Source organism: Echeneis naucrates, chromosome 16 (assembly GCF_900963305.1).
Source record: "Echeneis naucrates chromosome 16, fEcheNa1.1, whole genome shotgun sequence".
NCBI classification, from domain to species: domain Eukaryota; kingdom Metazoa; phylum Chordata; class Actinopteri; order Carangiformes; family Echeneidae; genus Echeneis; species Echeneis naucrates.
The window spans coordinates 22,020,684-22,143,622 of NC_042526.1; the positions used below are offsets into that span (position 1 = coordinate 22,020,684).

The 122,939-nt window shown below is 39.7% G+C and overlaps 6 protein-coding genes across 9 annotated transcripts; 3 read left to right on the forward strand and 3 right to left on the reverse strand.

The window, feature by feature from the left end:
- Positions 1 to 2,685: 2,685 nt before the first annotated feature.
- On the forward strand, positions 2,686 to 17,346 carry cry2 (cryptochrome circadian regulator 2). Its single transcript, XM_029522265.1, has 13 exons — positions 2,686 to 2,966; positions 5,438 to 5,546; positions 7,597 to 7,739; positions 10,326 to 10,510; positions 10,840 to 10,928; positions 11,584 to 11,724; positions 12,243 to 12,368; positions 12,730 to 12,915; positions 13,651 to 13,802; positions 14,002 to 14,204; positions 14,734 to 14,814; positions 14,940 to 15,499; positions 15,946 to 17,346. The coding sequence occupies exons 1-12, from the start codon at positions 2,809 to 2,811 to the stop codon at positions 15,491 to 15,493; spliced, it is 2,127 nt and encodes a 708-aa protein (XP_029378125.1). The 5' UTR covers positions 2,686 to 2,808; the 3' UTR covers positions 15,494 to 15,499; positions 15,946 to 17,346.
- Positions 17,347 to 18,861: 1,515 nt separating this feature from the next.
- Positions 18,862 to 42,023, forward strand: LOC115056769 (C-Jun-amino-terminal kinase-interacting protein 1-like). Of its 2 annotated transcripts, none has more exons than XM_029523474.1 (12): positions 18,862 to 18,933; positions 26,269 to 26,344; positions 31,597 to 32,148; positions 33,875 to 34,453; positions 35,514 to 35,771; positions 36,780 to 36,855; positions 36,949 to 37,115; positions 37,212 to 37,315; positions 38,858 to 38,968; positions 39,296 to 39,366; positions 39,473 to 39,571; positions 40,844 to 42,023. In XM_029523474.1, exons 1-12 carry the CDS (start codon positions 18,862 to 18,864, stop codon positions 40,914 to 40,916), a joined length of 2,238 nt encoding a protein of 745 aa, XP_029379334.1. In that variant the 3' UTR covers positions 40,917 to 42,023. The 2 variants fall into 2 exon arrangements, with proteins under 2 accessions (XP_029379334.1, XP_029379336.1); XM_029523476.1 differs by lacking the exon at positions 18,862 to 18,933 and adding an exon at positions 25,970 to 26,085.
- Positions 42,024 to 42,854: 831 nt separating this feature from the next.
- On the reverse strand, positions 42,855 to 50,807 carry cstpp1 (centriolar satellite-associated tubulin polyglutamylase complex regulator 1). Its single transcript, XM_029523014.1, has 9 exons — positions 50,481 to 50,807; positions 50,187 to 50,289; positions 49,063 to 49,193; positions 48,586 to 48,670; positions 47,983 to 48,068; positions 47,402 to 47,603; positions 46,621 to 46,730; positions 45,778 to 45,841; positions 42,855 to 44,399 (listed from the first exon to the last, which is right to left on the reverse strand). Exons 1-9 carry the CDS (start codon positions 50,521 to 50,523, stop codon positions 44,231 to 44,233), a joined length of 993 nt encoding a protein of 330 aa, XP_029378874.1. The 5' UTR covers positions 50,524 to 50,807; the 3' UTR covers positions 42,855 to 44,230.
- Positions 50,808 to 58,512: 7,705 nt separating this feature from the next.
- ckap5 (cytoskeleton associated protein 5) lies at positions 58,513 to 84,788 on the forward strand. 2 transcript variants are annotated; one of them, XM_029522630.1, is made up of 44 exons: positions 58,513 to 58,613; positions 61,450 to 61,546; positions 62,409 to 62,602; positions 63,530 to 63,736; positions 63,880 to 64,051; positions 64,144 to 64,276; positions 64,369 to 64,469; positions 64,619 to 64,732; positions 64,957 to 65,061; positions 66,125 to 66,214; positions 66,933 to 67,097; positions 67,386 to 67,514; positions 67,612 to 67,791; positions 67,926 to 68,027; positions 68,182 to 68,292; positions 68,609 to 68,701; positions 69,001 to 69,186; positions 69,264 to 69,358; positions 69,522 to 69,705; positions 69,855 to 69,991; positions 70,196 to 70,370; positions 70,552 to 70,665; positions 71,082 to 71,210; positions 71,326 to 71,520; positions 71,612 to 71,738; positions 72,640 to 72,725; positions 73,084 to 73,194; positions 73,810 to 73,932; positions 74,308 to 74,457; positions 74,548 to 74,751; positions 74,824 to 74,959; positions 75,141 to 75,334; positions 75,417 to 75,589; positions 78,962 to 79,135; positions 79,222 to 79,342; positions 79,454 to 79,633; positions 79,752 to 79,939; positions 80,169 to 80,244; positions 80,364 to 80,552; positions 80,672 to 80,809; positions 80,907 to 80,990; positions 81,108 to 81,267; positions 81,354 to 81,475; positions 82,633 to 84,788. In XM_029522630.1, exons 2-44 carry the CDS (start codon positions 61,490 to 61,492, stop codon positions 82,891 to 82,893), a joined length of 6,165 nt encoding a protein of 2,054 aa, XP_029378490.1. In that variant the 5' UTR covers positions 58,513 to 58,613; positions 61,450 to 61,489; the 3' UTR covers positions 82,894 to 84,788. The 2 variants fall into 2 exon arrangements, with proteins under 2 accessions (XP_029378490.1, XP_029378491.1); XM_029522631.1 differs by lacking the exon at positions 73,084 to 73,194.
- A 1,298-nt stretch (positions 84,789 to 86,086) lies between these two features.
- Positions 86,087 to 89,976, reverse strand: LOC115056890 (homeobox protein DBX1-B-like). 2 transcript variants are annotated; one of them, XM_029523669.1, is made up of 4 exons: positions 89,577 to 89,976; positions 88,899 to 88,982; positions 86,786 to 86,961; positions 86,087 to 86,622 (listed from the first exon to the last, which is right to left on the reverse strand). In XM_029523669.1, the coding sequence occupies exons 1-4, from the start codon at positions 89,902 to 89,904 to the stop codon at positions 86,305 to 86,307; spliced, it is 906 nt and encodes a 301-aa protein (XP_029379529.1). In that variant the 5' UTR covers positions 89,905 to 89,976; the 3' UTR covers positions 86,087 to 86,304. The 2 variants fall into 2 exon arrangements, with proteins under 2 accessions (XP_029379529.1, XP_029379528.1); XM_029523668.1 differs by having other exon boundaries at positions 86,786 to 86,988.
- A 23,857-nt stretch (positions 89,977 to 113,833) lies between these two features.
- Positions 113,834 to 118,800, reverse strand: dnaaf4 (dynein axonemal assembly factor 4). Its single transcript, XM_029522591.1, has 9 exons — positions 118,678 to 118,800; positions 118,395 to 118,542; positions 116,442 to 116,575; positions 116,171 to 116,351; positions 115,907 to 116,028; positions 114,968 to 115,077; positions 114,749 to 114,902; positions 114,117 to 114,222; positions 113,834 to 113,952 (listed from the first exon to the last, which is right to left on the reverse strand). The coding sequence occupies exons 1-9, from the start codon at positions 118,798 to 118,800 to the stop codon at positions 113,834 to 113,836; spliced, it is 1,197 nt and encodes a 398-aa protein (XP_029378451.1).
- Between the last annotated feature and the right edge of the window lie 4,139 nt (positions 118,801 to 122,939).

The following is a 122,939-nucleotide window of genomic DNA, read 5'->3' on the forward strand; positions in this document are numbered from 1 at the left end:
AAAATGATAAATTTAGACCCACCCCCACTTTCACGCTTTTGTGATGAGTTTATCCGATCAGTGCATTTTATTCAGCAATGTCAATGTCTCAATATCAAATCTGTTCCATTTGTTTGAGAGAACCCAAATGAATGAAACTCAACTCAACATTTCACTGCTACCAGCAGTTTCTTACACACAGTGTTGTTGATCCATCGTAATATTTGGGACATTTTAAGCTAATTGAAAATCAAAATGGCTGCTCTAGATGTGTAATTATGGTGTTCCAGCACTTTTTCTAGTATTAACAAGCACAAAAAATATTTAATACTGTAGCAGTACTGTCTTTGTTGGATTATGTATATGTGTGAATATATTCATAATCATACACATTAATCCAAAAATAATTCATTTGCATAATTAATTTCACTAAACTTTTAATGCAATTAACGCGTCGCAAAAATCATGAAAAAAAAGTGCATTAGTGACGTTGGTCCAAGTGGAGTTGCCATAAGTCGCTGTCCAGGATGGCAACTGGCAGTACAGAGTGTGGGGGAAATGTAGTGAGACCTCAAATGTTGTGTTTTCTTTAGACATATGGCTCCTGGTTAACCCCTTCTACTGATTACCCTGGTCTCTGAAGGCTTCATTTTTGAAGAGCCTGTGGAAATAGCCAGGAAGCGGCATTTGACACCTGAGGTCATAAACATGACCACAGGATGGGAAAGCGCAACATTAGTCATTCTCTGAGAAACAGCTGACAAAGGACTATCAACACCATTTGTCTCCCCAGAGGTTGCATGTATGAAACTGAACTCAAGTCACATGGCAATTCAGACTTCTCCAACCCACCTGAGGGAAAGAACTCTGTACCTACTCAGCTGATTAGTTAGATACTACTCTGACTTGTTGCTTGCTTGTAACTGTTTTTTGTTGTAATCTGTTTTGTGTTTTGTTTAATGTTTGTTCGTATGAAATCTTTCAAGCTCGGCTGCTTTGTGCACATTCATTCTCTCACCTTGGAAATAGAAAATTGCCACCACGCAGAGCAAAGCTGAGCATTAGTATGCAGGACTTTCCTTTGGAGAGGGCACAAAACCCTGAACTAAGTCACAATAAAAGATTCAAAAGAGACACGTGCTTTTATTTGGCATTTATTAGTTAGTATTGATATTTTATGAAAGTAATCAATACTCAAATGAGTTGCGTGTGAGTATCGATATATGTTGATACCACAGAATCAATACTTCCATCTCTAGTGGTCAGCTCCTGCAGGAGGCCATGAAAAGCTGACACTGCTGACTTGCAAATATCTCGCCACTGCAGGTAACATTGTATATAAGAAGCAGTCAGCTCTCCTCTCCGATAAGCAAGTAAACAAGTGAGTCTGCAGTCAGCAGCTGGCTAAATGATGAATAAGAGGGCCAAATTAATGCGGATATTGAACAAGAGCTAAAGGAGTAGATTGGCACCAGATCAGAGACATCACTGAAGACCAGGATTTCCAGCATCATCTTGAGGTCCTGCAACAGAACTGCCAAAGCTCCCGACATTACTGCCATCATGCCCACTGGAGTAAGATGCCGTAGTTACTGAACTCAGGACTGTAATAGGGCTTTCTCAAACCAGTGAAGCTGTTGTTCAACTCACTGCTCCCAGCCACATTGGTGCTGCAGTAACCAGAGTGACTGCCAGAAACGGCAGGAGCTCCAACTTTTTCAGAACTTTGGTTGGGTCAACTTGGTTTAGGGAAGATGCCACCTGCATCAGAAGTCACCCTTCTCCAGTTATCAGCAATGTAAGGAAGTGGCACATCCACAGGCTCTGTAGTTTCATCTACAATGATGTTGAGAATGTCAAGTTATCTACTTGTGTCATTTCAAGTTATGGATGATTAAAGTCCGCCCTGCTATTTCTGCCCAAGAAACAGTGGAGCTGTGAACAATTAAGACAACAAGTCACACGAAGTGAATAAATTGCACAACAATGACCTGACCAAGACTTAGTAGTTACCAACTACTGGTACAACAGTCTAAACAAGCACAATGTTCTCCTGAGCCACAAAGCTTTTAAAAAGTGTTAATAGATGGCCAAGTGGCCACAGTTGATAGTTGTTTAAGGTGACTAACGTTTTGCAATGGTTTATTTGTCATTGTTCAATATAGTGTTTCCCGAACCATCAAAATATATGTGTCAATGCTTCTAAATATCTTGGGAATGTCATCACACATTATCAAACATTAGGATAAATTGTTGATTTGCATGATGAAAGGAATGAAGGTGAACAATCCACAGCCATCTGTTTGGAATGTAAAGCTAATGGTAGAGAAAGCAAGATTTTTTTTTTCAGTGAAGAGTGCTATTTCTGTGGCGAGTCATCCATACGTCCATTGATTTGTTAGGGTTAGGGTTAATAGGTTATTAGGGTTCAAAATTTTCACCAGCACAGTGTTGACCTACATATGCAGGAAGCAACTAAGAACCGTAATTCGTCTTAACTTTTCCAAGTCCAGACAGAAGGCGACTTCAGTCACCATCGATCGTATGCACTTATGGTGCTGATTTGTGAATTTCATCATTTTTGTTACGTATTTATTAAAAGATATTTTCAAGCCAAACGGTCTTGGTCCGTCCCACAGCAGCTGAGCAGTTTGACCACTCCCATAATTCGGTGAACACGCCCCCTCTGTGTTGGCTTTCCTTTGACTGCCAATAAAGTTTCTCGTCAGTCTGCGTCAGCCGGGCAGTTCCATAAATTTTTCACTTATGCTTTTGCTTTACTTTATCTTGTCGACGTGTAATTCCCTAATGATGGAATAAGAAGTGACCATGGTCGTGAATTCGGTCCACTGGTTTCGTAAAGGTCTGCGGTTGCACGATAATCCGGCGTTACAAGAGGCCCTCAATGGAGCGGACACGGTGCGCTGTGTTTATATCCTGGACCCGTGGTTTGCTGGCGCTGCTAACGTTGGAATCAACCGATGGCGGTAAGTTAACGCTATCTTTGTATGTGGCACGATTAAGTTAGCCTAAACGTTGCTTGAATCTTACGTTTTATGCATACACAGTTACACACATACACATACACAGGGTCGCCATTTGTATGGCTCTTTAGCTCATCCAGCGCTTGGAGTTAAGGCTCGGGCCTCCCTCACCACGTCAGTGAGCTAGCGCTAACTTAAAATAGAGAACATACAAGAGCCAAAAGCTGGAGAAGACACAGTTTAATGCTGTCCTCGTTTATAAACGTACACTCTCTTTGCACTCAAAATTATGTCATTGAGTTCATACAATTCACTGGTTTGTTACAAAGGAGCTATTGAGCACGTCTTAACTTAGATATCTAGATGAAGTGCAGAGCGCAGAGGTCCACTGTGATCACTGCTGCTAATAATACCTGAGGACGAGGATTGAGCTTCAGTTTTGCTGCTGTGATGCAGCTCTGTCGCCGACAACGCGACCCCAATTTAACCTCCCCGATCATCCCATAACACGTTGACATCACACTAAAACAATACTGCTTACAATACAATACTGACAAAAACTGAATTAAATCTCACTGACCGTCAAATTAAGTGTACTGAAGTTGGTGCACACTGTTCAAAAACAAAGACACACCAAGCCTGCTAACGTCGCAACATTACACACACTAAACATAAACAAATGAGGAGGAGTTTATAGAATACAGATACGTCCAGTATGCCCCCTCTGTAGTCAGGGGGAAACATTGTGGGGGTAACCTATCTAACATCTTTCAATGTAACATGGCCCATTAGTTAAGTCTAACTGGAACGTGAGCCAAACTGTAAAAACAACTGGTGCTCTCGTGGGATTGAAGTAAATAATTCTTTACATGCTTTGGGCTGAATTAATGTAAGTAGCTGCTTATATTTCTATGTAGTTAATCAAATAATGCATGAAATGCTTACAGTAGTTATTGTTGGACAGCCAGCTACAGTAAAAGCTGTTATTCACTAGTGTTAGCTCAGAACAGTCACTGAAACAGTCTGTGCTTTGCACAGGCATTGGAACCCGTAACATGTAATTTATAAACATGTCTTAGAGTAGATCATAAAACTGACTGAGCACCACAAGGCAACAGCATCTTTTTGGGAGAATAGGCCACTGTCACTGAATAGATACATGTGCCAGAATTAGATTTTTCCTGAGGTAGGCAGGTGGGAAAAAAAATTTATATAAAAGATTCTGATTCATGTATCTAGGGGTGTGATAAGATATCGACATGGCAATATATCTCGGCCACCCAGTGGGTAGATAGATTGTGGCAATTTTTTAAAATTAATTTTTTATGAGAATAATTATTTGTGTTTTTAGATGTGTTGTGAACACAATGCAATTTCCACAACTCCACTCCTGTAGATGGTGGTGCCACGGCATTTAGTAGAGTGAGTGGCTGGGGTCCCACCAACATGGCTAACAAAATAACACCTCGACAGTTTAAAGCCGTTGTTTGGAAGCACTCTGGGTTCATTTGAAATCTTTGTCTCGCTGCGTTGAAATATTGTTGCAGGACAAACTGAGTGCATCTAGCAAGACACCACACCAAAGTATTAAAACAAAAGCAGCCACCAAATTGTATTGTTCCAAGCCAAACTATGCGGACAACTTCCCTACCATCTATCTCACCTCAGGGTACTTTGTCCCTCATGTTTTCAGCTGCAATTTGAGTTGTAGTGCAGGTGATTGATTTCAGTTTGTTGGTCGGGGAAAGGAGACAAAAAAATTTATGCCCTTTATGGTTTCAATTGCATTGTGTAAAACTGCATTTTATTTTCAATCATTTCTGTGAAAATGTGCATATGTTATGGAAATTAATAAAATGTAAAGGCTGTTTTGATTCAAATAGTTTTGACTCAATTTGTCTGCAAAACAATCAATATCATCTAATGTACATTTACAGCAACTTGCATTTTCATCTCTATTTATATTGCGATATCATGATAAATCATGATACAATTGTCAAAGATGTTTGTTTTTTGTTGTTGTTTAAACTATATATTTTAAAACTGTTAATAGTATTATATTTATTAGGGTGAGGATGACATACTTATATTAGATATTATGTCACCATGCATTATCACAATAATTAGGTGCTGATGTGTTGAAATTGGAATGTATTGAGTGTTGTGATCCAATTTTTTTTTTCCCTTCAACACTACATCATAGAGTAAACTTGAATCATATCATTCGTATAGACTTAGTATGTCATTTAGTTTTTCCCAAAAATGCACATCCACTATTTCAGTGGCATCGTTACTACTAAACATGTGTTGTTGTTTTTTTTCTTGTGGCCATACTAATGCTAATAATGATAGTCTGTCATCAGGAAACCCACTTTGTAGGTCAGTAAGACAATGGTATCATCTTTTTATTAAGATTAATAAACACCATTTTACTGTGGTCTGATTTTGTTTCCTGTATTTGTGTCTGTGTGTAGGTTTCTGCTAGAGGCTCTTGAAGACCTCGACAACAGTCTGAAAAAGCTCAACTCCAGATTGTTCGTGATCAGAGGACAGCCTACTGAAGTTTTCCCAAGGCTTTTTAAGGTCTGTATTCCTGCCCATCACTTGTCCTCTGTGCTTGTCTTTACAATCACCATACAGATATATAACTTTTTAAAACAAAGCCTTAGAACTACTGACTTCTGTCAAAACAAATAATTAGAAATAGACTTCTACTTAGTTCTAATATCCATGTTTGAAGGATTTTTGTACGTTATCCTGTCTCTGTCATGGGTGTCTATTCATGTAAATAGAATTAATATTCTATAATATAATATAATATCTAATTAGAGCCCAGTTCTAAATAAAAGGTGTTCAACCGTACCTGGTGTAACACTAAAACTGACACTTCTATATGGTACCAAAAATGCCTTTGAAAGTAAACATGGTGGTGAGCTTGAATGCAATTAACCTTGGTTTGGAGATAAATGGACACTTGTTGTAATGTTATTTAATAAAGAGGACTCTATTGAACTCATAATTTTGTAAGTTGAATTGAATTTGGTTGTTTAACATGGAGATCTGACTATATGTAAAAATCTGTGTTCCAGACTGACGGTGTTCATGGCTCACATTTTGTGCAAGCGCTTGATGATCATGAGATTGTATTGGTGCTCTTCTGCCATGTGTCCTGTTTTACCTTTGCTTCAGTTCAGACCTGGTATTACTGGGGCAATCTAACTTGACAGGTGTGCAAGATGCACTCGACTCGACCACTTGACCAAGTTTGGGGGTGAGATTATTCTAGCAGTGTGAACATAAATGCATCCTGGCCACACAAAAGACTACCACCTTTGGTGACGAGCTCTGCCGCAATCTAATTAATCCCACCACAGTTTCATAATTAACTGATGAAAGCTTATTTCATTGTTAAGCTGTGCACTTCCTTGCTAAACCCCTCTTTACTGCCCTATCTCATTCTGTTTCTCTCTCTCTCTCCATACACACAAGCACATTGACTGAGGACCATTCATCTGGATACACCATACCTTTGTGTTTGCATAGGTGTGACCAAACACAAGGAGTTGCCCAATTGTAATGGGATCACTTAAGATGCACATTAATGCTTGGTCTGAACAGGACTTTTGGGGTTTAAAGTTGTACTCTCTCTTTATCACTGAATGGGATAGACCGTGTGAACAAAAAGTGAATAAAAGCGCATACTGTTCTATAGTCTTTGTGTTGTTTATCAATTTGAGGTCAACGTTGTGATGTGTGTGGCCGTAAGGCACATTCCCATAACAAAAGAAATGAAACAAAGTCAGATCATGTGCTGGTGCAACCATCAGAGAAAGTTGGCAGCACCATTGATTGATTGATTCAGTAGAGACGTAAGTCTGGAGTCTGTACTTTGCCTATAGTGCTATTAGTAACTACATGTTAGCACAAAACGACTGTGTGCTTAGATGCTTGTTGTTACAATAATCAGGGTAGCCATGCATAACAACAGTCCAACAAAACGTAGTGTTTGCTCCTCATGTCACCATATTCCTTCTTTTGTTCTCTCCAGTATTGTGTCAACGTCAGCCTACTTTAAATATTGTTTCCCTTCTTTCACAACGATGCAGTACATTTGGGCTATTTAGATACTGACCCAATATTTCAGAGTAAACACAAGAAACTTGTGCTACAAGAAAAATGGACCCGTACCTTGTAATAGCTATTTGTGGCAGAAGAAACCAATATAAACTCCACACAGCTGTTTTGAACAATGTTTATTATTTCTTTCATCTTTATTGTTGTAGGCTAACAAAGACAGCGAGGTTTAAAGCCCAGATTTGCATTTTGACTGACTTCAAAGATATTCTCCATCTATCTATCTAGCTCCCTTTCGCTCTGTCATTCTCTCTCCTTCTCCCTATGTTTAAGTGCGTGCGTGCGTGCGTGTGTGTGTGTCTGTCTGCATACATTCAATGTATACAAACATTAAACCAAACAGAGCTATATGACAGCAATTTTTTTTTCCTTTCCTTTGTTTGGACCAGCTGAACTGAGAAAATGGCCCAACTGTACTTGGAACTACAATTTTTGCCCTCGAAACTTAATTTCTCTTCTTTCTCTCTGTTCTTGCTTGTCTTTCTCTGCCATGCTGCAGGAGTGGAAAGTGACCAGGTTAACATTTGAATATGACCCAGAGCCCTATGGGAAGGAGAGGGATGGAGCCATCATCAAGATGGGCCAAGAGTTTGGCGTGGAGACCATTGTCAGGAACTCACACACCCTATATAACCTGGATAGGTATGTAGCTCATATATACAGTCAGGCAATCCAATTTAGGATTGCCACAATGTCAGATAACAAAATTCTCACTTTATTGTGTACAATGATTATTCTGAAAAAGTTTTGACAATGTGTAAAATGTAAATAAAATGGAATGCAATGATTTGCTAATCACATGAAATTTCGTTTATACAGCCCCAAATCATAAGTAACAAAGTTACTTCAAAGCCCCTCAAATATAGAGGAGGTCTAGATCAAGCACTTAATAGAATTATTTAAAGACACCCAACAAATCCTTCCATGAGCAAACACTTGGTGACAAGGGAAGAAAAAATTCTTTAAGCAGCAGAAACCTCAAACAAACCCAGGATTAGGGTGGGCAGACCCACCTTCCTCAACAGATTGGGTTGAGAGATAGAGAATGAGAGCAGGAGGAAAAAGACATGCAAGACACACAGTAGGATTACACAGAGTATTGATGACTGATACCACTAAATGTTCATTAAATATCAGCGATAAATCAAACAACCAGACATGATAATAGTGTTGGTAAATAATGGAAATGAATGACGACTAATCGCGATTATTGCTGCAGCAGGTGCTGAATGGGAACATGGAGGAGGGAGTGATTCAGTACCTGCAGAATCGTATATTTTACAAACCCACATATTTTTCATAATAGGACATTTATATACCAAATGTTTTCAATATTTGAAAGCTGGATTGCAGGAAGCGAGTTTGGAACGCTTACTCTTATACTACAAAGCCATGGTATTATAATCGCTCAAGTATTGTATTTTGTCTGTTTCACATGAGAATTAGACTAAATTATGTGGTGAGGCAGACTCTGTATCTACTAAGCTTGACATTTGCCATCCCCATAATTTCTGGTGTGTTCATATGTAATATGAACATTTCTTACTGACAAACAGGTAAATCATCACTACTCTACCTATGAACTCTGGTCCCATAGCTAATGACATTCTTCTCATATGAATTTAGTTGAGCTACTCCACATTATTTTCCTCACACCCCCTAGTTACATATATTTTTAATGGGGATTACACTTGTAAACAATTTGGAGTAACCCCTCAGAAACATGCAGAAACAATGGCAGAGGCCCTTAACATTATGAACCGATGAGATTTGGATTGAATGCTCAATGACAGTGGGAGAAATGTTCTTCAGTTCTATTCAATCACAAGAGTAGGTTAAGTACTGAGATTGTGTGTGTTTGTTTGTTTGTTTGTTTTTTTGTTTTTTTTTTTTGCGTGACATGCTGCAAAACCCATCAGTTATTTCTGGTATTAGTGTAGGTCATACCCCTGTGCATGCCCTGGGACCAGGTGACCAGGAAAAAAAGAAAGAATCTATATATTCAGACTTTGTTGTTTTTTGCCCTCTAGCATTCAGACCAATACAGTATTACAGCACAGTGTTATGTAATGATACAGAGCATTATTGGCCTGTGTATAAGAATACTGTGTGATTGGGTGAGGTTGGAGAGCTTAAAGCTTTGTGTCCATGTGCACACTCAGCTACACAGTTTATGTTGTAGTTATGGACATGTGCTCAGCTTACCGTGCTAGCAGTCACAGTAAATCAGCCAATAGAATACTCTCCTTGCTGAAAATCCACCAACCAGGGAACCACAACGTCCTCACAGATATAGACAAGTTGTATAAGACAGTAACTATAAATACTTCACTTCAGTCTTAGCTGCACTGGCACAACAAACTGAAAAGAAGCCATTGAGGCTCACATTCAAAGTAGTCTCAATGTACTAACTACTTTCAACGTCATAGTTTAGTAATGAGTTTTGTAAGAGTGGTTTTTTCTTTCACTCTTTTTTTTTTTCTTTCCTTACCCAACTCTCTGACAATAGAAACCCAGCCACTACATGTTAAAATGCTGTGTAAAATGTCTGATGTGACAGAAGAAATATCCTCTTCAGAAAAGCAGCTACATTTCACATTCATCACTTTCTTTATCATTCTTTTAAAAAATTTTCAACAGATTAATTTTAGCTGTTGTAATTGCTGGAAGCATTGCTATCAGCCCATTTGTTCTCCTTACAAGCCACTCCAATGGTCCAGGAATTTTAAAGAGTAGTTGTTAATGATGGTGATAGTGGTAGTGCAGTGATTGGTACATAGCAACTCTTGGCAGAAGGCCTTTAGGTGTGGACTTCGCACGTTCAGTTTCCTCCTAGTTCACATGGACTCAAGGTTAATTATGACTCTAAACCGCCGGCCCAGCAACTGACCTGCAGCATGTACAGGGTGTACCCCACCCTTGCCAAATATCAGCTGGGATTCATTCCAGCCCCCCATCAACCCTGATGGATACATGCAAAGTGCTCAATGATCCTCTACAGGACTTTGCATTGTCCCCACACAAAACTGGTGTAGGCAAAAAGACTTATCCCTCATCAAATTAAGATTAAGCCCAACTTTATTCTCTATTTAGTTATACTCAGAACATTTACTGTTTGTTCTTTGGATAACTAGAACATCACTACATCCATGTTAGTACATCTTTAAAAAAAATCTTTTGTGTGTACATTTGACCTAAACCTATCTGTCTTTTCCGTATTGATCATAGGATAATAGAAATGAACAACAATAGCCCTCCTCTGACCTTTAAGCGGTTTCAGACCATTGTGAGTCGACTGGAGTTGCCTAGGAGACCTCTGCTTACGATCACCCAGCAGCAGATGGATGAATGTCGCACAAAAATAGCTGATAACCATGATCAGCTCTACAGTATACCTTCATTGGAAGAACTAGGTACACAGGATTGCTTGCTTTACAGTCATAGGAATGAATATGATTCTTCATGCTGATGATCACTGTAGCATGCTCTTTATATTTTGTTTATTAGGGTAGGTTTGATAGTGACACATTACCAGACCAAGCAAGGTTCAAGTTCCTCTTTTGTATGGCAATCACATTAAAGTTAGCATTTAATCACCTTTTATTAGATGTAGAGTTGTGCTAAAATAGTCACAGTAAAATACATAATTTAAAATGGAGTTTTGCAAGGAGCACCTGGGCCTGGTTTATTAGGTTGTAGCTCATTTACATGTAATATCACCCCTATGTAAATGTGTGTCTAGGTTTCAGGACAGAAGGTTTACCTCCAGCTATGTGGCAGGGGGGAGAATCGGAGGCATTGGATAGGCTCAACAAACATCTGGACAAGAAGGTAAAACAGAAACTGATTTTACTGGTCTAATCAATGATTGCAATTTTATATTTATAAAGAATTTTTTTTCGTTCTTTAATGTTAAATTGGGGCAGCACTTCAACATGCCCCCATGTGCTGTTGCCCCACAATAAGAAAGTTACAGATTTGGTTCCTGGGCCTGGGGCCTTTCTGTGTGGAGTTTGCACGTTCTAGACATGCTTGCATGAGTTTCCTCCCACCATCCAAAGACGTGCATGTTTAGGTTAATTGGTGTCTCTAAATTGTCCGTAGCTCTGAGTGTGAGTGGTTGTTTGTCTCTGTCTGTATCTGTGTGTTGACCCTGTGATGGACTGGCGGCCTGTCCAGGGTGACCCTACCCTTGCCCAATATGAGCTGGCATTGACTCCAGCACCCCAGCGACCCGCAAACGGATAAGTGATAGCAAATGAATGAATGAACGAATGAATGAATGAATGTTAAATTGCACCACTGTTCTGTTTATCACTGTACCTGTGACATTTGTCACATGTAATTTAAGGACAGGTTCATATTGTGTAAATCCTCTTTAATTTGAAGAGAGCGGTTTTTTTTTTTTTTTTGTTTTTTTGTTTTTTTTTTTAACATGACATCTCAGGTGATCACTGTAATATCCTCATTTTGTCTGACTGTACAGGTGTGGGTGGCCAACCTGGAGCATCCTCGGGTCAACACATGCTCTCTATATGCCAGTCCCACTGGTCTCAGCCCATACCTGCGCTTTGGCTGTTTGTCCTGTAGGGTTCTGTACTACAACCTGAGAGAGCTCTACATGAAGGTACTGTTGTGGAAATTCTCTGCTACTGGTGAAGAATGAAATAGAGATTTCTGCCGGCTGAGAAGTTTTTATTTTCTTTGCAAAGAAATGGTTGATCATCACACGAGCGGTAAAAATGAAGAAAGACCCCAAGCATGGGGAGAGCTAAACATTTATACTTGAGAAATTCCCCCAATCCAAAGGTGTTTTGACACCCTTTGGTCGTTGCCAACTCCCTGCAGGGCTTTGTATGTTAGTGCTAAAAAGTCTGAACATCACAATTAAAAACCCAACAGGATCTGACATCCTGGTGAGGAAAAAGGAAGGGGGCTATCTCAAGTAGATCAAATGTAAGGAACTGAAATTACAATTACACTACGACCTTAAAAGTTATCCACACAAAACACAAAACTGTCTTGTCTTATCTGTTTTCTGACAGTTATGATAATTCACTGCTCTGTTGGACCACAAAATAATTAAAATTTAATATCAATCTGTGCTCACAATCCTGTTCCTCTCTATCTCATGGTCTCCATTAGCTCCGTAAGCGTTGTAGCCCTCCTCTGTCCTTGTTCGGCCAGTTGTTATGGAGGGAGTTCTTTTACACCGCTGCCACCAACAACCCAAACTTTGACCGCATGGAAGGAAACCCCATCTGTGTTCAGGTAGGCCTTTGCACAACTCTGTTCCTTATTTCCATCTTTTCATGACTGTATTTATGCTACAATGAAAATCACAGTTTCACATCAGCTGAGCACACAGGACAGATCTTCTCAAACATTTTCAAAAAGAATGGAGGCCATGATAATGATAGTCCTCAACCATTTTCAGGTGACAGCTGAACTAAAGTTATCATTGTCGGTGTTTCTGTGTTCCCAGCTCTTCCTAACCAAAACATGGGCATTTAGGATTCTTGCTGATTATTGATAGTTACTGACTAAGTAGTTTTTAAAAGGAGTTGTCAACTGTAGGAAGAATAAGGTGCCCGCAATAAATATCTGTTTTGTGTCATATTTTTGTCTTCAGATCCCATGGGACCAGAATCCAGAGGCACTGGCCAAGTGGGCAGAGGGGAGGACCGGTTTTCCCTGGATTGATGCTATCATGACGCAGCTGAGACAGGAGGGCTGGATCCACCACTTGGCCCGACATGCTGTAGCATGTTTCCTCACCAGGGGAGACCTGTGGATCAGCTGGGAAAGTGGCATGAAGGTGCAACAGACCAAAGTTCAATATGGTCTCAAACAGTGATGGGAGGGCTGTAATATGAATCAAGTTCAACATACACAGGCTATATTTTGTTATTTGGCTTGACTTAACCCAACATTGGCCATTGCAAAGAAATTGTAATTGTACTTGAAGTGGGTTGTCAGCAAGCTAAGTCAGGGATTGTCAAACTGTCTAATTACAAGTGTGTTTATGTAAAAGAGTTTTTAATTATATGCAAGATTGTCAGAACCATGGATAAAGTACTTAATTAAGGGGGACGAAACTATTATGAAAATGTTAAGCAGTGAGAGTAAAAACTTGACCCCTGTCATGTGAGTTTCAAGAATCTCTGGTCAGTTTAAATTAAGCTATATTGTATCAAGTATCAATTTAGTTGTCGGCCTGTGTTAATAATAACCACTGAACTCTAACATTTTATTCTCATTTGGTGCCTGTAGAAATGACCTTGACTAGATGTATGATGTAGTTTGGTAATTTTGATCTGATCCTTTGGTCACCATGGAATCTGATATTGTTACCACTGTAAGAAGTGAACCTTCCCTTGATAACCTCAAGTCCTTCTTTCCAGTATAGGTCCTTGGTGGTTTTCGCTTTACAGTGTATACATGGGCAGTCTTCATTACTCCTTGTGCCAGTCTCACTTTAGGATAAATAGTTTGCATACATCATGTCATCAGCATTGCTAGATGTCGATTTTCTGTATGTTTGTTCTTACAGGTGTTTGAAGAGCTGCTGCTGGATGCAGACTGGAGTGTAAATGCTGGTAGCTGGATGTGGCTGTCCTGCAGTGCCTTCTTCCAGCAGTTCTTCCATTGCTACTGTCCAGTCGGCTTTGGAAGGAGAACTGATCCATCAGGAGACTACATCAGGTCGATTTCATATGGCTGCAACCAAAGCATCTCTTACCATATTAATGAATATGATTTTTCCATATCAAATGTCTAGAAATGTTTTGCTTCCTAAATTTTTTTAAATTACATTTTTTTCTGCTGTTCAAAGTTACTCAGTGTATTTTGAAATATCGAAGCAAAAAGGGTTCTAATAAGCTTTTTCTGAAATTTCCTGTAGGCGTTACATCCCCATCTTGAAGGACTACCCAAACCGCTACATCTATGAGCCATGGAACGCCCCTGAGTTTGTCCAGAAAGCAGCCAACTGTGTGGTGGGAGTGGATTATCCCAAACCAATGATAAACCATGCAGAGGGTAGCAGGCTCAACATTGAGAGGATGAAACAAGTTTACCAGCAACTATCTCACTACAGGGGACTCAGTAAGTCAATTGACAAGATGATTTATGTGATATTGTGTACATAGTGTATATGCTGGTTGCTGTAATGCTTGTATGCTGTGATGAAATAAAACTGTTATTATCATGACTTGTGGTACTATGAAAACGAGCTGTAATTACTTACTGTAAGATATATTCTACAATGCCTGACCTATGCTTGGCCAATGCCAAGCCATCATTTGTCTCAGAGACACAATTGGAATAGTAATATGGCCAGAGGAGGAGATAAATGTTACTGATGTAAAGACATGAAAACAACAACCAACTCCTGTGAGTTTAGCTGCAGCAGATTCTGGGTGTTTAGATGTCTTATTTCAGGAGAGAGACAGTCTAAATACTGTATTGGACCCCATACTCCCAGGCTTCCATACAGGTTCCAGAGTTAAGGACTCCCTCATCACCCACCACGTGCGGATTTGTGGTCCTCTGACTTGAAGCAAATGTAGCATTTTTGGATAGATACTGATCATGACAGGTAGAATTATCGTGATTGTGCGTTTGTGTCTATCAGGTCTACTGGCATCAGTACCTACAATCCAGGAAGAGGCAGAGCCACCAATGACGGATGAGTCCCAGACCAGTAGTGGCCCCGGTAGGCGTAAATACAAAAGCAACATTTATATTTTCCATCAAGGATCTAGAAATTGTCACGCAATTGTTATTTGAGTTTATACTTCACAGTCAAACTCTAAACAATGTGTTCCCCATGTTTCCAAGACTCTCCACCCAGAGATCCTGTCGACAGTGAAGCAGCAGGAAGCTCCACAGCTCCTGATTCATCCACAGTGTGCGCATCCTCTGCTACTGCCCCATGTTCAGACTTAGAGCACCTACTGAACAGTCACCAAACTGGGATACGCTGCACTCCTTCACACACACAGCTCTGTGCAGCTGTTACATCTACATCTGCCAGTCATCAGTCCTGCTTAGCTGCCTCTCCTTCCCCTTCAACACCGATCCAGAGCCCGCTGTCAAGGTCAAAAACTCCACCCCCTAATTCATGTACCACTTTACTTCCCTCTGCCAGTCCAGCCACGACTGTGGCTCAGACTTTCCCAAAGAGGAAAAGTCTTGCCCGCAAAGTTCGCCGCAGCCAGAGACATCGAGGGCGACAGAGTTGCACTCCAGCATGCAAGGAGGGAGAGAGAAGAGTAAAGGAAGAGCAGAAGGATGAATCAGGAGGGGAGGAGAGGATGGAGCAGACTGTTGAGATGGATGAGGAGAGAATGGAAGAGGAGGAATCTGGAGAAATAGCAACACCTCAGCAATGATACAAGGTTCAATATACAGAGTCTTTATTAACAATCATTCAGTCATCCAGAAAAGAAGTGTAAAAAATGTCAATGGTGTTAGTTACCTAACCCTTACTTAAATCAAGTTTAATCTTGTCATAATGGTCCTGTGGTGGTAGCTGGGTCACACAAAATTTACAACTTGTGTTGTAATTTAGTCTTAGAACCTCCTCACCATTCTAGCCATCTTGGTATTTTTAAAAAAGCTAGCTTTGCTGGAAAGTCTTTCCACACATGATATATAAGTGGATAGTTCACACAGTGCCTCAACAACAAGCCCTGCTTGTTGCCACTATGTTTAAAGTATCTCAATAAAAAATATATTCTTCGTCAGACCTGAAAGCTCATTGTCAGAGATGCATAACTGCTTGATTATCAGTGTGGACACTGTCAGTGGCTAACACAATGTTTTCTTGTGATATTTCTTTCAGGTGGAGATTTAGAGAGAGCTGGACACATGAAGAGATACAAGGAATAGTCATATGCATATGTGGATAACATACATAATGTATATGAATAAGCAAACATACAACACAAGTGGAAGCAGTACAAAAGCATGTTACTCTGGTCAGAAAATAGGAATATTTTCTTGACAAGAAATTAAATAAATCCCATTGAAAATAAATGATCAATTTCAACATGCTACAAGATAACTGTTTCAGAGCATCCCACGTGAAATCGTTCTTATTTGAGAAAGTGGAGGTCATAATAGTAAAAGCACCATAATGAGTGATGAGTAATCTTCTCGTACAGTTTCATCTCTTACAGACTTGTGGCTGATGAGGAACAATGTAATGTACTGCAAATCCTATATACATATCCAAATGGAACCCATACATTTTAATGAGGCTGTCCACATTTGTACCTAATTTTTAGACAATGGCAGAGGGACTGGTAGCGTTTCAGACAGATTTAAAGACCTTTAATGAACTATATTAAGTCAAAGTGTTCGGAAAAATAAGAGGGAATCAACTGTGCAGTGATTTCCTCACTACACCTGTATGTGTGGCCTGCCTTAGGAGGCGTTCATTTATACTGAGATTTCTCAAGGAGCTGCTCCTAGCTCAAAGAATGTGGACATTATAAACGGTGGTATATATATAGCAGAGAACTTGGTTGACAGTATGTTGTTGATATGTAGATATACCCAACGTAATTGTCACGGAAAATGTCTTTATACTAGCAGCAGTGGCAACGTGAAGTATGGTACATAGCATTTTCTTTTCTTTTTTATGCCCCATTTGTGTTGGATGGTCACACATCACTGAGGGTACAGCAGGTTGCTGATTGAGACAATACTTTAAACACTGTAGGTGTGCCACAAGGCATAATGAAGTCAAGTCTTCAGACCAAAAGTTTTTTGCATTTGCCATATATTTCTCTGGCAATTGAAAATGCTGCTCATGTTGAAAGAATGTAGAGAAATACTGACGTGTTCTCCCCATAAGTGTAACAGTTTGTGTATAAAATCTGTAAAAAATCATAACTTGTCTGTTTACTAATGGTCCAATGGGAAAAAAAAAGGCAAAAAACGAAAGCAAAGATGTTCAGTCTTCTGTTACATAAGAGACAATCCCCAATTCAGGAACACTAAAAATAGAACATGCATTTATTTTTATTTGTAGTTTGTCTGTAGAATTACCAAATTATGATAATTTACAGTTCAATTTTTTGTGAACAAAGTTTTTAATTGGCTTATTAATTGAGCATTAATGTACAAGATTTTGCTAATTCACTCTTTATTTTGGCAAAAAAAAAAAAAAAAAAATGGGTGAAAGCAGCTCATACTGAAATTGTAATCTTCAACAAAACAAAGAAAACAAAGGTACAAATTGACCAATAACACGTGGCATGAGGTTGTGTCTCTTCAGTGTGGCTGCTTCTTCTTCCTTCTCATTGATTAAACATAACTGACTCCATTACGATCTAAATTGTATGTAAGTGAGCCAGTGTAACAGCCTGACTTTGTGAGACCCCCTCATTGGTACCTGGATGGGTCAAAGTTTCCCCAAACAGGGGTCATGGATATCTTTAGACAAACCTTTTAGCCTGTGGGAGGTGTTTTACTGTTAGTGTTTGAGACAAATGACGCATGCAATGTTTGAATCTGAGAGTAAATTGATAAATCAGTCCATACTTCTTCCTCACTGTTCTAATCACTGTTAAGAAAGGCTTGCACTTCCCACTTTCCCCGAAACGAACAGAAGCCCTAATCAGACGCTTGTGTTCTTTTTTTACATTAATCAGTAATTATTAACACTTGAATGCCCCATGGGCCCAAAGGTCTGTCAGAGAGCTGTGGGTTACAGGAATATTTATTTGTTTTGTATTGTACAAAAAGAGTTTATTTTCATTAAAATTGCTGAAGGAGTTGTGCTTGAAATAGGACTTCCTGGTGTGCTTTCTGTTTGTGTTGCATTACCAAATCTGGCACATTCAGATGCTTTAATGAACTCAGTTTGATCAGAGGAGGGCTTCAAAATCATTCTGCCAAAATTGACTATATGACTATGTGATGAACTATATGATGAAAATGTTCAAATACTATAGATGCATATCTGTGTTCCTTTTTTTCTGTCAATTTCCTTTCTGTATTTATATATGGTAAAATCTACCCAGGAGTTGGATCAGTCAACAAAAAAACTGACTGGGTTGTTCAAAATATGATTTTGTTTGTTTGTTTGTTAAATGCCAGGTTATCTGGCTGGTGGTTAATTATTGGTCAGGCCAGGTTTACTGACTGATGTGATTACTGTCAGTCATTATTTTTCTGTTTTACATAAACACAAAGACACATATCACAGGCACCCATTGATTATTAGCTTTAATTCACAGAAAATGCCACAGGGAAACAAGCAGATGATGTCATGCCCTGCTCTGATTGGCTGCCCTGAAGCTTTCATCTCCCTTCTCTCTCACTTCATATCTCTTTCTGCTTTTCCACTTCCTCTCCCTGTCAATCCTTGTTCGTTCCAGCTATATTTAACACCACCCTCTTCTCCTGCTTCTCTACCTCTCCTCTCCTCTCCTCTCTTCACTCTGCTCAGCTCAGCTCATCCCAGGATGATGATAGTGGTGATGATGTGACGCTGTGGCCAGCCAATGATCATGCAAGAAGGGAGTGGAAGGGGTGTGTCTACAATCCCAGTTTGGAATGATCGATGCTAGCAAGACCAAGGAGGAAGAAGAGGAAGAGAGGAGGTAGAGGAGGGTGGGAGAGGCCTTGTCCGAGCTAAGGAGCGTCGGCACTGGGTTAATCAAGGGGGAGAAAAGGAGGAGGCAGGGGGAAGAGGAGGAGGGAAGGAAGAAGCTGTCGCCACTCAGAGGGGGGATCCACCTGTGCTGTCATGGACAAATACCGACCAAAGAGACCAACCACCTTGGCTCTGTTCCCACAGCTGCCACAAGCCGGCACCCAGGTAGGCAGACAGGGAGGGTCCCCCGCTTTTAATGTGAGCCTGGGAATTGAGACAGTGAGTACAAGTGTATGTGATCAAATGTGGATATCGTGCTCAGAATGAGGGAGCAGAGGCATCAAGCAGAATAAATGGGTTACTCTGCATTTGTGTGTGCCTTTCTTGGGAGGATCCTCCTCTGAGAATGAGACAGCATTGGGTAGCTATATGTGTATGTTCGATGTTTCTGTGCTGGCAGTGGGTCAGCTCTGCAAAGGGTTTAGCTGTAGCTGTATGTGGTACTGCCTCAGCAAACAGGGCCCCATTTTGTGTTCTGAAGATTATATTTCAGGCAAATATCTGTATTGAAAACATCAATGTTCATTGTTGAATCATGTGGCGGACTTCTGTTTCTCTAGTAAACCCATCGTAGGTGAGCAACCAGGGTTCAGTGGCTTGCTCAAGGACACTTTGAGAGGACACAGACACTCAGTCGAGGCGATTGACCCCAATTGTGCTGTTCTCTTGAAATATATGGAAAGAAATTAAAAATAAGTCAGCTGTTGGAGTGTTTTATAGTAAGACAACAGAAGAGGAGGATTTGAAAGAGGAATATAAAATGTTAAAATAAAGGCAAGTCTTGTTGATGGTGAGGAAGCTAACCTGGCTCCACAGACTGCTCTCTAGAGGAAGCCATCATGAACACTTGCTCCTGGTGTAGCTTGTTAAAGGAGTTGCATTGTGGATACTGTGACACTACAAATTAGGACAGTTGTTTCTCCCAATCTGGGGTTTCTTAGAGGCAGCATCCAAACTCGATGTCATTGTGTTGTGGCATTAAAGCAGCCACAGCAGGTGTTCAGAATGTCAATAAAATTTTATTAATGTGTGTTGGCTGAGCTGGCAAAAATGGCACTGCTGTCCACAAACTGATAATGAGATAAAAGGTAGAAGACACAGTGAGTTTCCCCACAATGGAATTCACTAAACATATTTTTTTAAAAGGCAGTTGGAAAGCCAAACACCACACAGTAATTTCCATTTTTTTTTTTTTTTATTGAAGTAGCTCTCTTTTTGTCAGTTCTTGATGGTTTCAGCAACTTCATGGTTGCTGGTTTTACCGAGTGCCAGTCGCTGTTCCACCACCTTTCGCCTCTTGTTTGTTACAGCTGCCTCTCTGAAAGGTTGAAATTTATTTCGAATAGTTATATTTGAGGCAATATTGATTATTTATATTCAAAAACCTGCTCCACAAAACCAGCCACAATAAAGTGTTGCCTTTTGGAGCGTTTAAATGACTACTGATAACTGATTTGGGCCTTCCTGGTCTGTCAGCTGGGTTTTCACCGAGCCATCTTTAAAGACACTGTAAATAAACACAAGCATGAGGGAGGCATGGTGGCGGGCCTGGACCTTTACACGTTCTCCCAGTGCCTGCCTGGCTTCCATGAGTGTCTCTGGATACCCCTGGTTGTCTCTGTCTGTCTCTGGTTGTCCCCGTCAGTCTCTAAATGCCCCTGGTTGTGTCTGGTTGTCCCTGGTTGTCTCTGTCTGTCTCTGGATGTCCATGAGTGTCTCTGGATACCCCTGGTTGTCTCTGTCTGTCTCTGGTTGTCCCCGTCTGTCTCTAAATGCCCCTGGTTGTCTCTGGATGTCCCTGAGTGTCTCTGGTTGTCCCCGAGTGTCTCTGGTTGTCCCTGTCTGTCTCTGTCTGTCTCTGGTTGTCCCTGGATGTCCCTGTCTGTCTCTGGTTGTCCCCGTCTGTCTCTAAATGCCCCTGGTTGTCTCTGGTTGTCCCTGTCTGTCTCTGTCTGTCTCTGGTTGTCCCTGGTTGTCTCTGTCTGTCTCTGGATGTCCATGAGTGTCTCTGGTTGTCCCCGTCTGTCTCTGGTTGTCCCCGTCTGTCTCTGGTTGTCCCCGTCTGTCTCTAAATGCCCCTGGTTGTCTCTGGATGTCCCCGAGTGTCTCTGGTTGTCCCTGTCTGTCTCTGTCTGTCTCTGGTTGTCCCTGGATGCCCCTGGTTGTCTCTGGTTGTCCCTGTCTGTCTCTGTCTGTCTCTGGTTGTCCCTGGTTGTCTCTGTCTGTCTCTGGATGTGCATGAGTGTCTCTGGTTGTCCCTGAGTGTCTCTGGTTGTCCCTGTCTGTCTCTGGTTGTCCCTGGTTGTCTCTGGTTGTCTCTGTCTGTCTCTGGATGTCCATGAGTGTCTCTGGATACCCCTGGTTGTCTCTGTCTGTCTCTGGATGTCCATGAGTGTCTCTGGATACCCCTGGTTGTCCCTGTCTGTCTCTAAATGTCCCTGGTTGTCTCTGGATGTCCATGAGTGTCTCTGGTTGTCCCTGTCTGTCTCTGGATGTCCCTGGTTGTCCCTGTCTGTCTCTAAATGCCTCTGAGTGTCTCTGGATGTCCCTGGTTGTCTCTGTCTGTCTCTGGATGTCCATGAGTGTCTCTGGATACCCCTGGTTGTCTCTGTCTGTCTCTGGTTGTCCCCGTCTGTCTCTAAATGCCCCTGGTTGTCTCTGGATGTCCCTGAGTGTCTCTGGTTGTCCCCGAGTGTCTCTGGTTGTCCCTGTCTGTCTCTGTCTGTCTCTGGTTGTCCCTGGATGTCCCTGTCTGTCTCTGGTTGTCCCCGTCTGTCTCTAAATGCCCCTGGTTGTCTCTGGTTGTCCCTGTCTGTCTCTGTCTGTCTCTGGTTGTCCCTGGTTGTCTCTGTCTGTCTCTGGATGTCCATGAGTGTCTCTGGTTGTCCCCGTCTGTCTCTAAATGCCTCTGGTTGTCTCTGGATGTCCCTGAGTGTCTCTGGTTGTCCCTGAATGTCTCTGGTTGTCCCTGTCTGTCTCTGGTTGTCCCTGGTTGTCTCTGTCTGTCTCTGGATGTCCATGAGTGTCTCTGGATACCCCTGGTTGTCCCTGTCTATCTCTAAATGCCCCTGGTTGTCTCCGGATGTCCCTGAGTGTCTCTGGTTGTCCCTGTCTGTCTCTGGTTGTCCCTGGTTGTCTCTGGTTGTCTCTGTCTGTCTCTGGATGTCCATGAGTGTCTCTGGATACCCCTGGTTGTCTCTGTCTGTCTCTAAATGCCCCTGGTTGTCTCTGGATGTCCATGAGTGTTTCTGGTTGTCCCTGTCTGTCTCTGGATGTCCCTGGTTGTCCCTGTCTGTCTCTAAATGCCTCTGAGTGTCTCTGGATGTCCCTGAGTGTCTCTGGATGTCCCTGGTTGTCTCTGTCTGCCTCTGGATGTCCATGAGTGTCTCTGGTTGTCCCTGTCTGTCTCTGGATGTCCCTGGTTGTCTCTGTCTGTCTCTGGTTGTCCCTGTCTGTCTCTGGTTGTCCCTGTCTGTCTCTGGATGTCCCTGGTTGTCTCTGTCTGTCTCTAAATGCCCCTGAGTGTCTCTGGATGTCCCTGAGTGTCTCTGGATACCCCTGGTTGTCTCTGTCTGCCTCTGGTTGTCCCTGAGTGTCTCTGGATACCCCTGGTTGTCTCTGGTTGTCCCTGTCTGTTTCTGGATGTCCCTAATTGTCTCTGTCTCGGTAGAGGACTGCCGGCTTGTCTCCTGAAGGCAGCTAGCTTGGTTGCTGCACCTGTTCGGACGTCCATCTTCTCTGAAAGCAGATGTGCTAACATCCGTATGCCATAACATTGGGGTTGTCGGCTGTAACACGTTTTCCAATGAAAAAGTCGTTTATGAATGCATTATTATTGTTATTATTATTATTATAATTATAATAATAATAATAATAATAATAATAATAATAATAATAATAATAATAATAATAATTATTATTATTATTATTATTATTATTATTACATTAATCGCGTGCCGCTTGGACGGACCCTTCAGCGTGCCCTCGAGCCGACAGCCGCTTCCTGATTTCTGCTTACGTCACGGAGCAGAATAACGGCGTCACTCTTCTGAATAGTTTGTTTTACGGCAGAAACACGTAAACACATGTTTTTTTCAGCGAGGCAAGTTCTTTAGTTTTAAACTGTACTTTCAACTGACTTTGAGGTTGTCTCCAACTTCACAGTCCACACTATGGATCTAAAATGAAGCCACATTTTGAATTAGAAATTGTGTTACCTCAGGTCCAACAGATAAGATATTCCTTTATTTGTCCCACAATGGGGAAATTCAAATTGTTCTAGCAGCAAGTGGACAGCAAACAGAAGAGCAGAACAAAAAGAACATGGACAACAAACAAGCACTAAAAACAATAACCACAACAGAGAAAATATACAACAAATATTATAACCGTGACATTATTTACAAAATAAATGTTGGTACTGATTAATACACTAGAGATTAAGGTGTCTGAAGTTATTGCACATAATAAATGGACAGTATATGTACATTGCACAAAAGAGAAATTTAATATATAACTAGCAGTGTTCTTCTTTTGATTTGAAGTAAATCTAAAAGGCAACTTCATAAAGTAAATTGTCTCTGCATTTATTTGATTCCCAATCAATACACATTGATGAGACTTGTTTTACATTAGAAACAGCTATGAAATGCAATGTAATAGAGTAATAAACGTTTATTGAGTAATGAACTTCAATCAGCAAACAATAAAACATGTGATTACCTATAAAAATGTTTTGATTAATTACAATCTAAAAATGTGATCATTTGCCAGCCCTTAATAACACAATTTGATATTATGATCGTTAGCTACAACACATTTATATAATCTGTACATAAAGAGGAAATATTACACAAGAAGATGACATAATGATTACATTGTGCTTTAATGCCATAATGGCAGGTGAAAATCCAGTCAGAAAAATAAAGTATACTTCACAGTCTAGACTTTAATCCACTCCTCACTAATTCAGTGAAGACCTACTGTAGAAGACCTGACTGATTCTTCGGCAAACAATGGATCCACATAACCTGATGTTGTGCTGACAGGCTGATAAAAAAGGTTTATCCCTCTATAAGGGCTGCATGCTAATAATTCCTGCCGACTTTAATACAGCAGCCCTGGAAAGAAAAAGTAGCCAGTGTTAGTGCATTAAAAGCAGCCTGATTCAAGGAGCTGGATTAGACTGATAACATTCACTACCACTCAATATGTTGGGCCCTGATTTTCACCATCTATTTGTATGTGCAGTCTTTAACTCCTTTAACTGATCAACCGAAGGGTTGGAGAAGCAGCATCAAGGTGCATTTGTTCAAAAGGTAAAGTAGCCTGTATATGCTTTAAATGCAATGATATTATCATTTATCAGATTCTTTCTGAAATGCCATCTAAACCCCACTATAAATAAATTCAAATGAAAAAATCATGAGGCATCTATCATACTTGTAGATTAAATAAATATAATTTAAAGATTGATTAAGGTTCAGGTACAGGGTTAAGGTAGTGAATGTTATCTTCAATAAGAAAGTGATTTACAAAAAAAAATCTTCATCTATCATAACATTCATTCAGCTTCTACCGCTTATCCATTTCTGGGTCGTGGAGGGAGCTGGAGCCGATCCCAGCTCACACTGGGTGAGGGTGGGGTCACCCTGAACAGGTCACCAGTCCATCACAGGGCCAACACACAGAGACAGACAGAGACCAACAACCACTCACACTCATATTCAGACACACGGACAATTTAGAGTCACTGATTAACCTAAACATGCATGTCTTTGGGCGGTGGGAGGAAGCCCATGCATAGTCCACACAAAAAGGCCCCAGGCCCGGGAACTGAATCCGTAACTTTCTTATTGTGGGGCAACAGTGCATGGGGGCATGTTGGCATGCTGCCCAAACATGTATGTCTTTGGAAGGAGGGAGGAAACCCATACAGATGGGGACAACATGCAAACTCCACACAGAAAGGCACAGAAACATGTCAAAACTTTCTTCCCCTGAAGCGAAGCCATCATTGTAGGAAATTATACCCTGCACCTCACATCTATCAGAAAAGATGACCAGAATAATCTAAATAAAATAATAAAATAATCTAATCTTTTTGACACTTGTTGATTACCAGTAATATCAGTGTTTCAAAAGACACCTGGTTCAAATGGAAAAGGTGTTTCTTTAGTGACTGATGGAAGCCATAGTCTGAGCACAGCATGACACTTTTTGGTTGCTCTCAAAGACAAATCTTGATGATTTACGTACAGCTTTCAACTTTGCTCACATTTTGTGTGGAAGACAAATTGCTGGCTGGTAGCACTTTCATACAGGAACCTCTGCCTCAACTGTTTGATTAGGGAAAGAAGCAATCTGATAAATTGTAGTCTAGCCAAATGGGGGAGAGAGAGCTGAGTATGACATGCTATAAATACTTTCTTGAATTTTAAATTTAACAGAAAAGTAAGTAAAGAAAGAAAAAAGTAATCGATAAAAACAATAATTCACATATGATATTGAAATGGATTAGAATATATGTATATATATATAAATATAAGAGATATATTCAACTGTACACCTAGTCATAATCATAATTTTACAAAGCAACAAATTTATTTAGAAAGAACTCTCCCTAAATGTACATATGAAATGCCATTGTCTTTTTATTCTATTCTGTTCTATTAGGTCACAGAGAGAAAAATATGCTATAATAAAGTATAAATGCTGTTGGAGAATGGGACTATTTTTAACAAATAACCTACCTAAAATGTCGCTCTTTTTAATTTCAACTGACAGAATAACGTCTATGTCTGAGTAAAATGTGGCCATCTTAAATGTAACATGAGAAAAAAGCTGGCTCCATCAGATTACTGTGTGCCTACTGAAATGTCCGACTGGAGGAAAGCACAGTGAGATGCTTTGATTCTACCTCTAAAAGCCACACACACACATAAACTGCCAGATCGACATAAGGAAAGTAGATTCAGGAGGGATGTCAGTAAGTGAGTCAGCACTCTGTGTGGCTCCCATCACGTCAGTGTGAGACCACTGCACATTTCCTGGTCAATGCTCCTCCCTTTTCCTGGCAATGATTTCATCAGCGAGAGAGAAGGAAAGCAAGGGACAGAAAGATGTAGCTTTTGTGTGTGCTCATAGCACTGAGCCTATACATTTGCTTTTCAGTGGAGACGTAGTGGGTTAAATAGGTATCTAAAGGGTTACATTCAACATTTTGATCAGCAGAGGTTATATTTAAGAATAAGATATTACCATTTCTTAATGGATGCAACTATATTTGCTTCAAACAGAAAGGAATCCATTATTCAGGTAGAATTTCATTTGCCGAGATGATGTGTGCCAATGTTCATCGGTTTTAATCTATAATTCTTTTAAGACAAGACTTTAGCATCTCAGGCTAGACTATGCGCATGTGTGTGTGTGTGTGTGTTATCCAATAAGATGTTGCTTTTTGCCCTTTCATTACAGCTCTGTCTTATTAACTCTCTCCAGGACTCCATCAACAACAACTCTTTGGGCAAGAAGGACAGCTGGAAGGACTCCCGATCTTCTTCCCCACACATCACAGGTAAAATCTGACTCAGGCTTCAGGTAACAACTGAAGAAAAGAAAATGAGGACAATTTTAAAACTGCTTCTGTTTATTAACTGTGATGAATAACACATTCCTACTTCATGTCACCTCTCTAATGTGAAATCCGAACATTGCAAATATAGGAGCTGCCACTTTTTTGTGTGTTTATGGTCTGCACAGTCATCTTCACACATTTCAGTATGATTGTATTAGATGACAACCTGTCATGCTGTGTAAATAAATTAGATAAATGGAATATTAAGTGCCATAGTCAGCTTTCTTCTTTGATGGGTGAAATTCATTTTGGATGAATTTATTCCTGGGAGGAATTTAGTCACTCACTCATCTTCATCTGCTTCATCCGTATTCGGGTCGCAGGGCTGCTGGAGCCAATCCCAGCTCACATCGGGCGAGGTACACCCTGGATGGGTCGCCAGTCCATCGCAGGACCAACACTCAAGACATGCAGAGACAAACAACCACTCACACTCGCATTCACACCTACGGTCAATTTAGAATCGCCAGTTAACCTATACATATGTATCTTTGTGACGGTGGGAGGAAACCCACGCAGACACGGGGAGAACATGCAAACTCCGCACCGAACTGAACCCACGAACCCACCTCCTTCTTATTGTGGGGCGACAGCGCTAACCACTACGCCACCATGCTGCCTGCTGTGCAGTCAATCAAACTCAAATGTAATGAGGAAATGGTCAGTCAAGCGAGAGTTCAATGCCATATGTTAGAACAAGATTGAGGGTATGATTGAAGCAGTCAGTGGGTTCATTCACATGCTGGGAAAACCCAATTGAGTCTAGTAGGGAAAGAAACCCAGAACTAAGGCTGTAACTTTCTACATCTACATGTAAATTGAAATCTCCCAGTATAATGATTTTATCTTTGCTGAGTACTAACTCTGATAGAAACTCAGAAAACTCTGATGTAACTGTAACTAACAGAACTAATTTTTCATCTTTGGCTAAGAGTGAGGTTTTCAAAAGACCTACAGTCAGATTTTGGTCTTAGGTTGATTGCAGTTTTTCTCAGTCACTTTGGTGCATTTCTCACAACATTATTAACATTTGCATTTCTCAAAACAATTAGTACAAACTGCAAAACCTAGTTGATAACCTGCAAAAGCATGTCACTTGCTTAAAATAGATAGTTCATCCCTCAAAAGCAAGTATCCTTGTCAATAAAGGTGTCAGTGTCATCAAAATGAAAAGTTCTGACACCATGGTTTATGAACAAGATAGTCAAATGACTTAGTCATTTTTCACTAAAATCACTGTAAATGGTTTCCAATGCAAAAAAGTCAGCTCTTGGTTACACGACCTGAAAATCCTCAAGACGGCACTATATACTATTTACACAACCATTTGAAAACTACAGCAAAGTTACTCATTATTGTATTTAGTGAGATATAGCTGTGCACAACTGTAATCAATATTGTAGTGCATATTGGAACTGAACATACAAATTATTGTAAATCATTAATGCACATCCAGACATCCCTCTCTGTCTGGCCACACATTTTCATCTACATCACAGCGAATATCATCTCTTGCAATGCAGCGAGGAAAGTATGTCTTCGAGTATGTGGATGCCAGTCATATACCATCCACCTCCAGGAAGAGAAAAACTCCTCTATTGGATTTAGGAATGATGAGTAGGGAGGGAGGTATTCCACCAGCATCCTATCATGTGCTGCAAACCACTGTGTGACCACATCTGAGTGGTGAAAACGCACATTATCACAAACAACAACATACGTGTTCAGATGGTCTCCAGTTAGCCCCCTCTCGTTCTCAGAGATTATGTCCTTGTAAAGAGTGTCAAAAAAAGTCAGCAGATGTGTGTTGTATGCAACAAGACAGATGATAAGGGTGAGGACGCCGTTTTCTGGGATGGCTGCACACATATTCCCTCCTCATTGGCCTTGGACATCAATAGTTGCTCTCTGTCTAATTGAAACCCACCTCATCAAGGCATATGAATGTGGGCAGCGGTTCCCTGGCCTCCAGCTCCAGTACACACTTTATCGCAGAAGAGGGAGAAAAACTAAAGCAACTTTCCTGTGTAACATAATGCATTTTGGACAACATATTGTGCAGTATGCACTGTGGGTACACATACACAGAACTGTTGTGTAAGGGTAGTGCATGGCACTACACAAAGTAAACAGTTTACAGCACTGAACATCAGAGTATGCATACATGTTTTACCTGTACATGCTGGTGACAGATGTCCTTCACTCTGACGCTGTTCAAATATCACATTGTACAATTGTTTCATGTGCATCACCATTGCAGAAAGTGGTTCCTCTTGTTGCGGAGACAAAAGGGGCAGTCTTCCACCTGTGCAAGGTTGTCTTGGAATCCTATGTGATGCAGTGTAAAATTGCAGTAAATATGGCAAATCTTTACTGTAACACTGCTGTACACAGCAATACACCAAAACTGTGCTGCAGTAAAGTCTGAATGTAAAATGTAAGAAGTGACAACTTCCTGTCCCACTGCAAGCTTCATGTATGAAACAATGACAGTAGTGCAGTGCAGATTGTTTAGTGCTGAATTGCTGTCCACACCTGCTCTCCTGATGAAATGTTTTGAATAATTGAATTCACAGTGCTTCTCCCAGTATGTGGCTGCACCCTTCGACCAGTCTCAGCCATTGTGAGGCCATGATTGACGACATGACCTACAATTATAGCCCTGATTTCATCGGGAACCTGCCTATGTACTTGGCCTCTTCTTGCGCTTCCCCTGTCTTGTCCTCTTCCCCTTCCTCCCCACATCCTCACCCCTCTTCCATGAGACTTCCATTTCTGTGTCACAGTATTGTAGAAATGGTACACACTGTGTCCTGCTTGATTCATATATGCTTGTAAAGTGGGGGTTCATGGGATTCAGCTCTGACTGACTGTAGAGAAATGGTTTGTCATTGGTTGCAACTAATGCTTCACATAGCCCTTCTCATCAGCGACAGCTGAAGTTCACCTGTGAGAAATTATTCAATTTTCAGGAAAAAATAAGATAATGTAGACAGATTTTGACAACTAGTTCAACATTTTTTTATGTAATGACCCAAACAATGAAATGAGGACTATTATTTTAATAGGGAATGACAATTCAGTATTCAAGAATAGTTCATTTTGACTGACATAAGCAAATGATAAAATTACAAAACAGCAGAGAGTTGTATGAAAGCAACTGATGCATGTCCAAAAGAATTTGCTTTGTTTGTTGGAAGGAATGAGAAACTGCTGCTATCATGTGCACAAATTACTAAATGTTGTGGAGGTTGATAATAGTGTTGTGAGAAATGCACCAAAGCGACTGAGATGAAACTGTGATAACCTTGACTGAAATATCGCAATTCAGGTTTAGTACGTCTTCTAAATGTAGGTGGTCGGGGGACACAGTTTCTATCGACCTAAACATAGACAGAGACTCTATTCTATTCTCGGCAGGTGACCACTCTGACTGTGGCTCTGCCTCCTGGTCTCGACCCGGGATTGTCAGGGTTTTGGCTTTCTAATAAAATCGGCCATATTCCTAGAAATGAGAGCGGCCCCGTCCACGGTGGGATGGACACCATCTCTTCTAATCAGACCAGGTCTCCCCCAGAAAGACTTCCAGTATCTATGTAGCCCACATTGTTTTCGGGACACCACCTCGACAGCCAGCGGTTAAATGACGACATGCGACATGTCATCACTGGTCTGATTTGGGAGGGGGCCGGAGAAAACTATAGTGTCCGACATCGTTTTAGCAAAAGTACACACCGATTCCACATTAATTTTTGTGACTTCAGGCTGGCAAAGTCGGGTGTCGTTACTGCCGACGTGAATAACAATATTAGCATATTTACGTTTACCCTTAGCCAGCAGTTTCAGATAAGACTGGATGTCACCTGCTCTGGCCCCTGAGGCCCCGGATTACACTGAACTGTGGCTACGGGATACAGTGAACTATGGCCCCGGGATACACTGAACTGTGGCCCAGGGATACACTGAACTATGGCCCTGGATACACTGAACTATGGCCCCAGGGATACACTGAACTATGGCCCTGGATACACTGAACTGTGGCCCCGGGATACACTGAACTATGGCCCCGGATACACTGAACTGTGGCCCCGGGATACACTGAACTTTGGCCCCTGGATACACTGAACTATGGCCCCTGGATACACTGAACTGTGGCCCCTGGATACACTGAACTGTGGCCCTGTGAAAGGGAAAGGGAGAAGAGGTTGAGTTCTTGGATAATAATACATTTGATAACAATTTACTGTCGGCTAATCAAGATGAATAGCAGAGACATCACATGAGGTTACACACACAACCACCTGTGATTGTAACACGCTAACGTTGTAACCAGTGTTGCCAGATCGTGTGAGAAAAACAAGTATCCAGCTCTAAACCCCCCCCCCCTCCAAAAAAAGCGACTCGACTTCTCAAAAAAAAAAAAAAAGCCCAACCAGTTACCTAAACCAACGACATTGTATAGGAGAGAGGCAATTTGATAATAGTATATATATATATATATATGTACTTTGCCAGAAAACAGTAAATATATTTCATCTATTACAAGGGAATACTGGGCACCTCCCCAATAACTCATCAGGTCTTTATTATTCTGGTTTGTGGTTTTAGTATTTTGACTAAGTTGACTTTGAGTATTTGGAGGTAGCTCCAGATGATCGACAGCACTGACTGGTGTGTGACAGGCTGTAATTGTGGCTGTCTTCAGCTCACTTGTGGCTCATTTTGTTTTAAGACAGTCAAACTGAAGTCCGTAAATCTCACATATGAAAAAGCTGTGGAGTTGTGTTTTTGTTGTTGTTGTTGGTGGTGGTGGTGGTGGTATTTTCGGTTCTTTGTTGTTGTTATACGTTTTTCGGTGCCAGCTCGCTCCCGGTGCAGTTTGTGGACAGATCCTTTATGGAAAAAGGACAAACTTTAGCTTTATTGTGGTTGTGGAGAGCTGGGAGACAATCAGGAGGGGTTCATACACGGAGCAAAGCAAGCCCAAGTAAGCAGACCACACTTTAAATGATGTGTGTTTTGATAGAGTGCATCCCAGTACAAGGGAATAAAGAAAAAGTTCTTGAACGAATTAATCAGGCGTTCCCCCCTAACTCTTATCCAGTCTAAAGTACTTACCGGGGGATCATTTGTCAATCCCCTGGTTACCTAATCGATAATCTGATTCTTTATTCCTTTGTTTCTTTGTTAAGGGGATCCAACACCAGCGGATGTCCAACCAAGAGCGGAGGACAAAGTCCGACACGGCACGCACCGCCCGGCCAATGAAGCACACAGCAGAGCTCACCCTCACGCCGCTGCCTCCGCTGCAGAGGCACGGACTCGTCTGCGGGACAGACAGGCGTTTGGTCCCACGCACACACAGTCCTCCAGCGCTCCAAAGAGCCAGCGCAGGGGCGGAGGGAGAGTTGGAGGAAGAGGAGCAACAGCAATGAAAGACAGGAACCTGGGGGACTTCAGAGGAAAGGATGGAACGACAGCAGGGAAAGAGGAAAGAAGAGGAGGAAGACTGTGTACAGAGGCCAAGGGGAAGGAGAAGAATGGACATCCAAGGCCAAGAGAAGCAAATGGACTGAGGAGCCGCGGGGCTGATGGGAAAGGAAAAGTAGGTTCTAAAGGAGGGGGCAGAGGAGGGGGACTAAACCCTAATAATGCATTTTCCAACCAGGAAGCTTATCTGACGGCCATGGTGGTCCCACGCACACCTGTCGCACCCAGAACCCAGGATACAACCCAAGACCAAGGTAATGACAGACTTACAGCGCTCATTCTTTTTTTAGGAAGGTGAGTTTGAGGCTCAGAGGAGTATGAGTGTCTTCAGTTTTTAGTTTTTTGAGGAAAAACTCTAGAAACCAATAGTAATAAGCAATTGTAAAAGCAACAACCCACCGTCCATTAGTAAATATAGTGATAATGGTAGGGTTAAGAGTGACAGTAAAAATAATGACAACTAATACTAACTATTGCAAAAGTAGGTTTTGAGCAGGAGCATGAGGACAGCAGTGATTTTGCACCTACAGGAAGGAGAAGTAGCTCCATCATATATGAAGAAGGCACTTATTACAGTGTTATAAACTGTTAAAGTGAACGTTATACATAGTTTACCGGGCTTACTGGAAGCTCAAAAGATTACTCATTTAAAAAAATACGCTTTTCTGATGATGGAATTACAGCACTGTAATCAAAACAAAATTCAATTCAAATGTATGTGAAAAACCCCACATAATGTGGATAAAACTGCAGCAGAATGGGCCGAAAATGTATCATTGTCATATTGTTGCCTTATAAAGCAGTTATAGCAATATTTTAGCAATCACTTGAACAATTTACACACCCAGAAACCCCTGATCAATGTGGAATATACACGTCCCTCTTTTCTGTATTTGTCTGTATCACTCAGAAAAGTATCCCTCTGTTTTCAGTTTGTAACTGTTCCCCTACTTTCACCAGCTGTCTCCCAATGCCTTTTTTCTGGAGACAGGGTCATTGAATGAGCAGAGCTGTGGACCAGAAAACCAAAATAAACAATCCCACACTGACTAAAAACCTTTGTGGTGCTCAGGGGAACTTTAAAGTGGATGATAATTATCTGTGGGTTAGTCACTATTATTGACCCCTTTGAACCAAGTAGTTTTTTTTTTTTTATTATTATTAATTGTTGCTAGAAAAAATATTTTATGATCACATAGACACCATCTAACAGACCCAGGCACATATTGTCAGGAGGCTCAAAAAGGTCTAAGACGACACCACAAGCTACTTGAATCTCAGGGTAGTCTGGTGCAGTTTCCAAGGAATACAATATTATGTGTTTATATCAGTGATGCTGCCACTGAACAGCAATGAAATTTGATTTGTCGAATATGAGGCAGACTGACAAATGCTCAAAACTTCTGATAAAACAAAACTCAAATCAACGTATGAAAAGTTTTGCATAGGGCAAGGGATATTGAAATCTGTATTTCTGAATATCAGCCCTTAAACATGTTGTAGAAATCAAGTCAAGTGTTGTAGAAATAAAACAAGCTGATTACTCATGAGGAGGAGTGAATCTCTGACTTCATAAAAATGTGTTGTCCTTACAGGACCTTGTAAAGTCTGAGATTTATTTGTTGAAAACTGAATGTTATTGCTGTTTGCTGTTTAGCGAGTAAGATAAAATTGCAAAAAAGAGCCCGACAGCACACCACAGGTCATGATGAGTGAAGTTAATGCTGTGTCTCATGAGTTTGTTTCCTGGAACCAGAATTAATTTCAGACAATGGATACTGTTATACATCAGTAAGTGCCTGGTTCAAGGGGAGATTCAAGATTAGTCTAGTAAGTAGTGCTGTGAAATTTCTGGTAGCACTCAGGTCTGGGCTGTCCTTGAATATTCTGTGTAGCTGTAGAAAATTTTTATTAAGTACATGTCACAAACATGCCACCTTTTTTCCCTAAGATCCACCCTGTCCATGTCTGTGTTCTTAGGTCAAAGCCATGACAGGACCCAGGACCCTGTTCTGTCCCGATCCAGCAGTGAGGGTGGCTCAAACAGAATGTCCCTGAGCTCAGACACAGAAGGTCCCCCACCAGGGCCTCTGCATCCCTCTCTATCCCACCTGAACAACCCTGACATCAGTGAGGAGGAGGGGGAGGGAGACCCCACTCCCTGCATGAACGTTCAGAGTGATCCAACTAACTGCCGCGTAGGTGAAGCAAAAACAGAAACAGACTGTACCAAATCAGAGGTGGATGCAGGGAGAGGCAAAGATGACAGTAGCACTGTGGTAGATGGCACCAACTCTGTCACTCAGGGAGATTCGATGGCTGCTTGGACAGTACCAAAGAGTGAAGCTACAGCAGGCTTGACTTATGACTCCGTTAAATACACTCTGGTGGTTGATGAACATGCCCAGTTGGAGCTGGTCAGCCTCAAGGCCTGCTTGCACAGTTACAGTGAGCACAACGACGACAGTGACGGAGAGACAGTTTACCAGTCAGCCAACGAGGAGGAAGACCCAGAGTATGAGGAGGAGAGGAAGATGACACAGGATGTAAGGAAGCAAGGTAACGAGAAATATTCACTGTGAACTGTGAACATTCCTTACCACCGTTCTGCCGTAACAGGAGTTAGAAGTTTATAGCACGACCACGTTTTGTTGTTTAATTTAAGTTTGAACATTTTCAGTCCTTTAAAACTACATCACCTGGGTTCATTCTTATACTCAGCAGTTGGAGTGTGCCTTTTAAACTGATACTAAACTTTAATGTCTCATAGTGTTCAATCACAATAACATAAAAGTGAGGAAAGACCCATTTTCATATGAAATGGAAACAAAATTAAACAACCAATTATATCTATAATACCAGCTTAAAATTCCTGCTTTTGGATCTATTCAAAGGATGGTCCGAATATTCCTTTGCACTGAAAACTCTGTACTAGTGAATATAAGCTACGGTGTATGGGTCCAATCAGATTTAACCACTGTTATATAACTGATGTGGTTCACACGCTCAATCACTACCACCACTGGTTTCTCAATCATTGGCACAGCCAGTGCTACAACAAAATAAAGTAAATAAAGGGAAGATGAACTCCCCCCACACACACACACAAAAAAAACAACTACCAAAAAACCCTTTCCATTGATTAAGTATGTTTTTACTGGGTTCTCAAACATTTATGTACAATAGTTGCAAAAATATTTGTTGAATTTACTGGTTTTAAGGAATCCAGTGTGTGGTGAGGGACGTGTACAAGAACAATTAAAACCACCTTTTCTTTTGCTTTCTCTGCAGTTGTATACAATAATTAAATAAATTTAAATATCTGAAATTTTATTTGCACAAAGTAATTGAACTTTGAAACTGGTCTGTAGTTTTGTCATGCAACCAAGACTCAGCTACTTACTAACAGAAGTAGATGCTGAGATTGGAGACTAGGTGATCCAAAAGTGCGCTCAGTAGAACACCACTGAATAACAAACTTTGTGTGAGACGCTAATTTAGGTGTAGCTTTAGGAGAAAAGACTGGTGTTGACACAAAAGCTGTGCTATGTTTCCACAGTTCCCTGATTCCTTTTCCTGTCCAATGTCCATTTCTTCTTTCCTTATTTTCTGCCCTAAGGAGGAGGAAAAGAGGAGGAAAATAGAAGAAAGGAAGAGGAGGAGAAAAAGAAGAGATGGGAAGAGGACGTGAAAAGAAGGAGGGAAGAGGATATGAAGCGGAGGAGGGAAGTTGTTGCAAGGATCTGCAAGCAGTCTAAAGGAACTTCAGCCACAACTTCAGAGGAAGAGGATTTTCATGGAGGAAGGCCTGGAGCTCCCAGAAGCAGGAAGTTCCTCAATCTGTTTGCCAAGAACAGCAGCCATTACAGTGCCACTGGTTGGTATTGTCTCCAAATATTTAGCTACAGATCAATTAGACCATCAACTCCCAAAAATAAAACACCTCAAATATAATTCAGCTCCTAATATGGTGAAATAAATCACACAGCAGGTATTAGTCTTTGACCTGTCTTGGAAATTAGATGTTAGATGTTAGAATGTTGGCATGGGTTAATCTTACATGTGGAAAATGACTTTTCCTACTTCCAGGCCGAGCTATAGTTAACCTCACCTGAACTCCAAATATGCTTCTGCTCGTCAGTAGTGAACTCACTGCTCAACTAATAAGGCACATTAACAACGTTAGCTTCCTTATACCCTTCCTACACTGTCTAGTCAGTCTGTCTTGGTTTTGATATATGCCAAAACCAAGACAAATGCATGAGCGGGCATGCTGAAATTTGAGCCGAGCACTTGCAGACGTCTCCTCCCAGTACTCCAACAATCCCAATTCCATTTCAGCCCAGTCGTTGTTGATGCTCTTCAGGTTTTGATGGTACAGTAGTGAGAGAAGCTGGAAGATGCCACACAGTGTGCATGAGTTGAGAGGTTACAGTTAAGATGCCGACACGTGCCTACACAGCACAAATCTACTGTGTAGGTGTACCATGCAGTCTCTAACCCCACTGTGGGCCAGTCAACTGTTCCCGAATGGTCAGTCAATGGCTCCCACCAACCGAATGAGTAACTCTGCACCAACAGATTGAAATGCGTTGTTTTGTTTTGAAATGCCTCATAAAAACACATTGTAAGTAATTTTCATTTGTAAAATTGGTTCACACTAACAATAAGTGGAAAAGTAACAGCAGCCTTTTATGGTAAGAGCAGAACTCACCAAAGTCCAAATTCAACGAAGCAGTGCATTACAGTGTTGTCATTTATATAAAAATCAGAAAATGCTAGTTGAAGTGAAATTGGATCAATTATTTGCGTCTTTTTTTTTTTTTTAGGAATTGATGAATGAAGCTGCTGATTGTGAGTGTAACATCAGTGCTGTATCATTCAGGTGCTGGGTCATTTGGTGTGTTCTCCTGTGTTTTGGATGGATTGGAGAGACAGCAGAGCCATAGAGCTGCCTACAGGTTAATACACATAACTAACCATGAACAGATTACATCCAATGTTCAAACCAAACAATTAAACCGAAATCTGCATTTTTTTCCACCTCATTTTAGGTTTGTCCCTCGCCATGCAGATGAACTGTACTTAGAGACAGATGACCCAGTGTTAATGCTGAACCAGTCTGAAGACCTGTGGTGTCATGGTTACAACATGAGGACTGGAGCAGCAGGCATTTTCCCTGCCTTCTACGCCGTTAAGGTGGCCAAAGATATTAACCCAGGTAGACTGCAAAAGCTGGTCTGTAAAAGCAGAGCTTCATCATCACCAACAACAAAAATAATTCAAGGTCTGTCTTTACTCTCCTTCCTCTTCATAGTCCAGAAAGATAGTTGGATAGAGCAGTTCCTGGTGCGCTTCCTGGGATCAGTCCAGGTCCCCATCCACAAAGGCAATGATGTGCTGTGTGCAGCGATGCAGAAGGTACACAAGAACAGAGACTGTACAGCAGGGCCACCATTAAATGCTGATAATCACAAACTTCAACCATTTATGTATAACAGGCTACTGTGGGAAAGTATTCATCCTTCTGAAAAATAACATTTTGACAACTTAAGATTTATTTCAATCGTACTAAATTGAATACCTTTATCACTTTTATTATAACTAATCAAAGATTTTTCACATTAATAGGAAGCATGTTTCCGGTTATATTTGAAATGATTGGACTCTGTTAGTGGCAAAACAGACTATATTAAATGAGATAGAGGTAACCTCTGGGCTTGAAAAGTAAAGCCAATACTAATGTTCCTTAAACCTGCAGAGCACGCATTAGGGCGGTGCTACTGTGTGATTGGTGGCAATGCCCCTTTCCCTCTTGTATAACATTGTACATTCAACATTGTATAACACAGGGTTTATCATTTCTAACACATTTCTCAGTTATAATCTGCTACCTATTTATTCTTTGAAACATTAGGAGATTTGCCTCAGATTATGTTTATTTTTCTGTAACAGTGACTATATTTCTATTCACCTTCTTAACAGTGTGTTTTTTTCCCTTGTAGCCATGCAGATAATTTGGGGTGATTTCATGAGTTTTAAAATAACTTCATCTCCATGGAGGTGGAATCAAAACTATTTGAGATTTGAATCAAATTTTCTTGTAAGCGAGTCATGGAGTGTGTTACAGAACTGAGCCAATTGCAGCTCTGATCAATGTTTCCTCAAATTCTTCAGTCAGATTAACATTTTTCTTAAAACCGCTACTCGAGATACATTCTGCCATTTCATCGCGTTTTACATTTACAGTTTACATTGCAGCAGCTTTATCTCAGTGTATTTTTGACATCTCTTAGGAAGTTGATTATTTGTGAAAGACCAAGCATGGGAGGATTCTAGAGTGGTGATGAACGTAAACGAACAAACTAACCATAATACACACAAACGAAGCGTGCATATTTGTTGTTAAGTTCAAGCTGTTCCTGCTGAATACCGAGCAAGTGAATATTTGACATCTTACAGTTAATATGTTTGCAACATACACGTCCAACAATATTTGGGATGTAATATGTAGGATCAGTTGTAGAAGAAACTTAAATTAGTATATCTTTTTCTCAGTTAGGGATTAATTAATGCAAAATAGAAGAGCAGAAGTAATTGGATAATGATATCAACAGAAACACCTATAATGTATTTTTTTTGTGTGTTGATTATCTGAGGGCCACTGACCAGGACTGAAGACTATTATCAGTATCATAAACACAGACAGATTCTCAATTCAGCCAAGCTACAGATTAGACTTTAGGGATGTGATTTTTTTTTTACTGGTACAGTAAAACTAATAGGTTTAAAATGGGTAAAGGGTTTGTTTTTAAAGTTTGACCCTTTAAATTCGCATCATTTTAAATTACATTGATAGAAGATCAAAATTGAAGGGGGCAACATGCTTCTTCAGAACGGTTTATCACCTCAGCCAATCTTCCAGTTTCTAGTTGAGCACCAACTGATAATTTCTGTTAATAGGTAGTGTGCAACAGGAGGCTAGCAGGTCCGCCCCCCTCAGCCTGCATGTTGGAAGTCAGTGTGAAAGGAGTGAAGATCAATGTCCAGGACCAATGCCAGTCTGCTCATAGGGTATGTGCACTGATCTATTTACACATCAGCCTTCCTTCTTTGCTCCTTTCCTTTAGCACATTTTAAATACAGTTTATGAAAAATATGCAGCAGGTATTTATGGCATTGTAAACAGACATTATGGGGTGCAGTAGCTGTAACTGTAAGCTATCTCAGGAAGATGATGGATGGATCAGATGTCCAGGTTTTATTCAGGTTTAATTACACATAGCAGCTCCACTCACCTGGAGAGACTTTAATCACACTGACTTTACTTTTCTGAATCTGTTTGTCTTGCTCTCTGACTCTGTTTCTCACCTCTAATTCTCTTGTCATGTTTCCTGTCAGGGGGAACAGTGTTTTCATTTTTTCCAGTTAAAGAACATCTCATTTTGTGGTTGTCATCCTAAAAACAACAAGTGAGTTAACACACCATAAAGAAATGAAAGTGTACCCTTTCTCCCAGATGTGGTGTAAATTGACATGACATTGATGTAAAGATTAGTGTTCTTTGTTCTTTTGCAGGTATTTTGGTTTCATTACCAAACACCCTGACCAACAGCGCTTCGCCTGTCATGTGATGATATCAGACACAACATTACATCCTCTGGCTGTGTCTGTGGGGTAACGACCTTCCTATTCTATACATTATTACATTTATTTTCCATGAATACTTACTATGTCCAGGCAACACGGCAGCATAGTGGTTAGTGTTGTTGCCCCACAATAAGAAGGTTGCGCTGGTAACTGGTGACTGCAGCACCCCCACGACCCGGAAATAGATTAGTTCCGTGGTTTTCAAACTTTTTTGGTCATTCCCCACTTTGAACAAGTGGGGATTTTCAAGCCCCACTTGACCCTGTTGCCCCCCAAAAAAGAATTACATTTCATTTCATTGAACTTACTAACACCAAGTATATCAGCCACATTTTATAATGAATCAAAATTAAAAACATCAACACCAAGTTCAAAAAGAAAGTAAGAGTGCAGTTGTACCATCATAACTGATATCTTGAATCAGAAACAAAAAGTACTGTAGTCAAATAATGAAATGGATTTTCATTTGCAATCTGTGCAAAAAACAAAAACCAAACCTTTTCCTGGATTAGTGGCTGCAATGTGCCTGTTTTGCACTGCACATCCTCTCAAAACGGGGTTACAGGCATGAAATTGCCACTCTTAGTCATACTCAATGTTGAGCTGAGATCTGTATTTCGTTTTCAGAGAAGCTACAGTCTGTCTTGTGTGTGTGTGTGATGGTGCTGGCTCTTTTGTAGTCCGCATCACAAATGTATCCATGTTGCTCACGGCTACGTGTTACCTTGTTGTCCCGCTGCAATTTTCATCCATCTATCATTGTTTTTGCACTTCAGTCCCAGGTTACATTTTTCTCCCGGTCTCCTAATGCTCATTACTCATTTTAGCCATTAATTATTACTTTGTTTTCGTGTGGATGTTTTGTTTAGAGTGAATTATCTTTATTGTCAATAAAGAAAAGCATTTGCGGTAAGATAGGCATGAAATTGAGAATTTCTTCCCGTTTGTCACATCCCACCTGTCATGTCTCTGTTCCCCACCAGTGGGTTGCACCCCACAATTTGAGAAACACTGGATTAGTGGTTGAAGAGCAATGAACGAATGAATGAATTTCTTGCGTCCCATTCCCATTCTACTAAAAAGAAATGATTTGTGAATATACTCAATTTAATGGAAGAAAAACTGTGGAAAACCTATTTGGACCTAACGTTTAGAAAAGGGAGACCTGATAAATGGATCTATATACCCAATCACACACTAAATATACAACAGAGAGAAGAAAAGACCACCATCAGCAGCTTAATGTTCTTTTTTAATGTCATTTCATTCTCTAATTGTCTAATTTGTGATATTCCACAGGAGGGCCTTCCAGCAGTATTACAAGGAGCACGTTGGCTTCTCTTGTCCTACTGAAGACATCTTCATTGAATAACAATGTTCTTCATCCTTGTCCTGAATGCTCACACTGTGCATGTAAGCCTGGCCTTACACCACAAACTGGACCACTGATATATCTTCAGCAGAGTACTTGCATGGTGGATTTTTTTTTTTTTTGCTGTATCACAAAATGCAGCAACCCTTCCCTACCTTTGGTCACAATTTCAATAGCTCTATGGATGATTAAGATCACATGCAATGTCCCCTACAGAGTGAGAAAATAATATGAATCTACCCAAACTCATATACAAGTATCTGAAATTGCTATGTTTCAGAATTACTTTTACAATTAAATTACTTCTATACAACTACAAATAAATATTGGTTTCAAAAACATGACAGGCCACCTTTAGGACTGTGGAAACAATTTAATGACAGAATGCTTGCATAATCAGTTACTAGAATTCTGACTACTGCTGAAATCACACACACAAACAAGAACAAGAGTGGTCATCCATGTGAGAGAGCATTTAGCCACTTGACTTACTGTAAATGCTGATGCAGTTTTGGCTATAAATAAAATTAAACAACAGGGTCACCAGAGGTGGGAACATGTGTAATACAAAATAACCTCATCCCCTTTAATGAACTACTTTTATCCTCTTGACCTAAATTAAATTCTCAAGTGCAGTTTGCATTGTTCGGTGATATTGGTTGTTGAAGTGAAAATGGAATCCAAGCAACAAATATGATCATGAGAATTGCAGCTCAGCTTGAATGTTAGTGTCATTCACTTAACAAGGTTCAGGTGGAACAAACCTGTTATTTTACAAATGTCACTGAATCCATCAACCAGTTAGCTGCTTGGAAGGCAGCTGTGCTAACAACAAATAGACTTTTGAGATGTAATCTAAGAACAAAGCAATGCTGCTTTCACATGAAAGAAATATCTTCTGCCTTTAAATTAGCTTCATCCTTGACTCAACAGCAAAGAAGGGCTACTTTATCATAAACACCTGCAGTTTTAAGACAAAATGTAAAAAATATCCACAATTAAACAAAAAGACCTATGTGTTCAAAAATGTTGTTCTGTAGATTCTCAAGCCACACACACACACACACACAGTGGCTTGAGAATCTATTGCTGCAGATGTTTTTGTTAAGGTGCCTAATTTCTGTTTTATATGTGACAGGTGTATTTTATTCTATTGAACCCAAACTGGGAAATTCTTATTTTACAGCTGCAAGTTATCATATATATATATATATATATATATAGAAGTTATCATATATATATTTTTTTTCCATTCCTTGATGCTTTTTTTTTTTCCAAAATGTGGTTCCAACTACAGTCCCTCTATGCAGGGTTTCTTTTGCTGAGCAATGACATATTTTTATTGTGTATAATAACAAAGGCCAGATGATGCTGTGCAATTCACTATGTGTGTAAAATAGACAGGGATGGTGAGATCACAGCAGAGTGATGTTCAAGTTTGTCTATAAAAATTTCAGTTGTTTCACATTGCCTGCTCAAATATGGGGTTAGGTCAATGTGGGAATACTTCTCCTTAAATATTTGAGGGTTTTTTTGTTTGAAAATATTTAACAGCAAATATTGAACTTGGCCTTGAAGAACCACAGTTTTGCAGTCTTTAGGAGATTATCTCCAGTCTTTACACTGCACCAGTCAAGAATTTTCTCAAAAATTTATTATCTGACTGTGTGTACTGCCAAAAGTGTCACTCATAGACCACTATTGTCAACACTGCAGTTGCCCTCAGTTCTATGACGCTCTGTGAACTGGGGCGCTCACAGCAAACAGCTGTAGAGAGAGTTAGAATCTACTTAGCTAACACAGATAAGTTTTGCAGCTATACGCCAAAGCTTAAAGGAAACTGTACATTTACCAGGTTACATGAAACTAAAAACTCAAATGTACACTTATGTTGTGTGTGCACAGAGACAACTGTGTGTGTATACATGCACACACACACACACACACACACTACCAGTCAAAAGTATGTGACTGGTAGTATATACATCTTTTCATCTTGTCCTGGTGCCCCCAAGTGGCCAAAAAAAGAGATTAATGCAGGTTTATGATTGAAGAGAAATGTGAAGACCTCTGGACAGGCAGTTGACCTATATTATATTTGAGCAAGTTAATGTAAATAAAAACAGTGCCTTTTTTTTTTACTTTGATGTGGTGATGACGACTGCCCTAAATAATTAGCCTGGTGATGTTCTCTCCACTCACAGCATCTATAGATACACCACCGTCTTGCCCTAATGGGATGTATTGTAACTGGATATGACTTGTGCACTGGTGCGCCCAAGATGGCTGCCATGGAAGTGTAGAGTGTAGAGCTCATATCAGGCCAACAACGGTTTAAGTGCTACTACTTCTTAGTCATTCAGTGACTGATTAAATGATCAATATTACACCAGCTATGCCCCATTTTAATGAGATTTTGAGTCCGGATATAATCAGTTATAAGGATTATAGTTACCATTAGCAGCAGCAGTATAAATATCATTAATCATTTGAAGATTTTTTTTCACTTACATTAATTTCATTATTTTATTGGCCTGGCAATAACTGGTTGATTAAAATCTTTTTTGATATGTCTTAAATACTGTCCATCACATTTTCATTTCCATGCTAGCCATCCAAGGTGCACCAATGTCAATTGTTTTGATCCGCCAGAAAGTGTCCTTTTTACATGTATTCCACCTCTCTGATTCTAATACCATGGGGATCATTGTACTTAACTCATCAATATAGATATATCCTGTAAAGCTACTGTACGTATGTATGTTTGTATAGGAGTTATTGTATGCTGTTGGTATAACCAAATACTGGGTGTAACACCGCATGATATCAATGTTGTAAAATGAAGACAAGTTGCACAGACTGGTGATAGTGATGGTGGTCATTCTTGTCAATAAATCACGTTTACAACTGCCCTTAAATTACAGTTTTCAGAGAAAATAAATCATTATGTTTACTGCCTTTTTAAAAGTGATTTTTAGCTGGTCATGATTTTCAGTTGACCTCTTCCATACCTACATGCCACATGTTTGAAAGTGTTAGAAGACTAGACGTGAGCAATGACAACATCAAGGACATTATTTATGCAATGAAAACACAGAGGTTGTTCTAATATACTAGAAGTGTACAGGTGCTCATTATAACTGAGAGTTAATAGTTAACAGACAATAGTGATTAAATTAATCCAATTCATGAGTCACTTCCTTTGGCTGGGTTCACACAGCAGATAATGGAAGAGAAACTTGCGATGTGTACCGTACACATTTTTGGTTAGGCCTCGAAAGGCAACACATAACAGAATGGTGAATGGTCATAAGTCAGTTCTCAGAGGAATCTGTCTCTTCAGTGGAGCCATCACTCTCTACCTCCATCTTCCTCCTGTGGTGGATGTTCCTTCTTGGGGAGGCCTTCCTCTGCAACTCCTTCAGCCCCACCACTGCACTGCCACTGCTGTTGCTGCCAGGACTAACTGAAATTTGGGCAATTCTGGACAGAGATAGGACAAAAAGAACAGAAGCCAAGAAAAGAAACTTTCAAGGACAATAATGAGGGCAATTAAATGAGACAACAGCAAAAGGAAAGAAAGAGGCAAGAAGTTTTCCTTACACAGTCAACATCAAATCAAACTTATTTATAATGTCATAATTTCATATCCTCACAAAGTTACTTCAATGTAACTTTGGTGCTACAGGTTTAAACAAAACAAAACATGACAGTAGAGGGAAAAACTTCCTAAGAGGCAGAAACCTCAGACAGAGGCCGGAGCCATCTGCCTCGACTGATTAGGCTGAGAGAAAGAGAATTAGAGAGAGGAAAGAATGAGAAGAGAGGGGAAGGAGAGAGAGAGAGGGAGGGAGAAAGAGAGAACAAGAGGAAGAAGAAAGGGAATACAAAAAAATGCAAACAAAAAACACAGACGCATTGATGAAGATAACTATCCGGCACCACTAGATGTACATCAGTAAATATTAATAACAGCAGAAAGTAAAATAACAGAATAAGAAGAATCAAAAAGATTTATAATGACGGTTAATGATAACTACGAGTAACCTTGGTAACAGTAGGATGAGGAGGGGGAGAGAAAGAGAGAGAAACAGTGAAGTTCAATGGTGTGATCCATATAAATGAGGAGAGAAAGAGCGAGACATGCTCAGTGCATCCATGAGCAGTCTAGGCCTATAGCACCTTAATAAATAATTATAGGCTTTGTCATGGAGGAATGCTTTGAGCCTGATTTTGAAAGTTGAAGGAGTTGTGTAATGGCTTAAGAAAGAGCGATTGTTAACATGAACAAACTGATATCTATCTGTTAAAGGATTTAAAACAGCTTAGTGTAGTTCCTTTAATCCCAATTTCACGTTCCATTTTCTGTAACGAAATATCAAGGTTAGTGTGTGGTCTGTCAAAAGTAGCACTAAGCTCTAACAGGATAAGTCTCTAGGGGCAATCATTGGAATATCATTGGAGACTTTAACCAGTGCTGTTTATGTGCTATGATGTACTCCAAATCCTGACTGAAACTGTTCAAACAAGCCATTCCTATCTAGATGTTTAGATCGTTGTTTTGCAACACCTTTTTCAAAGATTTTAGAAATGAAAGGGAGGTTAGATATATGTCAATAATAAGCCAAAGCATCTGGATAAAGATTAGTTGTTTTTTTTTGTTTGTTTGTTTTTTTCAGAGGTTTAATAACCGCAATCTTAAAAGTCCGCCAGATCCAGAATGCACGTGTTAGTTAAAGGAAAAACATTGTTAAACAGCCTGGTTGGTATCAGGTCTAGAAAACAACTTGATGGTTTCGACTACAGAACCATGCATTAGTGTATGTGCCTGTTGATTACAGGTTTGTGTGCGTAAGCTCACAGTTTGTCCAGTTCCTGATCCATCTCCGGGTCAATGAGTAAGTCTGCTTTGCCAGGTAAAACTCCTGTAGAGATAGATTAATGACAATACCCAGAACAGAACTTGGGTTAAAGAGATGAAAAAACAAACAACCAAACACATGATCTTTGGTATTGCACGGTGTTTGCTCAATATGCAAATGAGCAACTGTTACAAGTTTATGACAGAATAATATGTGGCATGATGACTGAAATTGATTCATCTTATTTTCTTTCATCAAATAGCTCATGGAAAAAACGAACATTTATTGAAACACTAAAAATCCTGCAGAAACATTACAGCATATCATTAAAAAGATGATAAACACTGATCAATGAGGAGAGAGACTAAAAGTAAGTACAGCTGTGCTGCTGCTGATAACAATGCGCCCCATCAGGTAAGCCTCCAGGATGCTCCCCTTTAAACGATGGCTCAGATCAAAGTACATCTTGTTTTTGTTATCCTTAGTTTCCCTAACTCCTCTCTTTGCATCTTTAGCAGGAGGGAAAAGATGCTAAGTTATTCAACATGTAACAGAAAAATCTACAAACGCAGAGGATAATAGCAAAGAAGGTCATGCAGTACGATAACACATTAGATAATACATTTGTTCATGACACCTCAGAATTAAAAATAACAATTTCAAGGCATTTTATAACGCTAGTATAGAGCCCTCTGTAATGCATGGTTGAATGTAATGCAAATAAATTAATGATGGTTATACATTAATGATATTGTACACTTATTAACATATATATGTTGACCAAAATTTTAAATATCCTTGCAAGGCAGGAGAAGGAGTGTGATGAGTGATGTTAAACCTACCTATAGTTTGATTGACGGTCTCATGTTTAGCCAGGTTCATTAGGAAGCTATAGTAACAGACTTTGTCAGTTTCTTCCAGTATTTCCCTCATACAAGACCTGGGAGGGTGACTTCACACAGACACAAACTGTCAAATAAGGCACACATTCATTCATTCATTCATCTTCTACTGCTTCTATTATTTAACTACTATTTATAGCCCAAACTTTTATTCAACTACTAAATAAATACCACTAACAAAATCTAATTATTCTTGAAGTGTACAGAAAAAGTGAAAAAGAGGAAACTTTTGAAACGATGCAACACTGTGACAGATCAACATGTGTACTTTTCATATGACATTAATAATTTTACCTTATTGCCTTAATATTTATTACTACTGTACCTTCACATAAGTGGATAGCATGATGTAGTTTTTTTCTCTTATTCTCACACACAAACACACACCAAAGTCCGCCTTTTAGGAGAAGCTCTGAGTCTCTGTGTCTGTGTCTGTGCAAACATTTGATACATATATGCCACCAACATGACCATTAATGGGCCTCTACTCTGACCAAAGCTGCCTCCTCTTGTAAGCATATTTTGTATGTGTTAACATACACAACAGAATAATTTTAACAACATATACAAATAGCGTGACCTATGATGGTATAATTTTTTTATTCCAATTCAACCTCCAGTCATGCCTTTTTTTCTCTACATACTATATGCATAAACCTAGGTTCCTAATGGATGTGTGGTTCCCTCTCAGTGACAACTGTAATGTGTGTGTATGTGTTACCTGTGTTTGAACCTGTCACAGAGGGCATCTATACACTGAGCCAGAGTGGACGGCTCCACACCATCCTGATGCCGCTCCATGTTGTTCTCTGTCGACACAGGGGGCAGCAGCTCAATGGAGGTGGAGGTGGGGACGATCACAGTGTTAGGACTTTTCCCTGCTAACAGATCCTGATAGATCATCAGCACACTGTCCAGGAACTCTACACAGACACAGGGGATTATGGAAATTTTGAAATCGGGGGTTAAAATCTGCTTTCCTCAGCTTCAATTTGATATGGATTTCGACTGCTAATACTGCCTTTCACAAAAAAAAATAGCTAGAACTCAACACAGTTCACTTCAGATAGAGGTTCATCTTCCACTACTTCTAGCTGATAGTTTGTATTACTATTTTTATATGAGATTGGACTGCAGGAATAATTCTGGTGTTGCGTACAAGAAATGTCCGCAACAGAGTGTATTGTCTAGTTTTTAATACCTAATTCCAAACATTTAAACAGGAGTTGGCCACAGCCAAATTGAATGTATTTGCCTTGACATATTGTACACAGTCAATATCAAGAGAAGCCTCTTCTCTACCTTGGTAGTGGAACTGCAGCTGGAAGGCATAGAGGAAGTCAGAAAAAGACATCAAACAATCTATGGCGTCATCCATTAGAACAATTCTACAACAAAAGAGGAGAAAAGCAGTTCAGAAAACATTATATTATATATAATTCTGCTGGTAGCAAGTAGTGGTGATGTCCACAGCTCAGCCAAAGTGACCATCAATTACTGGAGTTTTAAACATAAATCTTTTTGCAGGTCACCTTGACCTTTGACCACAAAATTCTAATCTGTTTGTCAATGCAAAGGAATAAAATGTTAAAGGATTAAATTTAGTGAAAAAATATTGGCCATTAAATGTGTAGAACAGAGGGAGAACGCATTCTGCGCACCATTACAGAAATATATCATAATATTGTTTTTTAAGGCTGTTGTAGCTTTTAGTCTTAATAATTGATGATAATTGTATATTATATGTACCTCATTCTAATTGCTATTTTCAGTATTACACAGTATGTAATGGTAAAGTTCTAGTCGCCCAATGAATAATGGTGTGACATTGTTGCATTCATTAGGAACATTACACAACAAGTATAAGTACATTGTGTTTTGTCCACAGAGTGTCAATGTACTGACCGGGCTGCACTCTGTACCATCTCCACTGGAAAGTCTGGACACAGTAACTGCAGCAGTGACCTGTACTCATGCATGGAGAGTAGGTCTGGAACACAACAACACATGACACCAGTGACCTTCTGAATTAAATGTTACAGTCAAGTGGAAGTGAAATTAGTATTAAGAAGTGGGAGCCATGATTATGTGTATTGGATTATTTCAGCAATCAATCATGATTTAGTATCCAGAATGGTAAAAAAAATAAAATAATAAAAAGCAGCTAGCTGCCAAAGAGCTGTGATTGACATTTTCAGGTAATGATATTTCTGTCATCAAACAAATCCTGATGACCATTCAAGTGACCACTAAATGCTCATTATAAGCACAAAGCGTCCAAAGTTTGGACCGAATCTTTATTTAAAGACAATTATAGTCTAATACACTATCTATCTATCTATCTAACTATCAACAAAGTTTTCATCCTTGTCTCTCACTCACCGCCACTCTTGCCAATCTGTCTGTAGCATCTCCAGAAGACTCTGATGAAAGAGGCTCTGTTATGAGGAGTAGCTCTAATGTAGTTGTACTCTCTGAAGAGGATGTGGTTACTGTTCTTTACACTGCTGAAACTATGGACACACATCACAGTACCAAAGAGAAATAACTAACAATGCCGTAAAACGTTAACTTGGCATGGCATGGGCTTACTTCAGATCTAGTTTTTCTTATGAACTCCAAACTATGTAACTATGGACAGCATGACCAGCTTTCTGAATCACATTTTAATAAAATTTTATTTTATTCATTTCATTTCATTTTCATTCATTAATTTATCTTCTGCTGATCATCCATTTATGGGTCTCAGAAACTCACATTGGGTAAGGGCAGGGTGCACCCTGGACAGGTCACCAGTCCATCACAGGGCCAACATACAAAGACGAACAACCGCTCACATTAACACTCAGACCTACTGACATTTTAGAGTCATCAATTAACCCAAACATGATGTCTTTGGATGGTGGGAGGAAACCTGAGTACAGGGTAGTACGGGGATGGACATTTACAGAAAGGCCCCAGGCCTGGGAATCGAACCAACAGTGCTAACCACTGTTCCCCCACTCTGCCCAACTTAGTTTTATCTTTAATTTATTATGTATTTCATTTGTACATTATAACACTAAAGTATGACCATACTTATAGTAGTATTTCTATTTGTATAATGGAGCACTTGTAACAAATCAAATTTAAACAAATCTAACTTGTGAAGGCAGTGAAGAAACACACACTGTATTTTTTATTTTAATCATTTATAGACCTTTTAAAAATGCGGTCAGATGAACAGATGTGGTTCAGGAGGAAAGGAGCTAAAAGAGATGCCATATGTACTTTTTATTTGCACGAATTTGGAATGATTCTTAGATTGCAAATCAGCACACTGATGACTTCATGTGAACTGTATCTAATAGTGGAGAAGGATTGTTGGTGTTGCATTACTGAAATTGATTTACGGTGTTTTTGTTGTTGGTGTTTTGGCTTTGTTTGTTTTGTTTCTTGCATTGATCTGCTGTCCACACCTAGTCTCCACAGTGCATCTGAACTGATCGTGGATTAGTAAAACGTACTACTCAGCAAAGTAGCGGGTCACCCCAAACTGGGTGTATTCCTCTTTATGCTCCAGCAGCTGGGTCACTGCATCACTCAAATAGAACAACACGTTACTGTCGGCTGGAAGAGACAAAAACACAAACATACAATCATATGGAAGAAACAGACTGTAACGGGTTCAGTTCAAACGTTGACCAAATACTTCTGAATGAGATAAAGAGTTGGAGTGATGGCTCACGACAATGAAATGAATCGGCGGCAGCTAAAAGAGCTAAGATGTTCACAGCTAACGAAGCTAACACAGCACTTACCGAGGTACTCATCAACAGAGACGGTGGAGTTAAAACGGTTCATTCTGCGCGTTTTCAGCAGATAAACTTCAGTTGACCTCAACCCGGGATGTCCACAGTTCACTCAGAACAACTGTAGTTTAGGTAACGATCTAATAAAGACATTTCTAGAGTGACATTCTGCTACCGTGATACGAAATCTTGATGTGGTGCTGCTATGGAAACACCGGGATATCACGAGTACAGCTGGCCGGTTCCTGAATCACCGGGGTCAGTGATTCGAATCTTCGTACTGAATCAGGAGTCCAACGTCTCCATTAACCCGGATCCTCTGAGTCCTCTGGATGGATGCTGCTACGCCGGAAACAGTGCTGAATCACCGGAAACACATTATTATTATATTATTATTACACTTTTAGAATAAGAATAATAATGATAATGAAACAGCAATAATAATACAGATGATGAAGACTTATGAAGTAGGTCAAATGTATGAAAAGAAATGTGGGTTATTATATAGCAAGCATAATCACTAGCTATGACGTCAAATGACTTTTTACAGACACGCCTCGTCCCGCGACTGACGCTTCTGTTATGGGGTGGTGGTGGTGGGGGGGGGGGGGTGCCTCTTTTTCTATTTCTCTTTTTTAATATATATAAATATATATATGACTGCAGTCATACTCCACCAGTCGCTGATCAGAGAGCTACCACAGTTTATATTATTGTGACAGCAAGCCTCTGGTAGTTGATATGTTGTCTGTCTCTTGTTTGTTTCATATTGCACATGTCCAGCAAGGGGAGCTGTGGCGTCATTAGCTGGGCTTGGTGTTCCCAGTACTATAAGAGTAGACCACACCAGCTCTGGGATGAGAGAGGGGACCAAGGGGAAACTGCCCTCTACTTTCCACACCCCTTACTTCTGTTTATTTGTATGTTTTCACCTTACAACACACCACTCACCACTTATACACTCATGCATACGTGCTTACATTACTGACTTCCTGATTGTCACTCCTTGTACATTTTTCTAGATATGTTGGATTTGGGTTAGTTTAAATGCATTATGATTTATTTGCTTTAAAATTGCTGTGTCACATCACTCATTATTTGTCATGGTTTTGAGCTGACCGTGACACTATCAAAAGTCACAAATCTCAACTGCTCCACAGTTCACACCTTTCATGACTCTCCTCTGGAGATGAAGCCTGAAAGATAGGGTTCGGGTAAAGAGCAGTGGAGAGAGGACACAGAGAAAGCAAATCTTTTACCTTAGACATACTGTGTGAAGATGTTTTTTGGAATTTTTTTTATGTTTATCTATATATAAGTCCTTAGAATGCTGTGGAACTGGAGTCTAATCCTTGTATGTGTTAATGTACTCAGAATCTGAACCAGAATCAGCTTTATTGGCTGATGTTTAACAGCAGTTGTTTTCTTCTCACTGACCCACATCAGAAGGGAAAAGAAGCACCAGACAAGCTATTGCTGTCATTGAACATCTAATGACTGCTCTCCTAATGCCTCAGCAGAGCCTTTTAAACACGTGCAGCCAAACAAAGTCCTGTTGGCCTTAGAGACACAACCAATTCTTTAAAATAAGGCAGCAGAAACCCACTGGGTACAATGGACTAATTTTACTACTGTTACTGTCACTTTCTTCCAGGTATCAGGAGAGACTGGTTGTCACACTAAGAGTGGATGAAGTTCCTGTTAGTGCTGTAGAACACAGTTATCAGAAGGTCATTTAAAAGAGCAGTTTTAGACATTCTCCACTATTTTCTCTCTGGGCTGTGACGTTCTTCGTTTTCACCAAGGAAAACTTGGTGATTTATTAAATAACATAATTATATTTATAGCAGCAAAGCACTCATGTTATTAGAGTCTTTGTTAAAATTCTTACTTTTATTAGTCTAAATGTGTGTGATTAACCCTCAGCTGGACTGTGATAAGGGTTCATGTGTTAGATCAACTAACACTAACATTGGACAAACGTTGGGCAGCACAGCAGCATAGTGGTTAGCCCCACAATAAGAAGGTTGCGTGTTCAGTGCCTGGGACTTTTCTGTGAGGAGTCTGCATGTTCTCCCCGGGTCTGCATGTGTTTCCTCCAGGTATTCTGATTTCCCCCCACCATCTAAAGACATCATGTTTGGGTTAACTGGTAACTCTAAATTGTCTGTGGGTCTGAGTGTGAGTGTGAGTGGTTGTTGGTCTCTGTCTGTCTCTGTGTATTGGCCCTGCGATGGAATGGTGACCTGTCCAGGGTGACCCCACTCTTGCTGGGATTGGTTCCAGCACCTCGTGACCTGGAAACGGATAAGCAGTTGAAGATGAATTGTAGGAGTAGAGTGTGGTGATGGTTATTAATTGGTTTCACTTGTGTGATGCTGTGGCCTAATGAATCTAGGAACCTTTGCTGGTTCAGCAGCTGTGTTTCCGAGGGGAAGGGGGAAACAGTTTTTGACAGATGTTGCTGGTGTTATGAAAGATGTAAGTGTGATAATGTGAATACAAATAAATTGAGTTTGTGTATTACAAAGAATGAAGAAGTGGACTTAATTTTTTTATGGAAAACATACAAAAATAAACAAATATGGTAACTTTCATTTTACTTACATTGTAACAGTGTAAAGAGATTGCCACGGAAACATCAACTTTGCATTTGTGCAAATCATCTCAAAATATAACATATGTTGGTGCTTAATGTAATAAATTCTGAACGGATTGTAATAAAACTAAGATAAACATATCAATAAAATAAATATAAATGATTGAATACAGTAATATAACAAGACAAATAATTACTGATTTCACAAGGTGGGATTCCGATTAATTTTAGCTATCCATTTCAATAGGGAAGTTTCTTAAAATACCATATAATTTTTGTGCTTTCACACCTTTTAGAAGTTTCATGTACATTTTAAATTAGTTCATAAAGACAATAAATTTGGGGGATGATTTCAGTAGTGTAGTCTTGCTGCTGAATTTTGCTAGGCCTAGGATTACAGCAGAGTTCATAATTTTTGTTTTGTAAGATCATACTAAAAGTTAAGTCATCTCTAGAGATTGTAACGCGTATAGGATGGTCCCAATTGCAGCACAAACCACACCAGCATATAATTTACTGTCTTTATTAAATACCAAGTCCAAAACAGTGGCAGCACAGAAAGAAATCCACTGTTCAGAGGAGTATGGGTCCAGGGGGAATTGAACCCCTTTTGTTCCCCAGGTAAAGACACAACCCACAAGGTTATAGCACCGGCAACAGTCTAAAAGCCCAGATCTCCATTAAAAGCTGTTGTTAGCTCAGAGAGGGGGGTACTGGAAAGGGGATAAAAGGGAAAATCACGGTTGGAGGGCTGTTGGCAGGGTGTTGTGGACTGGGTTGCATCGGCAGCAGGTAAACTGGCAACAGAGCAGATGTGATCAGAGGAGATGGCAGAGCAGGAATTGGTGGAGTGCCTCTCAGCCGCAGGCGGACGAAGACCAGAAGATCTGCAGGCATACTAAAGACCGTGTAAACTCAATTTTTGTCTGTGTATACTGCAATCTGCATGTTCTCTCTGTCTCTCTTGAAAATGTCCTCTGGGAAAAGATTACTGTCAATGGTGTTTTGGAACAGCTCTTTGAAAGTGAATGTGACATAGAGGAGAATGTGTCTGAAACAGAGGATTGTGTTGAGGAGGACCCTGATTTTGAGGCATTCTCGTCTGATGAGAATCAGAGTGGTGACCCTCCTGTTGTCACTCAACAACCAGCAGACATGATCCCTTCCAAAAATGGGAAGACAATATGGTTCCTTTCCTCACTTCAACAGCAGGGTAGACTTGGTGTTGCTAATATTATCAAAATGGTTCCAGGCTCCACCAGATATGCAGTCAGCCATGTTGAAGACATCAAGTGATAATTTGAGCTCTTATTGTTCTTGGGATGACAGATTTAGAGGGGAAGTGTGTGTATGAGGACAGTTGGAAAGACTTGGATGTAGCTGACTTTGAAGCCTATATTGGCTTGCTCATTTTGGCAGGAGTGCACAACAGAGATTTCTCAGGTCTCTGTTAAGTGCCTTCCTGGGCCCTTATCTGAACCTTGCATCTAGAGACCCTACTTTCCCAAGACAATAGATTGCAGTCAGTGCCACAAATCAGCATGAACCTGCCTCATCCTGCAGAGAGGTACCCCTTCTCTGACCCTCCACTCAGGCTGACATGATAACCTTATCAGGCAGCAAATGCAAATTGCCACTCTGGAATGCATCCATACTCATAAGGCCACCAGGGTTGACATAATAAGAAATAGGATACTCTGATCAAGTAAGAGTGCAAAGACGCCGAACCGACTTCTCTACAAAAACAGGACTTCATAGCTGTTTGAACCGTTTTTCCACGAGCTAATTTGGCAGAGATAGGACTTCCACCGAATAATGAACTACTCCAATCACGCAGCCACAGTACCACCTGATGGCGAGCCATCGGAACCAATGGCGTGTTGCCACCACACCATAACCTACGTACTTGGATTCCACTCATAATTGTCTGAGAAAGAGAAGAAGACACTTCATACACTGTCCATAGCCATGTCTCTGATTTTACACAGCCAGTCAACATATGCATGAAAATTATCTTTTCTTAGTTCATTCGTTTATGTGCTCTGTGATGTTGTGACTAACTAATAACCATTTAATTGTGTTTTACAGTCAATCAGATAAAACCATGTCCACCAAAGTAACCACGGCAAGCAGAGAAAACTGTACTTATCAAAACAATACATCTATCTTTGTTTTATATATATAACTTCAAACTTGGGTGAATGAAAGGCGGAGTTAAAACCCAAACACCGCCCCTGCTATGCCCTGACACTAAAGGGAGGAATTTGATTGGACTAAATTCGCGCCGACAACCAGACCACACCCGTGGGTCGGCCCCCAAATAAAAGTAGTCAAAATTAAATGTTATGGAGTCTTGGTGGCGTTCTGGGGAAGTTCTGAAGAGGAGAGCTTCCCCAGGAGACTTGACGAAGCAATAACAAGCACAACAGAAAAAGAAACTCAGAAGTCAGAATTTAGCGGCAAAGCTACAGGGGCTAAGTTCTAACTTAAAGCTGAAGCTACTGGAGACCGGAACAAGTTTGGCTGCACGGCACTCCGCCTCCAGCGTCTTGAGTTGCCGTGGTAACCAGGGCCGCTTGTGCTGCCCACTGCTCCAGTCTGTTTTCATCAGGAAAGAGAAGAATAATTCGGATATTAACTTAATAACCAAGCCAATCACACGAAATACAACTCTGCCGCTGAAGAGGGACGAGCCAGACGGACAGCCACTTCAGCCGAGGACCAGTCTAACTTGGGAGGCCACGACGAAGGATCTCGACACGGCCACTCTCGTCAGACATCTCCTGCTCTGCGTGGCCAGTTGAGTCGTCTCCTAAGTAAGGTGGCGTTTATCTGCCTCCCCAGCTGGTTGTTCTGAGTGGTTCGAGGCATGGAACCACTCAGGCATTGTTATACTCCTTCCTTCAATAAAGTCAATCCACATCCATCCAAGAACATTCCTTCCAGATTGAGACTTGATAGGAGGCAACACTATACACAGTCTTTGGCACAACATCTCTGAAGACATTCTATGTTTTGTCCCATGTCATACGCTTTGATGACAAACAAACAGGGCAGGGCCGATGACAATGTGACAAACTTGCAATAAGGGATATGTGGGACAAGTGGGTGCAGTGGTTACCCATCCAGGCCCCCACGTGACTGTTGATGAGTGCTTGGTTTTGTTGTCCATTCTGACAACATAAGCCAAGCAAACCTGCCAAATATGGCATCAAAATATGGGCTGCATGTGATGCACAGTCCAGCTTTGCCTGGAATATGCAGGTTTACACAGGCAAATCTCCTGACAAAGCACCGGAAAAAAAATCAGGGCACAAGGGTTGTGCTTGATATGGCTGAAGGACTGCATGGGCATAATATTTATTGAAGAAAACATTAAATCCAGTTCAGAAGTCCGCTGTGGCGAAGTGAGTTCTTATTAAAGTAAGCCCGCAAACTGGTGAGCTGACCTACACAGAGCGTGTCTGGCTTGGTAAGCTGACCGAGAGCAAATAAAATGGTACCTCTTTATACAATTGGATCAAAGCAGTGACAACAAACAATGAACAAAAGGCAAATATCAGCAAGCTAAAAGGGAAGAAACAAAAGGCAATAAAAACGGGGGCATTTACAGTCAGGGGCATTAGCTGAGAGTTGTTCCCAGATGTGGTTCCCAAAGAATCACTCAGTGTGAAACTGTCCCAAATGGAGATCAAGGAAAAGGGTCCAGCTGCAGGGGGCAGGACACTGCTCCCACTGAGCCAAAATCTATAAAGGTGTTAAATCCATGCACCAGGTTTGATTCCCTACTCTTCAATTTTTTTAAGGAAAGATGTTTTCACACTGAAACCTGTTCTCTGAAACAGGTTGACAGGAAACAGGAAAGTTGAAAATAAGCTCCCTTCTCTGCTGCTCCTGATTTTCATTCACGTTTCATAAGCTGTTGGACTCAAAACTAGATTGATGTTAAAGCTGATAAAAGTGGAGCCACTTTTCACTGGTTTAAACAGAGCAGTTTGTTGTGTAATGTATATAGATTGTGAGTATTTTTGGATCATATTTTGGATTAACAAGCTAAATAACAAAAATCTGAGATAAAATGTAAATGCATATAAAGTAAATGTATAAAACAGCATAATATAATAAATTGTAAGAAAGTTAAAATACTTAAGTTAATGAATTTAGTGATTCTCGCGTCTGCAGCTGAATGATGAACGAAGATGGTAAATACTGATTTTACTCACTACATTTTTGTTCATCTTAAGATCAATTTGTAAATAAACAAGCAAAAACAATCAAAATAAAGGTTTAATTAATACAGTCTATCATTTCAGCTGTTGTTTAAGTGTTAGCTCTGAAACAACTCCTCTGAATATTTGTACACTCTATACAGTTCAGTGACTTCAGGCGTCACTCCCATACTATATAGATCTTTCAGTTGTTTTTGGTGTTAATCAGGATGATTTCCAGCAGTTGGTCCACCCTGTTTTTGGTGATCCCTCCTGTGGATGTTAACTCTTTTTTAGAGGAGCTGAGTGAGAGTTAACTGTCATGTAAAAATTATCTTAATGAGATCAGAGGACAGCATGTTCTTTATTTCTTTCACTGAATCAATGAAATGAAATACGAATGATTGAGTGACACCGACAATATACACACTTGTATGCTACAGTCACCAGGCCAACATGTCAGCATTTTAACACTGTGAGAGGAATACGAATAGGAAGCGCAAATGATTAATTCATTCTTAATCTTCCCATGATTGGATTGTTTCTTGCCATATTATAATTATATATACCCGTAGCCACTCATAACTTTGCATATAATGGAAATATTTTCATTGGGTGTGCTTAATTTCACACCAGCCAATAAAATCTGATCCAAAGATAAGCGTTGATGTGGTGGACCAATCAACAAATGATTTTCATATTTTGAGGGCGGGCCATAGTTCAAATTCAACCAATCAATGACTTTACATGACGACAAATAACGATGGTAGTTACACCGTGACTGCTTAACGGAATCTAAATATGTCACACGTCTGTACAACATCAGGTAGTGTGTATTCGCACTCGTTGCTCTGTGTTTGATACCGCATGAAGCAAAACTGAATATGAAGTCGGAATACACCCGAGACTGACACAGCCGAAGCAGTGCTCATGTATCCGCCCTTCTGTCTCTCCGCCCTTGGAGGCATTTCCAAAAATTAGAACAAGTTGGAAGTTGGCAGCAACGACACAACCGGAAATTCCCATTAATTCAAATTTAAAATTGGAATTAAAATGTTCCCCTGCAGAGTTAAGATATATAAATAATCAACGCCGCTTCCTGCAATCGTAGGTTTCTCGAATACACCAAACAGTACAAATATATATGTTAATTAATTCGAAATTTTGTATTACCAAGAGACCTGAGCATGCCAGCTTTATTTTGAAACGGAAGTCATGTGTTGCATTGTATGTGTCACTGGGAACGCTTGTATAAAGCTCGGCTGGGCTGCTCCTTGGTAATTCCATTATCCTTCCCATCAAACTTGACTACCAGCGACGTATTGTCTGAACCAGGTAACTTGGCCATATATACAATTATTTTCTGATTTCAGTTAAAATCTGTATATGACTGTGAATCCGTGTGATATGTTTTTGTGTTTGTGCAGCTCGCGTTGTTAACTGCGTTGTTAGGCCTGGCTGTGTTGGCGCGGATGTTTCTAAGCAGCTAACGGCGGATGCCTACAGTTAGCATTCAAATGGCCTCGCGATTTACATTTTCTGGACCCAATAAGTTTGTACCGGACATGTCAACAAGACGATTATTTGCTGACAGCCGAAGGTGCATCCACCTTCCGCTAAAGTTGAGCTAACTAAAGACAGCGACGTAACGTGCACGTAGCAACTGACGTTGTTGCTAAGTTAGCTAGTCAATGGCGCTCATCTGACTGACCTGCTGACTGCTAGTTAAGATGCAGACCACTCCCGGGTTGAGCAAACTGAAAAAGCTATTACTGACCGTGTGGACAATGGTTGGGCCATTGCACATATAGCATAGCGTGGGCAATCTGATTGATAGACACCCACCATGCACCCAGGACTGCGTTTCACTCTAATGTAGTCTTGAGTGCATGGTGCGTGGTTATTACTAGGTTATATTACTAAACTCAGCAGACAGTCCAGAGTTTAAAAAAGTGAAACTGATGCAGTGCATGAATTAGATTTAAGCCTCCAGACCCCCCTCCTGTGCTGAAAGGGCAACAGTACATGATAGACTGATGTCTTAATGCATGATAAGTAACTTTTATACCAAAATTGGAAAGCTTTTCTCAGTTTCTCCATTACTGAAAGCAAGAGTGATCAATTTAGAGCTTATTAATACTACGTCTTCTTAATGCAGTTTCTAAAACTGGGGTTTTTAAAAACCCAGTCATCTTTTCAAGAAATAATGGGATTTTTACAAGAGATGCTCTGATCAGCATTTTTGGGCCCGATTACTAATTACAGATCACCAAAATCATGATCTGCCGATTGCTGATCACTGCCATGATCATCACTTCCATATCTTTTACTTATAATCTAGCAGAGTGTGTGCTGTGCGCCACATGTAGGGGGAAAAAAAAGTCACGAGTGATTTACATCACATGATCGGCTTTTTCTGTGCTTTTGGGGTTCTCTAATTAAGCTATTATTTTAGGCTAATTTCGGCTGATCAATTGGAACATCTCTAGCTTTTACACTGGCATTTGGATCACTGCAGAGAATAAGATCGGCTACAAAACTTTGGAATTTACAGATGTTGTACAGTGTGTTAATTCTCACCATTTTTGTTGTTTGCCAGGGCTGCAAGGTAAAACTTAATCTTTTGACTGTAAAGAAACCACCCCACTGTTGCATTACTAAAACCATCACAGCCACTAAACTTCCAGCTTGGAGTAACAAATGCTACTACAGTGATCTAATTCATCTTTACATTTGTTCAGAGCTTCAGCCATGTTAGTTATGATCAAACAGAGTCCGTTTTTCTATGGACATAGAAATAATTGTATTTATAATTTGAACATGTCGGAGGCAGGGCGGAGAAGTTTATTCCTCAGTATAAAAAACAATGCTTATTGGAATTAGGAGTCATCAATTCTGGAGTCCATACACAAAACAAGACTGGATGTGTGAGTTGAAACTACTTAGACTTGTATGGAGGCCTCACAAGAAAGATGGCAAACTTGTGTTCAATAAATGTTTTTGCATAAACCAAGAAAGGGTTATGCAGTAAAGCTAAAGAATTCAGACAGTTGTGTTAGTCATTCATGTAATCATACATTGTACAAGTCATTTTTAAGTGGAGACAGTTTAATACAGTGGTTACTCCCTTGACAAATTGGTATCCGGAGTAGATAACTCCAAAGATGCAACGTCAATTGATCAGTAATTTAACAAAGAACTTAAATAGCAACAAAAGGATTCAGTGCAGCTGCTAAACATTTCTGTTCATTTGTCTAAATCATGGTTGCCTGTGATATAGTGTTTTAGCCATGAATAAAATGGAGGAAGCGTGCACCCGATAGTTGCAAAACGCAGATTGACTCCCCACAACATGGCAGGGAAAATGCCATTCCCTGAACAGAAATATGCAATTACCCATATATCATAACAAAGAGTCTTTTCTGCCTATTAGCTTGAACAGCTCATTATCCTCTTGGAAAAGGAAAATTCCAAGTCGATTGAAGATTTAGCATCTAAGTAAATCTATTGCAGAATGACTTCAAAGTCATTCAGACAGTTTAAGTGGTGCAGTCAGAACTCAAATCACAATTCAGTAGAGATGCTCACACCAGGCATCCTGACAATAGTGTTGAGCTAAATTAAGTTATGTTTCTCAGGCTAACATCACAATTTATGACTAATCCTTGCAGAAAACCAGGTAATTTCAAATGTTTCACATTTATTTAACCCTCTGCTTATTGGAACAAAGCAAATAACTTATGTGCTATGTTCTATCTATCAATTTTTATTTTATTTAATTTATTATTATTATTATTATTATTATTTTATTTTTTTATTTTTGGACTAACCTGAAAATGGCTGCTATTAAATAACCTTCAAGGTTTTTAAGTTCTGTGCCATTGGGACTTGTGCATAAGACTTCTATAAAGTTGTACCTCTTGGCAATAAGGAAATTGGCATAATGTTGGGGTAATTTGTAATAATGTTCTATGTAATTGTTGTATAACAATTTAAACTGAGTTTAAAAAAAAAAAAGTGTAATTTTGGTTGTCTTTGGTGTTGATGTTCTCAAGAAAATGTCCAAGTTGAGACACGATGCAACGATTTTGATTTTAGTAATTCCTTCAGCAGTGAACTGCAGTCAGAGTAAAGATGAATCGCAAATGTAATTGTATAATCTGTTTTCCAGTTGAGTACATTTGGGGAAGCCCACCCCTTGAGTGGCCATCATGGGGGACGATAGTGAGTGGATGAAGCTTCCCATCGACCAAAAATGTGAACACAAGGTGACTTTTTCAGTTTTTCTAAAGATTTCAAATAATGAACAGAGATGTTACTGACTCTTCCAAAGAAAACATGCATGCCTTTTTGATGATGACAGTGCGCACTGGCTAGTTGTTATTAGTTTCTAGCTGGTATTAACTGTCTCAGCTTTATTGGACTGTACATGTCTTACATTCACAACTAACCCAGACACGTCAGCTGTCTGATTAGCTTTATAAATACTCACCCTGTTTTATTGCATCCTTATCCCCCAAATCTTTGAGTTTGGGATTAAACTAATGCACAAAGCCAATCTGTTTTACCATCTATCTGTAAATCAATCAAGCATGACATCAATTTTGGTATACTATACTGTAAGCGTTTAACAGTAAACAATGCAATGCCATACAATTCTTGTTTATGGGGTTTGATTTTTACCCTTTTCTCAAAAAATTTCCCCCGAAAATTACCACCCCAATATCATCTCAAACTCAATCTGGATGGTGGAGGCTGGTGATAATCTATACCTGGTACTTTGCCTGATAATCCTTTGAAAATATCCAGACCATTAATTAATTATTTCTACTAATAAGCATTGTTTGTGTATAAAAGCCTGCTATCTCACATTCCTAATGCTGTATTCCTAATGTTGTGTTGCAACATTAGTAAGTTGCAGAATAGCTGGCTCTTTCATCAAGATCCCTTATACACAAAAACTGGGATAACAATGACTCCCAAGTTGGATCTCAGTAAACCTTTAAATGCCAGTAGTAAAATAGTTGATTAAAAAATTAATGTTTTTTAGACTCATGTGTTCTCTGTATGTTTCCATCTATTTCCTACCCTTTTCTTTTACCTATGTTGTTTTATTTTTCTTTCCCCCAGGTGTGGAAAGCCCGTCTGAATGGTTATGAAGAGGCGCTGAAGTTGTTTCAGAGGATAGAAGATGAGAAGAGTCAAGAGTGGGGGAAATACCTTGGACTAATAAAGAAGTTTGTCACTGATTCTAATGCTGTGGCTCAGCTTAAAGGCCTGGAAGCTGCTTTGGCCTTTATTGAGAATGCACATGTAGCTGGAAAGTAAGCAACTTTTGTGTATATATGTTAATGGATAAAATCTGCAGGGATTTCTTGGCATGATAAAAGGATTGCACCGTACTGTAGCATTTGGGGACCAGTGAGAAACAATTGTAATTTAAGGCCTAATCAAATATCTGAACATCACAACCATTTTTTATATTACTATTTCAAAAAATTTGAAAACTCTCTTTGGCTTTAAATTGAGAAAAAGTTTCATCAAAAATCTTTGCCACCCTTTAAGTTTTTAAGCTTTGTCTAACTCGCAGTAGAGCTGTCTTCTGTTGTTTCCGGCAGGGTAATGTGATGCTTTTCTAGTTGTCATTCATGATGAGATGCCTGGCAGTTGATCTTGTTGATGCTGTATGCATCAGCTCCAGTTGTTATTTTGCCAGCAAAGCAGGCTTCAGGACACCACGTGCCACCATTTGCGTGCGTGCGTGAGATCAGCCTGTGGACTGTTCACTAAATAAATTCGAAAAAGGGAGATGTGGGATGTGATGACCAGCTAGGAGGGGGTGATAGAGGAATGTGGCCTGACAATGATGTAGAGTGGAGCCAGCCCAACACTGTGGCACAACCCAGATATTGTTTCAGATTGTCCTCGGTGGTTGAACTGACAACAAAAAACTGCTCTTTCTAAAATTTGTTGAACTTAATTTTTCTAAATTTTCGTGAATTTCCGGGTTGTAGAGTGAAGTCTTACTTGACTGTTACTATTGGTTCATCAGTGCTAAAGTGAAATTGCTTGCTCTTCAGTCTAGTGGCAAAACACTTGCATTAACTTTATTTTGTATTTTAGTTTTATTTTTCTTTTTAGAAAACTCTTCTTACATAGACTCAGAAAAGTCATCATTTTCAAACTTATGTCTTCTTTGGTCCAGTGGTGTTCTGATTGACTGTGTTTGCATCGATCATCTTCATTTTCAGGACGGCTGGTGAGGTGGTGTCTGGTGTGGTAACTAAAGTGTTCAACCAACCAAAGGCTCGAGCAAAGGAGTTGGGTACAGACATCTGTCTGATGTACTTTGAGATAGAGAAGGCTGAGGTTGTTCAGGATGAGCTTTTAAAAGGACTGGACAACAAGAACCCCAAGATAGTGGTGGCCTGCATTGAGACACTAAGGAAGGCACTTAGGTTGGTGACACTTTCCTTGCTCATAATGTCTACTCTCAGAAACTTTCAACATAAAAGCATTGTTTTTCCTTTTACACAGTTAGCCTCCACAGGACTGATGAAGTGACTGATGACTGAATTTTTCATCCTCTGTCTTCCCATAGTGAGTTTGGATCAAAGATAGTAACATTGAAGCCAGTAGTAAAGGTTTTACCCAAGCAGTTTGAGTCCAGGGAGAAGGCGGTTAGAGAAGAAGCGAAGCTGCTTGCTGTAGAAATCTACAGATGGATCAGAGATGCTCTGAGGCCTTCACTGCAGAACATCAACTCTGTACAGGTATGACACACTTGTGGTACACACTCACCCATTTTAATATTCAGCTTTGAGTAAGGTTAAATTAACCAAAGCTTTTTGTTCTGTCCCTGCAGCTTAAAGAATTGGAAGAAGAGTGGGTGAAGCTACCTTCATCTCCTCCCAAGCAAACCAGGTTCCTGCGTTCCCAGCAGGATCTGAGGGCAAAGTTTGAACAGCAGCAAGCCCAGGGTGCAGCAGAGTCTGATGGTAAGTTTAAGAAGGTAGCAACCGTGTACATATGCAAAATGCTGCTTTTGTTAAGAGTTATGGCCCCATGTCTGAGCCTGTTTGTCTTGCAGGGGAAGATGTGGCAGAAACAGTGGCTGCAGTGGATCCTTATGAACTGCTGGAAGCTGTGGAGATTCTCTCCAAAATGCCTAAAGACTTCTATGAAAAAATTGTGGGTTAATCTGTGTAAACTACACAAATGTTGGCCCTAAGTCATCTATAAACAGTATTTAAAAAAAAAAAAAAAAAAAAAGTGTATGCCCAGTGGCTGAATGTATGAACAGAAACTGACTTTTCTCTCTGGGCTGTCTGCTTCTGCAGGAAGCTAAAAAATGGCAGGAGAGGAAGGAAGCTTTGGAGGCTGTAGAAGCTCTGGCCAAAAACCCCAAACTAGAGAATGGAGATTATGGAGACCTTGTCAGAGCGTTAAAGAAGGTAAAGACTGAAATTTTTGGGCGTGCTTGTGTGGAAGTTCAACAACTATTCCCAAAAAGTGGGGGCAATGAATATGAATGACAAAAAATTTTGTATTATTATTATTATTATTATATAAATTGCCAGCATATCTAATATGAGTGATAATTCAAAAAGTTCTTGTCATAAATTAAACATGAGTCTAAGAAGACTTGTGTTGCTCACTTACTGGTTTTATGTTCCAGGTTGTTGGGAAAGATGCCAATGTGATGCTTGTGTCAATGGCAGCTAAATGTCTAGCTGGACTGGCCGCTGGTCTCAGGAAGAAATTTGGAACATATTCAGGACAAGTAAGTTAAAGAAAGTTATTATGTACAGGTGGCACAAAGAACTTTATTTTATTCCTTAAATTTTATGCAAGAAATGGCAACAGCAGCATTCAGACATTCACAATTTTTAAGGAAAGAACATTAACACTTTTCGAAAGTAATACTGGGAAAATGTAATTTTGTTGCGCTATTTTCTTTGAATATGTAACTAATCATCTATGCATCCAGATGCATCCATTTTCTACTAATGTAAAGGCACGGCTAACCTTATATTGGTAATATCAGTTGCCCTCATATACCAAAGCTCTGTTTTAATTTTATAGATTTAATTGCACCCAACAGATTTAGTTGCACCTTTTCCTCACAGCTTTTTGATGTGGCAGTTGCATAATAAAAGTATATATATATATTTTTTTTTTTTTGGTTGTCTGTCTGAGCATATACCCAGCAAAGTTCGGCCCGGGGGTCCTCCTACCTGAAACTCCTACAAAATGATAGATGTGCTGTTGAAAAAGAAAAAAAAAATCACTGATAACTCACAAGAATTTTAAATGCTCTTAAGTAGAAAGAGACATGGATAGAAATGTATACTCTAACTCTGAGGCATTAGGGAAAATGACACAAAACTGCAACAGAAAGACGAAATGGTGTTGTACTGTACAGACACTCCCCAAGTTAAGAAAAGGTTAGATTCTGATCGGCCGTTCGTATCATTTCCTAACAGAGCACCACTTGGCGCTAACGCAATTACAAAGAACTGTGATGTTTGTGTGGTATGGGCTTCGATGCTGCGCTGTGTGGGCAGCAGTGAACTTGTACTAGGCAGAAAAGGCGTGCAGAACAAAATCTGAGCTCCAGGTCATAAGTAGAGTAGTAACTGTAATATATAAATTAGTTATGGATGCGTTGAGAAGGAGTGAGAAGTTTGGTACGTCATGCAGGGTTCCTGGCAGTGTGTGCTCCCCCTATAAATGTGGAAGCTGTAGGTACTATGAACTTTTGAAATTATAATCTGATCAATAAGGGTTAAGGGTCAAATGTGAGAAAAGGGATTCAGAATTTTCCTTTAATTTTGTGTCTTTAGGTGGTTCCAACTATTCTGGAGAAGTTTAAGGAGAAGAAGCCTCAGGTTGTCCAAGCCTTGCAAGAAGCAATTGATGCCATCTTCCTCACTGTAAGTATGGTGTAATTACAAGGACTTGATACTTAGTTTTGAATGGATTTTTGACTCAAGCTGCAAGCTACCATGTATTGCTGAAATAACTGACAATTTTTTTTTATTTCAATTTTTTTTTGTGTGCAGCAGGTGTTTTCTGAAAAAGACATTTACTCTTTACTAAATCTTTACTTGATGAAATATATCTTGTGGTTATAATGGTGAAAGGGAAAATTGGAGGATTTCTTTTCTAACCCTAACCCTATTCTAAGATAAGTTGTGGGTAACAGCATAGGGAGGGCTTAAAAGATTTAGATTCAAGTTTTATGGCTTGTTTGCAAGCCTTGTAGTTGTGGTGAGTGTTCTCCATGAGTCACTCCAGCGCAGATATGATATGTCTTCTGTAATCCTTGTATTCCAGAAGAATAAAACTAGGGCTCTCATTTTGAAAGTAATCGCATGTGTCTATAATGAAGATGGCCCAATTTAAGAGTAGTCCTTTTTCTAGCTGTGAAAGTTCCTTTTAATGATGATTAGTCTTTTCAAAAGTCATTCCTCAGTTGGCTGATCATGAATTCACTCAACTGTTGTGAACATTCATATAGTGTAGGGCAGTCTGACTCTCCAGACCAGCTTCTAATGCATTTGAGAGGATGCATTGATCTAAGTTGGTTTGGTTTTCTCTTATTAATTTATTGTTTGTTTTTTTTTTTTTCTTTTTTCTTTTTTCCCCCAGACCACTCTCCAGAACCTCTCGGAAGACATCCTGGGTGTGATGGACAATAAAAACCCCTCTATTAAGCAGCAGGCTTCTCTGTTTCTAGCACGCTCCTTCAGGCATTGCACACAGGCCACACTACCCAAGAGCATCCTCAAACCCCTTTGTGCTGCTCTCATTAAGGTACAAAAATCACACGTTAATATATTAAAAGAATTGTTACCTCCCTGCCTTGGTAACATTATACATCATAACTGTTTTGTTATTGTTCTCTCAATGTTAGGCTGATATTGAAATAAGGATTAAATAAAATACAAAAAATTAGAATTAAAGTACTGCTTTTTGGGAGTAATATGTCCTTATGCTGCTGCATGGCCTGTAAGAGTCCATTATTGCTCATGACAGACAAGGAGAGTATCATTAAATGCTGTTTATTAAATCACCACTTGTATTTTTCTCCAACTATCACAGCAAGTAAATGACTCTGCCCCAGAGGTGCGTGATGCTGCGTTTGAAGCTTTGGGGACGGCCATGAAAGTGGTGGGAGAGAAAGCTGTAAATCCTTTTTTGGCTGACTTGGATAAACTCAAACTGGATAAGGTGGGGACGGTGATGAAAGATGAAAACGGTGGTAGCTAATTCCAAATTGTTTGTCATTAAAGGCAAAAGGGGTGTTCCATGTTTTGTATGAAAACAGATAAAAGAGTGTGCTGACAAAGTTGAACTGCCTGGAGGGAAGAAGGGTGCAGGAGGAGGAAGTGGTGGAGGTGGTAGTGTTGCGGACAAGAAGTCTGCAGCTAAAGCTCCTCCACCTGCTGAAGCTCCACTCAAATCTTCTGCCCCATCCAAGAAGACACAAAGTGCTGGCACCAGCAAGGTATGCACAGAGCCATTCACATATATGAAACTTAAGTGGATAATTGGTCCTCACTTTTGCTGAATGCATACATGTTATGACTAAGTATCAAAGTGGCAGAATCTGTTTGGAGCAGAAGTGTTTTGTGTTTGCAGTCATCAGCAGGTGCCTCTAAGAAAGGCAAACCAACCTCTGCGGGTGCTGGAAAAAGCAAGAAGGCAGCTGAGAGTAAAGAAGGCACAGAGAATGAACTATCGGTAAGACTGCACTAATCTGCAGATCTGATATCTCAAAGGTTCTAAGATGATTTTATATCATATCATATTTCTATTGGAATTTCTGAAAACTTTACTGTTTTTTTTTTTTTTTCTCTCCCTTCTTCTCTCTCCCCTATTTCTTTCTTTCCCTCAGGCTGAAATGTGTGAGGAGCTGGCAGCAAATGTGCTTCCAGCTTCCTGTCTCCAGCAGCTGGATTCAGCCAACTGGAAGGAGAGGCTAGCTAGTATGGAGGAGTTCCAGAGGGTAAGTGCAATGGTTGGAAGATAGCGTATTATTATTATTATTATTATTATTATTATTATTATTATTGGTTTATTTTAGTTTCCCAGTTGTTAAAATTCAAAGCTTTTATTTGTAATGTGAATGTAAATTGAATGTCCGTTGTTTAACTGTAGCCCAGAGAGTGAGTGTGAGTGAGACCTCATCCTGATTGAAGCCATTATAATGATTTTTGGTTCATAGACTAAGCAATGGAAAAAGTCTGAGCCACTACTTGTGAAACCATAATGTGTAGAAATGTTAATCTATAGATCAATTTTGTGATCGATTTTGTGTCTAGGCTGTTGAGACTATGGACAAGGGGGAGATGCCCTGCCAGGCCTTAGTCAGAATGTTGGCAAAGAAACCAGGCTGGAAGGAGACCAACTTTCAGGTAACTGTCTCATATTCAGCTTCAGCATCTGTTTGTTTTTTTTTTATTTTTTTTTATTGTAATTGCAGTTTTTGTTTCATTTCTTCTTTTTATTTATACCAGTGTATATTTATTGGGGGTCATGATATGATCATTGAAAACATATAAATGGGATTGTGTAGAGAAGGTGGTAAACATGCCAATCTACCCTCAAACTACAGTTTCTAATCACGAGGGTGATTCCTTTTGGTCACACCCACAGTAAATGCCTTTTACTGGGATGTATCTTTTTTTTGATGCCATGTCTCATCTGTGTATAGGTGATGCAGATGAAGCTGCGCATTGTGGCTCTCATAGCTCAGAGAGGGACATTTTCAAAGACATCTGCGAATGTGGTTTTGGACGGCTTAGTGGATAAAGTTGGAGACATTAAATGTGGTGGTAATGCAAAAGAGGGACTGACAGCTATTGGAGAGGCCTGCTCATTGCCATGGACTGCAGAACAGGTTTTTACCCAATGTTTTCAAACTTTGAGGAAGATGCACCTAGGTATACTGTATTTACAAGGTTTCTGTTTTTTCAGGTTGTCTCTATGGCATTTGCACAGAAGAATCCCAAAAACCAGGCAGAGACTCTCAACTGGCTCGCTAATGCCATGAAGGAGTTTGGCTTTGCTGGGTAATGTCCATAGTAATTTGGGCAATTTGTTACAACTATGTGTTACAAAGTTCACAAAATTTCAAATGACCAAAGTTTGACTGTTTCTACTCAAGGAAGCAGAAAAGGTTGTTACAGCACCTTAAAGATGTCTGTTTATCATTACCCTTCTCTCTCTTTCCAGTGTCAATGTGAAGGGTTTCATAAACAATGTGAAGACTGCTCTGGGTGCAACTAACCCTGCCGTTCGGACGGCAGCCATTACCCTGCTTGGAGTGATGTACCTGTACATGGGGGCTCCTCTGCGCATGTTTTTTGAAGATGAGAAACCTGCTCTCCTTGCACAGATTGATGCTGAGTTTGAAAAGGTAAACACTTGTGAGGTGCATCAAACAAGACAGCAAGCAGAACACACAAGTAAACTGAAAATTAACTTCTGATCACTCTTAAGAACAGCTTTCATACAGGGAGTGACCTGTGAGGAAAACTTAGATTTGTTTGTTTATCCCCATGAAAGATGCAGGGCCAGTCTCCACCACCTCCAGTCAGATTCACCAAGAAAGCAGCATCGGAGGAGGAGGGTGACGAAGAAGAGCAGGAAGAAGATGCAGGAGGACAGGATATCATGGACTTACTTCCCAGAACAGATATCAGGTGAGTAAACGGGACAAAGCCTTTGTTTGAAAAAAAAAAAAATAAATAATAATAATTAACCATCAATGTGATTTAATCTTACTAATGTTATTGTAGTAACCTTAACAATAATTAAATAAATAACAAATTTAATTCTTAAACCCCTGAAATCAGCACAAAAACAGAACAACCTTTAACTTTGGTTCTGCTTTTCGGTTCTTAAAGTGACAAAATCACCTCTGATCTGGTGTCCAAAATTGGGGATAAGAACTGGAAAATCAGGAAGGAGGGTCTGGATGAGACTGCAGCCATCATATCAGAGGCCAAGTTCATCACAGCAAACATTGGAGAGCTGCCGCTTACCTTGAAAGGACGACTCAGTGATTCCAACAAGATCCTGGTTAGTAAGATAGTGAGGCTTTCCTGTTTATAATAATTATATCAACATTCACACTCTCTCCACATTCTGTCCATGCACTGCAAACTGCTCTTCACAACAAAACAGTTTTTAGATAATATCGATCATTTATGGTTTGATAAATTTAATTATAGGTGAATAAAATTTGTTTTATGGTGTCTAGGTCCAGCAGACCCTGACTATTCTTCAGCAGCTGGCTGCAGCAATGGGACCTGGACTTAAGCAGCATGTTAAACCACTGGGAATCCCCATCATCACTGTACTGGGAGACAGCAAGGTACTGGGCACATACAATGAAGTCAAAAACGCACCATCAGCAGTAAGGCTCTGTGTCCATATGCAACACTAGGGGGTGGGATGAAGAGGAATAGACATTACACTACACTGCCACGTTCCCTGGGTGATCTTCATTACTTAAATTGATGTTTTTGTGTATTAATTCAAAGAAGGAATGTGATCAAATTACCAGAAATAGATTAATTTAAAATTGAACTTTTCCAACAACTCAAAATCAATCTAATCAGTCAGTATACAGTAATTATGAACAACAGAACTAGAATTCAGTGACATGGTAATTAAATGAAAAGTACTGTAAATTACAACTTTTGGAGATTTGTAATCCCTGTACATGGAAACTAAGATTAATCTGAAGAGAAGCTAGAAATCTATTGATGGTGATACATCTCTTTACAGTCCAATGTCAGGATGGCTGCCATGACCACTCTGCAGGCCTGGGTGGAGCAGACTGGGATGAAGGAATGGCTAGAGGGAGAAGACCTGGCAGAGGAACTGAAGAAAGAGAATCCCTTCCTACGACAGGAGGTATCCACACACATACAGAGTTTGTCTTGTTTGAGGAGGCCGATCTTGTATTCTGCTTATATGGATACTTTTCATGATACAGATCACAGATAAAAAAACTGGCTTTGTCACACAGGTACTTGGCTGGTTGGCAGAGAAGCTGCCCACCTTGAGGACAGTACCTGGGGATCTGATGCTCTGTGTCCCTCAGCTTTATGCCTGCCTGGAGGACAGAAATGGAGATGTGAGGAAGAAAGCTCAGGATGCCCTGCCCACCTTTATGATGCACCTGGGTTATGACAAAATGGCCAAGGCCACTGGGAAACTCAAAGTACTGAACTGATACATTTTAATGCACATTTATTCGTAATTCACAGTTGATTTGTCTGCAATATTGGGGTTTTTGTTCTCTCATCCTACAGCCTGCTTCCAAGGATCAGGTTGTAGCCTTGTTGGAAAAGGCCAGAGCAATCATGCCAGCCAAACCTGCTGCTCCTGCTAAAACTGGAGGGGGCAAAGGGTCTGCAGAGCAAAGCAAAGTTGCTTCAGGTTGCAATGCATCACAATGAATCATTGACATGACATTTAGAAATATTATCTGTTTCTTATTTCAGGGTGAGTTTCAGTAAATATGTTGCATCTTTTGACAGTGTATAAGTCTAAAATTCCATGGGTATTTCCCTCAAAAACACTGAACTATATAGATATGGAAGCAGTTAACAGGGTCCACACAACTGAGAGGACAGTCTGATTTGAGACTTTCACCTGTTAGACTGGGCATCTCGTCTCATTCTCTCTGTGGTTGTGCTAATGGTGGCAGTGAACTTACTTAAATAAATGAATGGATAACAGTCCAAATTGGTGCATATTTGATCAAAGGAAAAAACAAAACAAAAAACAGCACAGGTAATGTGTAATGTTTGATTGACTGGAGAATACAAATTGAGACCTCCCCCCCTTCTCGAAAGTGACTTTGAAAAATGAAGACCAGTGGTTGTGGTTCAACAGCTTATCTTCCATCTGTACCCACAGAGATCATCTCCCCACTGTTCATGATGCCAAATTTCATAGCAGGGCTTCCCAAAAATAATATATTAATTAAATAATATTAATGTTGTAGTTATTGCTCCAACTGAATTTTGAGAATCACTTGTTCAATTAATTTTAAAACATTGTCAGTATAAAAGAAGAAAACTTAAAAAAAAAAAACACATTGTAATATCTGGAAGAGGCGATTAAATCTTGGGATTTCATCATTCTAACATTTATCCTCCGATATTCCTATCCTAATAATGCTAGGGTTAGAGTGGACAATTTTAACAAGTCTAGCTTAACCTTGTCTATGTGGGAGCAAATGCAGTGTTGTTTAAAAAAAGCAAACAAACATCTTAGGGAATTTACTGAGCGGAGTTTAAGGGTGTGACCTGTGACCTGTGCCTGTTTTCTACAGCCCCCAGGTCTCAGCCAGCTAGTGAGGACTTGAATGACAGTAAACCTGAAGTGAAGAAGGTCAGAGGAGGAGTTGCCGCGAAGAAGGTATGCCTGTCTGGGTCCAACTCCTATTAAATTTTTTTAGGGTGTACACTGGGACAGACTGCGAGCTGGTAAATAGATACTTTAATGGCTGCCAGCCAGACTGGAACTGTAAAAAGACAGAATTTCAATCCCTGTACATTTCAATAATGAGTACACATCCAGCCTGTGTCACTGATTGACTTTTAAATTACTACACACTATTTGTAGTTCTGGATCAGTCTGAATATTCATGGTCACCAATCACCAATGTGCTTAAGTTGTTGGCCATTTTGCTTTTGAGCTACATAGGTTTCTTAATTTCTTTTTTTCATCATTTCCTGTTAGTCGAGTATAAACCATGGTTTTTCTATTCATCCAGCCTCCCTCCCCTCCTGAGGAAAATGTCCCTCCCCCTTCCTCCAAGGACAAGGACAGTTATGCTAGTAAAAAGCTCCCCAGCAAAGGCAAGGCTGCCGCTGGTGGTCAACAGGTAGATGTGTAACAGATGTCCTTATGAAGAGTGGTGAAACTCAGTTCAAAATCTCTTTGCACTTCATCTCCCATCTTCTACTCTTTAAAACCCTCTACAAGCAGCTAACATGGACAGAGTTTCTCAGTAGACACTTGATAGTTATTAACCATCGGCCAGTTTCCCTCTGCCTTGTCTTGGTACTATCTTGGCTCAGTATAATCCTTTGTTCGTCAAATCGCTTATTTTGCCACAAAATATATAATCACATAATCAAATGCACATGGTGAACATTTGTGAGGTAACATCTGTTTAATGTTTTAACACAGTTGTTCAGTATATGCATGCTTGCAGAAATGGAGCGTGAATTGTGGTCACTCACGGCTTTAGAGTCTCAAGTCAGCACAGTGCATGAATGCGTCATTCAGTGTTTGGATTTTTCGGAATAATGTCACTTCAATGTCTCCACATTGTGCATTAACCTCCACAAAGATCTTCTGTTTCTCTCCTGTTTCTACTTTTACTGTCACTGACAACTCACTGGAAATGTGAAATGTGGCTATACCTTAATTACTGTTACACATCCTCAGGTTCACTTGCCCTAGCACTCATTGTGATATTTGCCACAACTATCAGGGTGCAGCGGGTAAGAAGCCTCCAGCTAAGGGCATCAGGGATGAAGAAGATAAGTCCGGGCCAATATTCACACTCATCCCCAATGCTAAGGAACAGAGGATTAAAGAGGAGAAGCAACTGAAGGTGACTTACTTTACCACAGAAAACCTAAGCGCATAACATGTTTTCCAAGTTTCAGCTTGCAACTGCTGCTGCACAGGTCAACACCTGCATTATACCGTGCCCCTCCCGCCAACTGTTTTGCTACTGCTTGCACCTTTCCCCCTCTGAACCTTTTTCTTGACTTTTTTGATGCATATTTGCATCATTCGTTTAATTGTAAAGTTTGAACTGATGAAAAATTTACTTCTCATAATTATAGCTGAGTTGTACCAAAGAATGGTAATGTTGATTATCTATTTAAATGATGTTGCTATGGAGGGGGAAAAATCACTCGTGGTTTTAAATTAATGTGAATCAATGCCTGAAGGTGAACTTGCTGTTTCTTTTGAATTGTAGATCCTGAAATGGAACTTTATTACTCCTCGAGATGAGTATGTGGAGCAGCTGAAGACTCAAATGTCCACTTGCTTTGCTAAGTGGCTGCAAGATGAGCTTTTTCACTTCGACTTCCAGAGACATGTGAAGGCTATAGGTGTCATGATTGAGGTAATGGTTGATATTGTAATACAAGTAGTATTGTGTTTTAGGAGTAAATGTGTTCTGGTAATAAAGTTTGTACATTTTTGTATTTAACAGAGGTTGGAGAGTGAGAGTGAAGCCACTATTGGCTGTTTGGACTTGATCCTGAAGTGGTTCACCCTGCGATTCTTTGACACTAATACCACAGTTTTGATGAAGGTGCTGGAATACCTGAAGCTTCTGTTTGCCATGTTGAACAGAGAAAACTACCACTTGACGGAATATGAAGCTACCTCCTTTGTCCCTTACCTTATACTCAAGGTGAGCACTAAGAATGATAAAAGAAACCACTGTGAAGCTGTTTTTTGGCTCACTTTCCTCTCTCTTCCTCAGGTTGGTGAATCAAAGGATGTGGTTCGCAAAGATGTGCGGGCAATCCTGACCATGCTGTGTAAAGTTTACCCAGCATCCAAGGTCTTTCCTTTCCTGATGGATGGAACCAAGTCTAAGAATTCTAAACAGAGAGCTGGTATGTCTCTACACACAGTAAGCTAATTGACTAAAACAACAGTTTCTGTATAAAACATTCTTTTTTTTTTTCTTTTTTTTTTTCCCTTTCTACTGAAAGGGAAGGGCATGTAAGATGTAAGAGAATTGTGTGTGTCAAACTTATATTCTAACTTGTCACTGTTTCCTCCCTCTGTCCTCAGAATGCCTGGAAGAGTTGGGCTGTTTGATAGAGGGCTACGGAATGAACGTGTGCCAACCGACTCCAGCTAAGTCTTTGAAGGAAATTGCCGTTCACATTGGTGACAGAGACACTTCTGTCCGCAATGCTGCTTTGAATACTGTGGTGGCTGTATACAATGTCTGCGGGGACCAAGTTTATAAACTAATAGGAAATGTATGATCAAAAATCATTCAATTTTCATACTTATTTCAGCCCCAAAACCTGCTCTCTACAAATAATTCCTTATGTTTTTCAGTTGTCTGAAAAAGACATGAGCATGCTGGAGGAGAGAATTAAACGTTCAGCCAAGAAGACTCCTGCAGCTCCTGCTAAGCAAAGTACAACAGAGAGGTCTCAGAGGGAGCATCCAACTAATCCCAATGCCACCTTCCTCCGCAAACCAGCCCAGGAAGACCCTAATAAACTCAAGTAAGTTACCATTGTCTCATGAAATCAGACGTGAAGCTGAGTTAAATAAAATCAAGGTAGCGGGCTTATGTTCTTCAAGCACTTCAGTTTATTAGCAACACATTCAATTCCATTACAGTGTTGGAAATTTCACAGTTAAACGATGCAGTAGATCAGCTTATTTCAGTCCATATATTTTATTGTACAAAACAATGGCACAGCTCAGTGGTAGAGCTGTATACCTTCTTGGTAGAAGGCCTGGTTTCAAACCCTAGCCACAGCGCAAATCAGTGGTAGGCTACTGCAGGGCCCAAGCCCAGATGAATGTGGAGGGTTGTGACGGGGAAGGCATGTAGTGTAACAAAACTGTGGCCAAATCGATCATGCAAGTCATAGAGCTTGCTGTGCAAATAGCGAAAAGGGTTAGGGTATTACAAAAACAAAATACATAAAAACTGACAGTGTTTTAGAGGTATATAGGTGCATAAAAAAAGTGACTAAATCATTGATATTTTGAAGAATTGACATCTTTTGCATTAAATTTGCTGTTCTTTTGAATTCAATGTACTTATTCAGTTACATCCTAACCACATAAGGTCAAATGTGCGTGCAACATGTGTGGGAAGTGGTGCTGTAGCTGTCAATAAGTTTAGTAATTAAGTACATCAATTATTTCATTGATTAATCAAGTAACTGAATAAATTCCTTTGCCTTATTACATTTCTATGGTAAAAATTAGAAAAGGATAAAACATGCTTTAAAATTGATGTTTTTAAATGAGATTTTATTCACAAACTGCAATTACCATACATTCCTACTAGCATTCATTTCAAGTAGCACTCAATGAACTTGTTTATGTAATGTTCTGTTGTGTGCTCCACTCTGTTGACTTCATTGCTTTCAGTTTAAGAGCTGTGTCATGGAGGATGTGCTGTTACTGTTTGCAAAGTCCATTTGAAGGGATGCACTGCAGTGATTTTTTTTTTTTTTTTTTTGGTGCCTTGTTTTTTCCAACTTGAAATGATCCCACATCTTTGACATTTTCAAGCTTTTCTTCTTTTCTGTCATTTCGATGTGAAACAGAGGATGTATAATGTGGGTGAAATTAAGTAAATGAAGCTTGGATTCTAGAAAAATGTACACAATCGCTATTAGTCATTGAATTACTTGAGTGATTGTTCCAGCAATAGTGGGAGAATGGTCATGAAAAAAGTTTTACAAACTGTAGGAGGCAGCTCACTGTATTGTAAAGAAATTATCAAGAATAGAAGTATATAGAGTATAATGTTATATAAAAAAAATTATGCATAATGAAAATTTTCTTAAAATGCTTTTGCTCCATTGGACATCAGTTGAGTGTAAAACAAGATGTCTTTAAGTCACATGTGAAATGTTTTCATCCTTTGAAACTCCAGTTTTTCCAGTTGCCTTTCAAAGCATGTATTCCATTCTGTCATCTGCTGCCAACAGTTGTGGCTTAATTGTAGTCAGATTTGTACCATAAACTTTTTCATTGTTTGTATTGTGTTCCCAACAAATCTTTGCTCGTCTTCTCATCCTGTTTTATTCAGTCATTGCATGTTGAGTTGCTCTTACAGACACTTGGGACCAGGGCTGAAATGATTCCTTGAATAATTCCAGTACCTTGATTACAAAAAATTATTGAGGAATCTATTAATTTGAATAAATAAATAAATAATAAATGAATACATGAATAATAAATAAAAAATTAATTTAATACATAGCATGGTATTTCGCCTGGACCACAGGTGTTCTTGTCACTCAATTCCCCGGTCTTCAAAGCTGATGTGCAACCGACCATGGCACCTCTTGTCTTACTGCCTGTATCCACTTCTCTCGTCTTAAAGGCTCTTTTTTTTTTTTTTTTTTTTTTTCTCCTTCTTTCTCTCTCTCTGTTCAGTAGTTTATAAAAACTTATGTTGGTGTTTACGCTGTTAGTAGTGCACCCTACCACACAGCAGCTTTTGGCCATTTGTTTGTATTTGCTGGCACACAGAGAGTGACAAGAGACACTTTCACACAATACAAAGTCAATGGAGAGCTCTTGTTTTCCCCTCCAGTGTGGGCGGGGCTTAAATGCCCTCTGTCTCTCTGGAGGAAAGACTTGATGACGATGATAAAGATAAATGTTGACTGTCTAAAAAAGGAAAGCAATTGTTCATTATTAGGTGAAGTGACTTAATTTCTCATGTATATTTATAATTGCTGTTTAACTAAACAAATGTTTCATCTGATTACTCAATTAATCGATGGAATTTTCAATAGAATAACTAAAATTTCGATAGCAACAGCCCTACCTTGGGCATTAATCTGTCCATTGTCTGTAAAACCAACCTCATTCTTTGTGTCTCTGGCTGGCTGATGTGTCAGCTGCTTCACCTCTTCTGTCAATCTCTTAACCCTCATCTTTCTACCTATGTGATTTTCCTCCTTTCTCTGCCTGCCTTCCTTTCGGAGCAGGATAATGTATCGCACGTATAGGATGTGAGTACCTCTTCCTCCTCCTTTCCTCTTTTTCTTTTCTGTGTTGTCCCTGTAACAATGCATGCAAACTAATAACAATCATTCATAATGAAGGGCAGAATAGTTTGATCATCACTGAAGTCCATTTACCTTTAGCTTAGCCTCTTCAAATGGTAGGAGAGGGAGGTCTCATCTTGTTCTGGGCTGTCATGGTCGTTAACCACCAGACTAACGGTCAAATGTCCTGCCATCACTGCAAATAAGCATCGTTCCTCCATCCAGAACTTTTGGTCCAAATGGAGAATTTTAAGCATATAGTATTTATGAATCAACTGCCCTCTCTTTCTACAAGGTACATCACTGGTATACTTTATATTATTGCACAAAAAACTGATGGCAACTCTTTATTATGGTTTTGTTTATTTTATTTTATTATTATTATTTTTTTAACAATATCTATTGTTGAGACATCTAAGGTGTAAAATGTGTACCTGTGGCGTTTTTACCAGCTGTATATGTTGTAATTGGGCACTGTCAGACTTGACATAACTGGTAATTGTAGAATGTATAAAATTAAGAGGTAAATCCATCATGAGTTGCCCAAGCAGTCAAAGCCCTTAGTAACTAAGGGATGGTTCTCAGCTCACCTGAAAAAGCCTTAACAGCTTTATGTCTGACAACAGGCTCGGCCTTCTACACTGTGAGGTTGTAAGAACTAGAATCTCTAAATAAGCTTGCATTTATAGAACAGTGTCCTGTTGGGATAGCAGGTTACTATGAGCACTTTAAGAAATTATGGTGCTTTGTGGATTTTGTATATAAAGGTTTTTTTTGTTTGTTTGTTTTGTTTGTTTTTTTTCTCCCTGCTCAGCCTATTCATTTTCTTTTCCTTTCATATATTCTTTCTAGCCAAGCCCGTCAGAACACCCAGCATAGCGAGTCCTCTCACCCCTCCATTCCTAAAGAGTTCCAATTAGACCTGGATATGATCGAAATGGACCAGAGCAGGGTGTGTGAGCTGCCAGACCTTGTTCAACACAAGTTGGATGAGTTGCTGGAGCCCATCATGATCCCCGAACCCAAGTAAATGCACTCAGAACTGACAAAATATAAAATGCCGAAACACAATTACATCCAAGTGAATAATGTTGTATTTTTGTGCTTTGAAGGATGCATTCTGTCTCCCCACACTTTGATGACCTACACAACAGCACTGCCTCTACCATCAATTTTGTGATCTCTCAGGTGGCTAGTGGTGATATCAACACCAGCATACAGGCACTGGCACAGGTATAAATCTTGCATATATACACGCGCACACACAGACAGTGTTTTGGTCTAACACACTGTTTTGACATCATCAGTATACACAAATAAAAATATCTGTATTGCTGTCAACAGATTGATGAGGTGCTGCGGCAGGAAGACAAAGCAGAGGTCATGTCAGGACACATTGACCAGTTCCTCATTGCCACATTCATGCAGCTGAGGCTCATTTACAGCACACACATGGCTGATGACCGACTGGATAAGAAGGACATCATCAAATTGTACAGCTGCATCATAGGAAACATGCTGTCTGTGAGTCACTACCTGCTGCTATTGTTAATGTGACATGTCACATACTACAGAAACAACAGCTGTGAAGGTGCTTAAAAGCCTGTGCACTAACATGAACTTCCTCTTGCTGCACTGTCAGTTGTTCGCAATGGAGTCTCTGGCCAGAGAGGCATCCATGGGTGTGCTGAAGGACCTGATGCACGGTCTGATAACACTGATGCTGGACAGCAGAGTGGAGGACATAGAAGATGGACAGCAAGTCATCAGATCTGTGAACTTGCTGGTAATCAGAGTCCTGGAGAAGTCAGACCAGACCAACATGATCATGTTAGTATGAAGAAATAGTCCACATAAAAATTAAATGTCCCATTTTAGTTTGCTCAAGTGGTGAAAGTAATAGTCCAGACATTTCTCTCGCCAGAAATGTTTTCCAGCAACATATGGGAGTTTCAAAGAGGTTACCAAGCAGTTTCTGGGTCAGGATCTCTTACCATTTAGACCGGGAAAAACAAAGCAGCATCCACTCTATAAATTAACCATTGTTTCGTCTTTGCAGTGCTTTGCTGGTTTTGCTTCAAGACAGTTTAGTCGCAACAGCTGGCCCCCCCATGTTCTCTGAATTGATTATGAAGGTAAGGAGGATCCCACCACGGAACAGGAAACACCCAACCTCATTACAACCCTGCTGTGTGTAATGCAGTGGCTTACCACACAGTTCAGGCTGATTGTCCTTTTGCTTATGTGTGTTCAGTGTTTGTGGAGAATGATCCGCTTTCTCCCAGACACCATCAACAACATCAACCTGGACCGGATCTTGCTGGAGGTCCACAACTTCATGAAAGTTTTCCCCAAAGAGAAACTCAAGCAGCTCAAGAGTGATGTCCCACACAGAACTCTCAAAACTCTCTTACACACACTCTGCAAGCTCACTGGGGCCAAGGTAACACTTAAATGCTCTGGCCAAATGGCTTGAATCCTGATATATACCTATTTATTTTTTTAAGTAGTTAGTGTAGGTCTGGTAATTGTATAATAACAATGTGTATTAATAATGAACAGATCCTGGACCACCTCTCAATGATAGACAATCGGAATGAGTCTGAGTTGGAGGCCCATCTGAGACGGGTGGTCAAACACTCTGGAAACTTGTCAGGACTCAAAAGTGACCGAGGAAATGAGAAGTCTGGTCTGCGCATGGTGAGTGGCACAACAGAAACATTAAAGTGGCCAATCTCTCCTTCTGTATGAATTCCGTCGTGTAAGTGTAAAAATTTATTTGTCCTTTTGTTCACAGGAGGATCGAATGTCAAAGGCAAAGGTCAGTGACATCCTGTCTGAAATTTTCAAGAAGATTGGCTCCAAGGAGAACACTAAAGAGGTCAGCAGCTTTTGTGTTATAGCTCTGGCTATAGGTGCAAACCAAAGGGTTTAATTAAAGGTTTATTTACAAGAAAGAGTGTGAAAAACATGAAAAATGTTTAAATCTTCTTCACAGGGTTTGACGGAGCTCTATGAGTACAAACAGAAGTATTCAGATGCAGACCTGGAACCCTTCCTCAAAAACACATCCCAGTTCTTCCAGAGCTACGTGGAGCGAGGCCTTCGCATGATTGAGTCTGAGAGAGAGGGCAAGACTCGAATCCAGACTTCAGCTGGTACAACTGATAGCTTGCACTCTGGGCTTTAGTAAGCTCAAAGTCAGGAGTTTGTGGTAACCGTGTGTGTGTGTCTGTGTCTGCAGTGATTCCTCAGCATGGTGTCGACTCCAGTCTAAGCAGCAACAATGAAGAGCTCAAACCAGCTGTTTACTACGAGAGACTGAAGATCCTGAGACAGAGACAAGGACTGGAAAATACCTCCAGGGTTAGTGAACTCACGCACGTCATTTCTGGTGTCATCCAAACATTTGCTTTCCAAAGATGTTTTTGGTGTGTCTCTTTGTTGAATTGCGATTGCGTCTTATTGACCAAAAACAAGATTCTGTCTGGCCATACTGCTGCACTCCCCCATCTGGGGGTGTAGGGTTTTGATGGATTTGGTAAATTCATTTGAATTTGATCTCAATTGAAATGGGAGGAATCTGTGTGAAATTTTAAGTGCCTTGTTGAACATATAATGGAATATTTTTTTTTCTGTTAGTCTGATACACTGCATTTAAAGCTGATGATCAACAAGAACATCAGTAGAAGAAATCAGTGAAATGTAGAAACTGAATGTCAACAAGTTCTGTGTTGTCCACTAGAGAGCACTACAAGTTAATTAATTGTACAGACTTTAAATATTTAGGGTATATGATGTTTGAAGACTCGAAAAATGGAAAATAAGATGAGGCGAGAAGAGCTGGTGGCTCACCTCACACAAACAATATGTGAAGAGATGCATGAACCAAATACTAGCATGGCATGGGCCTGAAAAATGCATTACTTGAAGTAAGAACTCAACAACTTAATTAACTGAACAATTCAAACTTGAAGGTGGCAACTGTAGATGCTACCTGATCCACTAATGGTAACTTGCTGATGAAACCAAGTGTTAGCTTTTGCTTCTTTGCATACCAGTGTCTTGAATATAAATTGAACTGGCAGCTATTTGTATGGAAAAACCTTTCCATACAAATTTATCAGATTTATGAGTCTAAAAAAATCCATGAATTAGCAATATAAAGCGATATCATTTATAAAAATTGTGTCTTGAAAATTTGTTTTTCAGTTCAAGTGCAATTATATATTTCTCAAATCCCAACTGTTTGTTGTTGAATTTACTTTTAATAAATTAATTAATAAATAAATTAATTAAATCAATTACCGTTATGGGGGCCAAGTTATAGATAGATACTTTATTTATCCCGGACTGGGAAATTGCAATTTTGCAATTGAATTGCAATTGAAATTGCAATAGAACTATAAATATGGATAACTTGAAGTGTCATTTGTTGTTCATTAAATTTTGTTTGCCCAGTTTGTATGTAATAGAAACTAATGCAATTTCTTCTTCCTCCTCTTCCTCTTTCACTGTATCAGGGTGTTGGAGGCAGCGAGGACGAGTCTCAGCAGCGACCTGCCATTTCCTCCCTGCTGTCATCAAAGCCATCAGTGGCTTCCTCCACCGATATGCTCCACAGCAAGCTTTCTCAGCTTAAAGAGTCCAGAGAGATGTACCAGCAGGAACATAACGCACATTCCCACTCTCCAACACACACGCACACACGCTCAGCCTCACCGGCAGCCAACCTAGATGATCTGAAGAAACGTTTAGAGAGGATCAAGAGCAACCGGCAGTAATGAGCGCCAGCCTCCTCTCCACTTTGTCTCATCCACTCAGCCTGTGGAATCAACTGGTCGTAAAAAACACATCATCCTTTTTAACTTGCTCTGTGTTCTGGTTTGGGTAGATGGAAGTATAAAGCACTTGGACTCTAAAGCCCACCCCCTTCTGTATGTACAAATTTGGTAGCAACAGTAAAACACACCCTTGATTTTGAACCTTACTCCACCCACTGTGCCTGTGTGTTGTTAGAAATTAGATACACCCTGGTCTGAGTGTAGTTGAACACATTCAGACTGAACCTAGTCTGCAAAGAGGCTGGAATTGTTTTTTTTTTTTTTTTGTTTGTTTGTTTGTTTGTTTTTTTTCTTTCTCTTTTAACCTCCACGGTCAGACTACAGAAACCATCAGCATTTTTAGCCACGATTCAAACTCATTAATGTTTTATTCCTACATAAAAACATTTTAAGTGTTGACCATCAAGACAGAAGAGACAACGCTGAGTCTAATGTCTCAGTGAGCTTTGATGTGGTGTGTTCTGTATAGTGGTGTCCCTGCAGTTTGGTTTTCATCCAAGCTGTCACTCCCACTTCACCCCCCTGCTCTACCCTCCCATCCTGTCCTAGCCTTCCCTTTCCTTGTCTCTCTTGTGTACACTTTTCACTCCATTATAATTATGACATAGAGAACTTAACCCTTGTCTCTTCTTTAATGTCACAACACCGGTTGTACATATTTAAAAGTTTCTTAACCACTTAGGTGTTATGAAGCGCTTCTCATTGTGGTCACAGGAAAACACAAATGTTTCTTCCTTTTCCACCATGACATACCACATTGCCGCTGCTGTATTTGGGTGGAGAAATGTTGTAACGAGGTGACGTTTTTTCTCTGGCTGAAACTGAACACAACATCAGTTTGTACTTCCCATCAAGTTCACCTCAAGTTCTTTCAGTGGGGCCATCTAGCGCAGGATATTCATTTCCTTTTTGTTGGTGCCAGCAGATGTTGATAATGTTGATGTCTATTTGGAAATGTCACACGAAACATAAAAGCCCAACTTAAAGTTTCCATTTCAGATGCGTTTCCTGTCTAGAGTCCTGAAGAGCATTTCCACAAAGACATCAAGCCCTCCCCTGCCATCTTCCTCCCCCCATATACTTCAAAATGAAATTGCTCTAAAAGCCACAGCCGATAATAGAATATGTAGGAAACTTTTTAGTTTCATTCTGAAATAATTCTGTTGTGGCCTTCTAGTAAGTGATTGTCTAAAGTGGTTTTCAGTTCTCTTTCCTTAAGAGAAAAGTGCAAACTGGAAATGATCAGCTGTGATCAAAACAGATGTTTGGTGGTACACTGAGACTTGGCTCCTGAGCTGCATCACTTAGGAAGTCCAGACCTAGCAGAGCTGTGTACAGGGGCTGCAGTTGTGTGTTGGACTGTGCTGTGGGTTTTCAGTTGGCTGTAAATACTGTATCTATTGTCCTCTGTTAACACCTCCCCTCATTTATTTAACAGCAGAACAAGACTGTAGAGCCAACATGGCCGTCACTTCGAAGCGCATTAACCAAACTTGTTGTATATGCACGGCCCTTTATCCAGCTGAAGAAAGTTCATTCTATGTCTGTAGGCCTAAAGAGCATGACATGGAGGCAGTGATTGTTTTAATTTTCTCCTGTAAATAAAGTTTGCATTAATACAGGTGTTTAAGTAATTTTTATTTTTTTTTCCCCCGAAAGATGGCAATGAAGTTGGCCTTGGCAGTCATCTGTTCTGTAGCTGAATGTTGAGTAAAGGAGAACATAAATAACATTGTTTTTTGTATTTAATTCAGATGTCAGTCTTACGTTGTTGCTCTTCAGCTTTCCTTGTATAATCCATAGTGGAAAATGGCAATAAAGTCTTTTTTTTTTTTTTTTTGGTTTCTTTGTTTTTACAATTCTTTTTTTGACTAGCCTCATTTTATTTATTTGGGCTTTACATGTATAGTTTTTATGTTTCACTCTAGTCTGGGGACTGCTGCTTTCAACTGTTCCAACAATAAAGGAAGTTTTAGTTATGTTTATTTAGATCCCCATTAGCAAAGCCACTGGGCATAGCTACTCTTCCTGGGCTAAAAGTTGCAACATGCTTTGTCCTTTTTTGCTTTAAAATTTTCCAGGAATTTATATTCTGGTATTTAGGGATTTGGGAAGTGCTTCTGAACCGATTATAATACATGATTAAAAAACCTGAAACTGCTCATAAGTTTTCAGTGCATACATTTGTTGGAAATGGAACTGCTATCGTCTCTTCCTGGATTAAAGTTGGAGTGAGCAGACATGATTTACATTAAAATATGACATGATTACAGTAGCTGACCACACATGGTGAGACTTTTAGAAATCAGTCATACCAGCTGCAGGAATCCATAGGTGCCTGGACTTCACATGGATTAAATTTTGTCACCCTCCACGTACTTTACATTGTAGTTTCCATAAATAAAATGGAAGAAGAAAGAATGGTGGATCATGGTGGCAGCAGCTTCATGCTGTCAGGGCGCTCCCTAGTAGGACGGACTTGGGAAGCACGTGAAGAAAACTTGCTCCAGAGTGTACATGACCTGAGATTGATGCGCAACAGTGACCTGAAGCAAACAGCCGAGACAATGCTGGGGTGGCTTCAAGACAAGTCTGGCTGTTTGTGACTGATGCAGTCCAAGTCCAGAGATGATCTGTGGAGAGATCGGAAAATGGTATCTACCTGAAAGGAAGAATGGGATAAACTGCCCAAATCCAGGGGTGCAAACTTAAGGGACTTCAATAGGAACGTTCAAAGCTGTAATTGATGCTTCAATATTAAATTTAGAGTCTGAATATTTTATAAATAAGAGCTTTTAATGCATATGCAGTAATTTCTAAAATCATGTCACTTTATTATTGCATTTTGTTTTGATTGACCAAAATTAACTCAAACACAAAAAAGTGTGGAAAATGACAGGGTTTGAACTCTTAAATCTGGCATTGGACCCTGTGATATTGATAAGAGTTACAGGAATTTATACCAGACTTTATGTCCTCCCCCTTAAACTGAACCCAGCTAAACTCATGTTTGACAGCCTGTAATGTTCCTTTGTTCCAGTTGGACACCAAAAATGAAGTCTAATGAAACCTTCTATTTCTTTATTCTTTATTGAGAAAATATAAAGAATACAAATATGTGTGGAAAGAACTTTTTAAAAAATTTTTTTAGACATTTTCATCTAAAAATATTAACTCTAAAAAAGCTCAGTATAGCTTATTTACTGTATACAGATACTATACTGAACTATATATAAATGTAATACACTGTACAGGCACACAGCACAGCACAAGGCTGAAAATACAGCTATGAATAGAGCAGATCCAAGCACTTCTGCTGTTCTCTTCCAGACATGAGCTCCTATCAGACTCTTAAGAAACTGTGATTTCGTCACTGTCTGATTGTAACTGCTCTTTGCTGGACTCTGATGGAGATGAAGGACTGTGAAGACGATGATGATGGTGGTGGTGGTGGTGGTAAAGGTGTGGCTGCTTGCTGTCCACTTGTACTTGGCTGCTGGGTGCAGTCCTGTCAAGCCTGTGACAGTAGGTGCTGCCTACATCAGTGAGGTCTGGGTGCGGGTTGGTCTTGGTTGGGAGCGTCTGTTGGCGGCAGCCGCCAGTTGACAGCAGCTCCCTCTCCTTAGAGTTTCTCCACTTCATCCTTCGGTTCTGAAACCAAATCTTCACCTTCACAGCACACAGAAAGAAGCAATATGTCAGTCACTCAGAAAACTCTACACACAGCCAGCCTGGTATAGAAACTCACTTTTAAATCAACAAATATAACAAAAACAACCATGTTTTTTCTTGCTCGTTATATAAAGCAATTTAAAATCCTCCATGTTTGCACCTGGGAATCTTTAAGTCCAAGTTTACTGGCAAGTTTCTTTCTGTCTGGTTTGCTGATATATTTCTGCTTCTGGAAAGTTCTTTCCAGGGCCTTTCTCTGGAGGTCTGAGAATACAGCTCGTCGCAGCATGCCCCTCCTGGGCTTCCCTCTGGGCGCCAGGGGCCATGAAAACGTTCCTGGGACAGGAATCACAGAAGAAGATGCTGGAGGGACAGAACACAAGAGAGAGTACAAGGTTAGTCATCTACCTTTGCCCCCATACGTACATATTAAACCAGATGCGTTCCTTGCACTCTTTTGGGGTCCTGTGGACCGCACATCCCAGGCAGGTCTGTCTATGGGGCCGCAAAGGCACAAAGGTCAGAAGTCAGAGAAGTTACATGAGACGTCAACTCCTCAACTTTGCCTTAATGACACATGCACAATTTGCTGAGAATGATAGACTCTTCAAAAAATCAAAAACAGTGACTCAGTGGTGACTGATACTGTATTTGGGTGATGCCATCAGTTTAAAGGAACATCAACAGTTACACATCACAATAAACTGCTTCTAAAGAAAAGGATTGAGAGAAGAGTCTCATTTTGTTTAGATTTTCTTACTTAAGCCTTTCAGTTTGCATCGTCAGCACGCAGACTCCCAATGTTGTCTTCTGTAATATACATGATCTGCTTGAAATCTAATATTTAACAGCCCAATTTGTCCAGCAGTGGAAACAGAGTCTATGCTAATAAGACAGACTCTCCAAAGCTGAGCTCACACTGCCTCTAATGAAGCATGAAGGGGGATTGTTATAGGCTGCAAATGGAGAGAGAAAGGTGATTGTGTTGTAATGAATTGAGTGGAAAGACTGTTGACAGGCCAGTTTATTACAGGCCCATTAAAGAAAGGTCAGTATAATGTAGAGATGTTTGAAAGTCTTCACTCAAACTTTACAGAGTTTGCGCTGTTTTACACTGTCACACATGTTTTGTCACAATTTACACACACACATTTTTTGGGAGAATTGATACCTTAGTGTTGGAGTATAAATCAAAGAAATCCCATTTCAAACCTGTGAATTTGTTTCTGTGCTGAAACAAATATGTGTGTATGTGTGTGTGTGCGCACGTGTATGTGTGTGTGTGTGGTTTTGGCTCCTATTGGTCACGGTGCAGGGAGCTTTGTGGGCAGGCAGAGGGGCTTGGTGGGAAAACGACGGCGCGTGAAGAGGCGCCAAGTTCCTGAGCTGGGAAGATACCCGCCTCACATTTAGACCATGACAAACGGCACTAATATATTTGAACCGTGACAAACTGGACTAATTTGTAGATTACGACAACTGGTGCTAATGTCAGCAGTCAGTGTAGCACCTAAATAGGCCTTCATATTGGTAGAAGTGTTTCCAAGCTGTCCAATGTATTCCCGTCCCAGTTTATGTGAAAAAGTATCTCAACACACTGAGAACATGCCATGATTAACTTACACTTCATTTATCTCATTATCCAAAGTACACTATTAATCACACTGCATATACCAGCTGATCCAAGAATTCATATAGTAATGAAGATTGTGTCTGAAATTATGCCTGCTTCTTAAATCAGAGAAGAGTAGAAACAATGACTATGACTATGACTTGGCTGTTATAATTAAAAACTTGCAATTTCTTAATCATACATATTATATTAATAACTCTGTTTTTCATGATTGAAATGTGATGAAAGACAGAAATCTGGTAAAGTTACTGTTAATAATATTGAATCCCTGCAGATTCACATTGTATGAGACAGAATGATATTTTTAGAATTATTATAAGTAAGGCCCATCCAACATCTTTTTACATATCATATTCCCAGAAAGACAAAAGAGATGAAATGGTTGTGATGGCAAATCACAAATGAAGCCTTCATTGTTAGGATTAATAAGAGGATGCAAATGGCCAGTGAACATAACAGACCAGCAAAAAAAGGGTGATGTTATCCAACCATGCATTTTATCCTAAACTAATGTTGATGAGATCTTAAGGCCAATATGAAAATGAGACCTATATCCTTTGCATCCTTATAGTGATACGTGATGAGTCCTTAGAAATGTGTCTGAGTGCTCTTTAACTACTGATGCCAGGAGTCCACCTACCTGTGAAATAGGTAGCTCTGATGAAGGGATGGAGGCTTCCGTCAAAGAAAGGCAAAGGCAAGGACTTGGTCTGAAAACTCTGGACTGGAGGAGCAGGAAGAGAGTTATGACACACCTTTAATAGCATATTAATAAATGATATTGACACTTACCGAAATGTTCAGCGATCATATTGTAACAAACTTCTTATAACAGTATTATATATATTTTTGAATAAAACAAAGTAATATCTTTGCTCAGATAGAACAGTTGGTTAACTTGTAGATGTGGAAATAACATTTTAAAGGGTTAGGGTTATGAATGATGTATTTCAGCATTCTATGATAAATAATAATATTTTAACTCTATTCAAATATTAAAACTATATAATAGCATTTTGGCCACTCATTCATTTATTGGGCATACAGGTTTTAAAGTTTATACTGTTAATTTTTTTATATGAAGTATTTTAATTAATTGAATATATATAAGGAGATACAATTAAAGTGGATTCAGAAGGATAATAAAAATATGGTGAACAAAAACCATACAAATATATTACTATTATAGAAGTCTGTATTATATCCAATATGTTTTAATACTGTGTCGTCAATATAATGCTGTTATTCTTTTTATGGTGAATATTATGACTATTGTTGTCTGCATCAGTGGCAGTACTGTAATAGTGATGGCACTCACCGCTCCGTGTGGACGGGGCCAGGATCGCGTTAACGCCAAACTTGAGGTATCCGGGCTCCGGGAAGGCGGTCTGCGGCGAGCGGCTCTCCCTGCCCCGCGGCGGCTCACAGCTCTGCACCGCTGACGGCTGCGGGCCCAGCTGGGCTGCCTCCCCCGGACCTCTGGAGGAGAAGGTCCGATGTATGTAAGTGACGGGCTGGCTCAAGCGGAGCAGATCCTCCACCAGGAAGCCCGAGCGGAGTGACCGGCTCAGGGGCGAGGAGAGGGCGGCAGGAGGAGGCAGGAAGCCCGGGCAGAGGGGAGGCGGCAAAGGGCTGCAGGGAAACATCACGTTTTCTGCTCTTACTTATATATATATATTAATTATGTCTTGATAAAAAAAATAACACAGCTATCTGATACACATTCACTCTGCTCTGTGCATCTAATCCTGCATCCCACTTAGATTTTATACGAGCCACTCATTCACACACACACACACACACACACACACACACACACACACAAGTTCAACCCTCAGCCCATCTCTCAGCATGAAGCTCTTTGAAAGTTCAAGGGAAGGGGATTGGTCACCGGTTCTCTGGTTCCTCTGTGATTGGGCGTCAGGGAGCAACAGCTCCACTGCAAGCTGCTTTGGTCCATTTGGCTGCTTTATTTCCTGCAGCTGATGGACAACTGTTATTCTGTAACAAGTGACAAGATGCGCCATGCCAAACGGACCATTCAGGACCTCCAGGTTGATTTCATTCTGAACAAATAAAACCAAATGATGAGACACTTTGCTGTGACAGAGCACGGCCATGGGGACACTGTCAACACAGAAAATGAAAGAAAAAGTTCAACTGTAAAATAAAATAAGCATCTTCTATTCTATGTCATCCTTTCATAGCCTAGCCAAGCCTACCAGATCCTACCCTATATTATTCTAACTTTTTCTCAAGGTGGATCTCCAGCCAGAAGTGCTTGACAGTTATGCTCTAATGTTGCAACACAGAAGACAGCATAGGTGCACTGTCTCAGACATAAAGTATACATGGGGATCTACAACACTTTACTAGGGCTGTTCAAACGCAAAAGGGACAGGAACATTGTGAGTGATTTCTTTCTAAAAAAAAAAAGAGAATATAGAGGTGTCACTCATCAGCCTGCTGCAGTTGAGTGTAATCCTTCTTTGTAATCCTAACCTCAAAGATAACCCCTCCATCCTCCAGAGACTTCACAGGTTAACAAACTCTGCTCACATCACTATCCCATTCTGAAACTTCTTCTCCCTCCACTTCGTGCTGTGATTTCATGAAAGCTCGCCTCGTTGTTAGCTGCTGTCAGAAGGCAGTGTTCACAGTAACATTAGATTTATTATTCGTTCCGTCATTCACCTGAGAAACTGCCACAGTGTGATGTCATCACGCAGTCATAGCATTCAGCCAAGCAATGAACTGATCATTTCAATATGACTGGATTTATGTAGCAACTGACCACAAAAATGAAATTGGGCCACATGTGTTAGGTATTAGATTATAAGAATTTGAAGACTGGAGACCAGTAATTTATTCCTTCTTTAATTTGGTATCTCTATTAGCATCTAAAAACTGAATAAAGAGCTGCCTACCTTACAACACCAGCTGCACTCTCCTTTTTCCTCCAGGCCCTTCTCTAGAGTTACTTTGATGTCACTCTGCTCCATCTTAAGTATTTCATTGAAAAATGTCTCTAAATGTGCTTAGTTGTCGCTGGTGGTATCTCCAAATGTCCAATGAATTTGGTGTCTGACAATCAGCAGGCTACGGCAGCTGTTGAAGTTTTTTTTTTATTGCCGAGTTCATGCGGTGTTCTTATGTGGTATGTGATCATAGAACCGTATATACCAGTTACCTTTTTGTGTTTTTTGTGTTTCTTCACCATTTGGGTTGCGTTGCCTTCCAACAGTCAGATAAATAGCTGCTGATGATGGTGGAGCTCATCTGGAATCTGTAACTTATATTTGGCTGGCCTGGTCCTTCTTGGAAGGTCTTTACAAGTTCTACCATGTTGGCCTCCTCTGCTGCAGTAATACACAGAGCTCACAGGACAGGGAGTCTTCTCTGATGTCCCACAGTTCTTCATGTTGCTTTTGTCAACATGCTTAACGCTGATAGATAACGGTTTTAATTGAGCCTTTAGCTGATGATGTGTTTTACCTCACTCTGTGTTTCACTTCTGTAATAAAGGGCATCTACACTGCAATGACTTTAGCGCTGCATCAGTACAGCCAATGCAACAACACTATAAACACTATAAATAGTGAAGAATTTGATCAGTAGCAAATGAAATCTATGACCTGTTCGCTACCATGGCGACACGGACGGGGACTCTCTTCAAAAACACACAAGTGGTAAAACCACCCACAGCATTCACATGCCGAGACGAAGGAAACACAACAAAAATACAAGGCGGCTGGCACCCCTGAAGGATAAAGATTCAGGCCCAAAACATGACACTGACAACCAGGAGATGTCTATGAGAGGCAGGTATCTGACCTCGCAGATTCCACATAAAAGAAGAGAACAGGATAAAGAACATTTGGACAGAGCCGGGCCCATGAAGGAAGGAAGGGAAAAAGAGAGACGACAGACAGCCTGTGGTTCACGGTCATCTTGTGGCTGGGACCACATGCATTGAGACCCAGCAGGAAAACGACAAAAGTTTAGGCATCAAGATCTGTCTGGATTTAAAGCCGTCAACAGATTCAGACAGTTTGACAGTTTGATCCTGCTTCTAGAAGGTGGGGGCTTGATGAGAAAAGATGAAGGACTTCATCTTTTCTCATCAAGCCCCCACCTTCTCTCGCTTTCTTGATGAGCAGACATTTGCAGGTTTTCTTTGGATGCCTAAAGGCCATTTCAATATCCTAGGCCCTTTAATACATAGCAGGGGTAACACTTATGTCCAAGATTACCTTAACCCTTAAATAATTATAATAAATATTGCCTTTTTGATGATAAATAATATGAAATATCAATCACAAAAAGAAACTCCCTCATCAGAAAAGACATATATTGTCATTTGATTGTGACCTTGGCCCAGTGGTTCCTCTGATCCTGTTAAGCATTAAGCAACTGTCAGCAACACGCCCGCTGTCTACCCCCTCATCTGCTCTCAGTTAGAGCCGCATCAGTCGATGCTGAAAGGAGCTTGAGGGCCATTATGTAAGAATCCCGTTTGATCTGAAGATGGATTTCGTCATATTATTCAAGCCATCTAGTAACGAATGCTGATAGCCCCCCACTTAAGACACTTAAAATGATATCAGTAAAAAAGTCAGTAGTTACTGAAATTGTTATTTCCTTAATGTATATTTGCATTGCATTATCATCATCCCTCCAACCAAAATTCCTCCGTGGAATTCATGCAGTATTTCTGAGTCCTCTTCTGATCCTCATCACCTTGTCCAATCACCATCATGCCTGCCATAATTATAATTATATCTCAATTACACTTAAATATTTGGCCTTAAGTTTAAGAGCATAAATATAGTTTTTTTCAGTTATTTAAAAGTAAATGTGCAAACATACAGTACAGGCCAAAGGTTTGGACACACCTTGCTATTCATTTTAATGCGAATGTGTAGACTGTGTAAACTCTTCATTTATGATAGATATTATCACAACAGAGGCTTACCTTTATTACATATTGTGCTAATTTTGGTTTTGTACAATTTTCTCCAGCCAGCTTATTTTTGCCAGGTATTTATGGGCTCATTTAATGGTTAAATTTTTTTTCTTCAGTGTAGTAAAATTTTAATGCTTTAAAATAAACAGCCTGTCACAATGGTGGTGTTCAACATGGACAGATATGAAGTGCAGTGGGTGAACTCCAGAAAGTCAGAGGGAAGAGATGAACAAAGAATTTTTAAAGAAGATTTGGTCTGGGACTTCAGGGTGTGTGATGGAAGTCCCAGAAGCCAACTGATAAGACCTGTGACTAACAGCATTTGCTGCTCTCCCCTTCTCCGTCTGCCCTCTATGCCTACATTGGTCCAGCAAATCCTCACTGCAGGCCGAGTGACAGCTCAAATCATAATTTCACATAAATGCTTTTCTTCTAGAGGAATGCTCCTTAAATTGTATATCCATACTGGTTTATTTCTACAGCAAGCTTTCGTTTGCGGCACTCCACTCCACTTTTATTGACACTAACAACAGACTAAACCCCAAATGTGTGAATGCTTTCTGTGCAAGGAAAGCTCAGAAAACTGAGGTGATTCTTAATTAATTAATAAAAAAGAAAACACGTGCAGTGTGCTTATTATCATTGGAAGTGATTACATATGAGTCTTCATTAGCTTGTTGATAGAATTGTTTTTGTTTTTTTTTGCCAGTTCTCAAAATTTTACTACAAAACATTTACCAGAAAATCTCCACACACGGCACTTTCATTTTTGAGAGGCCCCCCTTGGAAAATCAAGCATTTTGGACCGCAACAACAACAACAACAAGAGAAAAACCCCTCCACTGGGATGGTTTAATGTGAACTGCCTTTCTCCATACTGTCAGGGTTTCATGTTTGAGTTGTTCCAACCACATCCTCACAATTTGAGAGGGCTGCTTCCTAGGTGTGTGACACTGTCTGAATCTGCCACTGGTTCACTACACTAAGTGGAAATAAGTGTTGTAATCAATTTGTTTTTTTTTTTGCTCATTCAGTGTCTTGAATGATATGAAAACGTCAATATCAATGTAATAAAAAATTTAAAAATCATATATTTCATTCATGATAATTACAGTTGGTGTTGTATTTAATAATAATAATAATAATAATAATATTTCTGTACGGTGTGACCAACAAAATTCAATACTATTGGTAGTTTATAGAACAAGTGGAAGAGAAAATACAGGGATACATGCTGATTACTTAATGTCCAAAAAAATTAAGGTGGATAGCCATGCAAATGCAAAGATCTAAGCAAAAACACAAAAACACAATTAACTTCATATCACTAGTAGGCTATTGAGAAGAATTAAAGGAGCATGTTTCATCTATTCATGTTGTTGTGTTTACCTTGGTGGCCCCTGGCTCCAGCAGCTCACACTATCTATGAGGACAACTGCCGTATTGAACAGTTGTACTAATTTGCTAGTAATTTTACTAAACTGAACTGAGGAGCTGCTTTTCTCAAAGAGCGGCTGACATCCACCTGGACTTAAATACACATCATTTCACTATCATCTTGGAAGCTGTTGAACTCATCATGATGAGATAAGTGGCAGCTCTCCAGAGAAATATGACACCTTCACTTCAACCCCTCTCAAAGAGGGAGTGTGAGCGAGAGAGAGAAATTGTTGTGTTCAAAGCATTTTATACCTCCAGAAAATCCCTCTATTGTATTGAAGTGGAGCAGATGGTTCTCTGGGAGGGAATATGGGAATCAGCAGAACTAATTTCTCCTCCTGATCTGACAGATAGACCGGCCTGCTGCTCAAACTCTTAACCAGCACAACAGCTGTTGGTGAATTAAACCAGTTAAGACACATTTTAAAGCTATTAGCCTCTTGAAGTCTTACAATATCAACCCTCCCACCCAACTCCCTGAATTGATTACTCATACAAAGAAGGAAAACAACTAAGTCTGTGTCTATTGAGAAGTAATAACTAGTTAAGAATCATGTTGAAGGCGCTAAGCCTCCAAGTCTTAAAACAAACCGCCTCACAAAATGACATTTCACTTTCTGATGACAACATGAGTGAGATGAGTATTCGTCACAGCTGTTAATGGCTTTTAAAATGATGTTAATTAAAGTGAAAGGAAGATGTGCCTTTTATTTATGTGTAAGTTGCTTCATGTAGGCAATAGACACACACCAGCATTTCCCATTAAGATAAAACATGTATTTAAGTCCAGGTGGATGTCAGCTGCTCTTTGAGAAAAGCAGCTCCTCAGTTCAGTTTAGTAAAATTACTTGCAAATTAGTACAACTGTTCAATACGGCTGTTGTCCTCATAGATAGTGTGAGCTGGTGGAGCCAGGGGCCACCAAGGTAAACACAACAACATGAATAGATGAAACATGCTCCTTTAATTCTTCTCAATAGCCTACCAGTGATATGAAGTTAATTGTGTTTTTGTGTTTTTGCTTAGAGCTTTTCATCTTTTCACCATCAATGCATTTGCATATTTAAAAGCTCAACAACTCAGACACTAAAACCTCAGTATTTGTTGTATTAGTTTCAGCTACACTGAACAATTGCTGGTACAATAGCCTTCTTCTCTGTATATAAAAAAAAAAGAATTTGGAGAGGATTTTTATCAAAATAAATGATAAAATATGTGTGTAGTTTTGACTATTATCAAGTTCCAGTATTGTGTAGCATTTTCTACCTTTTCTTACCTTTGTACCAGCTGTAGATAGGCAAATTGCTAAATCATGCTTCAGATAGTGAAGATATTAGAATAGAATAGAATCGACTTTTTCGTCCCAGAGAGATATTTGTTTTCCCATGTCTGTTCAAACACTTAATAAACATAAGGACAATACGATAAACACAACATAAAGTGCACAGAAACTCCAATTACAGATCTGAACCTATTACCACAACTATTTATTAAATCATACAATAAGCACAGTCACACATATTGTTTTTATAAGCAATAAAAAACGAAAATAGGAGTTAAAACAACAAATGTAAAATCACAGAAGGGAACTCGCATATTAATTATCCAGGCAAACTATAAAAAGTCATTAGTGTGTTGGTGTGACTATGAAAATACTGCATTCACAGACACACATTTATTACTCAGCTCAGCAAACAAATAGCTCGTAGTTTCTGCCACCTCTGTTTTTTTTGTTTGCACCCACTTGGAGCATCTGTTTCCAGGCACTGTGGAACAGAGTGGATTAGTGGGGCCTTCAGTGTTGGAGTGAAGCGACAAGCATTAAAGCCATATTAACTTTCCATTAAACATCACCTCTCTCTGTTGAGAGAGAAAGAGACACAAGCCCCGGGATAAAGCTCCTCAGAGAGAGGGAGTGCGTGTTGAATCTTTTTCTTCAATGTATATTTTGCTTTGGCAAAAGAAAATGCAGAGCAATAATTCCTGAATGACACACTGTGAAATTTTACATTTGGACTCACTGTAGTTTTGCCATGTTTAATTTATATCAGTGACATCAACAAACTGTCACAATATCACTCATGCAGTAACTAAGGCATCCAAGTTCATGAGAAAATGTGTCAGAAAATTATGAATGTTAAATTGATTACACTATAAAACAACAGACAAACAATCCCCGAACTAATCATCAATCTGATTTGAAATCTGACAATGTGGATTTAGTTTTCTCTCCCAACACACACTAGAATTTGGCTCCAGAGTCCAGATAAAAAAAATAGCTTAGGGAAATATTGTGGTGTGGTTTCATATAGAGTGCTTTTACCAAAGTGGTTAGGGTTTGGGTTTAATGTATATCATAAACTGGAAAGTGGATTGGATATTCCAGAATGACTTGAAATGATCATGTAAAAAAAAAAAAAAGACTAATATAGTCTGCATTTTTATAGTCTTCTAACCTGTTTTCACTATGGTGCTATTTTTCTGTTGAGAGTGGTTAAACCAAAGCTACAAGGACATGAGAAACAGATGAGGTGACAAAGGAAGGTGGGATTATGTGAATCTTCTGCATTTCATTTTCTTAAATGTGATTGCAAAATGTTTTGGGTTTTGACCGTCAGTGCAACCTTAGTGATACCCTGACAATTCCATTAGCTCTTTCGTGCTTATCATCAACTACAAAATGCTAAACCAAAATGGTGAAAGCATGTTAGTGTTGTTGTGTGAGTATATTAGCATAACGACATTGGAATTAGCTCAAAGCACTGCCTCACAATGCCATACGCGATTAGCCTCTGTTACTGACAAATATGAGAGATTGCTTGCCTCAGTGTCCCCATCAAGGTCCTGGGACACTTGTGACATAGAGCACACTCATTGAATGCTTATGAGTTGTAGGATTGGTCATGGGAGCTCAAAGCAACTCACGGCTGTGCTAACAATCTGTTCCATTATAAGAGCTTTCATTCTTACATTCACGGCCCATTCTGCTATTGGAGTCTCGTAACGTTGTGCAGCCCTTCAGCGGGAAGCTTTAAGCACCTGGCAGGTTGTTTAGAGGGGAGCTTGTAAATGCCTGTGGTTAAAATGGGCTCTGGGGCCCAAGCACAAGCCAAGCAGTGCTAGGGAAGAGGGGAGGGAGACCGATTTGGCTGTCAAGACTAGTTTGCATTTTTGTTTTGTCAGTGGAGTGGAGAAGGAGAAAGTTTTTTTTTTTATTATGCTACTCAGATGGGGCCTTGGACTAAGCATCATCTCAGAACATTGAGAAACGACAGTACACAGTCAGGACCATGAATAACCCTTGAGCAAATCAATTCAAATTCAGCAGCCACATTTGTAAGTGACTCAGTTTCTCAGTGTTTTAGTTTTAGTTGTAGTTGTATATTTCCAAAAATTCAAATAAATAAATGACATTACGTTTTATATTGCATGCGCCACAAAAAAGCTTGAAAGCAGCTGATATATCGTAGCATATAGCAATCTATTACATAACAGGATGAAAAGAGCAGGAGTTGGGTAAGGGGTTAAAAATAGTGCTAAAGATACATAAAGATACCTTTAGTGCTCGAAGGTGGAAACATTTTGAGACAGGAGAGGTCAGTGAAAAAGAGGTGAAAATCATGGAAAAGTTAAACATCCGATACAGACCGGTTGCAGTGAAAGCAGCAAAGAAAATGAACCATGGTTTAACATTGTTCTGATCACCAAGAATCAAATTATTGTAGCTACTATATACTTGATAGACTATAAATAAAAAATCCTACATAGTTAATTGTTTCAGAAAGAATAATGAAAGACAGCATTTACAGAAGTGGAGCAGAGCCTCAGTGTGCAATGGCAGATTATTAGCAAATTAAATCCTCTTCAATGGGCCTAAATCTGATTTAATTTGGGTTGTCGCTGGCGTGTATAATGTGCGTGTTGACTCGGTCACTCTACATATTGATAATGTATATCATTTCAGCTTTGGAGAGGGAATTTAGTTTTGGTCTGTGGGTGTGCATAGAGCCTTGGGAAGCACCTTGTCCAAAGGCTTGTATTAAGCTGGGCTGACGGGTTCAGCGCAGGGTTGAGGGCAGAGACTCAGAGCTAGCTGAGGTGACGGGACCAAGGTTAGCACTGGGCTTAAAGATGAATACGACCAGTCTTATTTCTGAGGTGGGCTGAATACAAGGACGCCAGCTCAGCACTGCATGGCTAGCAGGTATTGAGGCGTGCCACGCCACATAATTGGATTGAATGCCAGCCATGGTATTTATGTCACTTCTCATCTTGTCAATCCTATAACAGGCATGGCAACGGCGTGGGGATCTCCCATGGTGACGGGACTTTGCCTTATTCAGATAGAATGGAGAAAAAAGAGCCAAGCCTCATTTAATTCACGTTTAATTCTCACTCAAACCGTTTTAAGGGCTGATGTTATTTGCATAACAGGGAAAGGGACTCTCTGGGCTTTTCCAGTGTCCCTGGGTGTGTGCGTGTATGTGTGTGTGTGCGTGTGTGTGCAAGTGTGAAAGAGAAAGAGAAACAGAACAGGAACAGTGTTGCAATTGAAAGTGTATAGTAGGCTTATATATGCATATGCTGAGGGACAAGCGTTCTCACACGGATCAGCAGACAGAGAGATTCTGTTGCGGTACACTCATGCATACTGCTGTTTATCCACAGACTGAAATCATTTATGTGATGGCATTTCCACACAGCGGGACACTGTTACATCTCCCCATCATTAGATCTCTGTATTGAACAAATACAAAACTACGACAACTAAAGCAAGATTCAGAGAAAATAATCTCTTTTAATTGTGGTAAACTTCAACTTCTCGATGATGTTCATCAACCTTCATTGTAAAAATACTTGGAAGCTGAAATTACTTCTATGGGAAAACAAATGCACTGAAGGCAACTTTAAAATGAAACCCAAAGGTAAAGGCAAAGTATTAGTACTGCAACCACCAACAAGGACATTAACATCATCAGACTTGGAATACGACACATTTTCATGTGCTAAGGATAGGAAGGGAGCAGAAGTGCAGTTTATGGGCACTTTATCTGAAGCATAAATCTGTTTTGCATGCTGCATATGAGCACAAATGAGATGTTTTAAAAACACTCACTTATACATGAGATCAGCTGGCTGATTATCCTGCTGTCTCATTATCCCCCACTCATTCTGTCATATTACTGCATTAATCTATACCCACATCAAAATATCCAAAAATGGCTAAAACCATCAAAAACCTAACAATACTTAAAGTAGCACAATGTTTCATTCTTTTCATTTAGTTGCCTGTCAGTGGCACCGTACACTGATCAACCATGGCATTATGACCAATGTCAAGTTACATTGAAAATGTCATTGACGTGGCACCTGTCAGTTGATGGGATTTTAGGCAGTGAACATTCTTGGAGAAATGATTAGGTCTGAGGATGTGAGCGATTTTGACACCGGCCGCAAGGGCCTCAGATGGTTTTGTGAGTAAACCATGTGGACCACGTTGCCCAATCCAACAGAATTTATGTCTAAACATAACCAGTAATGTTTATTCTGTACTTCTGTTTTTAGCTTTCTCTGCCTCTGCCTCTGTTTTATCCTGAATCTTTACTTAAAATTTCTACCCAGCTCTTGCTCGTTTCCACTCAGACCTAATCCCTGGTTCAACCTCTGATTTTAACTTCAGCTCTTTCCCTTGATCCCTCTGTCTCCCTCAGAGAGAGTGAGAGAGGGAATAGAGGGAAGAGGGATAAAGTGACTAATCAGCTTCCTGCTGCTCCTCTCTTCATGGTCTTTGTTGGCTTTCGGCCCTTTAGCCTGTGCCTGCTACCTGCATGCAGACACACAAACACACACAGACACGATATGCTATGCACAGACTACACATGTATATGTGGCTTGAGGTTTGATCTGGTTCCCTGGCGGACTCCATTGTGTGGGGGCAGGAAACAGCTAATCCAGTCAGACCCAACTCAGTCAGGGATCTGTTGCTCATATAATCTACCTGGCAGGAGTTCTGCTATGGGAATAAGAAAAAATAAAAATCAACCCCTCACATCTTCAGTGCCATTACTTTGCATTGAAGGCAGTGGTGAGCTCAGGGTACCTGAAGGGTAGACCCCCCCCCCAAAAAAAAAACAAACAAACAAAAAAAACAAAACAACAAACAAACCATGAAACAATACCAATAATAAAAGACTCCTGACCAGTAAACCATTAGAAGGACCATGCATGTTGGTTGAAAGTTGACATCCTTGAAAGATAAAGATTTCATAAGATATCTAGTGTGCAAAGAAAACCACATTTCTGTATTAAAAATTATTTACAACCCTCACTCAAGTGACTCAGATCAACTCGAGCCCATAGAATTAGCTGGGTTTACCACCACTACTACAGTGCATGGGACTTGCTTTGTGCACGTGGCAGGAATTACTGGGGCATGAATATCTTGTTACAGTATGAGTTGTCAAACTGAAGGAGGTGGTTCATGACCAAGGAAATGTTTCTTTCTGAAATTATGATTTAGGTCCTTTGAGTTGGCTCATGAAAAAAGCTCCTCATTTAGAACAACTGTAAAGGGCACTTAACAGTTAATCCTGATGTGACTGGAAATGCCCAAAAGGTTTTAGTCAAAATAATTTATTGAAAAAAAAAAAAAAGTAAAATCACAATAATAAAGGCTTTATGTCACTTTCAGGTTCTTGTTTATGTTAAGTCACTGTCACACTGTCATTGTGAACTCAGTCAGGTACCATCTGTGCCTGAAATCACTCAGATTATAACACCATCACTGTAAGTTCACTAATGCTCCGGAATGTATTTCCTGTGTTTTGAGATCACTTTTAAGGTTTAACATCACTTTTTTCTTCCCTATGCTTTTCTCACAGCAGTAGTACTAAAATTACATTTAAATAGCTTTTCTGATAAGTCATGACTTATGTTACAAGCAGACAGACAGAAAATTACTATTGATGCTACAAGCACTGTCTGTTAGCGTTGAAGAAACTTTCAAAAGGCTGATTCAGAACATAAACAAGAGGATAAAACATTTTCATTTCCTGTTTGAAAACTGTGTCCAGCCATTCTCTCTCATACAGCCAATGTGCATGAAGACACACACGTGCACACACCAGATTATGTTCATGGTGCCCAGCGTGAGTACTATTCACTCTACTTCCTATTTCAGCTTTGTTTGATAATTTCAAATAGACTAAAGTCAGCAGCCCACGCAAAGCAGCCTGCACATGCACACACACACACAATCGCGCACACACAGACTCACACACCAGAATAAAGGAACAGCCAGGAGGATATCCCCATTTCTTCCATATCAGGGTTCCTTTGAAAACTTCAACCCAGGGCTGAATGAGAGGCTGCATTGAAAGCATTCACCTCAATGATCTGCTCTGATCTACTCACAATCGACCATATCTGTCATACATGGCTAGGTCTGAGACCCAGGAGAGAGGGAGCAAAAGGGAAAGAGGAAGAGAGAGAGAGAGCGCGTTGGTGAAACAAAGAAAGACATGAAGTATGTAAGCAAGCAAGAAAGGAAGAAAGGTTTCAGGCAAATCAATATGCGCACTAGAGATATTCATGTGCCACTGACACTCTGCTCCAAATCTTTCTCTCTCTCTCTCTCTCTCTCTCACACACACACACACACACACACACACACACACACACACACACACACACACCAGAAAGTCAACTGTGAGAGGTGGGACCTAGGCATGGTCTTTAGTTATGCCTTTTTCACAACCAGACAGTAATGGTATCAATTTACCATGGGCATTACCAGCATGAACGCACACACACACACGCACCTACGGGATGTTCAAACACACACACACACAGTGAGTAATCCCTTACTTAAAGGGTAATTTCATGGAGGTCTGTCTCAAGAAAGGTGAGAAAAGCTCAAGTCGAAATCCAGGCACTACAGTGCTCTGTTGCTTGTCAAAGTTAAATGAAACATGTCAATGTAAGTAGAACTCTGCTGTTTTTACATCTGCCTTGGAAATGAACTTTTCTTTCCAATTTCATTATGTTTAATGTATCTTTAATCTTTAATGTATCTTTCCTTCTATATTTCCACTATAGTGCTCAGTATGAATGAGTATACCAGCAAACATCAATCTCTCTTTAGAATGAATGCTTTCCATATCTAATACAGTAAAGTATTTTCACAAATTTGGTTTGTTGCTTTTAAATTACAACAAATAGTACCAAAGCACCAGTAAATTCTAATGAAAACCTTAGGAACACAACCTGATTAAATTCTTATAAACAGGTTTCACCAACAAAACCAATGAAAATCATCTTATGGCAGGTTTCATGTTTTATTCACTAAACATTCCTATTATAGTTAATCAATCAATTTGAATGTCACATAAATATTGTCAGGATACATATGGATACAGAAGTGGATAATTAAAACCTGAAATAGTGCATTAATACTAAACCCGTGTGCAGATCTAGATTCAGCTTTCCTCTGATATTTGCTGATGGTGTGCTATGATTGCAGAGAGGATGCTGTGCTGATTCATCAGCACTTAATGGTCAGTTCTGGTTGAATTTTTCTGTGATCACATTGAACAGCTGCTGGTGTTGCCAGAGGAAATCATCATGATAAAACAGACATGTCAGTCAACAGTATGGGTCTTTCAGTCCCTACCTCAACAATCGGAAGATGTCATCTTGATTTGAAAAGACAATTGATCTTAAATTCAGATGTATGAAAATATCTGCGTCATCATCTGTATCATACAATTAAAAGTGATCACACGGGGAGTTAGACATCACATAGGGCTGTCTCTCAGAATTTGAAGAATAGTCTTCAAAATAGCAGCACTGTGTAATCATAACCATCTAATCTGCCCCAATGACTCCAGCATTGACTCAGAGACGATCAGGAGGAGAGGTGGGCATCACTGGCATCACTGAGCTGTCTCTCACCCCATCAAGAGTCTTGCATTGTTATGCTGCACTGAAAAGCTTTTAAGTGTAAGAACAGATTTGGTTTGGTTTATGTAAATGCATTTTCATGATTGGTCTGTATGAGGTAGAAACAATTGGCTAAAAGTTTAGTGTATGCACATGTGTGTGTGTGTGTGTGTGGCCTGCCCTCCCTACTTCTCTAATCCCTGTAATAGAGTGAAGATCATGAAATGCTTTTGCCTGGCCAGCTTGCTCCACTTAGCCATATGTCAGACTGTGGAACATTCTTTGCACTCCTCAAGCCCCTCAATCATTCCTATCATTTACTGAAGCGCCCCCTCCTAAACTCTCCCCGCATGCTCCCTAGCATGCAGCCCATCCACACCTTTTTGTGTTGAGATAATTGTTGCTTTTCTGATTGAAAGGGGAGAAAGGCATGAAAAGCAATCCTCCCAATTGCATTTTGACATTATCTGCATGTTCTCAGCAAGAATGAAAGAAAAGGTTCATAACAGTCCATGTTTAGTCTAATCCACAGCCCAATCACTTTTTTCATCAAAACCAGAAACCACAGGTCAACCATTTTCACCTCCTCTTACGGCTCACTGAGGTTTATAATCAGTAAACCTCACAGTCAGACTTTTTTTGTGCATTGGGGAACAACGAGACAGGATTTGTAATTATTTCAGCACCATTGCAGAGCAAACGTATTTTGCCCATTACTTAGATTTTGTGGTTGGTTCAAAACACTATATCCACGAGGAATAGCATATGAAAACACTTCATCAGTGCAGTTGAACTTGCATACAGCAAATTAGTATGATCAGTTTTCATACTTTCCCACACTGCACATTTTAACTAACTCTAAGGTGAGTTGCACTATGGGTAAAACTGACCATCAGCTAATGAGGACAGTGAGGATAAGCATGCTTAATGTCTTCACTGGTTTGAAGTATAAGACCATAGTTGACTAGTTAAGAAAACTTCTGTCTTTAATCTGCCATGCTTTGTCAGTTTTACTCGCCTTTACCTCAGTCTACAGCGATTGTAACTTGCTTCGTATATAGGTGAGAATTAGAGTGCATGAAAATATCTTGTTATGAGTTGTCAAATCAAAGGAGATGGTTCCTCATCAAAGAAAGACAGTGTCTGGATTTTTGTTGATAGGGAACTTATCTTGAGTTATATATACAGTTGATAAATGCCTGGATTTATATGTGGAGAGAGAGAAGAAAATGAGAAAATGCAGTGGGCATCTATATAAAAAGCATTTTGTACCATGGTGGCAAAAAACACCTCCAGTGTGCAACTATACTTTCTTTTTGTTGGATAAAAGCAAAAACAACCAAACCAAACCAAACAAAAAACCACTGTAACACGGGATGATTTAGCTCAACAGTGTAAAACCCAGAAACAAAACCTTCTTTGGCTTTGCCTCTCTATTTGCCTTCTGTCTGGTTTGATGAAGATTTTCTTATGCAAGGTCATTGAAGCCCAGCTAAGCCACACCAGAGCTCTATACATACAAGGCTCTGCCACCAGAATGCCTGGCTGATCATTCCCTCAAGTGCTACCGCTGCAGAAGGACTTTGATGTCCCACATTCATCCATCTCATTCTACTCTCTTTCTCCACTCTTGCCCAGGACTAATACCATAATGATGTAAAGAGGCAGAGGAGGAGGGGCTTTAAATTAGAGCGCCGTCTTTCTGTCTTATTGTGTGTAATGGCTCTTATTGTGAGAGCTGTCAGGCCACAAGTGATTTCTGAAGGAGGGATAAGGCCATTCCCTCTGCCACCCAGAAGAAATGATGAAGGGAGTGATGTTGAATGATGAAGTGGATCAGGAGAAGGAGTATGGCCAGTGTAAGTGGGATAAGTCCAAAGCAGAGAAATGTAAGAGCTATAAAGAGAGTACCGGGGATCCTTGGATTTTAATTAAATCACTCTGAGGAATTCTAAACAGGTCTATTCTCTCTGGTTCTCAGTTCGGGGCTTAATGTGTTGGAAAACTTTTCGGTGTTTTTATGGCAGATGGAAGAGAGAGGAGCTGATGAAGAGGATGCTGAGAGCAAATGAGAGGCTGTTTACAGATAAATCCATTACCATTCCTCATTAATCAATTAACTCTTTCATGGATAATGAAAAGACTAATTAACTCCTGGTAAAAGGCCATGGGAGGCTCGCGAAGAGCTGATGGATTGAGAAAGGGCTTAGAGGCATTTGAGAGAAAACACAACTAAACAAAAATCTGCATTTCAAATTTGAATTCTGCTGATTTGAAGAGGCGTAATGCATCTTAATAAGTCAAGTGAAAACAAAGTATTTTGTTCTTGGATCTTCTCATTTCTCATAAAAATCATTCTTCCCTTTCCTAACCATCTATTTGTTAGTTTGACTTTGCATTCAATCTTTATGCCCATCTTGTGTCCAACTGCTGCATGAAATAATGACAAAGATTGTTTTTTTGTTTTTTTTTGTTCAATTACATGTTTGGAAATGAAAAAGGAACCCCCTGTATCCTAATTGAAACCTCCGGAGACTGTGAAAGGGAAAATGAATATTAGCATTAAAAAAAGACAAAGGCTTCTACATCACACTATATGGTTGCATACAGAATGATGATTTGTTCCAGTGAACTGGCAATATGGTGAGCCAGAGCTCAGCCATGTGGTCTGATCCAGCAGAAGATCTGCTATAGCTCAAACTGCTTGAAAAAGTTAATGCTGCTTCTTATAGAAGGAAGTCATTCATTCATTCAGTGCATCACTGTTTGCTGTGTATGTGCAGAGAATCCAAAATGGATCACAGAACGATGGAAGACGGTGGTCTGCTCTGAGGAATCCTATTTACTCTTCCATCATGTGGATGCCTGGATGCATGTGTGCCGATTACTGTGGAAAATGTGGCACCAGGATGAACTATGAAGAAGGCGAGCTGGTGGAGGCAGTGTGACACCAATCTTCTGCTGGGTCCTGCCAATCCACTCATTCATTCATCCATTCATCTTTTAATTCTCTTTCTGCAGAATAACACTCCCTGGAAAAACAACAAGCAATTCCAGATCCTGACACACTGAAACCACCAGTTCCCCACATCACAATCCATAAGCACTTAATGGTCATTCATACTGCTTGTTTGGGCAGGTGCCCATAATGTTATTGCTAATTGGTGTATTGTACATGTATTTTCGATTCAATATAAATGATTGTTTTTCTATCAGCTGTAGTGTTGACTTGGTTTCTCTAACAGGTTAATTTAATGTATTCAATTATTTCCATACATACCAGTTTTGTTCAGTCCTCTGATTTTGCTGCTCATTTCTTTGGAAATGTGGTGAAAAGAGAGTTTGGTTAAACTAGGCAGCAGTTGGATTTAAGAATCGAGCTTGCTCTGTCAGTCAATCAGAGAGCAAGGGAGCGATCTGCTGGCTGCTTCTACCTGAGACGAAACACAGGACACACACTTGCATGCACACGTGCACGCGCACTCACTAACATCCTTACAAATGTGCTGTCAAGTGGCCAGTGGGCAGATAACAATGGGCCCTGGGGGCCACAGAGTGACCCCAAGGAGTCTATAATTCAGAAAGGGGGTAAGCCATCATTCACACAGGCACTCATAGTCACTGAACAGAGTCACAGGGGCAAGACAAGCAGTTCCTTATCACAGAGGAAAGGCAGAAGAGAGGATATATAAGAGAAGAGCAGAAAGGTGAAGAAGAGGAGGGAAGAAAAGAATGTTCATTCATTCATCTTCTATTGCTAATCTGCTTCTGGGTAGCGAGGGGTGCTGGAGCAAACCGTCTTGTTGTAGGGCAACAGCGCTAACCACACTTTTGTTTTTGAAATAAATCACGTCATTTTAAAGCCATAAAACAGTCTCTCCCTCAATACTCAGTTTGTAATTAACTTTTGTAGCACATGAAAATATATCATCAGGGAAATACTGAAGTGATTTCAACTAAAGAGCTTATGAATATATGTGCAGTATTTTTTATAATAATCTATTTAATAGATGATGGATAGATCTCAGATGAGACAAAAGAATTGAACTGAAAGAACCACATGTGTTAGATTATCTTAAAATTCAAACTATCTCTGGATCTGGAAGGATTGCCTCTTTTTGCTGTGAGCTTATTGATATTTTTACATGAGATACAAATCTGTTGATTTGATCTGATGATTCAAGTGAACTATTTGTCACAGCAAAAGATTCAAATTGCACTTTTTATTTAGCAGAACTCTAGCAGTCCTCCATTGTTCATGCTTGCCCTTATGAAAGTGTTGTGTCAAGTCTGACCAGTCTGCATTCACTGCTCTATCATTAGATAACAGCCATAAAAATAAGTTTTGTTGACCTTTGACATTTTTTCTTACTCATTCACACCAAGGTGTAAAATGAACTAAACCACTCAAAATTCAATTAAAGTGGTGATCAACAATTTTATATCTTCAAAAGCCTGGTGTGGAGGATATAAGAGCTTAAGAAAAAGCAGGTGAAAAACGTAATAGTTATGATGTATGGCTGAAATATTATGCGCAAATACCCACCATTACCCCAGGATCCTTTGGTGGGAGTGGTTCAGAAACTCGATTTAAACAAATAGAAACCGTGAACAGAAAAGATTTAAGGAAGACACCTGTTTGTCTTGACTGGGTGGCTCGAGGAAAAGGGAAAGAGCAAGAGAGGGCAGACTTTGAAGGGTGAGGGTAGGAGACGCACATCAAGACTCTGTAGGCTGAAATACCTGCAGTAAGGCAGGAGAAGAGAGAAGAGACAGCAGAGATCAGCTCTATGGGACAAAATCTGTCTAAACACAGGTTCTTCAGCTGTCTCAAGCTGATCCTGCCGTTGAGGATAACTTGGTGTCAGTTGAGCCCTAGTCCCCTTCAGATCAAATCACTATACTATCACTAATGATTCATTGAAACAGTGGCTTTGGACTTAACTGTCAAGTAATCAGAGGACTGAACAAAACTGGTATGTATGGAAATAATTGAATACATTAAATTAACCTGTTAGAGAAACCAAGTCAACACTACAGCTGATAGAAAAACAATCATTTATATTGAATCGAAAATACATGTACAATACACCAATTAGCAATAACATTATGGGCACCTGCCCAAACAAGCGGTATGAATGACCATTGTTACTACACATCACTCACAACAACACATTATTATGTAGTTTGCTTTCAGGACTCAATAACAGGAAATTGAGATCTGCAGCATTTGAATCTAATATTTGTAGCTCTGTAGTGCTTTTAGCTTACAGTCCTGTTTTTGCAACACATTTGTCTTATGTTTGAGTTCAACTCCATCAACTCAATTTCTAACAGCAGCAGAAAACTGTTCACAGCTAAAAAAAACAAAAATACAAAAACCAAAACCCATCAGATTAGACCTCATGCACCCCATTCCTTAGATGACTGGAGATGAAGTTAATTACTAGTTGATGAAAAAAGTGAAGTGTTACATAACCAGCTTGAGAAAGAATGAGCCCTGAACTGAAAATCATTAAGTGGACACACGAACAGCTCCAAATCAATAGTGCGTGAATGACATCAATTAAAGGAACAATATATTGTGTCTGATATATGTTTGTGTTTACATGGCTGTCAGTGTGACACCACACTGAACTGAAAGGAGGAAAATACAGACATTTCACACACAAATACACGCACATACACGCACGCGTGCGCACACATGCACACACACGTCCAACCACGTGCAAAGAGATATTTTTCAGCTCATTAAGCAGAGAGTTGCGTATCTAATAAGGTTTTTGTAAGAATGGTGCAGGGTTAATTAACCTTTCGTGGTTATTCAGCTGGGCAGAAAAAGAGAGAAGAAGGTCTGAGAGAGAAGTATTTGTCCTTCCAAATAAATATATCTTATTCTGTTATAAAAACATACATGAAAAAAGAAAAACTAAACTAAACTAACTTAAAGCTGCAATATGAAGGTGACATTTAAAACCCATTGAGTGAGGCCACTTACTGTTTAGTGCAACAAGTTGACATTGTCACCGCAGATTCCCTTCACATTTAGTTCTGAGATATTATTCTGTTTAATTTCACCCAAGATTAGATAGTAAAATAATCCTGGAAAATTATAAAAGATTAACGTTAGTCATCACTAGCAACCATTTTCTATGACCTATAAAGCTGAAGCTTTTCAGTCACTTGTTATAATTGCTTAATAAAATCCATCAATCCATTTCTAACCACTTATCACTCAGGGTTGTCGGGGGTGCTGAAGCCAATCTCTGCTAATGTTCCCGGCAAGGTTGGGGTCACCCTGGGCAGGTCACCAGTCTATCACAGGCTGACACATAGAGACATTCAGGGACTGTATAAATGACAGAACAACAGAATGATGTAATCATAATTTATACAAGAGTTAAGGCTCAAATGTAGTGAATTAGTAAAAAACAAAACAAAACAAACAAACAAACCAAAACCCCAATTCAGATCAGTTATGTAATTTGAAAAAATCCCTCCATTTAACATGTTTTGGCACATTGTTTTGTTTGGCAAAAAACTTAAATGTTTTGGTCAAACCTTCAGTTACCACAGGTTGGAAGCTACTGAGCACAATTGAAAGTGTGGTATGCTTTGCTGAAGGTTTTGCTAAAAGAGAAGTACAGACCCATTACAACCAACCAAGAGAGTTTCCTTTGTGTTGCAGATATCCATTCCCTTTCACATTATTGCGGCTGCCATGATAAGCTTCTGTTAAATGGTTGACTGTTTTTTTTTGGTACGTTTTACCATTATTGATTTAAATCGCTTTGGTTTGTGGGTGCTCTTGAAGAATGCTGATGAATGAAAAACAAACCTTCTTTCTGAAGCTTGCTAACTGTGTTTTTACAGTAAATGAAGGGACCCCTTTTTTGCTCTTCAGATATGTTATCTATTTTGTCTTGACATTATATTCACAACGAAGAACCATTGTAACATTAAAATGACAAACAACCCTGCAGCTACCTCTCGACGCCGCTCTCTACCTGCCCTGCATATCAGAAATTCTCTTCAGAAAACCTTCTCCTTTCCATCCCAGTCTGCTGATGTCTTGTGTCTGAGTCTTCTTGAGCTCTTCACGCTTTCCTGTTATTCTGTTAGCGCGATTTGATTGGCAGGTGGTCAGCCCTCCTAGCAGGGTGCTGGAGCTGACTTACCAGTGCCATATGGAGGCCTTTATCCTGTGCTCACTGAGCAGGACACACACTTTCTTTCGGACACCACTCTTTACCCCATTTAACACACTTGAAAAAAGCCAATCCTTGTGTACACATGTTCCTGCACCATATGAAAGCTCCTGGGGTTCAAAGTTAGGGCCACTTGGTCTTTACAATGTTTAGTAGTAGTAGTAGTAGTAGTAGTCCGTTTCTCTTTTATTATTACTTGTCTGTAACTGTGATAATTTCTCTCAATTTTATCTGGGGTGTTTTTCTGTTGTTTATTCAGATAGGGTTAGTGTAATTAAATACTAAACCAGTACAAGTTGTACAAGTTGTGTAGTGCAAAAAGCTCCTCCAAGAGAGTCATCCTGGCAACACATAAGATCATTTGGAGAATCACACTAAGATTAATTTCAGCATTTTTTTAATCATGTTGCTTGACAAAACTTATTGTCCCTTCTACCTCCGCCAAGCTCTGTCAGCCCCAAATACAACAAATGAACCAGTTGTATTATGTGGAACTTGTGTTAGACTATACTGTGCGAGCTGCAACTTTGGTCCTTCCTGCATTTTTGTCAGTCATGTCAAATCAATCATCTTCTAGAAGTAGGTCTTCATGCTGAGAATGCAGTCATCAAATAATGATGTTTGTTTAAGACTCTAGAGGAATTTGGGGAGACTTTCATTACTAAAAAATGAGAATGGACATGACTCTGTCATCTGGTAAAAATCCAAACATAAAGAAGTAAATATATTAATAATCAAAGTATCGATTTAATTGAGTTGAGGCAACAGGTTTGGTAAATAAGGAAATCGGAAACCAGCAGCAATTTAGTTAGTTTAGTCTATGTTCACAGCAGCAGTTGAGCCAAAAGAGCTTAGTTGCATTATATCAAAGAAGCATCAAGCTTTGACATGAGATGCTGCCAGATTGTTTACAGAACTGAGAATAACATTGAATTTAAATAAAACGTATACAAACTCACCAAAAGCTAAGCCATCCAGAGTTGCCAACATGTAATTGAATGTGCACATTCATTTGCTCCATTTCCAAGCACTAACATTAATCTTTTGCAAAAACACTTCAACGGTTTCGTTTTTCTATGCATGGTAGAACTGTGGTGTTTTTCAAATGCTTTAAGTTGTTCACGAACGATCATTCACTCAAATTGTTCTGCCACAACTCAGCTCCGGTCCAAATCAAAGCCTCTTAATGATCCCATTATGTTGAAGCTGAATTTGTACTGTTTTCTTCAGGAAGCTTTTGGCACATTTGATTAGGAGATTAGATGAAAACAGAAAATTGGTAGAAATAAAAAAAGAGAAAAGCAGCTTTGCAGGGTGTTTACCGATTTCTATTGAGTCCACTGACAGAGGGCAGGGTGTGTGGTCGACATCTTCAAGTACTACTTCACAGTCACACAGGACTGGAGCTCTGATCTACTTAGATCAGTGGACTGACAAAAAATCTTTTCTGAGGACCCATATTTTAAAGCTGGTATGTGCACTAACCTGCATTGAGTCATGAGCCTGTATTATGTCATGATAAAGGAATTTCAAAGGGGCAGGACAGCATGTTAGAACGAGCCTCTAACACCAGAGCTGTCATTAGAATAAAGCACCAAATCACCACTTTTTCCAGAATCATTTGGAAACTTGTGTCAGCCTTCCCATGACCCGGTGGCACTGGGTCTTGACTCACTCCCTGGTTTGATTATTTGACCTCAATTTGCACTTCACATTCACAGCAAAAAGACCTTCACAGAAAGTCTGTTTGCAAAGCAGCGCAGTGATTTCCAAGGCCCTCAACGTGGAACACCATGGAAAAATAAATTGAGTCAAAATCTAAAAAAATTAAACTGTGTTGTTTTACTAGTAAAGTATAGTGTCAAGGAAATATAAGTGAATCTTTGTCATTAAATTGAATTTAAAATAAGTTCTGATCACTTCATTTAAGTTTTAATTATGAACAAATGCAATCTATTTTAACTAATAAAACACAAGCCGGCCCTGCCAATGAGAAAGTTTATACACCCCTCACCCCATCAACGAATTTGAATTAGGAACAAAATCAAATCAAATTTATTTATGTCGCGCCTGTAGGGGAGTGACACCGTCCAGAGGCCTTGTCTCTGTTAGGCACCAGTACAGGTCATGGTGACATGGCTCTCATATTGATGCCTGAACAGGGACGAGGCCCTTCAAATCATAACAAAGTTACATCAAGGCATTTTACACAGGTCAAGACCTAACTCTTTATGCAGTTCTTAATGCAGTTCTTAAAGAGACCCAACAAATCCCAAGCAAGAGTCCAGTCAATGAAACCAGATTGTAGGTCTCTGTTTGGAGTTCAACTCTGATACATGGAATTCTCAGAGGAACTTTTTGCTCTCTCCCTCGAGCCAAACGAAAATCAGTGAACTGACCATGAAGAAGCAAGACGTTCCTTGAAATTGTCACCAAATGCATGAAGGAGTTTGTTGGGTCTCAATTCTATAAAGAATCTAAAATGCCTTGAAGTAACTTTATTTATGATTTGGTGCTGTATCAATAAAATTTGATGTGATTTGAAGACTCCTCAGGAGCCTGCTGAGCAGGAATAGCAGGATACAAACATTATGGCTGAGGAGGCCACAATGTCAGCCAGGGTAGGAACTTTTTTCATCAGCCAAACCACCTAGGTGATTTTAAGCTAAATCCTTTTATTCTTAATGCATGCAAGGAACATGACACTTGCCAGACATTTGTAAGAACTAAAGTGACTTAGCTGTTTGAATTAAGATATTGTTGCTGAAATGGTTGATTTTAGGTGATGAAATATTTGGCCACATGAGGGTGCTCTGCCCCTTTGCCAACTCCATGTTGTCTAGTAACTTCTTCGTTTTTCAAGTACCCAGTTTACGTACCTTTTTCATTATCCTAGAAATGAACAGCCATCTCACATAGTATTTGAATACAAAATTTTGATTCTCTGCTGTCATGTATTAAATCATTGGGCACCAGACAAGCAACAAGCTGGCATACATGTAATGTACAGTAAATAATGTCTCACTGTGTCTCAGGGTTCACTGCAGTCCCTTGAATTATGTCTCGTATTTTCTGTGTGTCTGCCTGCAGTGCTTCATTATGACAGTCAATCTTCAAAGCAGCTTGGAAGTCTTGTAGTCCTAAGAAAACATATCACAAATGCATCAGCTGACCAGTGAGCTGTTCAGCCCTTTGGACAGCATCTTGAGAAAAATATCACAGTAATGTATTCTTACTTTTACATTTGACACAAATCAAAACGTATGGATAGTTTGTTTTTGTGCGCGTACTATTAAACTCTGACCTTCTGCGTAGAGCTGCAGCTGGCAGAAAGCGGATCCTCGACGGACATGGGCTCTGGCTCTGGCAGCCTGATTAGCAGCAACTGGTGGAGTCAGCAGATCAAGTGCCTGCAGGAAAGCATCAGGCAATGTTTACTGCTATTTTATATAGAAGCATTATCACCATTTGCTTAAGCCTTTATTGTAGCTAACTCACAAACTGAAGTGTACTGCACTCCTGTCAAAGACTGAATTGTCTTGTTTTTGAGGGAAGAAGGAACTGGGCTTGTGTGTAATACAGGGTTAGGGTTAGAAGGGTAAGAATTAATTTACAGAAAAGAAATGTACAATTGGAGGGTTCTAAAAATCAGAAAACAAAGGGAAGACTACAAAATAAAAGAATTCTTTACTCCAAATCAAAGTGAAATACAGAAAAATACACAGACACACAGGGCAGGCAAGGGGAACTAAGGTGAAACCCATTTAGATACACCTTATATGGTTGGCCTATATGCATGTATTTGGACTGCGTAAAGAAGGTATTGTACCAGGACAAGAACTTCCTAAGCAGATACATACTCAAATAGATACAAACTGCTGACCACTGTACATAATCAAATGTTGATTGTTAAAATCATTAAAATTGAGTACAGACCTGAGAGGAATCCTCAATGGCCTTGTGAAGATTTCTCAGCTTCAGGTGGCAAGCAGCTCTGTTTGAATACAGAGCTGGCATCTTTCTGTTGAGCTGGATAGCCAAGTTGTATGCATTCACTGCACTCAGGTAGTCTCCTATCGCAAAATATTTGCTGAAAGAGTTGAATTAGTTAGTCTATACATTAGGAAAAAAAGTTTGAAAAGAAGCTTCACTTACTCTCCTTTGTCTTTTAACCAGTCGGGGTTCATGTTCTCCTCCTTCTGGTCCTTAAGCATTTCAACATTTGCATTCACAGCACGCCTGGCCTCAGCTTGTTTGTATAACCACTAATTGATTAAAACATAAACAGTGTGAACGTAACTGCACTCACAAAGCACATAACACATTCAAGCTGATAATAATAGTAGATGACAGAGAGCGCTTATTTTCATATCTCAGAAATATCTTCATTAAATGAAGAGGCTGGCATCACTTGCAGAATATGTTGGAGGCATCAAAATGAAAGGATGCTTGTTATGTTTTCATAGTTCTAAACATGTGTTTTTCGTACTTTTGAAGTGTTTTTCAGTGTTGTGGTAGCACAGCGCCATAGTGGTTAACACTGTTGTCTCACAACAAGGTGTTCAGGTCCCAGGCCTGGGTCTTTTCTGTGGAGAGTTTGGATGTTCTCCTCGTGCTTGCATGGGTTTCCTCCCACCGTCCAAAGACATGCATGTTTTAGTTGATTGGTAACTATAAATTGCTGGTAGTTCAGAGTGTGAGTGGTTTTTTCGTCTTTGTCTGTCTCTATTTGTTGGCCCTGCAATGGACTGGTGACTTGTGAGGGTGTACCTCATCCAATATGAGCTGGGATTGGCTCCACAGATAAGCGGTAGAAGATGAATGATTGAATTTTCATAGGCTGATGTTGACCTTTTCAGGGTTAACAAGTCATAATTGACTCAATTATGAGCAATTATGTTGTGAATTTTGAATGCAATCTCTCTCTGCTTGTACTTTAAACTAATTAGATTAGATTAGATTTCCTTTATTGTCCCACAATGGGGAAATTCACATTGTTTAAGCAGCCAGATTTTTAACTTCAGAGATAGAGAGAACAAATGACTGCTCCTTTGGGGTTTGCAGATGTCAGAAAAGGAGTGTAACAACTCTCACCTCTTCTTCCTCCTGCACCCTTGACTCCCTAAGGGCTGTTGGGAAAACCCGTGGGGTAAATGTAACTTGAATGTTTCCACTGGTTCTTGGAGCAGGCAGGTCAGGTTTTTTTTTCTTGAACTCTCTTTCACTGGTTTTTCTATCTAAATAGAATGACAAACAGGAATATGTTCATTAACACACTCTAAACAAGAAACAAGAAAATTAGGGAATTCGGTAATAGAGGAAATTGCAAACCCAGTTTGACTTCTATGGTGTCTGAACGCTCTTGCTTCTCTGTCTTGGCTTGTGGTTTGTTTTGGTTTTCTCTCTGACTGTGGAGTTTTACTTGTTCTTCTTCTGCTTTTTGTCTCCGTCTCAGTTGCCATGCATCCAGCTCGGCTGTGATTCTCTTTCGCTCGGCGTCCTTCATTTTCTGGATGCTGTCTCTTTCCTCTTTTTCGAGCTGAGAAGAAGGAAACATACTATATAGGAAGTCCTCAAAGATTTTCAGAGCAGTTTTGGCCACCTGCTGATGTTAAAGTGAAGATGATACCTTCATCATTGTCTCCAGTGCATATTTTTTCTCTGTGCGTTGTTTCTCTCCCTTTGATTTGGACTCTGAAGAAAGCTTTTCCTGGTATTTCAAAAGAGCCCTCTTTCTGATTTCCTTCTTATTTTCTTTGTCATCTGAAACACATTGATTCATAAGGTTGTTGTTTTGAGATTTTACATAATTTTGTATCATTGATTTTAAAAGTTCAAGTATTGATTTAAGTAAATAATCTAATTGACTATTTAAGTTAATCAGATATAAAAAAATATTGCCTCAGAACATGCGTTTGCTTCTGAGCTTAGACTTCAGTGATTCTGTATATCACGCTAAGTGTCAGTACCACTGTACGCAATGTCTAGACAAAGATATTGTGTTGGAAATATCCATCCATCTATTATCTCCTCTCCTTATCTGTCAGGGTTGAAGGGGACCTGGAGCCAACCACAGCTAACATTGGATGAGAGCAGGATATGGCTTGGTGGACAGGTTGCCAGTCTATTGCAGAGCCGACTTATTAAGACAGAATCATGAACACATTTTTTAGGAAGCATAACCTAAATATCTTCGGGCTGTGGGAAGGTGCCAGAGTTAATGGAGACACAAACTCCACAGAGAAATGCCCTGGGACAGATTTTAAATCTAAAAGAGAGGCCACAAAAATTAATTGTAAAGCTGACCATCTGGGTGGGGTGATGACTACTATGTGGTGAGAACAATTAATCAGTTATAGGGCATCCTGCTGAAAATTGTTCTCTCTCTATGTGTGCTGGCTCAGTTATGGAACGGTTCTGAAACCTTATTCCTTGAGGCCTAAATCTGGCCATGGTTTGGAGGAAAAGAGTCCCAGCCTTGTTGAAGTGACTAATCCATCATCAACCCTTGTTGCATTCTGCATCTGGCTGACACAGTTGCCATTGACTGCTAGCCAAGGATTGCCCTTCTGGCCCAGCAATGGGATTAAATAAACAATTAATTTGAGTCATGAGGCAATAGGTTTAGCTGCTATAGTGGCCAGTGTGTGTAGTTTAGTTGTAAACCCTAAAGAAGTGGTATCAACCCTATCATCAAATCATTAGTTCGGTCTGGATTGCTACCAATTAAGGTGCAACTATAAATCACATCTCTAATGGATTTCCTTTCCATTTGACACATACTGGTGCAACAACACATTATGGTATGAAAACCAGATGAGTGGAGCTCCGCTACATCCTCCATAATGTGTTAAAGTCATCATGATCACAAGGGGAAAATTGTATTATTTTTTTTTTTTTTTGGGGGGGGGGGGCAGACAGACAGTGTAGACTGTGCATGCAAGTAAATTACTGCTTATTTTGAAGGTTTATTGCTGCAGCCACTTTTGTCGTAAAAGCCATATACATGTATTTTATGTGTGCATGAAAAAACAACCAAAGATTGCATATGTTTTTAGAGTTAGGGCCTATAGGTTTCTGTGTATGTGTTTTCAGAGATTTAGTTTAGCACAAATACTACACAGGGTCATATCAAATGTTTTCAAATGAATGGTCACAAGAAAGAAGGATGAAGATGAAGTGAATATAGATAGATAGATAGATAGATAGATGGATAGATACTTTATTTATCCCAGACTGGGAAATTGCAGTGTAACAGCAGCATTACACATAGGGAATAAAATATATAACATGAATGCATCTGGGTGTTCAGTCAGTAGTTTGGCAGCGGTGGAGCTGATGACTTCACAGGCTACCGCTGCATCAGCTGACGGGGGGATGCAAACAGTGATAACAATGTATATATATGAATATGCTTACAATTACAATTTCGTGGTACAAATTTGGACAGGGTACAGCTCCTATATTTAATGAGATCAAATCAAATTCAGAGAGATTTTATATTACAGCAAGGATAACAAAACTGATATCATTAACTCTGCTCTAGTGACCCATGGCCACAAGATCGGCCAGATGCACTTACCTGTAGGTATCATCAAATGTTCCCAAATTCTGTTGGTTCTCTTTGGCAAAGTGATGACTGCAACTCCGTTTCCAATCTTTGCTGAGCTTCTGTCATCATGGACAGGTTCAACCAGGAAGGCCTCAAACAGATACGGAGGGTAATGCACCTGTGGACAAAACGGTTTTCTTTTGTTTTACACTTTTTTTTTTTTTTTTTGCTGCGTTTTGCACTGTACATGTTTGGTTTCGTTTTGTTCTGTATTTGTAAATAAAAAATCAGGTCCAGTGAAAAGTGACTTTACCTTGAGGTATTCGTCTGTGGAGACGATGTCCACTGTAGCAGCCTTCGCTCCTTTTAAAGGGACATGTATGTAAACCGTGGACTCCGTCTGTGTCCACGAGTAGTCGGTCACTAGCAAAGGCATTTTTGTCAAAGCTACACCAACCCCCTCGTTTGTGATTGTGAGAGCGGGCACTCTGCTTCCCTTGTTCAAGTAAAATAAAATGAAAAAACATCGACGCAGTCTGGGTCAAAATGCGAAAAAGCGCGAGCGACACATTCTCTTTCTAGGGCTGTGTGGCGTGGTGTTGCTATGGTGACTTGCCAGGCAACGCGTTGCCTTCATGTTTTTTGGAAAAAAATGAATTGAGGCTCGTAAACTAAAGTGCAATATAATACAATGTACCACTAACAGCGATAAGCGGAAACACAAGCGATAAGACTGCTCCACGTTGTCCCAGCTGCTCCAATTCACGTTACGCGTCCAATGCAGCTCCTGTTGGCTCCCCACACAGGGCAGGATGTCTTCTGACTGTGACCAAAGAGCAGTCGAGACACATCTGCACCTGCCTGTCCACTGCAACCTAAATGGAAATATAAGAAACCAATATTTCACACAGGTAACAGAAATTTTACCAGAACTCATTCATGTGAGTGACGCAGAGAAAATCCCAGCTCTGCTTTGAGTGAGGGAGGGCTGCCTTAGACAGGCAGCAGAATATGTACCAGCTTTCCAGGACCTCCACAGCTCTGTTGGAGAACAGTAACATTTTTCATTATTCATGCATATTTCATATCTTATATTAGTTGAATGGGTGCAAAGCCGTAGCTTAGCCGACTGCATTCTGGTTAAAGTGACAACAAAATTAACAATAATAAAAATAATAAAAAAAAAAAAAAAAAAGCAAAAAACAAATCAATCAGAAGCTGAAACATCAAGCCCTGAAACTGACATATTTGCAATTATTGAAGTTGCCAGTGGAGTGGCAAACATTACTGATTTAACTGCCTGTTGTGGTTTAGTTATGTAACTGAGGAACTATTACTTTTTATGTGTTCTTTAGCCTTTATGTGAGCCAGTTCAAAATACCATTCAAAGCTTCTGCGCATGGTCTTCCTTCATGGGAGAAATTGCTCACTTATCATTGTACAAATAGATAAACTGTCAATTTAGCAAAGAAAGCTCTAAAAATAATAAATGAATGAAGTTATTCTTAGAAATGACCACCTACATTTAAAGTTTTTTTGTATTTCAAAACCTAATGGCGACCAAAAAAGCTTCATCACAATTATTGTACTCGTGTCTTTTCTTTAGACCTCATAATCAACATCAGGGATAATTTTGTCATATAACAGAGATATATACAAGGTCAGCGATAGTACAAAAGTCAATTTCATTTTTTTATGGATACTCTGTTGTGAAATCTGTCCATGCTCTCGTGTCTCCTGGATTCTATTATTAACTCCAACATAATATAAAATTTCTTCTGAAGTGTTGCACATGTTGTTCTTGGCAGGCCTTTAATAATGCACCTTATCTCGAAGAACAGTTTGAGTCATGTGAGCCAAACTGTCATAAACCGAGATAAGCAACTTACTGTTTCTGTAGCCTTGCATTCTTCAGAGTTTTACAGTGCATTTAACATTTACACGTCGATCTCATAAGTGCGTAAACATCACACAGTGTTTTTTATTGTAGCCTTGAGGCCAGAAAAATAAAGTTAACTTTTATATACCTCTGTGTCTTCCTCACTGTCACAACAGCAAAAATACTATTTAAGGCATTAAGTGGGATAGTAGTAACATCTGATGTTCAGTTTTCTTGTAAATTCACAACTTAATACCAATGGGAATGAAGCCATTCAACTTCTATGCCATGAGTAAGCATCCATAATCTTTACTACTACTATGGCATATTTTGTCTGTGTACAGTAAGTTGTAGTGTCACGCTGTAAAAGAGTGGGCTTTTTTTCTATACTGGCAGATATAACGCTACAATAAAAAGATCTGAAATGAAATGAAGATTTCTTTTATTTGACATTTTCAGTCTTTTACCTTTTTTGTTCTTTTTTTTTTACATTTGCTTTTGCTGGACATAAACTGAGGACAGTTTTAAAACAATGTTTAAGCATAATCAGTTGTAATTTCCATGTTTTTAAAGATTATGTGGACTCCAATCAGGGAGAACTATCACCTCTGTCCATACTATAAAACAAGTTAAAGCTCCTTTTCCCTTTTTTTACTACACAAATGTAGAACTGTTTTGCCAATTAAGGGAAAATTTATATTAATAAATGGCAACAGGACTACACTTAAATTTACATCTACATTTGCATTTATTAATCTGGCATGTTGACCCAAAGCAACTTACATATAAGGGACACCACCAAAGCTTCAGGGTAGTAGGAGTCCTTATTTTAAGTTCTAAAGGCTAGCTGAGAGTCTAGATGAGACATGACCATGACCTGCACGAAGAGCTGAGTATTGAGAGTCTGGTCAAGTCTGATTTTTTTTAAGTTGCATAGAGCAAAGCAGCATGGCCATGATATAGACACAACATGCTCACTGGTGTTGTTGCAAAAGGTGAAAAAGCTTCCACATATGGCTGCATATAGTTAAAATTGTGACTATGTTTGCAACCAGTTGAGAAATAGTTATGTATTTATAAATCTGGATACTGGAGCAGTTGTTAAGAGTTATGCTTCAGGCCATTTTCGAAATACATTTGTACATTCAGTATCAATTCTCCTGTTCGCGCTGGTTTGGTTTCGATTCAATCTTGAGATAAGTATCTTCCATCCAAGTATCTGCCAAATGCCCCACCACGTTGAATAACTTCTTACTGACTAATGTTTTACTGACTAATCTTTTCGATGCTCGCCATCTTTAAGATGACTGAGTTGAATAGCAAAGCGTTTGACTGCGTGCTGTGCTACCTGATAGTGTTAAAGGCCAGACAATTATTTAGTTAATCACCACTTCTCTCTCCTCTAATGACTTATAGCTGTGTGACTCTAAAATTACGCTCATAAAATTGCAAGGATCACGGCAAACTGCTCTTCGGTTCAAATGTAAAAGGTTGTGAAATATAACCCGATACGGTTTGACAAGTGAGAGATATGGTTGCGTCGGTAGCAGCCTCCTGAATCGATACCTATCAACAATGAATCCATAGATGAATCGATTGTAGAGCCATCGCGAGACTAGCAATTGGGCTTTATAGTTTGCGTCTCTAAAACAACGCGAGAGCCGCGGCTGCACGCAAAACGACTCTCGCGCATGCTCCGTAGCTGACATTACCATGACAGACAACAACGCCAGCGTTCGTAACTGCTGCTTCCACTTTTCTACGGAGCCCCTAAAGTCCCAAAACTTGTTCCAACAAAATATTAACTTGTACGCACAAGATAATAACTTGTGTGCGCAAGACTGAAACAAAACAAAACAAACAACAACAACAACAACAACAACAAAAAAACACAAAAAAAAAAAAAAAAAAAAAACTACTACTACTTTTGGGACTTTAGGGGCTCCGTTGTTTTCAGTTAGTAACATGTTTACATTGAAATGTTGCACCTTTATTACCTACCTGAAGTGTGCAAACACTGCTCAGGCTGAAATGTTGCACTTTTACAACTTTTGCCTACCACCAACAAAATGATTTTGATTTTGATTTTGTTGTTTCTTTTCTTTATTTTATTTTTGCCAGTGCTATACCGCAACACATGTTTAAAAATGCTGTAAGAATGTAACTTTTCTAGAACTGGCTTCTGTATTTTATCATGTAAGATTATAATACATCCACATAGTAGAATCAAATCGAATCAGATCGTATTGAATTGTTCTTTGTTGTTCTTACACTGTCTCAAATCGTTCTGTATGAAAAATATATTGTTTTTGAATCCTATCGTGACCCATCTATCTAGATGCATATCGTCTATCACAGAGATGTGCAAAAATAGCCAAAGTATGCAAATGAAACTTTTAACTTGAATCAATGTAGCTTCCCTTTATCCGTGTTCAACAGTCCTTTTATGTATGACGACTACACAAACATTCCAAATCTTTTGCTCTTGCCTGGTGCTGTGTCTAACAAACACGAGACTGAGAAGAGCACATTTAAGATGTAATATAAAACTAAAGTAGATACTGAACTTGCCAGACAACTTGCCATAAAAAAATAAGAATAAAAGTAAAAATACAATTTGTATGTGTTAAACATTTCATTGTAACAATATTGGCATTTAGAATCAAGAATTCATGTGTGGATAGATTATTCACAGT

Bases quoted from the DNA above. Each gene is read 5' to 3' on its own strand.
- cry2 (XM_029522265.1), top strand. From the start codon at position 2,809: ATGGTCGTGAATTCGGTCCACTGGTTTCGTAAAGGTCTGCGGTTGCAC. The intron at 11,725-12,242 runs GTACTGTTGTGG...GGTCTCCATTAG, and splicing joins TGAGAGAGCTCTACATGAAG to CTCCGTAAGCGTTGTAGCCC. The intron at 14,815-14,939 runs GTAGGCGTAAAT...CATGTTTCCAAG, and splicing joins CCAGACCAGTAGTGGCCCCG to ACTCTCCACCCAGAGATCCT.
- LOC115056769 (XM_029523474.1), top strand. From the start codon at position 18,862: ATGGACAAATACCGACCAAAGAGACCAACCACCTTGGCTCTGTTCCCA. The intron at 32,149-33,874 runs GTAATGACAGAC...CTGTGTTCTTAG, and splicing joins GGATACAACCCAAGACCAAG to GTCAAAGCCATGACAGGACC. The intron at 36,856-36,948 runs GTTAATACACAT...ACCTCATTTTAG, and splicing joins AGCCATAGAGCTGCCTACAG to GTTTGTCCCTCGCCATGCAG.
- cstpp1 (XM_029523014.1), bottom strand. From the start codon at position 50,523: ATGAACCGTTTTAACTCCACCGTCTCTGTTGATGAGTACCTCG. The intron at 48,671-49,062 runs GTGAGTGAGAGA...GTTGTGTTCCAG, and splicing joins ACAGATTGGCAAGAGTGGCG to ACCTACTCTCCATGCATGAG. The intron at 45,842-46,620 runs GTAGGTTTAACA...CTATCTCTACAG, and splicing joins GACCGTCAATCAAACTATAG to GAGTTTTACCTGGCAAAGCA.
- ckap5 (XM_029522630.1), top strand. From the start codon at position 61,490: ATGGGGGACGATAGTGAGTGGATGAAGCTTCCCATCGACCAAAAATGT. The intron at 68,028-68,181 runs GTAAGACTGCAC...TCTTTCCCTCAG, and splicing joins GCACAGAGAATGAACTATCG to GCTGAAATGTGTGAGGAGCT. The intron at 79,634-79,751 runs GTGAGTCACTAC...CTGCACTGTCAG, and splicing joins TCATAGGAAACATGCTGTCT to TTGTTCGCAATGGAGTCTCT.
- LOC115056890 (XM_029523668.1), bottom strand. From the start codon at position 89,904: ATGTTTCCCTGCAGCCCTTTGCCGCCTCCCCTCTGCCCGGGCTTCCTG. The intron at 88,983-89,576 runs GTGAGTGCCATC...CTGCTCCTCCAG, and splicing joins GGCCCCGTCCACACGGAGCG to TCCAGAGTTTTCAGACCAAG. The intron at 86,989-88,898 runs GTAGGTGGACTC...CTGTCCCTCCAG, and splicing joins CAGAGCTACCTATTTCACAG to CATCTTCTTCTGTGATTCCT.
- dnaaf4 (XM_029522591.1), bottom strand. From the start codon at position 118,800: ATGCCTTTGCTAGTGACCGACTACTCGTGGACACAGACGGAGTCCACG. The intron at 115,078-115,906 runs GTGAGAGTTGTT...TTAATCAATTAG, and splicing joins GGGTGCAGGAGGAAGAAGAG to TGGTTATACAAACAAGCTGA. The intron at 114,903-114,967 runs GTAAGTGAAGCT...CAACTCTTTCAG, and splicing joins TGGTTAAAAGACAAAGGAGA to CAAATATTTTGCGATAGGAG.